The sequence below is a fragment of the Aulonocara stuartgranti genome, assembly GCF_965226115.1.
Source record: "Aulonocara stuartgranti genome assembly, chromosome: 3".
Lineage (NCBI taxonomy): Eukaryota > Metazoa > Chordata > Actinopteri > Cichliformes > Cichlidae > Aulonocara > Aulonocara stuartgranti.
The window spans coordinates 24327415-24447087 of record NC_138941.1 but is presented as its reverse complement, the minus strand read 5'-3'; the positions used below and the strand labels follow the sequence as shown (position 1 = coordinate 24447087).

Below are 119673 nucleotides of genomic sequence, written 5' to 3'. Positions count from 1 at the left end.
TAACCCAAAGACTCAGTTTAGCATTTATCCAGCAGCACAGGCCATGGATTTTTGAAGATGGCCTCAGGAACCAGCACAGGGCCTGGTGTGATGTAAGTGGCCTCAGCCAGAGCCACGGGCCCTGGTGTGGTGTACGTGGCCTCAGCAAGAGCCACAGGCCCTGGTGTGGTGTAGGTGGCCCCAGCCGGCAACTCAGGCCCGGGTGTGGTGTAGATTGCCTTAGCCAGAGTCAAAGGCCCTGGTGTGGTATAAGTGGCCTGAGCAAGATCCACAGGCCCTGGTGTGGTGTAAGTGGCCTCAATAGCAACTAAGGCACTGGTGTGGTGTAAGGGGCCTCAGCCAGCAGCCACAGGCCCTGGTGTGGTGTAAGTGGCCTCAGCCAGTGCCACAGGCCCTGGTGTGGTGTAGGTGGCCTCAGCCAGCAGCCACAGGCCCTGGTGTGGTGTAAGTGGCCTCAGCCACCAGCCACAGGCCCTGGTGTGGTGTAAGTGGCCTCAGCCAGTGCCACAGGCCCTGGTGTGGTGTAGGTGGCCTGAGCAAGAGCCACAGGCCCTGGTGTGGTGTAAGTGGCCTCAGCCAGAGCCACAGGCCCTGGTGTGGTGTAGATGGCCTAAGCCAGAGCCACAGGCCCTGGTGTGGTGTAGGTGGCCTCAGCCAGCAGCCACAGACCCTGGTGTGGTGTAAGTGGCCTCAGCCAGCAGCCACAGGCCCTGGTGTGGTGTAGGTGGCCTCAGCCGGCAACTCAGGCCCTGTTGTGGTGTAAGTGGCCTGAGCCAGAGGCACAGACCCTGGTGTGGTGTAAGTGGCCTGAGCAAGAGCCACAGGCCCTGGTGTGGTGTAAGTGGCCTCAGCCAGCAGCCACAAGCCCTGGTGTGGTGTAAGTGGCCTCAGCCAGCACCCACAGGCCCTGGTGTGGTGTAGGTGGCCTCAGCCAGCACACACAGGCCCTGGTGTGGTGTAGTTGGCCTGAGCAAGAGCCACAGGCCCTGGTGTGGTGTAAGTGGCCTCAGCCAGTGCCACAGACCCTGGTGTGGTCTAAGTGGCCTCAGCCGGCAACTCAGGCCCTGTTGTGGTGTAAGTGGCCTCAGCCAGTGCCAGAGGCCCTGGTGTGGTGTAAGTGGCCTGAATAGCAACTAAGAACCTGGTGTGGTGTAAGTGGCCTCAGCAAGCAGCCACAGGCCCTGGTGTGGTATAAGTGGCCTGAGCAAGATCCACAGGCCCTGGTGTGGTGTAAGTGGCCTCAATAGCAACTAAGGCACTGGTGTGGTGTAAGGGGCCTCAGCCAGCAGCCACAGGCCCTGGTGTGGTGTAAGTGGCCTCAGCCAGTGCCACAGGCCCTGGTGTGGTGTAGGTGGCCTCAGCCAGCAGCCACAGGCCCTGGTGTGGTGTAAGTGGCCTCAGCCACCAGCCACAGGCCCTGGTGTGGTGTAAGTGGCCTCAGCCAGTGCCACAGGCCCTGGTGTGGTGTAGGTGGCCTGAGCAAGAGCCACAGGCCCTGGTGTGGTGTAAGTGGCCTCAGCCAGAGCCACAGGCCCTGGTGTGGTGTAGATGGCCTAAGCCAGAGCCACAGGCCCTGGTGTGGTGTAGGTGGCCTCAGCCAGCAGCCACAGACCCTGGTGTGGTGTAAGTGGCCTCAGCCAGCAGCCACAGGCCCTGGTGTGGTGTAGGTGGCCTCAGCCGGCAACTCAGGCCCTGTTGTGGTGTAAGTGGCCTGAGCCAGAGGCACAGACCCTGGTGTGGTGTAAGTGGCCTGAGCAAGAGCCACAGGCCCTGGTGTGGTGTAAGTGGCCTCAGCCAGCAGCCACAAGCCCTGGTGTGGTGTAAGTGGCCTCAGCCAGCACCCACAGGCCCTGGTGTGGTGTAGGTGGCCTCAGCCAGCACACACAGGCCCTGGTGTGGTGTAGTTGGCCTGAGCAAGAGCCACAGGCCCTGGTGTGGTGTAAGTGGCCTCAGCCAGTGCCACAGACCCTGGTGTGGTCTAAGTGGCCTCAGCCGGCAACTCAGGCCCTGTTGTGGTGTAAGTGGCCTCAGCCAGTGCCAGAGGCCCTGGTGTGGTGTAAGTGGCCTGAATAGCAACTAAGAACCTGGTGTGGTGTAAGTGGCCTCAGCAAGCAGCCACAGGCCCTGGTGTGGTGTAGGTGGCCTCAGCCAGCAGCCACAGGCCCTGGTGTGGTGTACGTGGCCTCAGCCAAATCCACAGGCCCTGGTGTGGTGTAAGTGGCCCCAGCCGGCAACTCAGGCCCTGGTGTGGCGTGGATTGCGTTAGCCAGAGTCACAGCCCCTGGTGTGGTGTAGGTGGCCTCAGCCAGCAGCACAAGACATTGGTAAAAAGCGAAACGCAATGTCGTTATTGTGCCCTCATTAATGGGCAGCTGCTTTGGGTCTTTTAATACACCCCTTATCTGGTTCAAAAGCAGTTCAATGACATGAAAATAAAAGGCTTACAGCACCAGGTATTCCCAGGAAGTCTCCCATCCAAGTACTAACCAAGCCCAGCCCTGCTTAGCTTCCGAGGTCAGGCGTGCTCAGGGTGGCATGGCTCTAAGCTGCTGACCCCAGCACAATGTCTCAATTTATGGATTCAAGTGATTAAGTGGCAAGTACCTGAAGTTACGAACACAATCCTATAACCCTACCTGCATGCTTGCATAATACCCTAACCCAAAGACTCAGTTTAGCATTTATCCAGCAGCACAGGCCCTGGATTGTTGAAGATTGCTTCAGGAACCAGCACAGGGCCTGATATGTTGTACATGGCCTCAGCTAGCAGCACAGGGCCTGGTTTGGTGAAGATGGCCTCGGCCAGAAGCACAGGCCCTGGTGTGGTGTAAGTGGCCTCACCCAGAGCCACAGCCCCTGGTGTGGTGTAAGTGGCCTCATTAGCAACTAAGGCCCTGGTGTGGTGTAGATGGCCTCAGCCAGAGCCACAGGCCTTGGTGTGGTGTAGGTGGCCACAGCAGGCAACTCAGGCCCTGGTGTCGTGTAGATGGCCTTAGCCAGAGTCACAGACCCTGGTGACCTGAGCAAGAGCCACAGGCCCTGGTGTGGTGTACATGGCCTCACCAGCAACTAAGGCCCTGGTGTGGTCTAGATGGCCTCGGCCAGAGCCACAGGCCCTGCTGTGGTGTAGGTGGCCCCAGCCGGCAACTAAGGCCCGGGTGTGGTGTAGATTGCCTTAGCCAGAGTCACAGGCCCTGGTGTGGTGTAAGTGGCCTGAGCAAGAGCCACAGGCCCTGGTGTGGTGTAATTGGCCTGAGCAAGAGCCAAAGGCCGTGGTCTGGTGTAAGTGGCCTCAGCCAGAGCCACAGGCCGTGGTCTGGTGTAAGTGGCCTCAATAGCAACTAAGGCCCTGGTGTCGTGTAGATGGCCTCAGCCAGAGCCACACGCCTTGGTGTGGTGTAGGTGGCCACAGCAGGCAACTCAGGCCCTGGTGTGGTGTAGATGGCCTTAGCCAGAGTCACAGACCCTGGTGACCTGAGCAAGAGCCACAGGCCCTGGTGTGGTGTAAGTGGCCTCACCAGCAACTAAGGCCCTGGTGTGGTCTAGATGGCCTCGGCCAGAGCCACAGGCCCTGCTGTGGTGTAGGTGGCCCCAGCCGGCAACTAAGGCCCGGGTGTGGTGTAGATGGCCTCAGCCAGAGCCACAGGCCTTGGTGTGGTGTAGGTGGCCACAGCAGGCAACTCAGGCCCTGGTGTCGTGTAGATGGCCTTAGCCAGAGTCACAGACCCTGGTGACCTGAGCAAGAGCCACAGGCCCTGGTGTGGTGTAAGTGGCCTCACCAGCAACTAAGGCCCTGGTGTGGTCTAGATGGCCTCGGCCAGAGCCACAGGCCCTGCTGTGGTGTAGGTGGCCCCAGCCGGCAACTAAGGCCCGGGTGTGGTGTAGATTGCCTTAGCCAGAGTCACAGGCCCTGGTGTGGTGTAAGTGGCCTGAGCAAGAGCCACAGGCCCTGGTGTGGTGTAATTGGCCTGAGCAAGAGCCACAGGCCGTGGTCTGGTGTAAGTGGCCTCAATAGCAACTAAGGCCCTGGTGTCGTGTAGATGGCCTCAGCCAGAGCCACAGGCCCTGCTGTGGTGTAAGTGGCCTCAATAGCAACTCAGGCCCTGGTGTGGTGTAGATTGCCTTAGCTAGAGTCACAGACCCTGGTGGCCTGAGCAAGAGCCACAGGCCCTGGTGTGGTGTAGGTGGCCTCAGCCAGAGCCACAGGCCCTGGTGTGGTGTAGTTGACCCCAGCCGGCAACTCAGGCCCTGGTGTGGTGTAGATTGCCTTAGCCAGAGTCTGTTTTTGCTGTTTTTAACTAGTGAGAAATCAATTTTGAAGAATTTTTGAAACTTACTTTATTTTCTCATTTTTCCATTTAGCTCCTTCAAATGCACAAAACCTCATATCATCAGGACAAAATGAAACCAGCATCACTCTGCAGTGGAATAAAGTCAACAACAATGTCAGCTTTGTTCTCCAGTTTAATGGTACAGAGACAAGCATCAGTGCACCAGCTGGAAATGGACCAGTGAATCAAACACTCTCATCTCTCACTGCTGGAACTCAATACACATTCACTCTCTACTCTGTGTTTGAGAACGTCAGAAGCAGTGGAGTCAGCATTACTGCAGTCACTGGTAAGTTAATCAATTGATTTAAACTGCAATACAATGTTTTCACAAACTACTGATAATAATTCAACAGTATAATTTTTTACTGTTTTTAACTAGTGAGAAATCAATTTTGAAGAATTTTTGAAACTTACTTTATTTTCTCATTTTTCCATTTAGCTCCTTCAAATGCACAAAACCTCATATCATCAGGACAAAATGAAACCAGCATCACTCTGCAGTGGAATAAAGTCAACAACAATGTCAGCTTTGTTCTCCAGTTTAATGGTACAGAGACAAGCATCAGTGCACCAGCTGGAAATGGACCATTGAATCAAACACTCTCATCTCTCACTGCTGGAACTCAATACACATTCACTCTCTACTCTGTGTTTGAGAACGTCAGAAGCAGTGGAGTCAGCATTACTGCAGTCACTGGTAAGATAATCAATTGATTTAAACTGCAATACAATGTTTTCACAAACTACTGATAATAATTCAACAGTATAGTTTTTTGCTGTTTTTAACTAGTGAGAAATCAATTTTGAAGAAATTTTGAAACTTACTTTATTTTCTCATTTTTCCATTTAGCTCCTTCAAATGCACAAAACCTCATATCATCAGGACAAAGCATTGCTTTGTGATCCAACGTTACCTACCTGATGATGACAGCAGTGATGAAGCCAGCATGGGAAGTGATGATTATGATGAAGCAGATCTAATGGAAATTGACAACTATGAAAAAGATGCCCTTTTGTGCGAAAGTGAGTCTGAAAGTGAACAAGCTATTAATATGCAATCCTGTGATGAACAACCAGAGGAAATCAATCCAGAGGAACCAGAAAGTGATTTGAACAATGGAGGTTTTGCTCTAGAAAGTTGTCTGCAGCCTGTTGACATTTCAGAAGAGATTCTCTGTTTCACTGATAACACATATTGTGTGGCTCCTGCAGAAAGAAACAATCCTGTTAGCTTCTTCAGAACTCCTCATTTGGAAGCCATGGCATTTCCTGTGCAGTTTCCTACTGGTCAGAATACACTGGATGAAAAGAGACTTCTTAAACTCACACCGAGTGCTTACTTCAAGTCAAGGCTTTTCAACATTGATGCAAGATTTGCTAAAGACACAAATTACCTGTTTTTCTCACAGTTTGTCACTGAAATACATTTGGCTAATTCCAGCATGACAATACAGCTAAGGAAAGGTAAAACTATGACGAAAGATGGACGCAAAATCACATCAGGAATGTTACAAAGTAAGACAGAAGTAGAGAAGCTGGTAAGAAATAAAGATGCAATCAGATTTATGCAGCCACTCAGAGGAACTCCAGCTTACTGGCAGAAAACTACCAAAGATGCAACTGATGACTTTCATAAGATGAAAGTCATCAGTTGTCAAAGTGCCCAAGCTTCTCAGAGAAGTCACTAGACCACAAACGGACATTTGTGAAGGAAAATAAACTGTGCTACGGGTGCTTAAAGGTGGGCCACAATGCCAGAGACTGTCGTCATCGCCACAAATGTGACACTTGCAAAGGACGACACCCCACCTGTTTGCACAATGAGAGTCACATGGCAAATGAAAGGCCTCAGAGCTCTACAAACGTCGCTTCAACCACAGAAAATGACACCATGGCAGCCACAGCTCTGAATGTTACTAAGGTGGGTCAATCAGGTAGTACCTCCATGATTGTTCCTGTGTGGGTTTCCACTACTCAGAGTCCATCTAAAGAGCAGCTTGTGTACGCTTTATTAGACACACAAAGTGACAACACATTTGTCAGTGAGGAGGTAACTAACCAGTTACAAGCAGCATCCCATCCAGTTAAGCTAAAACTAACCACGATGCTGGGAGTTCACATGACAGTCAAAAGCCAGAGAGTAGCAGGGTTACGTGTGAGAGGTTATAATTCAGATGTTCACATCGACCTTCCACCCTCCTACACAAAGGACTACATCCCATTTAACTATGACAACATACCCACAAATGAAACTGCAAGGCAATGGCCCCATCTGTCAGAGATCGCTGATCAGATACCCCCTCTCCTGAGTTGTGATGTTGGACTACTCATTGGATTTAACTGTCCCAGAACTCTAGCTCCAAAACAGGTTCTACTCGGAAAAGACAATGAGCCATTTGCCATACAGACAGACCTAGGGTGGAGCATTGTTGGTGGCTCATCAGAGTCAAATGAAACTGAAACAAGTCTGTGCCATAGGGTCATGGTAAAGGAAATGCCTGCTGTAACACCAATGGACATGATCAATGTTCTTGAATCAGATTTCAAGGACACAAAGGCATGTGACAAAACGGTCTCACAAGAGGATGTCGTTTTTCTGGAAAAACTTAAGGAAGGGATAAAGAAAAATGAACAAGGATACTGTGAGATGCCTCTTCCATTCAAGCAAAGGCCAAACTTACCAGACAACAAAAGGCTTGCAGAGATCAGACTGGAACACTTAAGGAGAAGGTTGAACAAGGATGAGAACTACAAAAATGATTATGTTGCATACATGAATGACATAATTGAAAGAGGAGACGTGGAAGAAGTACACAACGAAGGAACACAAGGTGAACAATGGTACATCCCCCATCATGGGATTTACCACCCCAAAAAGCCCACAAAACTGCGTGTCGTATTTGACTGTTCAGCCAAACACAATGGAACAAGTCTCAATGATCATCTCCTCCAAGGGCCAGACTTAATAAACAATCTGACTGGCATTCTCTTGAGATTCCGGCAACATCCTATTGCCTTAATGTGCGATATAGAAAAGATGTTCCACCAGTTCCACGTCAGTGAGAGGGACCGGGACTATCTACGTTTCCTCTGGTGGAAAAACGGTGATACAAGCACACAACCTCAAACATACAGAATGAAGGTACACCTTTTTGGTGCGTCATCATCTCCAGGCTGTGCAAATTATGGACTGAAGTACTTAGCCAAAGAGCACTGCCACTCGCACCCAGCAGGTTCACAGTTCATTGAGAAAGACTTTTATGTCGACGATGGAGTTACGAGCACAAACACAGTGAAAGAAGCAATGCAGTTGGCACAAGAAGCCAGAGAAATCTGCCGCAAAGGTAACCTGCGTCTCCACAAGTTTGTTTCTAACAATCACACTGTTTTGCAAAGTATACCTGCATCAGAGTGTGCTGTAAATATTAACATAAGAGACTTGACATTCAAAGACATGCCACAAGAAAGAGCACTAGGCATCCAGTGGAGCATTGAAAAGGACTGTTTCAAATTTGACAACACACTGAAAGTCCAGCCAGCCACACGCAGAGGTATTCTATCCACTGTCGCGTCAATCTACGACCCACTTGGATTTTTAGCGCCATATGTGCTGAATGGAAAGAAAATCTTGCAAGAAATGTGTCAGCATGGTGTCGGGTGGGACGACCCCATACCTAATGCACTCAAGCCAAGGTGGGTGAGTTGGCAAAGTGACTTTGTAAATCTAGACAAGCTAAACATACCTCGCTGTTACCTGCCTGCTAACTTTGGTGAAACTAAAGAAATAGAGTTGCACCACTTTTCAGATGCAAGCTCAAGTGGTTATGGACAATGTAGCTATCTGAGGGCAAAGAACGCTAAAGGTGAAGTTCACTGCTCTCTGGTAATAGCAAAGGCTCGAGTTTCTCCAACTAAACTGACCACAATCCCCAGACTTGAACTAACAGCAGCTGTAGTTTCAATCTCAGTCAGCAACATGTTACGGGAAGAACTGTGTTATGGTGCAAAGGAGTACTTCTGGACTGATTCAAAGGTGGTGCTGGGCTACATAAACAATGATGCACGTCGTTTCCACACCTTTGTAGCTAACAGGGTTCAGAGGATCAGGGAAAGTACAAGCCCTCAGCAGTGGTTTTACGTGCCATCAGAACTGAATCCAGCTGACGGTGCTTCGAGAGGTGTAACTGTCAATGAGTTAAATAAGTCTATCTGGTTCACTGGCCCCTCCTTTTTGTGGAAAAATGAACTGCCCACAGCACAACCTGTTGAGCTGGATCTGACCATAGGAGATCCAGAAGTCAGAAAAGTACAGACAATGTTAACTAAAGTCACAGACACTGTAAGTCTTGCTGAATGTCTAAGTAAGTTCTCCTCCTGGTCCAAAGCAATTAAAGCTGTAGCACGTCTCATAAGAAGGGCTAGACACATCAAGTCAAATGCATCAGCTACAGTGAGTGAGCAGAAAAATGCTGAACTTGTGATCATTCGATGTGTACAAAGTCAAGCGTATGAACAGGAAATAAAACAGCTGAAGAAAGGAGAACAGCTCCCACATCATAACAAACTGTTTAAACTGGACATTTTCATGGATACAGATGGTCTCCTCAAGGTGGGAGGGAGACTCCAGCATGCAACGAGTGACACCTTCAAACACCCGATCGTGATCCCAAAAGAACATTGTACAGCCAAACTCATAATATCTCACTGTCATGACAAAGTAAAACACCAAGGAAAGGGATTCACCATAAATGAAATCAGATCCAGTGGCTACTGGATTCCTGGAATGAGTAAAACAGTTGCCTCATTCATCCGACAATGTGTGATCTGCCGCAGACTCCGCAAAGCTCCAGAGGGTCAGAGGATGAGTGACCTACCTCCACATCGCTTAGAGCCCTCTCCTCCCTTCACACACTGTGGCATGGACTGTTTTGGTCCATTTGTGACAACTGAGGGAAGAAAACAACACAAACGGTATGGACTCCTACTTACTTGCTTTTGTTCTCGTGCCATTCACATTGAGTTCTTAGAGGACTTGTCTACTGATGCATTTATTAATGCATTAAGATGTTTCATTTCAATCAGAGGTGCAGTTCGACACATCCAATGTGACCAGGGAACGAACTTTGTTGGTGCTCAGAATGAGTTTAAAGCAGCTTTAAATGAGCTAGACACTCAGAGACTAAATACATACTTGACTGAAAAACAATGTGACTTTGTGATGAACGCACCCCATGCTAGTCATGCAGGGGGAGTGTGGGAACGTCAGATAAAGACTGTCAGAAGTGTGCTGAATACCACTCTGTCACTGGCTCACGACAGACTCAATGATGCTTCATTACGGACGTTATTCTACGAAGCCATGGCTATAGTCAATAGCAGACCCTTGACTATAGATAACTTGAATAGCCCCAACAGCCTGGAACCGCTCACGCCCAATCATCTGCTGCACATGAAATCCAATGCACCGTTGCCCCCACCTGGTGCCTTTTCAAATGAGGACCTGTACAGCAAGAAGAGGTGGCGCCGCGTGCAGTTCCTTGCAGAGCAGTTCTGGAGCCGCTGGAGACGAGAATACATTCACAACATCATTTCAAGGCAAAAGTGGCACTCACCAAAGAGGAATCTAAAAGTAGGTGATGTTGTGTTGGAAATGGATGAACTGGCACCCAGAGGGGAATGGAGACTTGCAAGAGTTGTAGAGACTGTCAGTGGAAAAGATGGACTTGTGCGAAGGGTAAAGATCTCACTTGGAGAAAAGAGACTCAATAATAAAGGTCAACGCTCTACTAAACTATCAGTTGTTGAGCGTCCAGTACAAAAACTTGTATTGTTGTTAGAAAGTTCCTAAGGTAACTCCTACATGGGTTATTTTGTTTGGGAAAATTATTCATTTTGGTTCTTATGTAAACCAATTATTCGTAATTTTGGTGGGAGTGTAAATAACCCTGAATGCCTTTCTTTGCACCTTATTTTGGCACTCATTCCTGTTTTCTACTACCAACTTCCTGTCCGTGTGTAGAAGCTTTTATTTTGATGGGACGATTTCCTGTAAAACAGTTTTTGGCGCAGTTTTCAGCAGCAGTCGCGGGAGTTTAGAAAAGTGATGGCTTAACGGAGCCTATGGTGATTTCTTTTGTCATTAGCAGCCCCCTTGATAGAGGCACAAGGTATGGTTATGATGTAAATAAGGAGACGTTTAGATGTTTTTGTGACAGTCGCTACATTTATTAAATGTTACGTTGAAACGAACTTCATGTTATAAGGTTTACGATTGTAAGAGTGTGGATTATTTTGCTTACACGCTGTTTCTGTGTATACATCCCCAGCTCTTACGGTGAGATTGATGGTTTACTGCCATTAAACCTTCAAAACGTCATCAGTAAAGTGTCATCCTTCATTCGGGGGGGTTCGCTACACACACTATTGAGATCCTGTTTCTCTTTAAACTTTATTCTTATAGTTGCTCCGCGTTTTTCGGCACTTAACTACTCCCTCAGTTTTCAGCCGATTTTCTCCGTTCAAACTCTAAACTGTTCTGCTCTTTCTGCTAATTCCAGCTATATCTTTTGGTGTTTATTGCTATTATACTATTTAAAATATTACACTTTTTTCCTTTAATTTGTCCCATTGAAATGAATGGGAAACTTCCACAATTCTGCTAAAACTTTCTTGTCTTTGAAACTTAACTACTGCCTCATACTTTGACCTAGAAACTCCATTCAAACTTTAAAATGTTCTCAAATGATTGGGCTATTCCTGTGTGATTCAGCTTTTTCATATCTGTTACCGTTTTCATGTAATGACTCTTTAAGTTTTCAGTTGCAACTTTGTGATTTTTCAGAAAATACATGCGTTGCTATGGTTGCTATGCAATTAACTCCCAGTGCACACTCGTCCGTTCTGAATTTTCTCTTCATGTCTGAACAACTCCTTGCTACTCACTCAATTTCCACTCAACTTCCACAAATTATACATCAAAACGTAGGTATTTTTGCTGGCTTTAAGTAGAGCTGGGCAATATAAGATTTTTTCATATCACGATATGTTTTTTTCATTTCAGGCGATAACGATATCTATCATGATATAAGCCAAATAACTATATTTGTAAGATTTAAATGTGCCGTTGCTCACAAGTAAAATGTGAAATAATCAGCAGCTTGTTTTTATTTAAATATTTATTTCCCATAATAAGTTCAACAGGGTAGATGTACTTAAGGAACATGAGACTTTTTCAGATAAATAAAGGCAAATATTGCAAACTACACAAAAGGCAGCCGCTAAAGCATTTAAGTTTCAAAATAGAACAAACGAAACAGACTAAATTGTCAATTCCACTTAGAAACAAAATATTAATTCTAAAAATAAATCTTAGTTTGTTTTACAGAAGAACAGACAAAACTGACTAACTTTTGTCAATATCAAATAAACTGAGAACTAAAAGGAAATTCTCAATCTCTCCTTGTTGTATAGCTTAGCTTTTCAAACAGTTTTAACAGTTACTTTAGTCTGACAAAAGCCGAATGACGAATTAGCGCTTCCAGTCAGAGACTGAGGCTACGTCCACACGTACACGGGTATTTTTGAAAACGGAGATTTTCCGTTTCCGTTTTAAAAAATAATCCCGTCCACACATAAAGGGAGAAATGAAGGAAAACGCTGCTATGAACATGCCAAAGCAGCAGGTGGCGCTAGATTCCTAACCGTGCAGAAATGTTGGCCAATCAGAAGTCTAGAAGCCTCAGTGGGAAAAAGTAAACAAAGCTGGGGCATAGAAGCAGAACCGAGTCGTATGTGTGGAGGGACAGTAACTGTGTGTAAGCATTTAAACACTGCAGAGAATAGAATTAACAGTATTGTAGAAATTCATTTCACTGAAACAATAACGTGGCGCACAGTGTGACGTCAAAAAATGCGTACATCTTTGACGCTGCGTTTTCTCTGTTTTTCTAATCCACACGTAAATGCAAAAACGGAGTCTTCAAAAATCTTCGTTTTCAGTGACCAAAAACGCCGTTTACGTGTGGACGAAAGGTGCAAACGCATAGAAAAATCTGCGTTTTCAAAAATACCCGGGTACGTGTGGACGTAGCGCATGCACCAGTTTATTGTATTTCCAGACTTGCTTTCGGCACAACTTACAGTGCACGCTACTCTGTTTTTGTCAGACTTGAAATAGCCGAAATACCTTCACACTACGGAACTTCTATGGCTCTTCCGTTCGACAATCTCTGAGGTGTTGGAACCATCATCTGTTTTCTCTTCAGTAACCTTCGGTCACGCTCGGTTGATTTTTCTAGTCGGCACACTCATTTCCTCCATTACCCGGGCGGTACGGTGGCTGGCTGCTTCCCAAACAAATACACATGTGCGGCTTGGCACTTGTGCTGTACGTAACAAGTCACGTGACGCTGCGGCTGTGATTGGTTCAGCTCTGCGCTACGTAATTTGGATTGGCTGTTCTTTTTTTTTTTTTTTCTTTTTTTTTTTAAGAGGACAAGAGCGGCGAGGTCTATCGCGATAGTTTAATTTTTCTATCGAGAAAAAGTTATATCGCGATACATATCGTTATCGTTCTATCGCCCAGCTCTAGCTTTAAGACAGTGTCACTATAATTATTGTGAGAGTTACGGTTTTTTCACAATTTGCCTCGAAGTGACACATGGTCTAAAAACTCCCCATTCAAAGTCTATGGGGAGGTTGTAAAACTCAGAGCTGAAATACTGAAACTGAAGGCATTTTCAAATCGTCATATCTCCTTAACGAAGCAAAGTTAAGACATGAGGCTTGTCCCCGTATGTCTTCAGACACTCCTGACGCTCACAATTCAAGAATTATTTTCTCACCTATTACCGTTCTGAGATGAGTTAGACTTGTTTGAGGGGTGGAAATCTGTCCTCCTCTCATTTTTCAAATTCCGAAAATGAAGCCGTTTCTTCTCTCGTCATATCTCCGCGACGGAGATACAAAGAGCTATGTAAATCGCAGTCAAAGTACACCAAAGTCCGCTGATTCACCCAGTGCAAGAATTATGCTTCTATCCCACCTAGTTTTTGAGTTACACGACTTTTTCTAACTCCAAAAAACGGCGTTTTTCACCGCGATCAAATTCTGACTGCTGATCACCCTGTTTTTTAAGGCGCCCCGCCCCCTTTTCAGGTGGCGCGATTAATAATGACACGGCTCTTCAGACCAAAGGTCCTGGGTTCGATTCCACCTTGGTCAACATGTTTTTTTTTTAACTACAAATTTATACACTATCACAGACCGGTAATTCGTATTGATAATTTATTACAATTCTGAAAAGTTTTATGATTTTACCAGCTTTTCTAATATGGACCTCAGATTCTTGTTAACAGTCTATGGCAGAAATACATACAACTTTTTCAGCTTTTTTCAGCAGATTTTCTCTTCATGTCCAAACAACTTCTTGCTACTCGCTCAATTTCCACTCAACTTCCACAAATTATACATCAAAACGTAGGTATTTTTGCTGGCTTTCAGGAAATGTCACTATCATTGTTGTGGGAGTTACAGATTTTTTGCAAATCTCCTCAGAGCAACAATAAGTCTCAAAACTCTCCATTGAAAGTCAATGGAGAGTTTATTCAAAATCACCGCTGGATTTCTCTAATGAGAGGCATTTTCAAATTGTCATATCTCCTTAACGAAGCGAAATTAAGACATGAGGCTTGTCCCGATATATCTTCAGACACTCCTGATGCTCACAATTCAAGAATTATTTTCTCACCTATTACCGTTCTGAGATGAGTTAGACTTGTTTGAGGGTAGGAAATTTGTCCCTCGCTCAGATTTCTTCAGATTTCAAACTCTGGAAATGAGGGACTTTTTTCTCTCATCATATCTTTTTGATGGATTTCCACAGAGCCCTGAAAATTTCCATGACTGTTCACCAAAGCCTGCTGTTTCTTACGGTGAAAGAACGATTTTGATGCTCCATATAGATTTAGAGTTACCAAAGGTTGTTTGAGGGCAAGTCAAGGCAGTTTTTGCTTCGCCTCTACTCAGTTACAGTGTATTACAAGTCATATATCTTTAATAATTTATATTTTATCTCTGAATTATGAAGACCTGAAGATTTCCCCCATCTCTTCTGAACAAAACGATGTCTGAATGAACGTTCTAGTCTCTACGGTTAGGAAATTATGGCCATTTGTTCGAGGGGAATCCTGAATGTCAGAAATACACTGAAGAAAACACACCTCTCTCTGTGTCTGTGTGTGTAAGGGCTGACTACAGCAGGTGCAGCTAATTTAACTGACCTACATATACCAAGCCCAGACTCTCAACAGCTCCTGTTCCCTTTACTGTCTGTGTATGTGTGTCTGTGTATCAATATTTCTCCTATGTTTAAGTATTACTCCTCAATCATAGTATTTCTGCTAAAGCAAAGTACTTCTACTACATCTTAGTACTTCTGCTAAATCATAGTATTTCTGCTAAATCATAGTATTTTTGCAAAAATCATGGTATTTGTGCAAAATCATGGTTTTGGGGCAGAAATAGTACCTTTTAGCAGGAATTTCTACCAAAAGATAGTACTGCTGCTAAATCAGAGTATTTCTGCTAAACCAGAGTATTCCTGCCAAATCATAGTATTTGTACTGAAACATAGTACTTCTGCCCAATCATAGTATTTGTACTAAATGATAGTACTTGTGCCAAATCATAGTATTTGTGCCAAAGCATCGTATTTGTATGGAGTCATTGTATTTCTTCTAAATCATAGTATTTCAAGCAAATCTCAGTAGTTGTTGTTAAAACGCAGTATTTCGTCACTTGGATGAGTGACGAAACGTTTCTCCAACTGAAAATGTCCAGATGAACAGAATCAACCTTTTGGGATTTACTTACCTGGATGATTAAGCACGCATCAAGACGTTATTTTATTAAAAATTTTAAAATGTTAGCAGCACAAACAAGCATTTTTGCAGCACAAACCAGCACAAACGTTTGACATCAATTTTGTTTGATTCCATTAATATGGGGGGGCTGGTTGACCTCTAGAAATTTTTGTTAATATCTTTAAAATAATAGCGGCACAAACAAAAATTTCTGCAGCACAAACCAGCACAAATGTAGCACAAACGTTTGATACCACTTTTGTTGGATTTGAAGAAGGTGGGGGGGGGGGGGGGGGGGGGCAACTTCACTCACATAAAACCTTGGGCCAGCTAGTGTTATCACAGTAAAGGCATTGTTTTTGAAGTAGGAAATGGCTTAACAGGCACAAGAAGAGGCGTGGTTGTAATTCCACATGTGCACGTATATTTAAAAAAAAACAAAAAAAAAAAAACAATTCATATTGTTAATTTTTAAAAATCTTTTTTTTAAAAGCATCTAATATCTCTCTAATATTAAATTAATTTTTTTAAAAATTTATTAAGTAATTTCTTTTTTATTTTAAAATTAGTGTCGACCCATTAAGGTAGTGCACAGTCGTTAAAAGCACCATTTAATTGGCGACACCTGCAGTTTGGGGGTGTGCTTGAAACTCCGGAGTGAAATATTTGTAATATTTTTTTTTTAAATTCACACCAACTTTAAACTTTTAAAACACTAAGTGGTTGAGGAGGCTGTCGCAACTTCGGGTCTTGAAACTAAAAACTTAGTGGCGCAAGAGCCACTTCAGAGGAAATTTGGCTAACGCTAGCTAAACGCTAGCTAAGCTGGTTGAAAAATAACACTGAACACCAACACATATAGCATTTACAAGGGGCTGGAATTAGTGGTACAGTTTGCATCTAAACTCAAAAATGGTAAGTGTTTATTACATAAGTGATTTTAAGCCAACAGAAAAATAGCCAGCTATTTTATTTATTTTTTAACCACTGTTGGTCATTAGTAAGCTAATGTTATTGCGAGAAGCTTGGAAGTATGGTAGAGAAACTCTGATGTCCGGTCAATATCTCATCTGGAAAAACTACCTCACCTTTGAGTTTACACATTTAGGCATTTTTAGTGGAAAGTATTTATGACCGCAATTTGAGCCCATAGAAAGACGCAACAGTGTTTGACTTTGTAATTTAACAGCGGGAGATCATGAAGAGTGTGAGCCACCTGCAGGCCAGCCAGCTGCTCCATAACAAGTTCATCGTGGTGTTGGGAGACTCCAGTGAGTAGCTGGCTGACAAAATTAATGAATCGGTATTTACATTATCTTGTGCATTTATACTTAAGGTGTTCTTGTTTGCCCAACGTTGACTGTTTTGTGAATAAACTGTATGTACCGTTCACATCCACTTCATTAGGTTCAGTTTGGTTGTGCTGGAATTGATACCCGTTTACCTTCATAAATAACATAGGCTAGTTCTTCATGACATTTGTTCAAGTTCAAATAATGGCATCAGACACGCAGATTTGTGTGTGGCATCTTTATTATACAAGAGTGTGGTAACCATATCTGTTCACTGTGATCATAGGGATGAACATGGTCAGTAACTACACTCAGGTATGTTGCAGTGTATTTGCAAATATGTGTAATTTAATGGGGCAGCACTAAAATTACCCCAGATGAGTGTTTTGCCACAACCAGGTTAAATTGTTCACCCAATCCAGGATGGATCCATGTTTTCATGTTGTTAACCCTATGAAAACTCAATGTTCTAAGCCCTAAATTCTGACCTTATTCAATGTATCCTCTGCCCCAGTGTCAACTGCTGTCATCAAGACATTTTTATCCAGAAGTCTTGTATATATTTTTCCCTTTCTAAACCATTCTCTGGCTCAAATAGATGGTAGTAATCAAGTTCAGTTTATCAGCAATTTCTAAAATGCTAAAACCAGCCCATTTTCTGCTAAGTGATGAATTAAATATTAAAGTGCACTTGGAAAGGTGTGCCCAATGAAAGGACTACTATCGAATCTGTATAATGTAATGTACTAATCTATGGGGACTACTTCTAATCTATCATTTTATTTCTTCCTCAGTTCAGCGGGCAGTGTACAAGGATCTTGTTCTGCTGGTACAAAAAGAGAAATATCTTTCCTTGAGACAACTGCGGAGCAAGGCAAGGGCTAAAATTTACCAGTTTTATACACTGATACAAAAAAGCGTGCAGGGTGTATAACCATGTGCATGCTACCAGTTAAAACCTCAGCTAACTTATGCAATATAAAGTTTGTAATCATGCCACTGGTGTCATTTAAATTGTAATGTAAAAAAATGGGTGTATTTGAATGACGTGCTTTATATCTGTTCACCTCCTCGTTTGTGTTGTCCTCACACTTCTTCTTTAGGGTGAGATGAGCTTCGAACAGGACTGCCTGGTGGAAGGGGGCTGTCTGGGTCAAATGCACAACGGCACAGAGTACAAGGAAGTTCGACAGTTTCAGTCCGCCCACCATCTGGTCCGTTTTTACTTAGTGACGCGTATCTATTCTCGCTACATGAAGAGCATCCTGGAGGACTTCCGCCATGGTTTGAAACCAGATGTGGTTTTTGTTAACTCCTGTGTTTGGGATATTTCAAGGTGAGTATATTGCGTAACTATTAATAAGGCTGTTGATTTGATTTCATTAAAGAGATAATGTGAGATGAGTCAGAAGTGAGAGTGATGGAGTTTTTTTGTGTGCATCTATCAGTTCAGAAGAATCATAGCACAACGTTTTGTTTTCCCAATTGAATTCCTCCCACTGTAGTGATTTTTGTTCTTCCTGTTTATGTCTGCACTGGGTGTTCTAGATACAGTTGCAGCTGGGTTGATGACTACAAGGAGAACCTTCATAGGTTCTTCGACGAGCTGCGTGAGGCTCTGCCAGAGGAAACGCTGGTTGTGTGGAACCTCACCATGCCCTTAGGAGAGAGGATCAAAGGCGGTTTCCTGGTGCCTGAGGTCCGTTAGCAAGTCCCATTTATATTATGATTTAACACTAATCTGATCGTGTTAAACACATTGCATGTCAAAAGTCTCTTGTCATCTGGGGAAAGCTGATCTAAAAAATTTGCATAAGCCATGTGCCTGTAGTGGATAATGTGATGCCACTGTCCTCTCAGCCAAGTGCTTTTAGAGGCTGAGTAACAGCAGAAATCGAATAGCATTAACATCTGAAACCCCAAGGGTCATTTCTATTTGAAATGACATGCCCAAAATTAATAGTATATTGGATATGTCAGTATTTCTTTGTTTATTCAGAGTTGTAATTGCAATCTTGGTATCAAAATAAAGCTTTTGAGACTTCATCAGAGGTGTAACTATTACAGCAGATGCTACTGTGTCAAAGTGGGGATGCCTAAATTTCTTTTATAAATTTTAATAAATATATTATGGTGCGATCTGTAGTTTTTTTTGAGTTTTTTTTAAATACTTACTTTATAAATTAAGTATTTAAAAAATTATTAAATTATTAAATTATTTAAAAATTATTTAATTTTTTTTATTTTACCATCTTCTGTTTTGAGCCTTAAAGCCCCTTATTTGCCTCAGATTGAGCACAAGGCACCCCAGTTGCGCTACGATGTGATTGAAGCCAACTTCTACAGTGGAACTCTGGCCGATGTCTATGGGATGGATGTGTTGGACCTCCATTTCCAGTTCAGATTCTCACTGCACCATCGAATGAAGGACAGAGTCCACTGGAACGCAGTTGCTCATCGCAAGATAACTTCTCTTCTGTTACAGCACGCTGCAGAGGCCTGGGGTGTGATATTGCCCTGTCCTGTGATATTGCCCTGTCCTGTGACTGTCTATGGTGAAAGGAAGTCAGGAGTCGCACGTACATGCAGGAAAATATTTTGCACTTCTAGGATAAAATGTGGTTTGTTGGTGTCTAAGCTTTCTGCAGGGTTTGAACTTCACCTTTTTTCTCCCCTTTTTTGGGTGTAGATCACACGGAGGTTGCTGAGGAACAGCCAACCTATAACAGTGCCTATTCATCCTATTCATCCTGCTCCAGTTCCACCACCTTCTTCATCACGGTACTACCTGAACGGATAAATATATTTAGAAATACTTTAATTTGAATAATTGATTTTTCGGGGACCAATTTCGAAAGAAGATCAGATATCGTGTTTCCCAAAGTGCAAAGTTGACGCTTTCCGAGTGTGCCCGATCTCGCGTATTCCTAAATTTTAGTCATTGTAATTTTTTAAGGGGCAAGTTGAGGATTTCCACTTGTTTACACTCCAGTGTGTGCGGTGATACCCCTAATTCTGCTTTCAGGGTGTGTCTCCATGTAGTTCAGAAGCGAGAGTTGATACCAAATGCTTGTTGAAATCTAAAGTTTTCGTTTTACTTTTGCCTGAAGTTCGACAGGGAGCAGCTCTGTATGTTTCAATTCCGCTGTAGGGCGCTTTAGTTTGGAAACTGAAAGCATTTTTGTGCAGAGATGGAATGTAACAGCCTTTTCAAAATAAAAACACAAACAAGAGGAGCTCTTTGCTGTATTTACTGTATTTTTCAAAAGCAGGTTTTTATATACATTTTCTTGCTTTGGTCGTGGATGTTTTTTATGCCTAAAAGAAAAAGCAAATACTCCACTGATATGGGTTTAGAATTCAATTGCAGTTTTAGTCTGCAACAGAGATTTAGATTGATCTGAATACACTGTTTGTTTCTTGAAATCTGATCAACAGTTCATGAAAACTTGCCTAACCAGTCCTTCATTGACCTACAGCGTAAACCCAGTGTTAACCATTCCTCGCCGTCAGTCCCCTGACCGTGGTCGGGAGACACGAGGGGAGATGCTTCCTCCAGGGCCGAAGTTTGTCCTCCTTCGGGGTTAACTCCCTTCACTTTTGTGGAGTAGTGAGGCAGACAGAAATCAGCCGAGGCACCGGAGAGTACTGAAGAGATGAGGCTTTAATAACAGTACTGCACACTGCATAGCCTGTAGCCCGTTAGAACGCTGCTCCCGGTCGTCCTCTCTACCCATGACACACTCTCTCACTCTCTTTTCCCTCTTTCGCTCCCCGCGTTTCCTTCACGCGCATGATTGAGTGCTTGAACAAAGGCCATGCAGCCGCGGGCTTTACACTCTTGCCCGACACGGATATATGAAGAATGAAGGAGCTCTCCGGGGAAACGTAGTGCGCCTGTGGACTCAGCTTGACCACCTGTTGAAGGTAGTTTGATACCATGGCTAATTCTAGCATCACCGCATGTAGCCCCGCTGTTCTAAGAAAATATTACCCAGCTGAACTAGCTAGCAACGGTTTTTGTAAGTTAATGTGCTCTTCACGAATAAAGCTTCAAGCAGCTCAGACTATTAGAACCAGCTACACTTACACAATGTGAGATCAGTGCCTGCAACCTACAGCCTAACTCGTGCCTAAAATGCTGTCTGGAAACACATCCTTCCACATGTCACCACATTACTTTATGATACTTAGAGTTAAAAGAACGATGACAGGGCGAAATAACACAATAGCTGTCAATTCTCTCATTTCTTATATTATCTCCAGTCTTAGCAGAGGGCAGTGACACTATTATTCTAACCGGCAAAAGTTTATTCTATTCATCTTATGTACCTTTTTTGGATGAGTGACAAAATGTTTCTCCCACTAAAAAAAGATAAGACTTGATGAACAGAATCAACTTTTTAAGATTTCCTTACCTGGATGATTGAGCATACATCAATACACTTATTGATTTAAGTTCATAAGTGTCTGCAAACATTTCTTGCCTCTTGATTTAAATTTCTGAATGTAAAAAGTGAATGCATTTAAAGCAGGAACTGCACACCTAGCCATCAAAAGGTTGGTGAACTTAGGGTACTCATCCTACTGTAGGGTCCTGTTAAAAAAAAATCACACAAGCATCACATCACCTCTGGTTATATTTTGTAAATTACAATCATACACTATACATTCCAGTCATCCACTAATCAGTAAACATCCATCACTACGTTCTCACTATTAAAAAGTACAATTATTTTCTAAATGGATTCATTATTGTCAGTCAGCTACACACAAACTATCTAAATCTTGCTGGGTTTGATGGCTTGAATTAATCAAAAAACAAAAATTGGAAGAAAAAAACTTCCATTTTTGCAAAATATACATTGAGAAAATTTCTGCTTTTGTCTGTGTCAACAAAATTAAAATAATTGTGAACGTACACTGACCATCAAAGAACAACATAAAAGCTTCTTCTGACATGAGAATTGTAGAACCGTGAAATCTACTCTGTCCTGATGAAGCTCTATAGACTAGCTCTACCATACACATGACTAAAGTGAAACTCTACTGACAAATTTAAAGAAAATTTCCAACTCTGACTCTGTCACTAGAAAAGTTCTAACCTCTTACACTTTTAATGCTAGGAATGATGATGGATTCTGAGTATTGGATGTGCATAACCTGTAGAACACTGATTTCTGGAAGTGTTCCTTCCAATGTCTATGAAAAGTTTATATCTAGATCTATCTACAAATTCAGGTTAAAGTTCTAACATTTAAAGAAGAAGCCAGATGTGAATAGGTCTGGAAACACTGCCATTTGCCCTGAGCCAAAGCTCATTTAAAACGATTGGAAAACTGTTCTGTGGTCATTACATTGCATTACATTACATTACTTTTGAAAAGAACCAACAATAAGGCACAAAGTCCGAGGCCGGTTTGTTCGGAGGTTTATTAATTTATGTACAAGTGTGCCTGTCCCCGAGTTGGAGACTGTCTGTGATATAAAACAAGAGAAAATGTATATGGTGCAAAAGAAAAAAGAACAAAAATTCAAAGCCCTCCCGCCCTTCTACAGTACTACATTTACCAAGCTATGTACAGCAGGTTCACATTTACTGACATCAGACATCCTTTTTTGTTGCAGGTCAACACTTGCTGACCACCATCTCTTGTCCCATCTTTAAGCTAACATGCTTGTAAAACCTTCGGGATATCATTCCGGCAGGCAGGAGACAGGAAATATTTACATCACCACGAACCAGTGAGTGTCTGTGTGTTCAATGAGTTCCAAACTGAGTGCATGCTTTCACTACATCTGTCAACACTCCCCATAAAGTAAATTAGCCTTATATACATAGTAGCAAAGCTTAGGCAGTGAAACATCGTCCAAAAACAACAACAACAGAAAAGAAACACCATTATCAGTGTGACACTGATGAATGTATGTGTGTTTAACAGTGTGGAAATCAAACTCACAGTCTTTGATTGAGCAGAACACACAGCAGTGTGAGTTTACAAGTGCCCCCCTTTTAGTCAGTGTAATGTTGAAGGATTTGCAATGTGCCATGAAGACATCTCTGAGCAACACAAGCACACACACACAGAAAGAAGCGCAAGTTCTCCATTAACAATACAACTATTACAAAGCATGGATGATGATGCTCTTAGTGAGGCCTTAATTAGAAACATTTTAATAAACATATAGGCTGTATAATATGTATTTTATTTGGGTCTGTCACCAGTTTGGCCTTTCTTGATAAACTGGTCTAATTTGTCATATTTTCAATTTTAACTTTCACCAGTGAGTGAGAGTCTGGACTGCTGGCAGGTACTCTTAAAAAATGTCACCTGACTGTATGTTGTTCCTAAACTTGTTTACATCATTAATGGTGCCTTCACAGAATGAGCGAGCTTCCCATGCCATGCACACTAATTTCACTTAGTAACATGGTTGGCTATAACAATCTAATCTAACTGTAAGGCATCCTGTTGTTCTTTAAGTGTTACACCTTTCCTGTCTTTTCTGCCCCGCCTACTCTTTATATTAACAATGTTCACATATTTCACCACATATATTAAAAAAAAAAAAAAAATCTTATATGTGAAATCGAATATGTGAATTTAACAGGTTATATTTATATTTGACTCAGCATCTAATCTACTTTCAGTTAGATGGTCAGCTTTCTGTTCATAAACTTCTCTAAACTGGCAGAAAAAGACATCTCTTTGGAAGTTGTCCAGACCACACGTCTGTATTCAGTCATGGTTGTTTTAATGCAAAAAGAAAAGCTGAAACAAACAGAATAAACAAGGAACTTACCAAACCAACACAAACTTACCATTGGATTACCCATAGCAATAAAGTCACAGATATAAAATATGGACATTCATATTAAAACACACTTCAAGTGTGATTCATCATGATCTGTGTGTGAAAACACTTAACACAATTAACAAAATCTTCTGCTAGCCATGAGTCGGTGTTTCTGACAGTTGGGACAATTGTATTTGTACTTCTTCAAACATCAATGAGAGAGGAGCTACATTGTTGCCAGGCTGGTGTGTGTTACAATTATCGTTACTACAACAGAGGCATCATGACTGATGACCAATTATGTTGTGGGAAAATGGAGTGTGAGCAAAGCCACAGACTCTACGAAAATACTTTAAATACGTCAACATAAATAAACACAGGGAAGCTAGTATTTCCTTTAACATTTACAAATAAATACTTGGTTTTGACCTTGGACCTTTTTAACTTCAAATGGCTGGAACACATTTTGAGAGGAAAAATAAAGACAGGTGTTTGCTTGAAAAGATGTCAAAGCGGAAAACACAAGTTGCACAACCAAGTACACTGAACATGCTCAATAGTATAAAAGTTTATGTTGTGGTACTTACCGTATACTCAAACTAGGCATGTGTTTTAGTACATGTGAATGCTATGCATGTATCCTCCTCAGCACACCTTCTGACGGTATGAACAGGTTTTGTTTTTTGTTTTTTAAATAAATATATACACAATTTCAAAAAAAGAGATTGGAGGAAGACTGATGCAAGGGTGTATGTGATGGGTTTATGTGCCGGTCTTCTGTTCCCATTCCTGCAAACAAACACAAAGATTTGGTTTGCATACTTGTACACAGATTGCAAGTATTTGCATTTACTGGGATTCTCTCATTTGTTTACTACCTCAATGCATTTTTCATTGCTAGTCAGTACCAAATCAAATGAGCAACTACATCACACTTGTGTACGTGTTTGTGGAGTACCTAAACTCGCTTGTAGTTCACTGTAGCATGCAGTGAAATACAAACTTTATTAACCATCTTTATTAGCCTCACTGGTTATCTAGTTGGTGGAACTCCTCTGTGGACCTTGACACACACACACACAGCTGTTCTCTGCACTGCAGGAATCCTGAACCATAACGCTGCTGACCCGATCATTCTTATGCAAGTTGTTATGAGCTAACTCACACTGTTTCCACTGCTACCACACAGGTTCAAGACAAATGTAATTAAAATTACATATATTACATATGACTAAAAGAATGGGGATACTAACGTTACATTCATATTTAAATATGTCGATCTTAAGTCGAGGAATGCATCTTTTAGATGTATCAGAGCCTTTCAGAAGGTTCCAAGAAGTTGATTGCTTAAAATACTCAGCCTACTGTTGGAGCCACATCACACAAAACAGGGAAGTCAAAGACAATAAAACCAGATTTCAAAAACAAAAGACCCTGTCCACACCAAACAATGGATCAAACAATGTGCTTCCAAAAAGGTCCCAGCATAGTTTGAAGTTTTGCAAAAGACAGAGCTAGTCAGAGATGTAAAGTTAAAGGCACATCATATTCTCAGAGAAAGACTGGTGCCAGTCGCGTTGTGTAGCGTGACCTCTGACCTTAGCCTTCCTGAGGACATGTCCCCGGACTGCTGAGGGCTTCTGGTTGCCCTGCTGCCGGTAGAGCAGTGAGGCGCTGTTGACCGGCAGCGAGCAGGACTCGGTGTCACTGGTGTCACAGCTGGAGAATGGAGAAGACTCGTGTGTCCGTCGCAGCATTGCTGGTGACTATACAAGACAAAAATATGAAGGAAACATGAGTACTGTGAGTACAACTAATTTAGTTGTTAATATAGTAAATTGGGAGATGCAATTAGAAAATGAGAGTCCCTGCCCAAAAAGGATTCAGCGATGTAATCCGAGCTAAAGTTCTTCTTTTTCTTTTTGAAATGACGTCATTTTGCTAAGAGTGGAAACTAAATGCGACGATCGATTCCACTATCAGCAAAGAAAGAAAGAATGTATGAATGAATGAGTGAAAGAGAAAAAAACTGACTGACTGGTAAAAGCTGACAAGACTTTACTGATGTAACACGACTGTGCGAAGTTAACCCCCACCTGACAAAGGTGCAGTGTATGTGTGTTTCTTTTTACAGGAGCAGAAGGCTGACAGCAACATTCGAGGTTGCGTGATGGTTTTACCTTTTAAATGCCATTTTCTGTGTCTGTGCATCTACCAGGGGTGTTATTCACTACCTTGTGTTGCTCACAGAGATCACTGTGAGAAAGTATGCATACGCCTGCGCAGCGCTAACATTTGCATTTTCTTTTCTACAGCATTACAGTTCTTCATGTGTTTGATCATGTGATTTATAAGAGGACTAGTTAATGTTTTTTTTACTACAGAATTTTTGGGTTTATGTGTGAAGAAACTGTGTTTACAGGTTATGAGTTTGTGATGCTGTTACACTGTGTTTTTGGGAAAATGTGAAGGTTACTTTGGTGATGTGAATAACATTCTTTCCACAGCTATGGATGGCTAACTTTATGGTGTTTTTATGGCACCTCTGGAACCTGTCGACCTGTGCCTGACCACCGATGGTCAATGTGTGTTGCTAATGTTTGTTTTTTCTAAGAGAAAAACAAATAAGAGATGCAGTGTTTATGGAATAGTTTAGTATGGGGCTCATTAGCTGGCCACTATTGAGCTCCTAGTAATATATGAGTGGAGTGACTTTGCTTAAGGGAAGTCACCGATTACATTAATGTTGACTGAGTACATGGGATGATCAATGTCTGAGGCGAATTATGGTAATAGTTGTAGTTTACTGATTTGAGAAAACCTGCACATGACACTTGTCTTGCTGATGTTGAATGCTTATTGCTCTTATGATACAATTGTTTACAAGTGTGAAGTTTGATTTCACTTCCAGATCTTGTTTTCCAGGCCATGATGGTATATATGCAGGCTCCTGGCAGAGCCAGGTGTTAAGCAAACTTAATATGCAAAACACGCTAATGGTAAATGGCCTGTATTTATATAGCGCTTTTACTAGTCCCTAAGGACCCCAAAGCGCTTTACATATCCAGTCATCCACCCATTCACACACACATTCACATACTGGTGATGGCAAGCTACATTGTAGCCACAGCCACCCTGGGGCGCACTGACAGAGGCGAGGCTGCCGGAGCTTCTTCTCGGATGAGAGGTGAAACGTCTTCAAGTAACTTAAAGAAGTCCAGACGCTTTTCTTTGCAAGCTCCTTTGACTACGATGACCTGGATCAGGGCCGTGCAGAGAGGTTTAAAGGGGCGGGTGCTCAAAGTTAAAAAGGGGCACATTGAACCAGGCTGAATAACAACAACACACATTCATCAAGAATCTAATATGGGAAGGGCAGGGCTGTGTTGATCTGAGACTGTAGACATTAAAGAGTCCATAGGAGAGATGGTAGCTGATTAAACAAGTGTCATGAGATAATAACAAAATGCAAAGATTGGTGACAGCGCTTGGAACCATAAGGCAACAAAAACTGTGAGAAATAATTTAGGCTCTGCCTGTGAATCACTCTTTGCTTCTCTTCTTCCTTCCATCCCATCATTTCATATATCACTCTCCACTTGCTATGTGAGAACAAGGCACAACTTGCTGTTGCAATAAACTATAATCTAATTATCCACACCTAACAACTCCAGCACTTAATCTATAATAAAATGATGACAGAAAAATGTTATAGCCCTGCCTTTAGTAGCCTCACACAGCTCCTGCTGTTTCCTCCTCATGTCCTTACCAGCCATGTCTGGACAATGTTATATCATGAGTAATATTTTTTTTAGAAAATCCATATACATAAAACACACACATGCACGCACACACAGTGACATTTTAGACCTTCTTCAGAATACTGTATATACTATGGGCATCACGGTGCTGATCCAGAATCCTTACATTATTATTTATTACTAGAGCTACAATAATAAAGCAATGAGGAGGGGGAAGTAATAAATATGAAATAATGTCATTATGATGATTCCATTTGTTTCACTATCCACTCTGTGCAGGGGCAAAGCTTATTACATTTTTAAAACTGTAGTGATACAATAATTTTACTACTGTAAAATCCAAATTTTGTCTTATTTAAAATATAAATCTGATATAATCTGCTTCTTAATGTATGTTCTTTAAAATACAGCTTGTGTTTTTAAATATATTATAATTATAATAATTATTATGTGGACATGCATATTAGATCGTTTTTTAGTGAAATATAATCCCTCCAGAAAGGCAGGAAAAGCCCGGAAACTTACTTTAAAACTAAATATGTTCCCTAAAACGGTGACAGAGCTACAGACCCATGACAGCCAGGTAGCCAGCAGCTATGACCAGCACTACTTGTGCAGTTAATAAAAGGACAGGTAATGTTTGTCGCGCTGTTGCACACACAGCACGCTCGTTTGTTTCAGTTCGTCAGTTGCCACAAGACAGCTTACCAACGTGTACGTAATAAGCCAATACTCCTGGGTGCTACACACTACAGTGTACGCTGTACACCTACTTACTGGTTTTGTGGCATCAGTCTGTGTCTCTGAGTTAACTTGTGTCTCTCCTACAGCTCCGGACCGCTAAAAATGCGCGTGCTCTTTGTGAGCTCGTTCCCGGCTCATAACCAGCGCGTTCTGCCGTCAAGGGCGATCATTGGTTAAATGTGATCATGTGACTGATGCAAGCCAGATCCTTTTATTTAGCAAAACTGTGATTAATAGTTAAATATTATTGTTGAGGGGCACAGACAGGACTCCGCACGCACACACACATAAAAAAAAATAATAATAATAATTTTTTTTTAAAAAGTTGCCTCAACAAAAGGGCACTTTGGGCACCCATCAGGAAAGGGGCGGGTGCTCAAGCCATTCTAGCCCCACCCTCTGCACGTGCCTGACCTGGATGACTGAGAACCTTCACAGACATATTGTCTTCAACGTTCCAGCGAAATAGGTTCAAGCTACTAACCTATCAAGTACACTAACGTGGCAGCACAAACTTATAAAGTAACTTCATACTCACCTGGAGGCCAGAGGAGCCAGCTTTCGGCTCGATGGTGAGGCCCAGGGTGACACCTCCGCTAAGGGCTTTCTTCAGGCTCTCTTTCACCTCAGTTAGCTCCAGCTCCAGGTTCACCCGCTCCTCCTCCTTCAGTTTGCACTCTTCTTCCAACTTCTTCAGGCGCTCTGATAGTGAAATATGTGAGCGTTTGCCTAATGTGAGAGAGAGGAGAAATATTACTTTATTAAACTCGTCTTTTAATGACAAGCACGTTTCTATCTCTCTCTCTTACCAGCCGCTGCCTCCACAGCAGCACGAAGGTCTCTCCTCTCCTTCTTCAGCTGGGTCAGGTGGTTTCTGATTTCCTGCTTCTTCTTCATCATCTCTTCCTCCTTTGCTTGCAGTCGCTTGGCATCAGCCTCCACACGGTTCTTCCCATACTTACACTGGTCCCCATCTACACAAGAAAAGTCGGGTTTCAAAAAGTTAGAAGCTAGAGACTGAGGTCATTTGCTAGCAGAGAGAGAGGGGGGGGGGGGGGGGGGATGAACTGCTTAGAAACCCATTGACCTCAGTGCCTTCCGCAGGAATTAATTGCCAGGCCTATGTTTCCGTGAAAAATACACTCATTGTGAATAATTATGAAGAATCAGTCATATAAACCGCTGCTAATAGTTTCAAATTTAGCACTCTTATCTGTGGTACTCTAAACCCAACATGAAACATTTGGTGTTTCCATTCTGACATTTGGAGGAATTGCAAGCTACACTAAGTGGTTACAACCCTCCTCGTTCACACATTAGGCAAAAAATATTTTTCTGAACCACAAGGATTAACTCGACCACATTTCGCTCTCTTCCAATGAGCTAGGGTCTGTTTCTGCTATCGTGCCTCTTACCCTGGAGTTGGCAGGAGGCTCAAGTCTGGCCCACATGTGTCACATGGATTGTCTCGAGGGTAGGATAGGTTTAAAGGCTTTCAGTTATTTACTCCCCTCTACTTAAACCAACTGTAATTTAGATATCCTGCATTTTCCACATTGCTGTGGAACAGAATTTTGCTTGAAAGCAATCAGCGGTGAGAAGCCAGACACACTGTCTGCTATTCCTTACAGAGCAAGATCTGACTGGGAAAGGTGGGTGATATTTCAATTCAAGATGACTTCCTGTTGGTATCTTCAAATCTCAAAACTTACTGGAGTTGTTGCGCCTCAGAGACGCAGTCCCATTTGTGGCAATGACTCCATTCTTCTTTGGCTGGTTCTTTGGCTCTGCCTTCTGTTTTGATGCCACCCCATTGGTTGTTGCTCCCTTCTTTCCCTTTAGCTGAACAAACAGGAAAGACACAATTCAAATGACCCTTCAAATAGATGTTAGCAATGCATATAAGCTATACACATACAAAACTGTACCAACATGCTCTTCCATAAAAATAAAAAACAAAAAACATTTCAAAGAAAAATGTGTCACTGTTGTTTATGCCACAGGTTTTCTACTTGGATTGCACTCAATATCACAAAAGTTACAAACACTTTTATTATTTCATTAATTTTCCTACACTGGACTACTGTAATTCAGTTATCACTTTGTTCCAAAAGTTTCACAAAAAGTCTAAGCTGATCCAGAATAATGCAGCCAAATCACTAACTGGGACTGGAAAGAGAGACTACATTTCTCCCATATTAGCTTCTTTTCATTCCTTCCTTTTAAATTCAGAATTGAATTTAAATCCTTCTCTTGCATTATCAGACATATCTAAACGACTGCACCTTATTATCCTAACAGATCACAGGAGACAGTTTCCTTTTCGGCTTCAGGAGACAGGCATCATCTCTACTTTTGTTGTTTGGTGTTCATAATGACACAGGAAGAAAATCAGCAAACAAACTCCAGTTCAGTTAAATACATAAAGTAAACAAACAGCGAAGGAGAATTAAAAACACTAAAAGTTAAGAGGAGGTTAAAACAAACCCTGAACTGTTAGACAGTTAATATGCAGAAATGCAAAAAGAAACATGAAGGTTATGCAGCAGTGTTAGTCACCTGAGCGGAGTCTTTAGTTTTAGAATCAGCAGAGAGGAACTTAGAGGAGATTTTAGAAACAGGAGTTTTGTAGTGACAAGCAGAAGATGATGCAGCAGTAGAAGAAGAAGGCTTGGGAGGACAGCTGGTGACTAGCTTGGGTGAGGGCATGTTCTCATAGAGCTCAGTGTTTTCATAGTGCAATTCCTCTTTCCGCTGGCGCCCCCCTGTGCTGGGAGTGGAGTACTGCATCTCTGGGTCCTTGGGTTAGACCAGGTGAGCATGCAATAAGCAGAAGACAGGATTTAAGAATAAGGAGATGCCATAAAGGGGGGGGGGGGGGGGGATAAGGAGAACAGAAAGGAAGAAGATGATAGCAGCATTACTGCAGTATGTGAAATACTTAACAAATTTAGTTTAGCTTCCCAAAATGGAGAGTACTGCTCCACGACTGAAAACATATTTAATGTTTCCTCTTTTTAATTGTTGATGAGCTTTTATCCAAGTCCTATAACGTTAAATCACAGGTTACTCTTTACTCCTTTATTATAGCATCTTTTATGAATAAACAATGTTATATTCTCTGTCTGCTTGTCTTTATTAGTTTTATATCATTATTATCATGCAACAGTGTAATTTTGCTCTTCTTTGGGTGCAGACTGACTCAGCCCTCAGGTTCATATGTAAATCTGTCAGGAGGTCAATGAGTGCAGAAGGTAAAAGCTGTGGTATGCAAGGGGCCCGAGCACCATTATTGCAAATAGCAAAGTACATACCGTTACTTTAACTGGTCTAATTTGATTTTAGGAAAGAAAAAGATTTATATCATGCAGGCTCACTGGAACTTCTGAAAGTGTCATAACAAAAATGACACATTTTCCAATAATATGTTAATGATATGCAAAAAATGAAAAGCAAAGAAAGAATCAGCCAAGAGTTTGTAAGCAAACTAGAGGGTGTTGAAGTGAATTATCTCACACTTTTTCATTGCAGTACATATGCAACATCAGTAAGCAGTTGTGTCCTTACCATTCCATTTATGGGCACATCATCATAGTGTAGTGCCATACCAGTGGGGCAGGCATAGCCACTGACTGGGTTGTCCAGATATGGGTTAGGAGACACGGCACGCTTACTGGTGAAACTAAACATAAAACATCACGATTTAGGCTTAAAAATACAGTGCCCTTCATATATCTTCATTACCTGGGATTTTTGTATCTCTTAGTCTACAAAATAGTTAAAAATGGATCATTAACGGTTGTAACGATCGTATAAAAACAGGAAAATGGAAAATAGCCAGACATACTACGTTTCAACATATAAGTCATTGTGAGCTAATGAAATAAGAAATAAAACACATTAAGCACTAATTCTTTAAGAATTCTTCCAGGTATTAACCAGAGAGAAAAAGATTCATGTGAAATGATGTGGATGCATCTCTCACCAGAAGGACTGTTTGGCAAGCTGGATGACGTTAGCAGTGGTCTCAACATCAATGTAGTCATAGTGCAAGGTGGCTGGGTCTGTGGTAGATCCAGTCTCAGCTAGCAAAACCCCCAACCAGCGACCCATCTCCTCAGAGGAGGAGGCCTGAAGGCAAAAGTCAGAGTTACAGAATATGCAATCCCGCCAGTGTCTGTGAAGAGTTAAATGTTAAAAAAGAGAGAAGGTTTATGATTTAGTGAAGGAGGACAGTAGAAACAGGGTGAGATGGAGGCAAATGATCCCCCAAAAAGACCAGCCAAAACAAGAAGAGGATCCTTATAAACTTTAAATTCCTTATTATTATTATCTGTTTAAATGAAGATAATAATAATTGGATTGTTTAAGGATAGCGTGCAGACTATGTGAGGAAATAGAATCAAAACAAACTGGATGGCAATTGGAGGAAGTTTGTGAAGACCAACAACATTAAACACAAAAATCACTGTGGGTGGAGGAGATATTGAGCACTCGAGAGGAAGATAAAAAAATAAGGAGCAATCTTTTCTTGCATCAGCCTAAGTGTGATTTAGTGGTGTTTGAGGCATTTCTAATTCCCTCAACAAAGTTTTTTTTCTATGAAAATCTCTCAAGTACGTAATCAAACTCACCTCCAGTACGGCCACTTCTTGGCTGTTACGAAGGAGGCGGAAGGCAAAGGGGTGTTTGTGATCGAGGCCGGGGCTGACCTCACAGCCTCGGAGGGGCAGTGAAGCTATGTGGCTTTTCAGGTCATCCCGGTCCTTGTGAAGGAGCAGCTGGTTGTCCTTGAGGCGGCACCAGCGCTCCCTCCAGCGGTTATTAGAGAGAACATTCAGGTAGCCTGTCAGAGCAAACACAGTCAGGAGGATACCATCTTAAAGAAGTCGTTACAGTGGCAATATTTTTTCAGGCCTGTCTAGTTGGGAGACATTTTAGTCGTACCTATTTGAGCCTAAATGAAGGAAATAATAAGACATAAAAGGCATTTCTATTTGTTTGTCCATCACTGGTCCTCATTGCACACAATGGGGTGCACTTCTAAATGAATTTTTTAAAGAAACTTTTAGAATCTTTATGTTTTATAATACGTCTGAAAGCATAAGGAAATCAAAGCAACCTGTCTGAACTGTTTACTTTCAGGACCCTAACATAGCAATCTTAAGAAAAAACTTCCTAGAAGTGAGTCGCACCACTCAGCAGCCATTCTGAAACGCCTCTGGCATTACTTTGAAACATTTTCTTAATTAACCAAAATTCCAAAGATTCATTGGGACATAAATGCATTTATAGACCGGTCAATCAATCAAGATCCATATAAAAGCCATACTTCTACCATGTCAGGATATTTGCGTCTCTCTCTCTTACCACATGTAGGTACGTCTTCTTCAGCTGATGATGTCTGTTCATCCGTGGAGGGCTTCTTCTTTCCAAGTCCAATGATCTTAGTGATTTTCTTACTTGCTCCCTTCCCCACAGTGCCAGTCTTCTGCTCCGACTTTGTATTTTTCTTTCCTTTTCCTGAGAGAACATTTTGAAATTAATTCCTTTTTTACACTGAAGAGTAAATTAGTAAAAAGAACTCTAACGATCCTTGCTGAAGGCAATCTATGATCTTGATCTCAGCACAGGAAAATACCAAGATAGATGTTGATTCAGTTATGTTTGGATGCTTTTGTAATAATGTAAAAAAGAAGAGAAACCTTAGATTCTACTATAAACAACGCCGAGTTCCGAACGGGTTTAATCAGACCCTTGTGTTCAAAAAAGCAATGTTGGAGAATTAAACTCATTTCAAAATCCCAACATTCCCTCTGGTCTGAGTGTTCTGATTTGAGCTGCCCTAGTTTCTATTCAAATAGCAAAAGAGAGTTGAATGACTGTGCACATTCTGCTGGAAAGAGGGCTAACAGTGAAAAAAAAAAGGCCATGAGAGGCTATGTCTGAGTCGCTCTGTCTGTGTAAGGAAAATAGCTTCTGCTTGACTCTCTTGCTTTGCTGATACTCTCATCTGTGATGTATCTGAATGAGTGTAAAAGAGAGTGAGAAAATATAAGAAAGACAAAAGAAAGATGTGTGTTTTAATGTGTTTGTATCTCTACACTAGAAAGGAAAAAAAAGCTTGACTTTTAACCTCTCTGTACTGTCAGACATCGAGGCAAAACAGACAGTGGAGAACAAGCGGGGGAGGGAAATATAAAGCATTCCCCTTCACTTATGTCATAGCCAACGTCTGGACTGACTCTAAACACACATGTGAGATCTGTATAATCACTGAGGCCAGTTTGCACTTGCACTTGCACACACACACACCCATTAATACTTAACAGGAATCAGCACCTGGCTGCTGAAAACAGTGAATAGCAGTCCAAACTGATATGATATAATGACAGCAACTCCCTGTGTTAACTTCCTCTTTGCAGTCAAAAATTCCCGATTTGGCATTTTTCCCACATTGCATTTTCCTCCCCGAATGCAAGATGACAATTACCATGGCAACTGTCTTAATTAAACAGTAAGCTGTCTGCAGTCAATTTAAGATGCAGGGTCTTTCTTGCAATAACAAAAGAATACAAAGACACAATGCAGGGCTGAGGTGGAGCGTAGACACACAGTTGTAAAAGTAATTTAAAAAAAAACTCTGATCAGGCTAATTTAATTCCAGTAAATCAGCTTTTTTTGTTACCAGCCATGGAAAGAATGTGGCTGATTAAGATTATGAGAGTTCTTGGACTGAATAAGAGAAGGAGCAAAGGATGAGAACTACTAACTATTTTTTTGGCAATTATTACAGCTGATGATGTTGCTGTGACGATACTGCATGATTAATATATGTGAATTCTGCCCCAATCAGTCAGAGAAAAACCACATCCAAAACTTCCTGAAGACTTTAAACATGGTTTGCAATAAATTTTGGTGTGACAGAAGTCACATTAATAGTCGCCAATGTTCCCTCTAAGCTGCGCACGTGCGCAATTGCGCACTGCAGGCACGGTTTCTGCACACAGAAAATCTGCATTGCGCACAAAAAAAAAAACTAACCTGAATTGAAAATAAAACTTTAACAATTCTGTTTTGCAGTGTTAGTCAGTAAGTGACTGGCTGCTCCCGTATGGGATTAGAACGATGCCACCTTATCCCATAGTCCAGCCGATAATGTGATTCACATTTTTATACGCAGCCAATCAACGTGGTTGACAGGCTATGACAGCGTCCTTATGTGCCGACACTGGCGTTTTAACTAGCAAAGCGGCGTGGCTGATGTGGAGTGAAGCCACGTTAATGACAACGTGTACAACCATTGGAGATGTGAGCAGGACAGACGGAACAATTGACGGAAAAAGTGTGGACTTTCTACCAGTTTTTAAATTGTGTTGATAGGCCACGTAAAACCAGAGTTATGATAAAAATATCTGCAATGTTTGGTTTCCTTCCTGAATACTGTCATTGTTTATATTTACTGCAGGAAGAAACGGTAAAAACGGCGTTTTATAAGGAAAAAGGCTCGAAAGCACTCTCTGTATGTGAGCAAAAACAAACCCCCACCCCCCTCTTTCTTTCCTATTCGTCCAAAAAAGTACCATGTCGACCAATCAAAAAAATGGTATGGCAACGTGGCAACTAGTTAGAAACGGGGGGAAATTTTAGGAGTGACGGCGGTATTTTGAGATGTGAGAGATTTGAGACGTTTAGCTCAAATCTTGTGTAGTTAGTGTGTAGTGTAGTCAATATATTTGTTGTGTGCGTCAGAACAATGAGGCGACTGCTGAATGTTACAGGTGTTACAGCAGTGATACATCTTCTGTTGTCAGGCCTGCAGGTATCAGGCTGTTGTTCTCCTTTATCTAGTGGACAGAAATTATTTTTTGGAGTGTCACAAATAATTTGTGTGGCATCAAATTTGATGCAGAACAGCTGATTGTTCTGTAAATAGTTTGAAATGTTTATTTAAAAATGCCTCGGCTGCATTTTAAAAAAATAGCTGCAAAAAACTTTGTTTGCCAAACTGAGTTACTTTTTTGAGGAGTAACTATATAATTATACAGAGAGTTACAGGACTCTCTCCCAGACCACAGACTCATAATACAAGTCAGAGCTTTATAAAAAGAAAAAGAAAAAGAAAGTTGGTTTTTTTTTTTCGAAATTGGAGTTCAAGTCATTTTTACTTCCAATAGTGTTAACATACTACACAGGCCAATGGCTAGATTTTTTTTTTACATTTTCATTGTAAATGGGCTGAAGCAGTTTAAAAGTAGTCTAACATAAATGTAAATGCTGTAATTTGATTATTTTAATAAACCATGTAACTTGGATGGATTAGATGCTGGCGTGACCACAGTGCACACGTCTGATGTCGCTCAGGGAGTTTGTGTGTTCGCTCAGACACGTGAAAAATTAGAGGGAACATTGGTAGTCGCTGAATTATTTTCTCACAATGTTGGTTCTAAAACTATGTTATGCACTTTACTACTGTTGGAGTGGAAGTGGATTCATTTTTCTTCCCTCTTTCTGGGTTAGTATCGTGGACAGCGTGAAAGACAAATCTACCATGACACCATCGTGGTGTTTTGAAACCAGAATGAGGCGTTGATCTGACCCTGATGCCACATGCTAATTTTTACTAGCAATTTTTCAATCATAGGTCATTAACCAATGACCGTATAATGAATAATGCCCCTTTATGGCTCTTACAATGACCAGATTGATCAAATAAATGCTGTTTTCAATCTGACCCAAATTAAGTGACTGAGTTCATAAACTCACCAGGAAAGGAGATCACAGGACCAGGTTGAAATAATAGCAACTTATTTATAAGCAGGGCTGAGGACCTATATTCTAAATTTGAGTAAATGTAGTGCAGCAAAGGAAAAGCTGTGCTAAAACAGTCAGACAGAGAGAGAGATCTTTTTATTATTATTAATGGAATGCTAATGTTTACTATATAGCAAATTATCACAGAGTCAGTAACAGCATGTAGGTCTTTGGGATCCAATTAATTCTAACCACCCCAAAGCGTACTTCATTGTTCAAAGATGCACTCTTTTTTCAGTACACATCTTGGATATTACCCCAGATCTCATAATTTCATGGAAGCAACACAGAAAAATGTCTTGCACAACCAAATGTTTTCAAATCTCGAAACCCAATTGGTTGTTAGACTTTAAATCAACTGCTGGTGGGAAATTTGTTTCAGATACAATTCTGGAAAAATTCACCAATCTAAACAGAGCAAAAAAATAAGAGTGTTAAATTTTAGTTGACAATCCAAATAACTGAGCTGACAAGTAAAGTGAGTTTTCTCTCCCAGAAGAATTGTGCCAGCTGAGAAAACACACAGTAAATAATCTGAGAATATTTCAACGGTATCTCTTTGTTTTGGCTTTTAGTTGAGTGAGGAAAGACCATCCCCATGAAAAAGCATGTTAAATAAATCCAAATGCTCATTCTTCAGCCTTCAATAAAGGCTGACCTTTCCACAGCTTGCGGAGATTCCTCTCTGAATTATGAGGGAGATTACGTGAGAAAGACAGCCATTCAGCCTGAGAACAATTCTTAACGGTTCCAAGAAACACCAGTTTTAATAACTCCTGTCCCTCACTGAATTTTATTATTGATGTTGTACTGTGCCATGGGGCTATGATTAAAGGTACTATGTGAATGCAATGTGATCGGAATGGCACTATGAAAACAAGCTTTTAGCTCAATCACACAGTCTTCATTAGATTGTTCATCTGTCATGGATCTGTTGACATGCAAGCTCAAAGCTGATTTTATTTAATCCATGGCATCCAGATGAAAAGATACTTTCTGTTTGGCACCATAAAGGGCAACTACTGGTCTTCATTCACCTTGACCAGAGATCCAGAATTGCAGTTGTTGTAGTTGTTGTTACTCATAACACAGAGATTGTTCAGACCTTTTTGTTTTAAGCACAAACTAAAATGGATGAAAATGATTCATTTCTGGTAGCAACTGTCGTTGTGACTCTCACCTTGGTCCTTGCAGTCGCTGTGACCGTTCTCATGGGTTGCTTCCCCATCTGAGCTTGGCCTGTCACACGATGTCTTCTGGAGGCAGGACAACCACAGAGAAAAAAAGAAGAAGAAAGAAAAGAATGGGTGTACAGGAAGGTACATAGTGAACAAAACTGTACTTTCCTGAGGACAGACAAGTCAAGAAGCTAATCAACACAGCTAATTACACTGCAGTAACATCTGCAACATGTTACAGATGAGATTAGGCTGGGCTTACGTTTGCCATGCCAAGTTGGAAGAGGTTTGTCAGGCACACATACATGTGCCGAGTGCAGTTTGTCCACAGTGATTTTACCTGCTTTTTTACCTGCTTTTTCCCATGAAAGCCAAATTTCCTGTCTGTGCCATATAGAAGTAAATGTTTTTAGACACCGCCTGAAAACATACTGTGATTTTGAAAATACAAGGTTATGTCTACAAGAATACATTCATCTAAGGAGTTTTGGAACCAAATAATCTATTATTGACGTTTGAAAATTTATTGGCTAAGGCCAATAGCCTTATGTCATCTTTCTCCTTCCTGTGTTCATTGGAAAGGCAGTAGTGTGTCAACAGAAAAAAAAGAAAATTGCTCATAAGAAGCAAGTGTCTGCTTCAAAAAACAGCAACAAATCCTGGTTTAACAGATTAAGTACGTGTAACCTTTTATTGACACTGGAAGCACATTTTATTAAACTAAACTGGTGTTAATTACAGTGGGAAGACAGATATTTGATTCAAAACACTGCTATTCCATGAAGTTATCTATTGCACAAATAATAGTAAGCCAAGGCTAATAAATTAAGGTACCATCTGAATGACATCACGCACAATATATATATATATATATATATATATATATATATATATATATATATATATATATATATATATATATATATATAGATAGATAGATAGATAGATAGATAGATAGATAGATAGATAGATAGATAGATAGATAGATAGATAGATAGATAGATAGATAGATAAAACCGCAAATCGCAAATCTTCTACCAACCTGAAACCTGATTCAAACCCTACAAAAGCAACGCTTAATAACAAAATACAACAAGCTGTTAAAATGACTATCATCTATCAGTGTGAGTGTGTTCTGTTTACCTTTTCCAGTTCAGGTTTATGCACTGGAGATCCAGATCCAACTCCATCCAAATCTATGCTCCCATTAACACACACCTCTCTCATCACCTAGGAACACCACAAGGAAATACGCCATTAGCTAACGTGGCTGCCATTCACATTAAACAAGTCCACAGTCACACATTTGATTGCCGCTGTGGGAGATCAGATGCCGCCATCTGTAACGGCTCCTGACTGCTGATCATACCATGTGGGTGGATTCCTAATTTAAAAATCCTAAAATATTTCCTCGCTGAATTGCCACATGATTAAGAAGCTCATTCCTTCAGTCTAGAAGGTTTGACTGGGGTAATGCAGGCCACATGTATGGTGAACTCTCTCACATCTCATCATGCTACTGAATCACAGCCAAGGGAGCAACAAGCAGTGCATGAACTGCAGGAGGGAGAGCATGCATGCATGTGGTGTGTGGCAGTAGTTGGTGGTGGGGTGGGGGTTGGCAGGTCTGTAACAAACATGAGACACAAAGACTTTGCCTGCATTCATGGAATCCATACACAATAAGGTCCAGTAGGGGTGAATGAGATCTGCAGAGCTGTGAATAGGGCGCCAGCGTGCTTTACCATGACCTCATTGGATGTCTGACCTGGCAACCCACCATGGGATCTGGCAATCCCAGACATGTGGCAGTGACAGAGAGTGCAGATGAACAGTGGGTATAGCAAAATGAGATTTCAGTTGAACCGCTGTGTGCGCAAGTTGGCTAATGCACTCCCTGACACACATGCAGACACACACACACACACACACACACACACAAACTCCCACTCGTCTGAACCATCTCTAGCTGCGCTGGGCTCCTCAACTCATTGGTTTTGGCTTGGAAGGAGCATAACTGGGTTTCGTGGGGGAAATGACAGGCTGTGGCTCCATGGGTTTGGCTCTGAGAGCAGCTAAGAGGCCAGAGAATGGGATAGACAGCAACATCATGTCTATCTTTCCTTCGGAGAGCTTTTGCTGCCATGCCAGTGTACTACGTAGGTCTGATAATGCACTACAAATCAAAAAGAGGAGGAGGTGGTGAGACTGGAGGCTATAACTATGGGTGCTGAAACACAACTTGCAATAAAAAAGAAAATAGTGTTGACTGATGACTTGTTGCTCATTGCTTGTTCACCTCCTTGCAGTGCACATTTTGCAATTTTATGGTATAAAAACAGCTTGATTTCTTTACAGATGAAGCAACTTGAAGCATTTAATAGACGTGAAACCCATTCTTTACAATATCTGCAAACCTACAAATGGCTGTCCCTCCATGACCCTGGTTCTCTTCCTGTTAAAAGGGATTTGAAATAAAGTTTTCTGTCTGTCTGTCTGTTTGTTTGTCTGGCAAAAGATAAAAGAAAAAAATGATATAATCAACCAACACAAACCTTTTGTTTTCTGAGTGATTGCTTTTGGCAGCACTTATCCAATTGATGCAAAAAAACCAAAACAAAACTAAAAATAAACTAATCTGTCTGTCTCAGGGTTTGTTTGTTTTTTTTGTTTTTTTGACAATTCATTGAGGCCTATTTTAAAGGCTCATGCTGGAATAGTTGCATTACAGCTCAAGCTATAAATGTATTGTAAATGCTTATCTTGAAAGTGATGAAGGCATTGCCATGCACAGGACAACCATACACTGTCAAGGAGTTTGCACAAGGGGTTGGACTGTAATGGAAACTTGAGCAGATAAGCTGTGACTAACAGTGCACATTCCACTTACTTCCCCCAAAATTTATGCAGGCAAAGAAAAGAAAAGAGAAGTTAGTCAGTCAGCGAGACAAAGAAATGAGGTCAGACTATATCAGCAGGCAAAGATGAAGACAAAGAAGGAGTTAGGGTGTGGGGAATCCATACAATTAAAAAACACTGAAAAGGAAAATGAAGCAATGACACAATATGGACATGTGTGCTCCATAAACACATCGTTAGCCTACAGGGTCTGGGAGAGTCATTATTGTAAACTATGGGCTTTGGAAAGCCTCAGGTACTCTCCCAGCTTTCCCTTCACCCTGCTTTCTTTCATTTCTTTCCTCTCCTTCTTTTGTGGAGCAAAGCAGAGCTGCTCCTTCTGTTGAATCCGATGACTTCTATTTCACATGCTGACTTCATGCTGACTTCTATTTCACTGTTGGCCAGTGGGGGAAAAATATCCAAATAAATTTGAACTTCTTTGATTCAGATCGATAATATTCAAGAATGACTGTTACTGAAGCTCAATGTCTCTCTGGGTAAAGATGAGCTTGTGAGAGGTGGACAAAAAACACAAAGCTCAAGAGACAAAAATAAATTTAAGGGGGAACAACGAATACTTAAAATATCCAAAAACAGTCTCAATTACTATTTTTTCCTTCTTCTTTTAATAACCTGTCCTGTCCAGCAGTTTTAGTAAGTTGAATTGTAGTCTGCATGTTCAGTTGTGGCAACCACAAAGAGACAAAGAGGGAGGGGGGCAGCAGACACACTGGGACATATCCACTTTGTGTGACTTGATGCCACTCTTACACACCCCACAGCTGAAGGGAACACAGACCAGCCAAGGAACGTAACCCTGCATGTAACAAAGCCAACTGTAGTGGCATGACGAACTACATGTGCATCAATTAAGTAAACAAAAAAACCCAGAGCAATTGCTAGAGTTACAAAATACCTGCCACGGCACTATCAGTTCAATTTGTTTCCACAATCCCGACACCTGACTAAATATGTGTCCAGACCCAGTTTCTCCAAGCAACAATTTGTGCACTCATTACCATCACTCGGATGGTTGAGGGATTTGTATATTTTCATGGGTCTGGTTGAAACCGCCTGCAGATACTTCAGCCCCCCGATGAGGTTACCTGCACCAGCCAATCAATAAACAACATCTAATTACCATGCCGAGCAAGTAATTGAATGAAGAAGAAAAAATCCAAACTGTTTGGGTCTTTGTTTCCTGACTGCAATAAACATGCTACAGCTGAAACTTCCAGAGAAAGACCAAAAGGAAACACTGCATATAGTAAGACTGGTGTTTCCATCAGTACATGGGGAAAATATGCTTGAGGGATTGTTTTCTTAACAAGGAGGAAAACAAGAAGACAAATCACATATTCAAGTCTAAAAGTCCACTGGAACTGCTGGAGGCCACAAATGTTTATAAAAAATACCATCACACAAATGCGCTAGGAGGCATCTTAAAATAGCACACGATAGGTTGTTGAGAAACCATAAATTTCAGGAGATACATATGAGATCTGAAGGGAGCAGAGATGAGAGGGAAGAATGTGGGGTGGGGGTTTCCTTTTAAAACAAAAAGACCAGATGACACCCACCATCAATGTAACTGAAACAGACAGAGCACAGAGGTGCTCTCCAACAACAAATGGTTGCAGGGATAGAAAAGCAGTACCGGAGCTTATTTGATGTCAGCGGGGCGGGTTTGTTTTGTGGACTTGTTGAGCTGCCAGAAGGAAAGATCAGAGAGTGAAAGAGAAGACAGGGGAAGGAAGAGGGGGGGGGGGAGTCTGTGAGAGAGAAGCAGAAGAAAGGACTCAGAGGACTGCAAACCAAACATCTCCACATGAGAGAGAAACCAGCAGAACCACCTGTTCACAACAAACCAGTCATACAATACGAGGAAAAGGCCCATCCTGAGGAAGAAAGCCAAGACAGTTACACCCTTTATTCTTTAAAAGTAACTTGAACCCACTCTCTAAAACATGTGAAAGCAACTTAAAGGCTGATCCCAAGATATTTTAGATGTTCAGCAATCAAGTAAAGCTAGTAAAGCTCCAAGAAAAGCTAGTATGCTGCACTGGTGTTCTTGTCAGCTTCAAAGTTGGGCCACACAGAATGCTCTTTATCTACTGATTAACTCTTTACCCCTTAAAAGCCTGCCAGGCATAACCTTTGAAGTTCTCTTCTCAACTGAGTCGTTTGAGTAGAAAAAAAAAGACTGGGTGTGCACCCTTGAAAAATCCAGAAACTATGGTCGTCAAACCACAACTTTATTGATACATATCAATAAAGATGTCAAAGCTCGTCATTATTGGTACAAATTCCATCTTTATGGGAAAAAGAGTTCAAACAAACACCGTCTCTATCCAGTGTGATGGTAAAAGCAGTAGTTTTGAGATTTATTGATGTACCTTAAGCCACTCCTCGGCCTGTTCTTTGCTCTGCACAGCCAGCACCAGGGCGTCTGCACCTTGGTGGACAATCTTTAGTTCGTGCTTCTTTTTCTTGCCATCTTTAGGGATGTGTGTGATGCTGCACACTGACAGGTTCAGCTCCATTTGGGGAGTGTGGTCTTTGGAGGATTTGTAACACTGCATGAAGAGAAAGATTCTGTTTGTAGTGCAGTTTATGCTCACCATTTGTACGTACACAGACAGTAACATGCCTGAGTGTTTCTCACCAGCAGTTTGTTGTCTTTGATGACACATAGGAGTTTGGTCCACTGGCCGAAGCGCTTCTTGCGCAGCAGGAATGCACAAATCCGGGCGTCCTTCACGAGGTCCATGGACGCTTCCTCAGAGGGCCACTGGTGACGCATCTTCTGGCTCTTCCCATCCTCCTCTTCCTCATCGTACGACTCATAGGAACTGCTCATGGCATCCGAGTCATAGTCTGAGAGGGTATGAATAGACTGCCCTTCATTTTATATTCAAATCAGGTAACGCAAAAACTTGGGACACACTCACTTTTTTCTTCAGAAGTCTGTAACATAACTACTGTTACATGATTGATGTGTTTTATATATTAGCTTGTCACTTACTGGAGGTGATGTATTCTGGAGCCTTTCCAGGACCTAAAGGAACCGCTTCCTCATAGTAGCCTTCTGGAAGAGATGAGCTGGGCAGGGGAGGGGGCCCGTTATTTGGAGTCTGCAGAGTGAACACAGGTTTCCTCTACTTTTAATAATGAAACTTCAAATGACATTTTAGCTGCTTTGAAACATGGCACTGAACTGATCTGGTCTAGAACCTTCAATCATTTCAGCACTTGCAATTCAACTGACAAAACAACAGCCCTCTACATTAGCAATCACCAGGCACATCAATTGCTTTCATTCATGACGCCTGGCTCTTCTGTGCAGAGATGTTTTTTCAAACAAAAATGCTATACACTATTCCTGGGATTATTTCCTTTATTTCCTCTCATCATCAATAATGAGAGGAGATAAAAGACCAGTTTTACATTCAAATGTATCAATATTTTCATACATTCTCATTCATACAAAACTCTACCCATCATGCCTCAAACACAAAGGGGAATTAAGGATACCAGCCATGATCTTTTGTCTTCAGTCTTTAAAGGTGGTGACGATAATTCAAAATGATTAATCTCCCCATCTGCCTTTAATCACTGTCAGAACTACAAAAAGGAAGTAATTAGCTGCTGTAACATGAAGAAGGAGATATTCTTCTGGTCCAATACAACTTAGAGGAAGCCATTAACAATGTTGTCAGTGCAGCATTGAGCCTACTTCATTACTAAGTGTCACTTAATAGACACTGACAGAGCAAAACAGAGGCACAGTGGTTGCCGTTGTTTTGCTGAGGAGTCTTTCACTTTTCAGGTCAAAATCAGAAAATATTAGGTAGAAAGACGAGACAATATAATTAGACAGTGTCTGAAAGAGAAAACAAGAAAGTGTCGGTAAAAGAAATCAAATCCGAAGTTGTGTTAAAGACACTAAAAATGGCTGAAATTATACCAACAGAAAGATACTGACATAATTCCACAATGATTAACTGTGGTCTTAAATGGAGTTAAAATATTTTCATGCCATTATACTGCAGAGCTCATGAGCAGTGAAGCTGAAGGGTGGGGGTGAGACGTGCTTTGTTTGGACGTGTTCTCGTTGGCACTGCACAGTCCTACAAATCTAGTCAACAGGGTGAGGGATCAACTGCGCAGCCTGACGTGATCCATCTTGGCTGCGTCGCACTTCTCAGACATTTCACCTCGTACTAAAACAGCACTGTGGCTACAAACATCAAATCTGATAATGTGGTTTAACACTGGAACAAATAGCTTAGTGGCCGGCATACGTCAATGTACATATATTTTTTCCATTGCTGTGGAGTTGGGAGTTTTTGAAAGTTCCCCATGGAGTGCTACGACTTCTGTGGAACAGCTTTTTGATGAGTGTGTCCTTGTTGTGTTTAATGGATTCTGAGGTTCTCTATTTTGATGTTGGTGATGTCACATAAGTAGTAATATAGATGTTTTCAAAACGCTTTAAAAACATAACCCTTCTTTTAAATCACTAATATGACCCAGCTGAGTGTAGCATAGCTTATTAATGTTTCTTCTAGAGCCTCAGTTTAATAAGCAGCCTACACCGAATACAAGCCAGAGAAACTGAAAGTGCATGACATGTTGTCAAGTTGTAAAGACCTTATAAGGCCACACTCTAAGCGTCCCTGAAAGCACTTTTAAAAAAGACCAAGCCCGGCTGCTATGGCTGCACACTTATGGAAAACCTCTTTGATTTCCCTTTTTATTTTCTTTACTGATGGTATTGCCGATTTTCCAGTTATAGATGGGAGAAACATCATAAGTGCAGTCTAAGTCTATGTGCTATGGGCCATAGGTTACAGCCGGCCCAATCAGGTGTCAGGGCTGCATTGATGTAAGCACCCATTACTGTAGCAACCTGGGACATAAAAAGGACTTGGCTCATGCTCTCAAAGCACAGAAAGTGTGTGTCACTACAACATGACAGTGCACCGTCCAACATCACAGCGTTGATCATAATTATGGCATTTCTGTAATGAAAGAGCACTATTGAATTTTGGTTGTACATGTCTATTAGTGAATTAAGATGCCAAGAAAAAGCCATTCTGTTTTGAGTATCCTTCTCGTCATTTTTATATTCTAGTATCTCTAGTGTTGAGTGGAGAGGAAAGCTGGGAGGGAGTGGGGAAGAGTTGTAGCAAAGGGGCTCGACTTGGACTTAAACCTGGGCTGTTCTGATTTTTTTTTCCTTTCTCTGGTAAGACAGTAGAAATCGTGACTCAAACATACAAACACACATATATGCTAAAAGTCACTCACTGAAGCCAAAGTATAAACTTGTGTGATGGTCTGTATCTCCATAGCAAGCTAAAATATTAGTCAAATAATCCCTTCTAAAATGCTCCAAAAGGATCCAACAGATACAGGTAGTTATAAAAATAACTTTTTAGCCCATTCGGGTTTGTTATGAAGGGGAGGAAGTACAACATCACTTTTGTACTTTTGCTTTTCACTGCTGCAAAGATAGGCATTTTAACATCGGAGTCTGGAAATTGACTGAAGCCAGCCTCAAAAGGCACCTCGAAGGACTGCAGTTTTTGCCACTTTCACGTAGGCTTAATTTGTTTTTATTTGTCATTTGTTGAGCAGGAAGAGTGAGAGCTTGTTTTCATGCAGAGTACGTTCCGGATCAAAATGCGGTACAATCGTCGTCGTCGTCGTCTTTTTTTTTTTTTTTTTTTAAATCGTTGTCATTTGGAAATGAGATCGCACATAAGTATGAATCGAGATCGCGATTTTCTAACGATTAATCGTGCAGCCCTAGTGTCAATGCTCGTAAAACGTTTAACACGTCACTAACACCAGAGATGGGCAGTAACGCGTTACTGTAATCTGATTACTTTTTTCAAGTAACGAGTAAAGTAAGGGATTACTATTGCAAAAACGGTAATTAGATTACCGTTACTTTCCCGTAGGAACGCTGCGTTACTGTGTTACTAAAACCGTGATTTTTTTGCGAGAATGTCTCATGACAGTGACGTAAGCGAGTGCGCCGTTAGTGACAACAGCTGTGTGCAGATCAACAATGGATCACATATCGATTGTGGGAGAGAGTATGAGCGTGCAGCGTTTAAAGCGTGGAAGTACTGACCTTACTTTGAGTTTGATTCCATAAAAAGTGACAAAAACATTAGTGTCCATCGTGTGTGGGAAGAAAACTTCTTTTTACAGCGAAAAAAACCCCCTAAACTTCCAAGCAAGCACCGAGTGCGCAACGACGTAATGGGAAACTCACAGAGAAACTCGCGGATTCTTCAACTGACCGCGGCACACCTGCACCAGGGTAAACCTCCGCCTACCGCAGTCCTGCTTTACAGGTGAAAATAGAGCAACAGGACCGCTGAGTCTTTGACTTTATTTATTTTCTGCTGTGTTTTACTTGCATCTATTTGAAGGAGTGAGTGTAAACACAAAAAATATTTTATTTTATGTGCTGGAATGTGCAGAAAATAGGTTTAAATATTAAACAAATTCCTTCCAGTCAGAGAATGTTGCATATAATTAAATATTTGCTTGATGCATAAAGTTAAAAGATTAAAACTGATAAAACAAGTTTTAAAAAGAGACTTTTCCATTTGATTACATTTTGTATGATGGATTATGTAGAAAAAGTAGAATTGGGCTGAAAGATCTATCGCTTTATCACCTCTTCAGGTTGTAAATCGTGTTTTTAAAAAGTAACTAAGTAACTAAGTAATTAATTACTTTTGAAAATAAGTAATCAGTAAAGTAACGGGATTACTTTTTTGGGGAAGTAATCAGTAATTAGTTACTGATTACTTTTTTCAAGTAACTTGACCAACACTGACTAACACTGAAAACATAATATTGGCGAAATTCTTATGTTAATAACTGAGCCAAGCCAACTCTTCATCCTTGAATCATTAGAAGAAATGAGGCATTTTGGGTCGAAAAGATGAAATATAAACACTTAAAAACAAAATAATCAATTATAAATTATTCAAAGTTCTGGGACCTGACACTTTCATTCATGAGGTTTTCCTTTCTCAAGCCAAACCACAGTTCCCCATCCACCTGTTAATGTTCAGATGAAAAAATATCCAGTTTGTGTTATCTGAAATTCATTTTTGTTGAGCAAACCAAGTTTCCTTTTCTTCACCCCAAACACACCCTCATCCTCACCCCCTAATCCTTGTTGTTCATCCTCCCCACGTCTCCTTTTTCATCTATAAGTCAAGTGTCTGGCTGGGCCTCTAGCAGAAATCTTATTGCATCTCCTCTGGGGAAACAGCAGTTTGGTGAACTCACTTTTTGGCATGGATGTGCTGCCCTGTTAAACGCCAGCAACACTAGCGTTCTCCACCCTAGCCCAGCCCTAAAAAAAACAAAGGAAAAAAATGTCTCCCTGGAGAAGAAGACAGAAAGAAAAGAAAGGCAGAGAAAGAAAAAGAATGAAAGCACTCTGCCCAGACAGTCTAACAACAGGGAATAATATATGGTTTAGAAACTTGACTTGTTTGTGCTGGTGGAGAAAGACTTTTGATATGGAAACTGCAGCGCCATATCTCACATCACAATAACTTCCTTTTAAAGACCCTTGAGCAGCAATAACACCATTAATAATCACACAGAAGTCGATTGTTTGGCTAAGCATTTTGCCTGAGTGCAGTATCACACCAGCGAGAATGTGACCCCATGACACTGCAACAACTGGTGAAGAAAGAGCATTAGCACACATGAAACACACAAACGCACACACGTGTACAAATATACACCTGTGCACTTACACAAGTCACAGCACAACATCTTAGCTGTATCACACAAATGACCTGAAGCTTAACTACACTGCAATACAGGAGCACAATGAAGATGAGCTGACTGTTGTCACAATGTATATAACCCATCTGTTAACCATAAACAAATGAAAAACACACACACTCCATGTTCACATGGAGAACGTGGCAGATCATTTGTTCCACAGATTTCTAAAACAGCCTGTTGTGATTGTGACTTAACATAATGTTTTTAATATTAGATTTTTATCATTTGGTTTTTAGTGTTTATTTAAATGTTTAATCTTAAGTTCTTAGTTCTAGTTCCTCTTTAAATTAGAGTTAGATTTTTCCCTCTATTTTCCCAATAGAAAGTTTATTTTTGTGCCTTTGTTTCTCTCTTTAGGTATTGTTGCTTACTTCCTTATCTTACTTTGTTAGTTGTTTTTCTGTATATTCAGTTTTACTTCCTGTGATTTGGTTGATCGTTTGCATCTGTGTTTTATTTCTTCCCAACTGTGTCTAATTCCCATTATCCCTCAGAGGGGTGTACTACAAAGCAAAATGAATGTCATAGTGCGTTATATAAAGCTTAAAGTTTTCACTATTTACCTGGATAAATCACAATATTCAATTCAATTCAATTTATTTATACAGCGCCAAATCACAACAACAGTCGCCTCAAGGTGCTTTATATTGTATACACCCTACAATAATACATACAAGGAAAAACCCAACAATCATATGACCGCCTATGAGGAAGCATTTTGGCGACAGTGGGAAGGAAAAAATCCCTTTTAACAGGAAGAAACCTCCATCTGCTGTAACCGGTTGGGGAGAGAGAAGGAAGACAGGATAAAGACATGCTGTGGAAGAGAGACAGAGATTAATGTCAAAAGAATGAGCAGAATGTTTTAATTTGCTGTTTCAGAATTTGTATGTTTTAATACTTGGTTCTAATGTGCTGATGCGTCTATTTTACACCAGTGGAATTGCAGCAATTAGAACACAGTTGAATCAATCAAATTAACATCCCCCTGATCTGACAACAAACTAAAGGAATTTCCACATCTCCTTTATTAGTAGACAGTATTAGGATGTTTATAGTGTTGTATACAGTAATGTATTCAGTTTAAGGGTTCAGAACGCTAATATGCATTCTGAAGTAAACCGCGTGCCCTCACCAATAAAATAATTATAAGGAAGAAAATGTTTATTTTACCCCTCTCTGTGTGATTAATCACCAGTTTTTCTGCAGCACTAGACTCGTCTTATTTGCAGTGTTGCATTTTGCTGTTTTTTATAGACCTAATTACTATTTTATCATCATCTGATGAGCTTCTTCAGTCTCAGCTGACTGCAGGTTTTAAAATATATTTTTTTTTTTATTAAAAAAAATCAACTTGTCAAAAAGTAGGGAGACTTGGAAAACAGCCAAAATTGATGATAATTTAATTTACAAAGCTTACAATTTACAAAGCTTAATTTACAAAATTTACAATGTCTGAATAAATTGTGTATGAGCACGTGAGTCATTTGTATCCCTTAATCACCAAATCATAGGAATGAATTGATGTTTATGGAGTGTTGTTTTAATTTCCGTGTATGCCTGTGTGTCATGCTAGTTCACCTTTTTCTTAGTATAAAGGTGACCACAGTTTGGGGAAGAAATAGCTCGCGAGTCACATACATGCACCAGTTACCCAGCTCATGCTGCTTGTGTGGGTGGACAATAGAGCAGGGCGATATGGCCAAAAATATTTATCACGATATATATTTGAAAATTTGCGATAACGATATAACCGACGATATAATTGATGCGAGACAAAATACAACTCCACAACATTACTAGTGCAAAAAGACAACCTTCCATTTATTTTCACATAAACAAGAAGCTGGTTTTTATGTACATTAAAGCTTTATAAAAATTTAACAGTGCAAATGCAAATTCCTTGCTGAAAGTTTAACCAAAAGGCATTTCCAGTAGAAATGGGCTGACATATCCTGAGCATAACCATGTATAGTATCCACTGAAGTTAAAAAGAGGTGCTTTGCAACATTAAACTGCAGTGTGCAGTATGCATTTTTCGGACCATAAGGTGCACGGGATTATAAGGCACATTAAGCGAAACAAAGCAGTCAGATAAATCAAACTTTATTAAACTCATTCTTCTTGCTTCCTCCACTTCTGTACCATTGATTCATTAATGTTGAATTCTCTGGCAGCTGCTCTATTCCCATGTTGTTGCAGTATATTAATCACTAACATCGCATTGTGGATGGATTATCTCAGTTGTTCTCCTGACTGAAGTTTGGTCCGTTTACAGCATCCTGCCATGCGATTGCATTTGTCTCTAACCATGAAGAACCTTCACGTTAACTTTTATAAGTGGAAAAGTGTTAGTGTTCGTCCTCCAGCTTCACTGTTTATGTTATGCTAACATAGCTGTGTCGCTAGCGATCACGTAGCACATCATTATATACCAGCTAGCCCAACTTCAGTAACCCTACAAACATCACTGCTGTTTAGTTTCCTGTCTTCATTTATGTTGGAAGTGATAGCAGAGCTGTACGTTTGATTTTTTTCAGAAATCTCTCAGTCAGAACATGCTATATCATGCTTAGGTAACTAGCGAAACTAGCGAGCTAACTTCCGCTAGCTTCCTGCTAACTTCTAACTCCGTTAAATGTAATAACTTTTGTTTTCATGGATGCCTGGAAGTTAAACTTTATAGTTACACCTGGTAAAGCAGCAATGCTGATCGTTTTATTAAAGATGAAAGAATTTAGACAGTTTTTAACTCTAAGTGATGCTGCAGTGTTGTTTGACCTGAAGCATACAGAGTTTAGGACCCAGATTACTCCCAGATTTAAGAGCATCTTAGTCCGACAAATATGACAATAACAACGGCCGCTTGCATGTTCTGCAAAAAAATGTGCTTTGTTGTGTATCTGACGGACAAACACCAAACCAGTTCCACATCACGGAAGTTGCACCATTTTTACAAACCAATTCTGGTTCATCTGTTTCACTCAACAATCGGCCATGTGCGTATGAAAACAAAGGCACTGCGCATGCGCGTTTTACTCCCATTCTATCGCGATATTTCATTTTCCTATCGTTGCCTAACATTATACCGGTATTACCGTGAATGGTATAATATGGCCCAGCCCTAGTGGACAACACAAAGGCCCTGATTTCCACTCCAGCAGTTCTTGTTTGCCACTACCAAGTCGCTTACATTGTCATAGTCAGAGCTATTATAGTTTTGTATTTTTATTTATTTTTATGTTAGTTTGAATTCTTTTTTTTTTTTTAATCTGTTTGGTTTCCACACAAAGTTGTGAAATGAAAGAAAAGACAAATTTGCCATCAAAGTTACTGATTGTGTGAAAAGCACAATCACTATTACCAGTAATTTTCATTATTTTCATCATTTTCAGTATTTCTATACTTATTTTTATACTTATACTTTATATATTTATACTTTCTATAGTGTTGCTTATACTTTATATTGCAAAGAACTCCCAATTTGCTTAAAGCAATTATATTAAAATTGTAAAGGGAGTTTTCATGACCCATCACGGCCTACATCAGCTCATGTCCATGGATGTGGATCCGAAATACCAGAATTCCACAGTCATAATGTGTAATTAGATAGTGGTAAAGAAGTCCTGACCTTGGTTTGGAGACTTTGAGTGGGAGGTTTGTCTGCTGCTCAGGCACTGACCTGAAACTCACATCTAAACATTTATGCCAAGTATCCATTTTTGCTCTGAGTAGGAGGACTGGACCTGAATAATGTTTCTGCCATGCTGCCAGCAGGACACTGGAATGGATAAACTGACTGGACATACGAAAGCAACTCCCTTAGGAAAGGATCTGGAAAGGGAAAACTGCAGTAGTAGCTACAGGTTTTGACAGTGACACCCCTATCGAAACTGAATTTTGTTTTATTGGCTAATAAAGGCCTGAAGCATAAGAAATATTTATGTTTGTTCATCAGTATATCATAGAAACAGATTGAGAAATGTTTATGAAAAACAAAATTTGAGCCACTGCCAAAACGTTTGGCCATGATGGCAAAAAAGATTTGAAAGAACAGTTTCACAATTCTAAAGAAGCCGTGGCTTTGTCATTAATTGAAAGAATTAATTGAATATACCCAGAAAACTGAAGTAAAATGTTCCTTTAATCTTCTCCAAAGATTTTTCTAAGTGACTTGACTTCCTGGAGAACTTCCAAACTCTCACTGTGTCATCATTACAAAAAATATTCCAAAGCACTAGAAATATCTGGTTCTTGAGAATGCTAAAGTACAGGCCTGGGTAGTGTTTTAGTATATCATTTACCCAAGACAGTGTTTTTTTGTTCTTTTTTTTGTTTTGGGGGGGGTGATGATTTGACAGAATTTTAAAAAAAACATTTTGAAAAAAGAAGCTTATCCAACTCTGATGGGTATTCAATGTTTCAGTGTCTACTTCATAAAACATACACACTTCAAACCTAAAGGTAACAGAAATACAAAGACTTTGGTAACCATAATTTGGGGGACATTTAAAACCAAAAGAGATTTATTTGAAGCTGAATACATGATTATTCCAGCTTTATTTATCCAGAGACTCCTGCTCAGATTCCAATGTCACTGCAATCTACATTTACTGAAGCAGTCTTACCAAGCACACCTATAACATTTTGAAAGATTATGAAACCTTAATGCAGCACCGTAGCCAATTTGAGTTTTGTGAGAAACCAACCACAGCATACATTATGGTGGCTAGAGGAGTGGCTTCTGTCCAGTAGCAGCACTGAAAGTTTCATTGTTTGAGAGGGGAACTCAATCTGGAAGTCAGGTGATTAGCAAACCGCTAAACATTTCAAACAAGAGACACAGTAATATGGGACGAAACCTAAAAACTCTCTCTGCAGGACTGCAGGACCAAGCTCAGTGTCTGCCAGCCTCTGTGATACATATCTAAGATTTCCAGCTCCCTGTTTATACATGAACCACCCATGCTAGTGTTACCTCTGACAAAACAAAACCTTTCACACAACTCCCATTTTTGAAACTTCATTCTTTGCTTCCCCCGCATCGTTTTTTTACTTTTTCCTGCCTCAGCTGGGCCAGTAAAATGTGCGTTTTGCAGGACAGGTGCATTCACCAGAGTGCCGTTACTGGAGGAAGTGCCACCTTGCCTGAAAAAATAACCAGAGTGAGACTCAGACAGGGTTGGGCATTTCCTCCATTTCTCACACCTCACAATGAGGAGCCAGTGGAAGCCAGCATGAGCTGGTGGTCTGCAATTTTGGAAAGCAGGATGAGGTGGGCCAGCCTGTCATATCTAAATAGTGTTCTGTATTGCAAATAAGTAAGAAGTCACCTCAGTGAAGCAGAGTTTCATGAAAATATTTAGACATATTATAGAAGTGCTCTGCACATTTGCTCTTTGTCTGGGTATGAACTCAACTAATCTGATTGCAACAAAGTGAAACATTTTACAGTTGGAAAATACATTTGCCAGTGTTTTCTGTTCAATAAGCTATCTAATAAGTCCCCCATTGTTTTCAAATTACCTGATATTATGTGGTCCATCTGCATTTCTGTTCTGAAAGAATGACATTTCAGTACCAATACCATGATATGCTATCATGATCAGCCCCTCTAGCCTATACTGCTAGTTGACTGTCAGCGTTTGGCTCAGACAAAAGGACCTTTTCCCAGACTTCTTTCATTCCAGTTAAAAGTCTGGCTATGCAGGACTATTTCCAACAAATAATCACAATTACTGTGATAACTGAGCCAAGGACTTAACTGCTAAACTGTCGAGTTTTAAAATAGGGTTGCAACATCTTCTGCGAACAAGCAGTTTCTTTAATGGCCATTAGGTGGTGCCTTCAAGAAAACACTAGATAAAGACCACCCTCGTTCTGCAAGCTGCTGTCACTACTGCTAACAGCCAACTGAATACAAGGTAAGTTTAAACTTCACCTCCACCGCATGCAGCAGTTCTCTGAATGTTTATTAATTCATAAAACACAAAAGGAAGTGTGTGGTATTTAAGATTAACCCTTAAATGGACTGGCTGATTTTATGACATGATCACTCAATTATATCTATATAGCTACAAGCATGATATCATACTGCCAGTAACCTTTTGAGAGAAAACCTAAAATTGTAATTTAGAAGCTCTTCAGGCTTATTCAATTCAATTCTTGTGAATTTATAGCAGCAGGAACTACATGGGATTATCAATCAGATCCACTATCTCTTTAGGCCACTAAAGGAATTTGGCTATTCATTTTCCATGCTCCAATAACCATTCCCATTTGTATACATGCTGTGATCAGAGTCACTGAACAATAGTCCGACAGTGTATAGAGTACACTGTAGTATGAATTCATGGGTTAATGGGCATCTTGGTCAAATACCTATCAGTTAGTAACCACAAAAGCTATTTTTCTACTGAGCACCCCTAACTTTTGTTTGGTTCAATTGTAAATTCTGTTAGTTCTCTACTAGACTGCAGAAATAGACTCAATTTTCCCTCCGTGCTTTATTTAGTCACTTCAATCACATCATGTGTCAGGAAGAAAAAAAAGAAACTTGGCATTGTAAAAAGCCTTCAAATGCACTAGAGTGGGGGAAAAAGTTGTGAAATAGGTTTTCCATCCATGCTCCAGTTACTCAGTGGGGACTTTTTCCAAAGAGTGTTAGTAACTGAAACAGTTCTGGCCCTTAAGATTAACCATGTTGTGTGCATGTGTCATTAAGCAAAGGCCTACTGCTTTCTGCAGTTAAGACCTATTCAATCTCCAATTTCCCACTTGTTTGGTTATCCCAGTGACAAAGCGTGACACCTTACAATACAATCTGTTAAACAACTTCATTTCCTGTCACAAGTCAATGACACAATACTGCTGATGTCACGAAATGCTTTGCTGTGGTATACCAAGCCACAAAGTAGGGAAACCCCACAGAGGAATTAAGTCAAATATGAAAACAGATTCATCAGCACCAAATGAAAAACACACTGCGTGGAAAAACTCCTGAAGACAAATAATTTCTGAGGCCATACAAAAGTAAAACAGGGCTGGTTCAACTCAATATGTTTGATAGCAATCCAACTGTTGCCACGCACGCACCGTGTAGCTTCACACTGTACAGTGACACACTTAGTTGGGTGAGTGTTTCCCCTTCAGGCTAGGAATAATTTGGTTTGGCAATATACAGCAATATAGTCTAAGGAGCTTGGAAAGAAAAGCATCTGGACTTCTTTAAGTTTCCTTGAAGACGTTTCACCTCTCATCCAAGAAGCTTCTTCAGTTCTAAGAGCAATTGGTGAAGAGTCCCAGATTTAAGCCCTATGGGAGTGTCCCCTAGAGGGTCTTGGACCCCCCTATTGATTCTCTACCTACCCACGCTCTTAGAACTGAAGAAGCTTCTCGGAAGAGAGGTGAAACGTCTTCAAGGAAACTTAAAGAAGTCCAGATGCTCCTTGGACTCTGAGGACCTGGATGACTGAGAACCTTCACAGACATACAGCAATACACAATGTTTTATAAGTGAGTAAAAAACACTCAGAGAAGATGGTGGTTTAAAAAACAAAGATTCCTCACAACTTCCAGTAATACATAACCATACAGAATACTGTATGGTTATAGTACTAGCTACATTTGTGCTGAGATGAATATCCATCTTTAAAAAAGACCTGGGAGGGAGGGATGTCTGAATCAAAATGAGAAGAGGAGAAAATGAATTCCAAATGAATTCTAGACATACGGATCTACGGATGATGCAGCCCTGTTACCGTGTATAGCACGTCGACCACGTGAGCACACTTCTGTGACGTGAATGCTTGAAGCACGGAAGAACGGGATGCTCGGCGTGAGTTTCTCATGCATGATACAACTAACTTTAGTGTGCATTACATGGGTAACTAATGGTGTGCCTCCCGCTGTGTCTGTGTCAGGGGAAAAGCAAGGGAAGAGAGGAGAAAGGGAGAGGTGGCACTGTTCTCCAACATCAACACAGATGGAAATCATTTGTGTTTCAACTAGCAGGAGGACTGGTTCACATTCTGCTCGAACAGTGCAGCCCTTAGGATACAGCCGAGGAAACGAATCCTGACTTGAAGGTGACTGCAGCAAACATTAGAACTCAAAAAAATCAACAAAAATTCCTAACACTTGAGGTTGCAGTCTAAGAATTTTCTTCTTCTCTCTGGTTTACAGTATTTGTTTTGTGGTGTGGGGATCTTAGACACAAACCTTTACCTTGGGCTTGCGGGACATTTAAGAGCAGCTTTAACTGTTTTTTGTAACATAAATGTCAAATGAACTGTCAAAGCAACTGGGGAAATTGTTTTGGACCCAAAAAAGTTCTTCACCGCTGTGTGCTCGAAATGTTGGTAAAAGTAGTTGTGAGTAGTAAAACAAAAAAAGCTTGAGACCAAAGTTAAAATTCAGATTCATCAAAACTGAATGTTTGTTCCATTGCTATTAAAATTAAAAGAAAAAACACAAATCAATGGTGCACTGCCACAACAGATGACTTTAAATATCTCACCTCCTTTTTTCATCACGTGACAACACGAAGCATGAACAATGCAGAAACATTTTAGGCAGATGTTTACTATTTTTCATGTTGGGTGGAGCTCCATTCTCCATCTGGAAGTCCATTTGTTTTCTTTAAAGGAGTTTAATGGAAACACGCACAATTTACATTTTATTTTCCAGTATTCTTCTTTAAACTGCTCAAATTTTGGATGAAAACCATTCATGTGGCTGAAGCGGCAAGCTTTTTGATGACAGCAATGTACTTCATGCCAAAGATAAAAGAGAAATATTAATGTAACATAAATCCTGAATATGAAAAGTGACAGGATGACAAGAAGAGGACTTCAGTGGGATTTCGTCATACTTATTAGTCATTATGATCCAATCAGAGCCAGACCTTGTTTTTACTGTTTCTGTGCATTTACGTGTGGCATGTAGCACATTGTAAAATGGTGCTGTGATCCTCTTCCATGGAGGAACGTAGAGATTTATAAGGTGAGTGTTGTGGAAAGGATCAATCTGACATAAAAGGGTTCAGCTGCTCTGTCAGCAAACCCACTACTTGTACGGATTAAAGGCTTGGCATAATTTCTAACTTTCTATAAATTGCTTCGTTGTTTTGTCTGTCTTTGATTAGCAGGCATCACCAACATGTCCAGTGTACACAGATAAATATATTTAAGGTGACAAAATATTGTGCTGTTGCATCAAACAATTATTGAACTTTAGTTATATTTATACTGAGAAAAAACATGATCAGTAGTGTTATTGTTCTGTAGGTTTACAGATATTCTAGTTTCTGGGTTATCTGGCACTCAACTCTCGGAAATGAAGTTATTCCAGATGACAGCCTATTCCATCATCTCAGACTTGTAACCCTATCACACTGTCACGAATCAGTGCTGTTAACATTGTGGTTTTGGAGTTTTGGTGAAAAACTTTAAAGTGGACACTACCCCCTTTTTGTTGTGCTTTTATATAAATATATAAAGACCAACTTTATATGCATATACAATTAGGGAAAGACAATATAGTGGCTCAAAGTAGACCAGTTTCAGCTTGATAAACTAAAACAGGATCCAGTGGAAGTCTGTTTGGTTAGTGGATATCCTGCTGTGTGTGTGTGTGTGTGTGTGTGTGTGTGTGTGTGTGTGTGTGTGTGTGTAAGAGTCAATCACAAGTTTGCCCTTGGGAAAGAATTGGAGTAGTTTACACACATCATGTCTTTGTTTCTTTGTTTTCCTCTGCTCATGCAAAGGCTAACGGGTGTCACACATGTGACTGTCATGCTCTGCTAAGAGCTACACTGTGTTAACATGCCCCACTAAGTTTGTAAAAACACTAAGAATGTCTTTTCAAGATCGTATATACTCTTGAACAAAGGCCTTAAGATGTGAAAAAAAAATGCCACAAACACCTGGAAATAAAATTATTTTAACAAGCGAATAAGTTCTGAAATGGACTAAATGTGATGACACACTCCAGAACAATTCAGCAGTAAATAAACTTATCGTGGAAGTCTGTGCAAAGCCATTTGTCTTCTTTTGCACTTCATATACTAGCAGAATATTCTGGAAGAGTCTTCAATCTGCATATTGTTTGGGTTTGAGTAATAAATTCCAATACCACTGTCCTCTGATTAAGTATTGTACATCAAGTGAGCTACTCTAAACTAAGTATTCCTTATGTAACTGTTAGTAATCAAAATGTGGAAGCTAAGGACTGATTCAGCTTCTAAAGGCACAGGCTCTTTGTGTACGTGAGTGTCGGTTTGGCTTTGAGGCTCGACGGGTCACAAAGTGACTGTCTTCCTTGTCTATTATTTCACCAGATTGCTCTAGTCCATGTTCCACTTCTTCACCAAGACCAACTAAAGACTGATGCCGTATAACACAAATAACTGCAACTTCTCATGACTAACAAGGTTGTTTTTCATCAACATGAAATCTTTGTTTCTTTAACTCTCTACCCTGTTTACTCTTTTCTTTCTAGCCGCCTCCTCTCTCTTTTCCTCTTAACCATTTGTCCGTTGTTTCATTTGCAGGCGGTGGAAATTTTGCAAGAAATGAAGAGTGGAGAAAGGGAGCACAACACTTTTTTCCTCAGTCTGGACAGCTTCTCCAGAGGTCAGTGTGGAAATGTGATAGATGGTAATTTCAGAGCAGAGACGGCAACAGGGAGACAGAGAGCTGGCACAAAATAAAAGACAGTAGCTGGGTTTCCATCCAAGTATATTTATGAGAATTATACTTTACTGCTGCGACTCTGCAAACCCTGCACATATATTACTCAGAGAGGTTTTGTTCTAATGTGAATGGCTCTATTTAACCACTTAATATATTTTAGCTGCTTTATTTTCTGCTGATGAAAATCCCTGCTGTTGAATGTTTGTCACAGCTTATGCTGTCGTTAGTATTATGATTACTTTGTACACATATAAAGCCAGTGTCCAGAGCATGATATTGTTGGATAAAGTGTATAAAGTATGGTTGGATGATTTTGGACGAATATATCAACTAAGAGAGATTTATTCATCTATTTATCTGCCCATGAGTAAGTTTGCTAATAATGCTGGTTGAGGCTAAGAGAAGGAGTCAACTGAAGAAATAATAGCACTGTTTAACGGCATCCTCTTCCAGTTGCAAGCAAATGCACCCTCCTGAGAGTGCGCCCAAACGTGGCGATTTATTCACTCAAACTCATAACGGAAAGAAAGGCAGTAGTCTATGTTCAGAAAAAAACATAAACATTTTATTTAAATTAAAACAACACACAATGGTGGGGAGGGAAACAAGGAGAAGCTGGCGTCTTTTTTCCGCTATAACCGTGTTTACAGGCTGTTCCAGTGTTTATCCGTCTCACACGCTCGACCAAACAACAAATACAAAATTCAACAAAAAGTAAGTTAAAAATCAAAATGCTCAACCCAGTCCTGAGTGGGTCTCCTTCAGCCAGTGATGAAGACCTGCTAAAAACTTCACTCTTTCCATAAAAGACAGAAAGAGTTGTGTAATTGTGTGCCTATGTGCTTTGTTTAAATAAAGGTACGGTAAGCACCGAACAGGCCCGAGAGTCTGGGGTGTCGTGCAAGGCTCTGCTATGTATTTTCTTATGTTACTGGTTCTGATTGGGGCAGCAGAGAAGAGAGACAACAAGCAGAGACACAGAAACATCAGAAACTCCTCCTCCTCACTCGCCTAGTTTTCTGGGAAACCCTCGGCTGTGATTTCCAGACACACACTGGGGTCACCAGAGGAGGCTGAGGCTGACGACTGGTTCTAATTACAAACTGCACTGTAAGGCCTTGTGCCTTGGAATGTGTGCGTGTCCTGCGTGTGTGTGTGTGAGTAAGATGTAGAACAAGGTGTTGTGGCTTATTGCTATGAAATAAAGGCTTTGCAAGCCATCACAGCCACCTGCTTTTTATCACAGGCATCTGTTCCCACAATAATGGCAGACACACACTGTTATTCTTCACACTGGGTCTTTTTACATGCACATCTCACTTTCACAATAATGACACACACATCACTGTTTTAACAGAGATGTTACGGTCCTCATTGACTGTCATGGCGATGTGAGGCGCAGTACGAGAGAGGAAAACATACTGAAGCCATGACAGGCCTTCCAACTGCTTTACAAGTGACTGTAAAACACATCTCATATGGTTTCTATGTCCTGCTGCATTGGTAGCGCTGGCATTTGCGTGATTAACACCATTCAGGTGCAGGGTGTCACAAAAACTTGTGCACAGAACTTCAGTGTATTGCTAACAAGTTCACCATCTGATAATAATGAAGGTAAGGGTCAGCGTTATTGGTCATTTCTCTGCAGTTTCTACTAGCACCAGTTGTGTGTTACTGGTAAGCAGTCCTGCATGAATGTTAAATATTCCTGTAGTGTTAACATGATGAAGTTATTTCTGTTACATAACACAGTTGTTACTATCAGAAGTTTGCCTTCTTCACAACAAAACCCAAAAATATCCAAAGGGGATTTGAAATTGGACCTAAATTCAATGAAATGTTGTAAATGAATGCAAACTGGGAGGTAATGTTCAGCTTTGAACAGATGATGTGACAAAATTAGCTAGTTTGGGGAAAGTAGTGCAACTGCAAATAGCAGCACTATAAAGTAAAGCCTCTAACACTGACCTAACATTAAGAATAGTGCATTGTTTTATAGACAGTTGTCAAATCATTTTATATTCGATATTTATTGGCTATGTTTTATTTATAAGGCCTAATGTATTATTTAAAATAGTAATTTCTAGTTTCGTCCTGGATGTCAATATTGTCGCTTTTAATTTAACGCTGGGATCAAATTGGGTCGTATACAGAAACGTTAGGAAGAAAATGAGCTGTCTTTCCTTTATTTATCACTTACTTATGCCACATAAATTACATGTGACTTGCACTTCATTGCTCAAAATGTAGTTACTCAGCAGTGTCCTGAAAATAAAGTATTCTTTTGTCCTTCACCATTGATTTGCTTGGTTTTGCATTAAAGCAGCTGGGCTGAGAGGATGACCCATAGCAGCGGAAGCAGAATGACGCAGGGCTATCTGGTATTTGTAGAAACAACTCTCTTTAGTCAGACAACCAGAACGCATACTGGAACTCGGTATAACTCTTAGTGTGAGCACTGCTTGCAATAAGTTCCAGCATGGCCAAATTACAGAGAACTAAGATTAATAAATCTAAATAAACTTCAGTCTTACCATCCAGGGGTGAGGGATCTCTGGAAGTGGCATCTGAGGTGGAGCAGGCAGTCCGCTGTGTATCTCTGACTTGAATGAAGGCTCTAGAAGAAATCAAGTGGCTATTATGAATATAAACAAGAAGATGCTTTACAGTGCCACTAGTGTCAAATCTAAGTAGTGACAAAAAATAAAATGTCGTAATTTCCCTTCTTAAAATTATAGAACCAAATAGACCGTGCTTCTGTGTTTCTCTGATTTTAATGCGCTTCACTTCTGCTCCTCATTACAAGGTCCCTTTGTGGAGATTTTTAATGTTAAAATGCAAAATCTCCAATAAATATTTCTACACGTGACATTTTGTTGTTGATAGAAAACTGAAACGTCATTATGAATTTGTGTGAATAATCTCATGTTTTGAGGCTTCCAGTATAGCACTAAAACAATCTTCGCGTTTAAGGATGCAAACAAGAAACAAAAATACAATAAAATTTCTGTGTATATCTTCTTTTCATGTTCGATTCATCCAGATTTTAATATAAACATGTTTTTGCATTTGAATTTTATTTCAATAATGGCAGCCACACACATCTTAAAGAAAAAAGTCTGTGTTAAAGAAAAGCTCAGAAAACATCAAACTGATGAAATTAACTCTTTTAATCTGTCATAAACAACTTTTGGCTATATTAGCTTACAAGTAAAGGGTTTTATAAGTAAATGTATACCAATATAACTCTATGATGACAGCAACCAAACAATTCAATCCCACACTGACCTAGGACCAGCTTATTGTGGTCTACATTCTTTGTGTATGTACCAGACTGCTCATGGAACTCCTGCAGTCAGCCATAGTAAGGTCAGGTGTTGTATCTAATATCTGACCACCTAATGGACTTACTCCAGCTCTGAGTCCCTTAAAGTGTTTCAGAAGGTGCAGTATAAGTTTAATCCTCACCTTTGTCGGACAGTACTCTGTGCAGAATATTGGAGAGGTGTATCTTCTTCTCTCGGACCCCAGCACTCAGATATTCTCTGTCCAGCAGGTCCAGAAACAGACGAAGCTCACACACCAGCTCCTCCATTGCTGGAGAACAAATACACAAATATCAAAGAGTCAGGTTATGGAACTCTAGTCTAATTGGAATGAGACCTACGCTACTTTATCTTTGTGTGATCGCACCAATACTGAAAACAACTAATTTGTGGAACGTTACTCTTACAGCTTGCTTTTCTGTTTTTCACTGTCTGCAATTAAGAGCTGGGTGAGAAATCAAAGACTAGTTAGTTGTTTACCTTTGTTTAACTGAGCAGATGTACACCATCAGCCAACAGAAACACTAATGCACTGTGTTTGCAGATGAAGAGCAGTATAGACTATATCACTACAACACCGCACAACTGTACCATAGTTTTCATTCACGAGTCATATTTGGTAAGCGTTTACCCAAAATGATGATGACATTCTAATGCTTACATTGTAAGAGATTATTATTTTCTTTGAACTATTTTGACCTGTGGATTAATACCAATTTAATACTGTATTGAGTGAAACAGAGTGTTTCAGAATGTGAAAAGTGAGTGCTGGGCTTCCCAAACAACCTTTTGGTGGCACACAAACAGGCCCCAGCATTAGCTGCTCATTAATCAGTCCCAATGTAGCGCATGTTTCAGTTAAAACACACTGACAAGTATTTTTTGGCCCTGTGCAACAAACCAACATTAAACAGATACTGGAAAAGCACAAAATACTGTTATGTAACATAAGTGGGCAGCCAGGTGGCCCTGTGGAAAACAGAATTTTCAAGTAAATCAATCACAAGCGCTGACAGTCCTTCAAGTGCACAGAGCCAGCAAGCTGATAGGTGCTGGGCAGGGACAGATCTGGCAATGTACCTGATGGAATTATAGCCGCAGGTGAAAAATACACCAGCAACTTCCCACACAGAGCAAAACAAAAGCAGGGAAACCGAATACAGAACATAGCTCGCAGATAGGTATGGGAGCAAGGTATCAGTGAGTCTATCTCCACACACTTGATCTGAGAGCATTTGATTGGGCTCAGAAGCGTGACTCTGAGATGCCACGCTTTGCACAGACACTCAGATAAGAAGCACTGTCTCAAGATGAGGGTCCCAGCTCAGTGAAGCTTTTTGTTAACACCTGATTGTATCAAAAGGCACTGCATCATCCTGGACAGCAGCTGCAGACTGAAAATGTTAAGTGGAGTTAATGAGGACTTTCTGTGGTTACTGCCCTTTGTGACAACGTCGAGTCACTGAATGTCCGAGCGTGATTCAGAAACAATCTGAGAGCAGCTGCTGAGCAGACTAACCTGGCAAATTTACTGGATCTGACTTTTTGTGCATCTACAAACTAGTTTGTTTTTGTTTTTTTAGGTTTTAAACTCTCCCCGTCAGAGAATAGATTACTGTTTTTGTTTTCTGGGGCTGCAGAAGGAAATTTCTTAGTGAGATCTTAGGCTACGTCCACGTGTGGACGAAAGGTGCAAACGCATAGAAAAATCTGCGTTTTCAAAAATACCCGGGCACGTGTGGACGTAGCCTTAGTGACGACACTGAACCTGACTTTAATCCACTTCTCCAGGCCCAAAACGAGAAAAGAGGCACGAGGAACTGAAGATGAAGTAATTAAACTACAAGCCAAACAACTGTGTATGAATTTAAAAGTCTGGAATTTTCAAAAACATTCACATTTTGTTCAAAACTATTCAAAACTAAATGACCAATAACGCTGACCCTTACCTTCATTTGATTATAGTGACTTTGAAAAGTTAAACTTGTGTTACATGACACACACAAAAATGTACACTAATCTTTATGGGAGACATTAGCATCAAACATACAGACAGGACTTGCTTCCAAGCAAGCTGTGATATGTTTGTGTTTCCATATAATCACATGAAATCAGCTTAACCGATATCTGAGCAACAGGCACAGGAGATAAGCTGGCCTAATGGCTAACCCATGTGCCAAATGTCACAGCAGTTTAGCATGTCACATGCCATTAAGACTATTTCAGGCTATTTTATAACAGACATAAGTCATGAAGTAGCAGACCTCATATATCTCATTCAAAACAGGTCTTTTTTTTAATAACTTTTTATTTATTAATTTACAGTACGAGAATACAAAACTTTAGGTCAGCATGGAAGACATACACAGTCTCAACATTAGTATCTACTTACATCATGGTAATATTTAATTGTTCAGTACAAAGGGAGTACACAATCCATTTTTCCCAGAGCTTCTTGAATTTCTCAAGCTCAAGTCTAAGGACAAAGGTAAGTCTTTCCATTCCAAAAATTTCTTCCACTATCCCATGCCACTGGGCCCGAGTTGGAGGGTCTATTCAAAACAGGTCTGAATACCACATGTAATCACAATTCCCACAAGCATTTAACTAAACAAAAACAGATGATGGTGCAGGTAGCTGGCAAAAAGCATTAATGCTCTTCATATTAATATCTCAGCGTTATGACAATAAAATCAATAGATGTTTGTATCCAGTGCAGCCACGGTTCATCTTTATTGCTGCTTGACTGTTAGAGAGCAGCTCTGACACTGAATACACAGACACTTTCCCACATTCCTCACATAATCTGATTATACTACAGGAGAGTCCGGTGAGGAAAAGGGGGCTGGAGTGAAAGATAAACAGAAAAAGTGAGGGTGATGGGGAGACTAACATGGAGTAACATGTTTCCTCCGTTTGTGCATGTAATACCACTAAAACTGCAATTAACGATGACAATAACAACAGAAAATATTTAACTCCTGAGCCACCAATGGAAAAACATATTTCAATGCAGTTTTATTTATATATCACCAAATCACAATCTCAAAGCCTCAAGTCACTTTCCATTGTGACCAATGTGACCAATGTGACCATTTTCTCTATGATAATACAGAGAAAACCCAACAATCAACCCCAAATATCTGTAAGTCGGAGTGCTTTAAATCCTTTTACAGCAGAAAGATTACTTGCACTTCACCTATACTATCACTCTGTACTTGCAGATAAACAAGTAGTAACATCCCTCACTGCGAAGGTACACGCTCCCTGGATCACTTTCAGCACTACCTGATTTTGTACTAAACTCTGAACAGCCAAGCAGCTATTTACTGCTCCATTTACTGCTTCGTAGAGCTTTGTGCAACGTGTGCAATACTTTACCTCCACAGGGGTGGCCAAAAAACACAACCTGTGCGCATGTGTGCCATTAACAACCGAAAGTGAGCTCCCCAGTTCACCAAAGATGGCAGAGAACATGAAGAGGTGGAGGCAAGGACCACCCTCAAAGAAGGCCTAAGGGCACGCAGGAAAATAAAATAATAAAAAAAAAAAAACATGTTGTGCAAACAAACTGCCCACGTCCTTTCTTCCCCATCTCACCCTGTTCATTCAGCCTCATTTTTCCATTTCCATAATGCCCTTCATTGTACTCAACATAAAAGGCAGTGCATGTGTTTGTGTCATGTATTCTAGCTTTTTGATTCTAATGCCATAAATATTTTAGTCAGTTTTCTGATATCTGCATACATTAATCATATGTACCCCAAACCACATCTGCTGTGTTAGCATTCGGTCTGCATGACAAAAAATACGTGCTCTTTCCAAAACATCAATCCCCACACACACACACACACACACACACACACACACACACACACACACACACACACACACACACACACACACACTAAAAACACCTAGACAACTCACAGGGATGTTTTCACTGCCAGGTATTCAGATCAAAGGGGATTTTCCTAAGTGAGGACTGTGTTTGAACGAGACAACGGGGTCACGTTTGGATTTCATGTAAAACTTGAGAGCCTGCGGCTTTGTTATTGTGCAAAAATGCTTAGCAAGGTTAGAGGGAGGAGGGCTTTCTGCCCTCTTCCTGGAATACAGCTGTTATGATTGACGGAACACTGACAGTTGCTATCCCGCACCACATATTCCAGGGGTCTGTTTCTTGTTACCAGCAGCGCCTTTAACACTTCGAAGACGTGTTTAGTTTGATTATCTGACAGGACTTCAGGTCAGGATTTGCCTCAACATACACACACTGCTGAAATGCAATGCAACTATTAGAACTGGAATTATTCCAGTTTGGATTTGGGAAACAGACACTATCTCTACTTTTAAGATTAGGTTTAAAACTTTCCTTTTTGCTATAGTTAGGGCTGGATCAGGTGACCCTTAATCCTCCCTTAGTAATGCTGCAATAGGCCTAGGCTGCTGGGGGATTCACATGATGCATTGAGTATTCCTTCTTCAGTCAATTTACGTCACTCACTATGTGTTAATAGACCTCTCTGCACTGAATCATATTTGTTATTAATCTCTGGCTGTCTTCCACAGCATGTCTTTTATCCTGTTTTCTTTCTCTCACCCCAACCGGTCGCAGCAGATGGCCCCGCCCCTTCCTAAAGCCTGGTTCTGCCGGACGGCACTTCCTGTTAAAAGGGCGTTTTTCCTTCCCACTGTCGCCAAAGTGCTTGCTCATAGAGGTCATATGATTGTTGGGTTTTTCTCTGTATGTATTATTGTAGGGTCGACCTTACAATGTAAAATGCCTTGAGGTGACTGTTGTTGTGATTTGGCGCTGTATAAATAAAACTGAATTGAACTGAATTGTTTTTTTTCCTTTAAGAAAATGGTCCAAGTCACTCTAATACCAAACCATTGTCATAATCATAAAGCCATGCCACTTTTGTAAATCAACATGGGCTCAGTTTACTTGGATAAATGGGCCATACAAACTTGGTAAAGGTCTTTAAGTCTTGGATGGGAGTATAAATGCACTGTGCCAAAAGTGAACAAGGAGTAGGGTTTATATTTCTAACAAAAAACCATAAAATGCTTTGAATGGCAAAACAATACAAAATATACCAAGAACATAGAAAATGATGATTCTAATTAGCTTTACTTGTAATAAAAGCAATAATGTCAGGAACAAACACATACATTGATTTCTAGTATATTTCCTTTGTTTGTTCTTCAAACTTCAAGGCTTGACACAATAATGTTTTCAGACTATTTTTTCATGGACCTGACAGTTCAGATTCTTATCCAAAGTTGAATCAGCTGAATATGTTGTCTGCCATACCAGGTCAGCTCAACCAGAACTGCTATTTTGTGGCACGTAACAGATTTTAAAGGAGTCCTTGTGCACCTAAAAGATGCATGAGAAGCCAGAGACTTACAGTTCCAAACACCCACTTTCTGCGGTTTTGGGAAGCTTAACTGCACTGTGGGTTCAGTGTTACAGTAAGAAGGTGGTTATTGTTAATTGAGGTTGGTTTTATGGTCTGGCATCGTCATGGTTACTGCTTCCAACATGCCACCAAAACACAGGGTGATGCTGGAAGGTATTTATTTGTCACATGATTACATAAAAACCATCACACAGACAAGCTGAAAAATTCTTAATACTTTGGGAGGAAAAGGAAGAGTATCATCTGCCTTTCCACTCTGATAACTCCTTCGTAACTCCAACTTGTAAAGGTAACTGCTTACCATCTGAATTTTCACTGCCCTTCTCAGCTTCACTTTATAATTTATCAGATAAAAATAACTCTTAAATGTCCTCCGCTACATACAGATATTTTAGTCCTATACTGGTAGCCTTGTGTACTGTTTTTTTCCCTTCCCACTTCTGGTGGAAAGCTGTGAAAGTTGTGTGCTATTACCAGTCATAAATGTTTCATAAAGACTTTTAAAGCCTCAACTTGGATGAGCACCAGGCGAGAGGGAGAGTTCTGAACAGATCAGAGGATGGGTGATGCTGCATTAACTTATGATGAAAGACAAGCTGCCTTGCTCCCGCCCCATTTCTCAGGTCTGTAATTATGAGGTTTGTGTGTTTTCTATCTTCCATCAGGCATGCCAAGCAAACATCACAGAGGGGGGCTGATTGCTATCGAACTGTACAGGTGGTTTACTGTAGAAGCAGATGTTTCCCAGACCGCAAACACACATCTGCAAAACCCTGATGTGAAAAGGAGAAAAAAAAAAAAGAAAGGTGATGGGATAGGGAAGTGCTGATGGAGGTGTAGAGAAGATAAGAGAGGTGGAAATATGGTGGGAGAAGTCCCAAAGCAAGCTCTAAAACCAAACAATATTTGGGGATAGTAATGATGCGCCCTTTGGTATGTCTTTTAAAAAGATAATTAGAGGGAGCTCAGCTAAAAACCATTGGACAAAAAGAAAGATGGGGTGAAGGGTTGTGGAGGGGGAGACACTCCTGCTTGTAGTTTTGATCTTCTGGTGGGAATGGAAGACATGAGGTTTTCTTGATTGGACTGGGAATTGTAGCTGCATGGGTGTGAGAAATGAGTGTCACATTATACATGGTTTTTGACTGGTGAGGATATAGAGGCTGTAGGTGTACTAAGCATCATCATTTGTTTCATCCACAAAATGGCTCAATTCAGATATAGGTAGTGGACTGGAGTTTTCACAGGCACACGTCTCTGATTTACTATCTGAGAACTCATGAACATTCAACACAAAGTAATTTCACAGGAAAATTCCGATTTTCCACAGGTTGTGATAGCTCAGGAAGCAGCACATGTCATCTAATAAATGAATTCAATTCAATTCAATTTTATTTATATAGCGCCAAATCACAACAACAGTCGCCTCAAAGTGCTTTATATTGCAAGGTAGACCCTGCAATAATACATACAGAGAAAACCCCAAAAATCATATGACCACCTATGAGCAAGCACTTTGGCGACAGTGGGAAGGAAAAACTCCCTTTTACCAGGAAGAACCCTACGGCAGAACCAGGCTTTAGGGAGGGGCGGGGCCATCTTGTGTGAATGAGGCAAGTTTTATAAATTACCCAAATAGACTAGCAAAAAGCAATATACTGTAACAAGCAGTCTGTTTGCCATGCACCATACCTTTTGTTATTAGCACCAGGTTGGTCACAGCAAGTTGAAAAACCGATCCCACTGAGTCTCAAACTGTAGTACACACCTTCTACATTTGGTAAAGAGAAATCTAGAAGATTGGAGGTCCTAGAATATGGACTTTATAGCTGCATTTGGGCATCCCTGGTATTAATTTTCCACAATGCTGCCTATTTCATCCCAGGACACCTTGGATGAGATCTTTTATTTAACTCAAAAACTTCCATTTAATAGTTAAACACAGTCATTGTGTCTGAAGTTTTCCTTGTGTATGGTATATGAATTCACCTTAACTTCACTTTCATGGGCTAAAGTTGGCAGCTGTGTTCCTTGTTCTGCTCTGTAGCCTTGGTGAGCTCGGAGTAACATCACATAAACCATTTCTCTACTTCCTACAGGTTCTGGTCAGGTTCTCACAGGTCAGCGAGCCAGGCAATAGATAAAACTGGCATTTGGTTAGAAGCGGCTGAACACTGTGATCAGCTATTTGTCTGATCACAAACAGCGTTGTTCTGTCAGACATAAAATACTAACCTCAGTCTCCAAATAAAGTCTATGTGTGGAAAACACTGAAAATACAAAATTCATCATGCATGATTGCCCCTTTTTTCAATCTGAAATAGCTAAAGCCTGTCTAACTTTGATTTAAATCAAATTAGATTCCTGTAGGTGTACCCATTGTCCTGACTGTGATAGAAGCCTTTGGTCTTTTCATCAGTTACTTATTAAACACCACCTACAGAAACAGGACACAGAGGCACTCTTATCTGTGCGAGTGTAAACAGCAGCTACACAGTCACAACCAAACGCTCAAACTGACAAAATTACAGCTCCCTGTACCCTTATCCTCCTATTAGGACACCCCACCAAGGCAGCTTTAGTCTTGTACTGTAATCCTAAAAGCTTTGTTAAAGGCAGACAGGCTAACAAGTGAATGCACTCATCCTATTACAATAAGCTTGTTGAAGGCTAGTGAGACTCATGAGAAGTGATTTCCTCCTAATGCATCCAAATTTTCAAGGCGACCATATATGCTTGCAATAAGCAGAACTATTTTAACTTCTTTAAAGTACGAGTCCAAAGGCAAATGCTTGTTTGATGATGTTAAATCAGTAGGCTACCAACAGGCTGCCAGCTGGATGTATGCCATATCATTCTGTGCTATTTGGCATACACTGGGGTCCTTTGAATTGTGCTTGAGTTTGGCACTCGCTCCCCATTCTTTTTCCCTGTGTTTTTCCAGATGCATATTGACACAGGGGTAAGGCTGGGAGGGCTATGATTAGTCGGCCCAAAATTAAAGTCTCTCTTCCCACATGCCAGCTTACTGACAGGCCAACTCTGCAGGGAAGGATGGAGAAATGACAAAGTCATTTCTCCTCATCTCTCGTCTCCACTGCTGGGATCCATCACCAAAAAAAGGAAGGGGCTCACGCGTCTGACAGATGAAAGCTTTTAAACTTCAATCACTATTGGGGTGAATGAGGCAGGGAAGGAGAACCAAATGAGCGAGGCAGGCCAGTACGGTGACACCATGCACCCACCGTTCCCACATCACACACATTGCTTGTCGACTCAGAGTTTCTGTGAGGAAAGCTGCAATAATAAGTGGCAATAAACACTTTAACACTTGTATTTGCCCCCAAAGCACAGCACCCCATAAATGGGAGAGCTATTGAGCATGGACTTGCTAAAAGAGACAGTTGACGTTGACTTTGGTTTTCTATTATTGCCTCAAATCCACCACCAGCTCAAAACAACATAGAAAGGAAAGCAAGCCAGGTCCCTTAGATCAGAGATGTTTTAGAAGCAAGCAGTTGCTCAAATTTGACTGCTAACCCAAGTAACATTTGGTAACGATCCCAACTCTGACCTAGATAGTTAAAGTATGCAATTTTGCTTTCCATTAAACAGTTCTCCCAAAAAATTTCCCTAATTGATATTTTAAAAAGTATCCACTTTTTTTCCCAGATTACAGGTTAAGATAGGGTTAGGGTTAACGTCTTTGGCTGTGACCTGTGTCCGATCCAGTGGGTTAGGGTTGGCAGATAGCATAGACAAAGGGAAGCTAGTAAAACAACATCAACAGCATCAAAAACAACAGCTATGCATTGATTATCACTAAACTGCTGTATAGTGAGACAGTCATTACTGTTTGCAAAATGTCACTGCAGTTTTGTATGTTTTATGTTTAGTATCAATCAACACTGTTCCACTGTTTCAAACTGCCACAACTGCAGCAAGGAAAAAAAAGAAGAAGATTTATCTAGAAAAAATATGCCTGAGCTAAATTTGGTTGATCTCCATTCAAGATCATCTTCTTGTGCATTTCTGTACTATTTTTCTGAGCTTCTACCATTTGTAGGTCACTTTGTAGAAGTCCCCGTATGCCCCTTTGTTCTTGCACTAGATCTCCACCAGTGTGTCAGGACAGTCTTAGAACTTGGGTTTCATTTTCGGGAAGTAGAAAAATCGCAGGAAGGCAATTCTGACAAACAGGGCAGGTGGTGAGTGATGACTGCGTTGGACAAAAAATCTTTTCAATGGCACTCTGGTATGCGTCACAATAGGTCATTTCTGCTGAGTGTTTTACAGTAGATCTCCACGCTTGACAGCTTCACCCTGGAGCAGGAATTCATGGTGGGACATGACCCCAGTAAAAAAAAATTATAGAAGCCACACTTAAAATTTTTGGGGCATGCCAGAGAAGATCATCAAACTAATGTATAAGAAAAACCATAGAACTATCAATTGCAGTTTTAAGGTATTTGACTAAAATGTTGTATACATTCACAGCTACGTTGATACAGAAGATTAATTTTGAGAGTCTGTGACAATGACAAGTTTGCTCTTTATCGGGCGTGCCATTTTGACCTGAAAAACAAATGCCATAGTTATCATCACTGTCCTGCATATTGTTTAAAGCAGCCTGTACAAATCCAGAGACAAAGTATTTTTAGCATGGAGATTGGTGAAGGTAAAACCTCATGGCTGGCCTCTTTAGTAATAGACAGTGTTCCCAACACTGTTTAAACTGAGAAGTTCCAATCAGTGAACACCATCATAAACCAATACAACATAAAACAACATAAACCAATAAAAACAAAAAAAGCATAAATTAATACTACTCCACCCCAAAAAATTCTTTGAATTCCTCTGAATGCATGAGGACAATGTTTACTCTAAACCAACCTGTTGGGTTTATTTCCAGAATACCGAACAAAGCTCCACTACAGGAGCCCTAATTAGTTTTTCTTAGTATTATTAAGAGTAAATCAAGATTCCTTATTTATATTTCAGCAAGGACTGCAGTATGTGTTGTTACTGTATCATAGAAAATCCTGAGCTGGGAAACTAGAAGACCTAGCTGAGTTGTGATATCTATTTTATACCTGCATACTGGCTCTTCTATATCCACACTGGTTAAACAAAAATATTATATACTGCATGCTTCAGTAGTACACAATAGATGTCTGTACAAACCTCACCAAATGCCGGGCACTGAAGCACTGCCGGGCCACCCGAAACCCTTGCAGCTGCTAGCATTGGTCCTGTTATTGTGCACTCACTTCACAACCACATGAGGACAAGTGAGAGATATCAAGCATTTGTGTTGTCATTCCAGGGTTGTGTTAGAAAACCTCTGACTTCAGGGTGGAGTTGCCCTAACGCTGACCTGGACTGTTTAATAACTGTCTGAGTACTGCCAGCTGTATAAAGCTAAATGGATAAGAAGATGAAAAAAACAGTTCTGTTAGTGTACACAGTGACAAAGTGACTATTTTTGACTAAATAGGTTGGTTTACCGTTATCCTGCTGTTGCAACCAAGTCTAGAGAGCCAGAGTTTGTTGTCTCAAAATCTCAGGCAGGCAAAGATAAGGGTAATACTCCTCAATTTATCCCCTAACTGCTCCAAGTGTACAGTAAGAGTAACCCTCCAGCTCAGAATTATGCAGCAGTTTTTCTGAGCACTGTTGAAAGTACTCTGATTTTTAAAGATTATTTTCAGAGACGGATACTGCACATGTTGTTGATGTATGTGGATCTGCTGTCTAGCAACAATGAGGTAATAAGAAACAGACTTGCTTTTAAGCTCCATGCCAGAAAGAAAGGAATTGGGTTGCATAATAGGGGGTAATTACAAAATGAAAACCGATAAAATGGTGAAATATCTGAAAAAAGTACTGCTTGTGCTTGTAAAGTACAATGAGCTTTAATTACATTATTTGTTAAGAGCACCTTCCATTGGTTCACCTTTAATAGGTGAACCAATGAAAGGTATTCTTCTGTCAATTGTATGATAACACCACCAAGTTTCACTGGTGGCAGCAATGAAGTCAGCCCAAAAGCTGAGTCTAGTTATATCAGTTTAACTACTGTTACACATCATTATGAGGTCAAACTCTTGAAGACCAGAATCACCAAAACAGATTGCTTTCTCATTTATAAAGGGATTCATTTCTGTAGTCAGAGCTACATTAAATTGCCAGATGACTGAACGGAGTCCGGCATAAAGTCCATATACTACATAGACACTTAACACGCGACCACAACCCTAATGACACTGCGAGGAGCCAACTGTCTCTCCGCAGTCTCTTCCCCGTGCCCTCTTTCAGCATACCTTTTAGAAACATTATTCATTTGTGGCCTTTTTCTGCGCTTGCGTATGTGCTGAACGGCGCACGTGCGCCAATCTGATGCATGCACACAGATTTCTACAATACACACTCTGAACTACAACAGAAGAATAATAAAAGCTGGCAAGGAAGCCAAAACAAACGTTATCGACCGGTAATCTTTGTTAGTGAGTACACTAGCAGCCCCGGAAAAGTCATGCTGTTCTTGGCTTTCAGTTTGAACGTCGTGGAGATCCCACTGTACAAGAGATACATCGTAAGAAAGTCGCTTTTAACAACCTTCCATTTTAATAGGTTTATTGCTGCTAGAAAACCAAGCTGCATTCATTTTTTTCACGGGAAAAAAAGGACAGCGTAAGCCACTCACCCCTGCTGGAAGTGAAAAGAATGGGCTCGCTCCTCATCTTAAAGTCAAGCTCATCTATAATCCCCCGTCCCGAGCAGGCGCGTGCCCAGCGGCTTCCTGGCAGCGGTAAAAATCCACACAGGCACGCAGTTGTCTTCTATGCCTCCTCTTTCTACCTCCGACTGTCCTTTTCCTAGCTAACCGGCGGCCACTGAAACGTCTTTTTTTCCCTTTCAAAGTTTTTCCCCGGATCTTTCTCCTACTCCCTCCCTGTGCCTTCTCTCCTCCCCTCTCCTTAACCTCCCCTCTCTACGCGCCCCCTTCTCTCGCTCTCTTTCGCTCGCTCGCTCCCAATCTTCCTGCACTGATAGCTCTGCTGGATTTATGAGATTTCCCCTTTGCTTTTCTTTATAATCTCCATTCTGGCCTATTCTGTTTTATTCGAAATTATGTGACTTCAGAATGAAGGCAGATTGATATAATTTAGATGCCAGTACTGTCTTTAATATGCTGCAATTTATTAATTTAATACGCTTCTTTTCTTTCCGTTTTTTAATCGAGTCAAAGACACGTGTCATTGAAAGCATATGTGTGTGTTTTACATATGCTTTGATCGCACTTTCATTGAGCTTATTTCATCTGCTCTGAATATATACAAACTATTACTAGGATTGTGTGAAAATGTATCTCAACAGCTGCTGACTCTTGTGGCCCAGAAGTTGCAGATGGTAAGCAACACTCCACATTGTTTTACTTGTGGAGTGAGGGTGACTTTTTAATGTGAGAATTCCAGAAATCCCAGTGTAACTGGGCCGGGGGTGTTGATTACACAGCATTTTGTTTCCTGGTGCAGTCACTCCACAGCACAGAAATGTTTTGTTTGGTGCGCATGTCAACACCTTTAGAGCCACACTGTGTACAAAAAATGATTTGAAATCTCTTTCATGTTGGTTCTTTGCAGTAGTAAATCATGTATGTGCAAATTCTTTCATTTTTGAGGGAAAAAAACCCACAAACTTGCTTGAGAATTGGATGCCTTTGCTAATTACAGTACACTGCATTACCATAAGCTGCTGATCCCTACGTCCTAGTCCCCAGGGGCAAACAAGAGCCAGTCTGAGTTCAATATCCCATCTGCCATCAGGGGAGGAGGAAGGGGGGAAGGAAAGACTTGCTCTACCCTGCCCTTTTTCAGCGTGGAACTTGAGACTGTGAGGAAGGGAACAGTGTGCAGTGTGGAGAGAAAGAATAATGTGCCGGATCACCTTTTGGTCTCACGAGTTCAAGAAGAACCACAGACTGGCAGAGGCTGTTGACGTGCATTTCCCTAAAGAATAAGACACATAATGTGACATCTCAGCTCCACATGGGCTCTAGACAAAATGCAATTTTTGATACTTTGGCATTGGCTTGATTTGTTTAGGGTCACAACAGCATTTTGTATCACAAACAAGTATAACAAGCGCTATTATTATAAACACCATTATTTAAAAATCGAGAGCAGGGTGATAATATCTTTTGGATTCCCAGCTGATGATCCCTTACACAGTGCACATAGTGATTTGATCCACTGTTGATATAAAAGTTACCAGAAGATTTTCTCTTTGTTTGAGTTATGACTAAAACTTTCTTTTCAGAAATATGAGTTGCTTTTTAAAAAAAAAAACTTCTCCACTCGCACACAGTTTTGCTGCCAATTTTCCTCAGGCAATAGAGCCTCAAGTTCAACACAACAGACAGCAAAAGGCCACACACACACAAAAACAGTGTTATCAGAGACAATTGCTTTGGACACACCGGTCAAAATGAACAGCAGGCTAACGTGAACATAAAACCCTTTGGATTTTACCTCCATTGCAACTAACTTCGCTAGTGCCAAACTCTTTTGAGCTTAAAACACAGGAGGTATGTTGGTGCACTGTAAGGCAGTATGCAGACTAGATGACCCTAAAGTCAGTTAACTGCAGTGGACAAATCTAGTGGGAGGATTTCGGGTTGAGTTATGAGACTCTTATGAGGGTGAGATATGAGATGGAGAGGCAGCCTGTGGTGAGTAGCAATAAGTGATGAAAGGATTGACGGGTTACAGTGAAAAAGCACCAGACTGTATATTCTTCACTCAAGTCTAGAGTCTCAAACACACTTTTCTTTTGTGTAATGTGTATGCGCAAGTGTGATCCCACTGAAACTGCATACCAGATGAAAGTTAACTTGGCTCTGTTTCTTTAAAAGTCAATAGTGACATCAGTCTTCTTCCCACTTACGTTTATTAAATCTAATAGAGATTGAGATACTGTAATAACTTGGACACTTCCCTATCCAAGTCAGTCATCAACCCGTCAAGTTATTCAGACACCCTAGTGAGAGAAAACACACATGCACAAACACGTAAATGTTAAAGCTGATGATGAAACGTTGATGTTTTGACCAGTTAGACTATCAGACATCCACTTTCTCTGCTTAATGATCAGAGGATTTTGCAGGTTAAGAGGTCAATCAGATAAGCCTAGAAACCATCTGGTACCGAACATGAGGGAAAATTGTGTATTCCCTGACTGGTTGCAACTGGTTGCTGGCAGTCGTTGTAAAAATTTATTTCTAAAGCCCCATTCATGCAGGCCTAGCAACCACTCTTTGAGTGGTAGGGGAATAAATGGTATAGGAACTGATTCTTATATAGGGCTTTTCTACTCTACCTGAGCACTCAAAGTGCTTTATACAGCATGCCTGATTCACTCATTCATACAAGCACATTTATCTGTTCCTAAGTGCTTTCTATCTAACATTCACAAAAGCTGCTCTCCAGTGCATCCATTACCAAAGACTGCAGGTCCGAGTAGCCAGAGATCAAACCACCAGCCAATAAGCAGATGACCTGCTCTACTCCCTGAGCCACAGCCAGCAAGTGGTTGCAGATGGTTGCGTGGTCTCACTAGCATGAAAATAGGCACAATGACGTATACAGTACTGCACTGAAAACCTCCTTTTGATTACTTTGTCACTAGCAGGTCCAGCGCTTGACAGTCAAACCATTACAAATGACTCGCCAAATTATAGTGAAACTGCAAAATGTGCAATGCATATGAGAAACTGAGAATGTTTACCTTCAGAGTAAAAGTTGTACCTTTTGAAATGTGTTTCACAACTTTTCTTTGTTTGCATCAACATCATTGAAATATAACTATAGTTCGAGAGTGAATAGCAAGTGTCTACAGACAAGACGGCATCTTCCATGCAAACTACAAGTGACTGTAGCAACCTCCTAGCAGAAAAGCAATCACGAAGAGTTTTTATGTGCAGGACCCACAATTTCACCTGGCGAGTAGCCACAGCCAGTAACCAATCACAAACTGGTTAGGATCTACCACATATGATCTAAGTATGCAGTACCTTTTTTGGGTTAAAGTTTTATTACTGTCGGCAGCTAATGCCATAGAGGTTTATCAAAATCTATAACTAGTGACAGTACTCCACAGCACAAGTCCATTTGCATTACTATTAGAAATGTATATCCCGAATGCTTTTCACCTCACTCCACCCATTCATGGCATCAGACAGAAGTCATTAACTTTGAATATTTCATATACCATATTTTATCCATAAATGTTTTCATTACATCATAAACTCCTGGAAAAAAAGGGAGAAAATATATATACTGTAAGCAACAGCAACAAGCCACCTCTATTTGTACAATAATGAAAATATTCCACCTACTGCACATGTTCAGAAACTAAATCAAATAGCCCAAGTGACAAATCCAGAGTCGCAAGATAGACATCTGACTTGGAATACATACCAGTTCCCCAACCCATCCCCCATTCTAGTTATTGAATTAAGACACATGGTTTGGCTTTGGGACAAGGCTCGCCTTGTCTTTGCAATGTGGAAAGCCACTGGTGGAGTGTGGTGCTGTCAGGGTCTTATGACAAACCAGAGGATGGATGATCATGCCAGACTCAGTCAAACACTTATACTGGGACTAAATGAATGACTTGGTGTGATTGTATATGCCATTGTGAAGCTTTTTGATAAGGAAAAGTGCAGACTGACTAGCAAGGTAATTGCAACAAAAATAAGATCTTGTGAGCTCTGTACATCAGCTAGAGACCCCTGTGGATCCTTACTAAAAACAGCCAGGGATTCCCCCACTTTAACTGCCTTCCTGAACTCATCAGACATCTGCTCATAATTATCAGGCGTTATATATGGATTATATTTAACAAGCCAAAATGTTATTTTGGACAATGTCAAGAAATTCTTTGCTTTACTGAATTTGAAGAAGGCAAAGGAAATGAACTCTTGGTAACTCTTTGGTGGTAAAAAAATCACCAACAATTTGATGCCAGCTGGTTTTGTAAAACGTAAACCAATGAGGAAGGGGACTGCAGATTATCTGCAATTGATTGCTATAAGTGCCCCATTTCAATTTTTGTATATAATTTCATCCACTGTTCTTCCACAGTGCGTCTTCACTGCAAATAAAAATGAACAATGTCTTGGCTGCCATAGATATTCTGAATACTCCAGATCATTACAGTTCAAATCATGAATGTACACTAAAAACAGGAATTACCAGAGAAACTTTCTCAAAGTTGACTCAATAGCAGGATGATCATTTATGTATCAGTGTTGCTTCAGCAGTATCAGAGGGCTAAGAGTTAAGGAAAGTGGTCTAACTCTCTCTGAGCAAGGTCATCCATGTGTGTGTGTATACGTGTGTGTGTGTGTGCGTACATGTGTGTGTGTATACGTGTGTGTGTGTGTGCGTACATGTGTGTGTGTGTCTGTGGTTTGGCTGTTTTGAGTCTGGGTGTTTCCCCCTTTACTTGATAAAAGGTAAGTATTCAAGATATGCTTGTCAAAACAGCAGCCAACCTGAGCACCTCTCAGTGTGCACTAAGACATGCCCAGCCATAGCCCCTCCTCTCACACACACGCACACACACACACACACACACACACACACACACACACACACACACACACACACCTCTTTTGACCAAAATAGAATGGAAAGACTTGTCAGGGTAGGCTGTTATGCATTTTATTGTTCATGAAAATGTGTGTGTTCCTTCCTAGCAAACATGCCGTGGGGGCACTGTGGGTGCACCCACACTCTAACTTTGTTTTGAACATGTTCAAACTTTATAGAAACTTCAACAGCAACAGTGATTTCTACACACTAACCTCGTGTATAAACTTGGGTGACTCAGACTGCACTGCTTTCTGGACTTTTCTTACTACTTTGATATTTAAGAAAATTCAGCTATGTGAGTCATCTGAGTTTTTCCTTTTATTGCAGAATCTTTAAGCAATTTTCACTCACAGGCATAGAAAGCAAAGAAAACGACCACAGCAGCAACTAATGGAATCAACTTGGAATATATTCACTATTTCTTGCCAACCAGACATGTAGAATATCTCATTTTTATATGCTAGTTAATCAAGAATTATTGGTCTTAAGACTTTAGATAAAGTTTAAAACACAATGAAAACCACACATTTCTTTCCTGTTTCAAATCCATTGTGCTTGATTGTGGGTTAGGAATGGAGAAATTCCTATGGATCCCAGACCTCCTGCTGCCTGTGTTACAACAGACACAGTGCATCAATATCCCCATCAAACAAGCCATGCCGCTTTCACAATGCATCCAGTAGCAGGCACAATCACTTTCATTTACATGATTATGTACATGCAAGCATTCATAAAATGATCAGATGTTTCACATTATTGCCATAACAAACCATGGGCCAGGGGTAACTACTTTCTTAAGGCCTGAAAGTACTTGAAAATAAAACACGGCTTGAAGACGTAAATCAGTATCAACTAGGCTTCACATTGCTGGGACAGCACTGTAAATGGTATTGTTTCATACACACACTCACGCAGGCTCACCTTTCTTAACGGGAAGTGTATGAGGAATGCTGACGTCAAGGCATTATAAATCTCTGGTGGCAGTGCGTCACATTTGAGAAGTTAGCCAGCTCTAATGTCCAGGTCTGGAAGTCCCATTATCATCATCATCATTCTCATTGCAGTCAGTGAGCTGTGTGTGTGTGTGTGTGGCACTCAAGGCAACACTTGAGTGTAGCTCATCATTACAGTCAACCTATACAGTTAATGCATACGGTTGTGTAGGTGTGTGGGTTTGTGAAAAGATCCATTACAGTGTGGCTAAATACAACAGTACTCTTTTTTTTCCAGTTTAAATCATTATTGTTAACACAAAAAAAGGAAGCTATTTCAGGCCTTGGCAACCATACTCTGACATAGCCAATCCAATCATAACAACTCTTGGGATATGGTCTAAAGCTCTCGGAATAGCTACGTAAGGATCATGTCTTTAGAGTAGAGCCAGTGAACATTTTGGACAACTAAACGGAAACATGATGCACATCACGGAACTGAAAAATGTTAAATTCCTTTAAACTGCTAGATGTGTCAGAATATTATACAATATAATATTGAATTTATTCAATATTTTTTTACAACTTTATATATGGTGTTTATGTGTGGTGTACTCTTTGGTATGAACTTTTAATTGGCCTACATAATGCTGATTTAGCACCACTGCATAGGTCACGGATAAAACAAATATTTCCATTATGCACTGCATCAGTGTATGCCAATAATCTAAACATGAGCCAAAGGATATTAAAACCAAAAATATCTTTAGATCTCTGAGTGATCTCCATGACGCAGTCAACCCCTATTGGCAGTTCCCAAGATCAATATCCATCAGCACAACCACGACTGTTTATTTAACTGGCGCAGCATCCAGGATTACCTGTCAACCTTGTCTGGTCTTTTTCTGTTGCCTTTTCTTTTCTGCTTTAAAATGATTAATCTGTTAACAAATAAATAAATACAAAATAATAAAATACCCAAAATATGAAGATAAATGGCAAGGTTCCAAAACTGAGTGTTTAACTCTCGACATTCTTATTGCTATCACCTGAGACAAATGACAACTAGGAAATATTTGCAGTTCAGCCTTAAAGGTGTACACTTGTATATTTTAGGAAATGTCACTTAATTTTTTAAAATTAGTTTACTATACATTTTAAGAACTTAATCAAATCGATTCAGGTCTCTGTGAACTGAAATTGACTAAGGGATGAGCTTCACTACTCGACGCTTATCTGTGACACCAACTATAACCCCTTCACCAGTGTTTCCCAATCACTGTGCCGCGGCACATAGATGTGCCGTGAGAAATGATCAGGTGTGCCGTGGAAGATTATCTGGTTCCACCTGATTAGTACCCTAAGCGACCGGCATGAGTAACAGGCAGAGCATTCTCTTCCACTAGAGGGCAGTACAACTACCTGCTCTAATTAAATGGGTAGCCAACTGCCAGTAAAACAGAAGAAGACAAAGAAGAAACTACATAATAGTCATGCTGTGAGTGAGACAACGCAGCGCGTAAAAGCAATAGACAAATGTTTGAAAAAGTAGTTAATCTGACCTGGCTCGTGGAGAAAATCCAGACCCAGATGAAGGCCCTAGCATGAGTAGTGGTCAGAAGAAAGCAAAAAGGGGCAAACCGAGCCAAGTCCCTTATTCTTGCTCTGCTTTTTGTTACATTTTTGTTTGGTGGGGTGTAGTGTGATTTTTCTCATTTGAAATATATGCCGTGGCTCCAAAAGGTTGGGAAACACTGCCCTACACACAGTGTGAATACTTGTAGAACTAGGATTTCCTCCGAGCATTAAAATTCATATGGGCAATAATGACCCCTGGTTACGTCAAACGGAGGTCATTAAAATTAATACTGACTCTGTGTGCAACCAACGGTGTTGCCAAAACAATGTCAGACTCTGTAGTTTTCTCTGGTCCCCTCCCCAGTGGGCCCAGGAGTGACATGCTTAGCCACACATTCTCCTTTAAATGAAATTGCTGGCTGTCTGAGTGATGTGGGCTTTACACATAATTGGGCAACCTTCTGGCAGAAACCTGGTCTTGATGGGAGAGACGGCATCCATCCCACTTTGGATGGAGCAGCAGTTTGTATCATATCCATCTAATAGACTGCAATTTGTTCATGTAAATGGAGAGTCCTCTTCACACACTAAGGTTAATTATGGAGTTCCACATGGTTCTGTGTTAGGACCAATTCTGTTTACATTATACATGCTTCCAGTATCATTAGAAGACATAGCATACATTTTCACTGCTATGCAGATGACACCCAACTCTATCTATCCATGAAGCCAGATAACACACACCAATTAGTTAAACTGTAGGAATGTCTTAAAGACATAAAGACCTGGTTCACCTCTAATTTTCTGCTTCTAAATTCAGATAAAACTGAGGTTATTGTACTCAACCCTGAAAATCTTAGAAATACGGTTTCTAACCAGATTCTTACACTGGATGGCATTACCTTGGCCTCCAGTAACAGAAGGAACCTTGGTCTAATTTTTGACCAGGATATGTCATTCAATGCACATATTAAACAAATATGGAAGAAAGCAGTCGCTTTCTTCCATTTGGGCAATATCTCCAAAATTAGAAACATCCTGTCTCAGAGTGATAATGAAAAACTAGTTCATGCATTTATTACTTCCAGGCTGGACTACCATAATTTGTTATTATCAGGATGTCCTAAAAACTCCCTGAAAAGTCTTCAGTTGATCCGAAATGTTCAGCAAGAGTATTGACAGGGACTAGAAAGAGACAGCATATTTCTCCTATGTTGGCTTCCTTTCATTGACTCTCTGTTAAATACAGAACTGAATTTAAAGCCTTGCTCATCACATACAAGGTCTTGAATAATCAAGTCCAATCTCATCTTGATCACCTTATAGTACTGTATCACCCCATTACTACTTTTAATATTAGGCATAAAACTTTACTTCATGATAAAGCATATAGTTAGGGCTGGATCAGGTGACCCTGAATCCTCCCTTAGTTATGCTGCAATAGGTTTAGGCTGCTAGGGGATTTCTATTATAGATTGAGTATTTCTTCTTTAGTCACCTTTTCCACTATGTGTTTATACACCTCTCTGCATTTAATTATTTCTGGCTGCTTTCCATGGGATGTGTTTGTCCTCTCCATATCTACTCATCCCCAACCGGTTGGGGCAGAAGGCCGCCCTTCCCTGAGCCCGATTCTGCTGTAGGTTTCTTCATATTAAAATTGAGTTTTTCCTTCCCACTGTCACTAACACGCTTGCTCATTGGGGGCCATATGATTGTTGGGGTTTTCTTTGTGTTATTGAGGGTCTTTACCTTTACAAAATAAAGTGTCTTTAGGTAACTGTTTTTTGGGATTTGGCATTATATAAATAAGATTGAAATGAGCTGAAATTGGACTAACTTTGAAATAGTGCACATACACAGGGTAAGAAAGCTTTTAAAGAAGGTGATCCTTGAATCTGATATTTCTACAGCAGTGTATGGAGCCATGGCCTTCATCCAGACTGAACAAGGGTACTGCTGCTGGCAGGAAAACTAGGTCAAGAATGGACCAGGTCCTTTAACAGTATGGACCTCCCTCAAAACATCTAGCAGTTTAGGTACTGTATGTGCATAAATAGAGCTTTCCCGTTGCTCTGTCTCTCTCTGATTCAGATATCTATGTGCACAAATGGTTTTCACATATATACGGATAAAATGTCTCATTAAGCTCCAAACAATCCGCTGATTAACTTATTAGTAAATTATCACACAAACGTAGGTTAAGATTTACTGTGATTGTCTATATTATCTATCACTGTAATAACAAGCTCTATTACCCTGTTTTGTAATAGGTAATAAAAATAAGAAAATATATCATTTTAAAAATCTAAGTGTTTTAGGTACCTGCTTTTAAATGTAGTTGGTGGTTTTCCAAAAGCTCCAGCCCCTGCATAAAAACAGATGGAAGTAATGTCCACAAGGTTCAGGTCCAGCTGGAAGTGTTAACTTACCAGTAAACAAAGAAAAATTGTTCCGTCTTTTCTGTTTAGTTAACTCTTTGCTAACTCTGTTGTTCTTCTCTTTTCCATCCAGAGTTTACAGGAAGGTCAATGAGATTCTTTAAAATAGGGTTGATAGATATATCGATAGATCTGCAATCACAAGCACTGCCTGTAGTATCCGCAATTTCTCAGAGAAGTCCCAGTTTCATCACTGTAGGTAACTGTTGGTGTCAAAGTACATGTTTCTACAATCTGAAAGAGAGCATAAATTCAACCTGCATGGTCAAGCATTACAGTTAGATTACACTGTCAAGACCAGACATTTGGTATTATCTTCTCTGAATATTGTTTGGCCACGGGAATAGTAGATACACTTGGCAGTGACCAAAGTTTTTAGTGGAATAATTAATTTCATCCATTACAAATGGAGATGAAATGTTGTAGTTTATGGCTGTTTTCCTCAGGGAAAGGCTGGCTTGCAGTTAATGAATCAACTATATTTTTGCATCATAGGAAAATGTGCTTGGAGATAATTTAAGAGCCATCTGTGTGAAAGTAACATTTGAACTGGAAGTGATCCATTCAACAGGACCTATGAGCACTAGAGCACCCACCAAGACTCAGCTCAAAAAGATGAATCAGAGGTGAATGAATTATTGAGTCAAAACCCAGATTAACGTTGCTCTGAAAGATTTGAACAGGCAGTGCACACAAGAGAAAACCTCATAATTAAGACCTCATTAAGAGATAAAGACAGAATTACTGAAAATGTCAGCAGACATCACATTATGATAACAGACATTGTGGTATTTGCATCTGAATGTTTCGTGACATTATAAAATGTCGTATAGTGGCACCCCTTCAGCCAGTTGTCAGATCAGACTGGATTTCCTCTACTGAACTGTTCTGAGAAATCATAATATTCACACGTTTTGCTTGTTTAATGTTGATGTAAATGTGGTCATTGTGAGTCAGCATCCTCCACCCATAATCCCCTTTCTGTTGGGCTGTTTGTCTACTTGCTCATACATTTTTAATGGAGCTAACCAAATACACATGGAAACGCACACAATAAAAATCTGGCGGTTGTTGCAAATGGCAGCAGATGTACTTGTATGTCTACACACACGCACACACACACACACACACACACACACACACGTTTTTGTTCACACATGAATTCTGAAAGGCCAGATGGTTCGGTGAAGGATGACCTGGAACGAAGAGTGGATGGGGCTTCCTGCTCAGGCCTGGACGCCAAACATACTTGATTTCTGAGTTTTAGGTTTTCTGCTGTACATGTGCATTTATTACATGCATTCTGTGATCTACAGAAGTAATACGACTTATGGCAAGAAGTATGCTCTCCCGTGTTTTAAATGCACCTTAGAACAACACGCAGCAACACTACACATGAGCGAGAGGAGGGAGGTTTGGGGTTTTCACACACCCCTGTTCTCTGCTGGCCATCGGGGCGGCCGGTAACTGATGCCCTCAGGGGTCGGTGGGTTGGTGGTTCTTGGTGTCCGGGGCTGGGCGCTCAGGTATGTACCAGCTCACTCCCGGTGACTACTTGGCAGGGCCTGGTGCCTGTTGCCCGGTCAGGCCTCTTCCGGGGCAAAGGGGGCCCTCGGGCCTCCGGCCTCTGGGCCTGCGGCTCGGTTCACTCTGGCACAACTGGCTGCCGGCAGAGCCGGCGGGCACGCCACTGCAGCCCCCTCTGGCTTCTGCTCCGTGGCTACTGGGTGACCCCTCATCTGGGGCTCTTCCCAGGAGGGTGGCACGGATGCCCCTCCGGTGGTCCTCCTTGGGCTCTCGCACTCTGGGGCCTCTGGATGTCTGGAGCCTGGATCTCGGGAACAAGAACATTGTCGGTCCTGCTTGCTACACAACAACATTCAATATTTAGTATTTACTGCTGTTTACATTTAGCTAGATTAACGTGATGGTGTTGTGTTTAGTATGTTGCTCTGGTTTTTTTTTTTTTTTGCTTGTTTTCTCGTCTTTTTCTCTCAACAGGTGATCCAGGAGATTTTTTAAGTGCCCTTTCTCACTGTCCCTCTTCCCTTCTGTTTTTCTTTTCCTTCCTCTTTCTTTCTCCCTTTCCTATCCCTCAGTCATGTCTGTCCCGTCTGTAACAACTGAAAATAAAATAAAATAAATAATAACAACAAAGGTCGATCAAATGGACCAATACGGCAAGGCCGTGATGATCCATTTGGCAAAGTAAATCCACTGGGTATCCTTGTTGGTCTTCAGACAACAATTCTGACGGCTAAAGAACCAAATGGGACAGGCAAAAAAAAAAAAAGAAGACGAAGTATGAGTTTATTCAAGGCTAGGTACAGTGTTGTGCAAAAGTCTTAGGCCAGTTCTTGTTTCTTTATATTTTGCTTCCCAAGAGCCAGACTGTCTTCTAATTTGCAGTCTTGAGCAATAGTTTTCCACACTTTTGCTTGGGGATTGCCTGCTTTTTCAGTAATTTCCAGTCCAGTCTCGAACATTTTCAGAGGATTTTTTTCCTAAGCCACATAACACCGAGCTGTGTGTCATTCAAAGATGAAAAAGGGAAAGTTCATCTCTTAAATTAAGAGATGAAGATTTTGTCAACACATAACAAACAGTTGAGCAAATAACCCATTTTAATTTGTATCATAAGGCAATTTGTTAATAGCAGTTTGTCACAAAAACAAATAATTTCTTGCAATTTCTTTAGCTGAATATACAAAAAACTTAACTGATAACTGAGTTTGACTGGAATAAAATAATATTTTTGCGTCAACAAGGTGATTCCCAGGAAATACTAGCTGAAACGTGGCATATTGGGCACATTTGGGCGACCGTGGCTCAGGGGGTTGGGAATCGTATCTGTAACCGGAAGGTCGCCGGTTCGATCCCCGGGCTCTCTGTCCTGGTCGTTGTGTCCTTGGGCAAGACATTTTATCCTACTTGCCTACTGGTGTTGGCCAGAGGGGCCGATGGCATGATATGGCAGCCTCGCTTCTGTCAGTCTGCCCCAGGGCAGCTGTGGCTACAACTGTAGCTGCCTCCACCAGTGTGTGAATGTGAGAGTGAATGAATAGTGGTATTGTAAAGCGCTTTGGGTGCCTTGAAAAGCGCTATATAAATCCAATCCATTATTATTATTATATCTTGGCTTGATCTGCAACAGAACAAGTGGCAGGCCTAATATTATCTAGACATTTAAACTGTATCTGAAAGTCATCTCCTTAAAAACAGGCAGAAACAGTTCTTAAGGAATGGAAACAGGGAGGAAAGGCCGAGTTATGCCAAATTACAGAAGAACTGGACTAAAAATCAGCAGCAAAGGGGGTTATGGAGCGATGTATCCAAATTTGACATTTTTGGTTACTATCTATGAAGGAGATCGGGGGGAGGTTGAACAGGGAGCATCTATAATTGTCTGTAAAACACAGTAGAGTGTTATAGTTTAGAAAAAAATACCATCATTCTCCATGGAATGCCATCTGGAAAGCACCTGATTGACAATGGTGTCATTTTTCAGTGTGACTATGATCCTAAACACACTGCCAATGCACACAAGAACACCATCAGTCATGGATTGGGCTCCCCTAAAGTTTGGATTATTTGCATTATTGAAACAGTGTGGCTATTAGAATTAATTCCGTTCTGTAAATATAATCTAAATATCCATCTTTCTTTTGAATAAAAACTTAAGTGTGAATGAAGAACTCATTTTAATTTAACACTTTATTTTATTTTAAATGCCACTAACATGATTTAAAAACTTATAGTACGGCCAAAAGTGCAGTAAGCTCAGTCCACTTACCATTTGCTCACACAGCGCACAGTGGGCAATCCAGTGTGGGCCCCAGCATTAAATTTGGTTTTCCTTGTATAGTGCCAAATCACAGCAACTTTATGTCATAAATTAAAGACCCTCCAATAAGAGAAAAAACCCCCAACAATCAACGACAACACCCTATGAGCAAGCACTTGGGGACAGCAGGAAACAAAAACTCCCTGCTCCAAAGGAACCAGTCCTTATATTGTTATTAAGGCCTTACATTGAACAAATTTGCTTTTCCCTTGATGCTAATTTGGATTATTAAAAAAAATCTGTCATCTAAATTGAAGAGATTTTTTTTACAGTGCAGCATACATGCAACACTATCCATCATGCACAAGGAATCACACCAGTCCAATATAAAAGCCATATGCTCCAACAATGTGGTGGGTGATCCCAGAGATGGAATGAAGTGAAATGACTTCATTTCTTTCCACTGAGTGCAAGAGGAGAATTAAGGGTGGAGCAGGTGGGACACTGAGCAGAGTTAGGTTTCATCATGCTTCTTCAGCTTACTGTCATATGGTATTTATAGTGCAGACGTTGCTGGAAATAATTGTGTGTGTGTGTGTGTGTTTGGAGATTGGAGAGAGAGATATGAAACCCGTGCAGGACATATTGACCTTTATACCCAGGATTACTCATTATGCTGGCAAACAGCACTGATTGGCATGCAGGTAGAAAATTGAACAGCTCGAAACCAACCAAAGTAATTCTGTGTGCGAGCTAGAGGGCATTCTGTTGGGGTCTAAATAATCAGAGCAGGCTCCATCCAGCCAGCCAGCATTTAGCCAAATTCCAGTTGTATTTCCTGTCTGGAAACCAGGTTCCAGAGTTCATACAAGCACATAAGCATTTTTCATACCAATAGGTCATGATACCAAATGATACCATTCAAATTTAATAAAATTACCCACATTCTGACTATTAACATTGTAAGATAAATATGACATGTACAATGATGCTTCTAATTTGTAAATTAAAGTATATGTTATTAGACACACTTTAACCCTTTAAGGTCTAAGTCATCATAGATGCTAACTCTAACCTTACCCTAACCCTACATATAGGATAATGATAAAAGATAAATTTTTGGAAAAAAATTAAATATAATGAACAAATGTAGAATAGTGTGTTTGAGTACTTTATGAAGGACAGCTATGAAGAATGCAGCAAATACAGAGGATAAAGGTTATACGCTATATCATGAAGCTTTGCAAAAGAGTTGTTGAAGCTAGTTCAAGGAGCCAGCAGTATTGAAAGTGTTAGGAGTGATTTGTGACAGACGGACAGCAGCAAGAGTGAGAAGGAAGAGGTACATTTCAACAGGGTGATGCTGAAAAAAACACACAAGGCAGAGCTGAAGGTGTTGAGGTTTTCTCTGAGAAAACCATGATGGGCAGGATTAGAGAAACATGTTTAGATGATGTGGACATATGCAGAGGAGGGATAATGGATATACTGGCCAAAGGATGTTAAAGATGGAGCTGCCAGGAAGAGGGCTGTTCGATATAACGATATATATCGGATGACGATATAAAAACGTCTATCATTTCATTTTATGCTATCGTTTGTTTCGTGGTGTCGCAAAATAAACTGTTTATATTTTTTCATCGTTTTGATGGTCACCGTAGTGGCTGTCACTACCCGATCCGTACAAGAAACCCGATCGGTACCACATGTGCAAATCTTACGTCACTTCCTCTCTTTGCCAACATTGCGACAGTTATGTTTTGGGTTTTTTTTTATTGCACAAAAATATAATGTACAACAAATATGGCAATCTCTACAAAGATTTTTTTTCCAACTTGAAATAGTATCAGAACAAGCTGTATTCCAACATATAAAAGATATCTTCTATATGAACAGGAAGTACAAACAACAACAAATAAATAAATAAAACCCCAAGCAAAAGCAAAGAAAACAAACAAACAAAAACAAAACAAAAGATAACTAAAAGACATAAAAGAGATTATACCTTAGGGGTTTTTCTAACAGATTTATTTCATTAATCATATGATACAGATCCAGAGCTTGTTTTTTGTCCATAAACTTTATAGATGAGAAGAAGAGGCAGAGTTCTTTGTGAAGAGTATAAAAGGACGGCTTTGTTTTCAGAAAACAACATTTGTGAATGAAGAATTTACCCATAATAATTACTACATTTAAAACATTTTCAAGCTTCTTTTCTTTTCTTAGAGATCCAAAGATAAAATCATTTTTAGAAAATTCAAGTAAGTTTGGAATCTTTGGGAAAAGCCAGTAGTGCACATCGATCCACAGGGCTTTACAGAATATACAATCACAAAATAAATGTTCTGTTGATTCAATATCCCCATCGCAAAAAGGTACTGCACATGCGCAGTAAGGATCGGCGAGTCCTGATCTGTAACTATCTTTTTATTTTTCATTTTTGTCTACATTATATTGAAATGTTTCATTATTGCAAACATTTTAAGAGATACTTATTATTCTTAACATCTTAACAGATACTCTGACCCATAACTATCGTAAAATGCTTCGAGCGGAACTAGTGGCCTTTTGCACATGCGTGGTACCGATCGGGTTTCCGGTACGGATCGGGTAGTGACAGTGGCTACATTAATTTCTTAAAGTTCTCTCTTTCTCTTATATTTAATATAACCACACTACGGATGGACAAGCACCTGTGTTTATGCGTTGTCGTTAGCAATAGTGACGGTAAAACCATCGCGTGTCCGCTTGTTTATTTTCTACATAAACCTTTCACAGTAAAGCTCAAGATCCTGTTGAGACTTTTCAAAATAAACTGAATCACGTGAAAGAGTATGCAGAGTATTTACGGATGAGAAGCAAAAAAGAGCCGTCAGGTGCTAAAAAAATAAAGCTCAAACGTTAGAACAGGCTTTTCCCCGCAGCACGCCGTGTAATAAATACTCACAAAGAAAACGGTGGCCGTTTCAACTTATGTCTAAAAATGTATCGTTTCATGCATGGGTTAAAACACTCGACGCCCAGCTGGAAACACTTCACACAAGTTGAGCTGCCCGAGATTCACAGAATTTACAGAAAATGTTAAATTTTTGTGATTTATATCGTTATCGGGACGATGGATGTCTTATATCAGGATATGAGATTTTGGTCATATTGCACAGGCCTAGCCAGGAATGAGGAAAAGAGGAAGATCACAGATGATGTAGTTAGGGAGACATGCAGTGTGACAGAAAAGGATGCTATGGATAGGCTGAGATGGAGGCAGATCACCCACTGAGGAAACCCCTAAAGGTAACAGCAGAAGTATGCTAGTACTTGCTAATAAAATCCAGATCAGATGTGACCATATTTGGATTGGAAAGAGGGGCTGACAGGTTATAAAATAATACTCCAGCTAATATTCTTTTGGCAAGAAAAAAACAGGCTCATTACAGCACAAACTTCATAGGGCACGTCAACTTCATTGAATCTTTCTTTTTAAGCCATCCCACTACAGGTTTGGTGTTGTGTATGGGATCATTGTCCTGATGCATGACCTAATTTAATTCAAACCTTTAGATATGGGACGGATGTCCTCACATTTGACTTTTTTGGTTTTTACAAATATGTATGGGCAAACAACTTAACATTGGCCTCATCTGTGCGTTTGTTCAGATGCAACTTTTTCTAATTGTACTTTTAACATGTCAAGCGAGGCCTGTAGAGTCTGAAATGCAGCTCTTGGGTTTTTTGTAATTTCTCTTAGCATTCCATGGTTTGACCTTTGGGCTGAATTTGTTGGCATGTACCAAAGATTTTGGCATTGTATTAACACAAAGCTGCATGCTCCAGATCAGCAAACTGACTTTTTTTCTGATTCTCATAGAGATTATAACACATTTATTTTCCAAAGAAGATGAACCCCAATTCTGTCTTTGACCAGCAGCTTCAAGATGTTTTTTCCCCATGTTTATACAAATGCCAAAAGAGTGAATTTTCAGCACTGTAGAAACTGGTTTCAAAATGCATTTTCCATGAGCTTTGTTTTTGTGCACACTGCACCATTAAGTCAGTTAATGTGCAACTGAAAAAAAACTTAAAACAAAACAAAAACAAAACAAAAAAACCCCTTTAGAAATCACGTTTTTAGGCAGTCGACAGATATGGTGGGAGCACACAAACCTCTCACAGACATTTAGCCTTTTTTTCTTTCTGTACACACTCTCCTGTTGGTCTTTTCCAAGAAATAGTAAGAAAACAAACATTAGTTTGAAGTTTAGATCTAATCTCAAACATGGCATAAACTGGAAACCAGTGTAATATAAAACACGTACATAACTGCGCAGGAACCACATGTTCTAGAAGTATCAAAGAAAGTAGCTTAAAAACCCCACAAAGGAGCCGAAACCATGTAAGGACAACTCTATCTGATTAAAAGCTTAAATGCCTATATTCTTGCTATTAGAGGCCTCGCTGTAGTCTCCTTTAGTTCTAAAGTACAAAACAAAAACAAGTTTCATAAATAGCTGATTCAAGAGTTTGACCAAATGCACCATGCTTGGGTGAACTGTAGTGAAAAAACATACATTCTCATAGTAAAATATTTCAGTTATCTGTATTAACAATAAAGTAGCAAAGTAATCAATTATAAATCACCATCTTCTTTGTGACACAGACACAAACAGTAGTTTAGGCATCTGATCAGTATGCCTTCCTGTGGATATGCCCTGTTATGCTCTATGGACAGGGGTGTCAAGCTGTCCAAGCCAACTTGTTTAACTCACAGATCCACTACCCAACCCTTATGAATGGTGGAGAACTGGTGGATGGCATATTGCATTGGCACAAACAAAATATGTCTTTCTGACAGAACCTCTTTCAATACGAGTTGAATATGTTGGAAAAACAGACAGTTTTTATTTTGAAAATTGATTCCATTGCTGCTCCGCCAATGCTTGCAATAAATCCAGTGCAATAGATAATTACCATGGAGGATATAACATTTCACAGAGTACATATTTACGAACTAACATAGCTAGATGTCTTGTAGGTTCAAAGGATAGGAAGGGTTTAAGATAATGACGTGACACGCAAGGTTCACTATGAGACAGCCTGGCAGGTTACTTTCAGTAGGTGATTTTAACACCATGGTAACTCCATTTGAAAAGCCAACACTGAGAAAACAAGTCCAAACATTAAAAAGATTTTGTTATTTTCCTCCTTGGCAAGAATTTGAGGTGAAGACACACCGCCAAAGGAAACACATATTTTTGAAGACGCAAATTATGCAGTAAATCCTGAGAGCTCAGCCTCAGATTTACAACCTAATGAGAGGCAAAAGGAGTATTAGAGAGAAGATGATGAGGTAATGAAAATGGTGATGACTTTCATATGTCTTGCCATAGACAGAAGGACAGAGTGCATGACAAAGACCGCACTGCAGCTTTTAAAAACCACATAATCACAAGGATGCAGAATGGTAGTCTAAACAACCCAAGACCGTTTCTCCAGCTAAGGGTGAAAGAACATGGGTACGTGAAAGGAGATGAGATCATTTCACATTATATCTGCTGCAAATTCTTGCCATCTCATTACCATTTAATGGAATTTAGCTGATTGCCCCAAATCATTTCATTTACTTAAATTTAGAGATTCTTGGTCTTGATTATGTATACTGTTTTATCATATGTTCCTAAGTAAGTGGCTGCATCTCAGTTTAAATGGGCACCATTACAAGATCATCACTTTGCAAACACTGACATTATGAATAGGAAAGAAAAGTGTTGGGACTTTTCACCTCTCATCCAAGAAACCTCTTCAGTTCTAAGAGTCATTGGTGGAGAGTCCTAGATTTAAGCCCTATGGGAGTGTCCCCAAGGAGGTCGTAGACCCCCTATTAATTCCTCTACCTAATCACAGAGTCAAGGTGTGAAAATGGGTGTGGGTCACAATCAACCAAGGTTTTGGGTGAACCCATTGTGAAACCTAACCCCAACCTATCATGTGATTTACTAAGGTCAAATGGCCTTAAAGAAGAAACTTTAACAAGTCCAAATGCTTGTCTTTCCAAATTCCTTAGACCAGACCTTCCCAAAGTGTGGGGCCCGCCCCCTAGCGGGGGCGCAGAGCCATGGCAGGGGGGGCGCGGGATGAAAGGGGGGGGGGGGGGGGGACAAAACGCTTGGACACTGCTAGCACGGGCGCCTACAGAAACGCAAAGCAGGAGATGAAGCATCGCCGAATATGTTTCCAAACCAACTTCATTCTAAGCCAAAGACTAGAAAATATGGTGAAGCATATCTTCCCTTTGGTTTCACCTGCACAAGTGCCAAGGTAGGTCTCCCCTGCAGAATTGGTTTTACCTTTGTAGGGAGCAGCGCTGGGCTGTTTAAATAACGGACAAACAGTATCAGAATCAGAATCGTGTTTATTGGCCAAGTATATGTGCAGACACATACAAGGAATTTGGTTCTGGTAAACAGTATCCCACATTCGTGATTTTTAGTTCACAAACACTTCTTGTAATGACTAACTACTCCTGACATTTTGGAGATATACATACTATACTATCAGAATCAGAATCAGAATGGGTTTATTGCCAGATGTTGAGGTTTACAACATTAGGAAATTGCTGCGGTGCTTCAGTGCAGACAATAAGAATTAAAGTGCTATGTAGAAAGAAAGATATGTGCATGAGATATACATGAGATATATACATGAGAATAAGAATTATGAGTGCTACGTAGAAAGATATATACATGAGTGCAGGTGGTGATCAGTGCCAAACATATATACATGAGAATAAGAATTAAGAGTGCTACGTTGAAAGATATATACATGAGTGCAGGTGGTGATCAGTGCCAGACATGAAATGATGCAGTGACACAGCGTAGGGTCATGTGTTAGTGGCGGGGACAGTCATGTGGTTATTGTTCATGTGTCCAACAGCAGAGGGGAAGAAACTGTTCTTGTGGCGAGAGGTTCTGGTGCGAATGGACCGGAGCCTCCTGCCTGAGGGGAGCAGGTCAAACAGACTGTGTCCAGGGTGAGAAGGGTCAGCTGAGATCCGGGCTGCACGCCGCAGTGTCCTGGAGGTGTACAGGTCCTGCAGAGATGGGAGTCTGCAGCCAATCACCTTCTCAGCAGAGCGCACAACACGCTGCAGTCTCTGTTTGTCCCTGATAGTGGCTCCAGCGTACCACACGGTGATGGAGGAGGTGAGGATGGACTCGATGATTGCAGTGTAGAATTGCATCATCGTCCGTGTTGGCAGGTTGAATTTCTTCAGCTGCCTCAGGAAGTACATCCTCTGCTGGGCTTTCTTGATGACGGAGGTGATGGTGGGCTCCCACTTCAGGTCCTGGGTGATGGTGGTACCCAGGAAGCGGAATGAGTCCACAGAGGTGATGGGGGTGTCAGTCAGGATGATGGGGGGGAGTGGGGCTGTGTGCTTCCTGAAGTCCACAATAATCTCCACTGTCTTCTGGGCATTCAGCACCAGGTTGTTGTGGCTGCACCAAGACACCAGACGTTCAACCTCCCTCCTGTAGGCAGACTCATCCCCGTCAGAGATGAGCCCAATGACGGTGGTGTCATCTGCGAACTTGATTAGCTTGACAGACTGGTGGGTGGAGGTGCAGCAGTTGGTGTACAGGGAGAAGAGCAGACGAGAAAGAACACAGCCCTGAGGGGAGCCGGTGCTGATGGTCCGGGAGTCCGAGACATTCTTCCCCAGCCTCACGTGCTGCTTCCTGTCCGTCAGGAAGTCAGTGATCCACCGGCAGATGGGATCAGGCACATTCATCTGGGAAAGCTTGCCTCGGAGATGGTCTGGAAGGATGGTGTTGAAGGCAGAGCTGAAGTCCACAAACAGGATCCTGGCGTAGGTTCCTGGGGAGTCCAGATGCTGCGGGATGAAGTGTAGGGCCATGTTGATGGCGTCGTCTACAGACCTGTTGGCTCTATATGCAAACTGCAGGGGGTCCAGGAGGGGGGCCGTGAGGGTCTTGAGATGGGAGAGAACTAGGCGCTCAAAAGACTTCATGACCACAGATGTCAGAGCCACGGGTCTGTAGTCATTTAGTCCAGTGATCCTAGGTTTCTTGGGGACAGGGATTATGGTAGAGGACTTGAAGCAGGCAGGCACATGACATGCCTGCAGTGAGGAGTTGAAGATGCCAGAAAACACTGGGGCCAGCTCGTTTGCACAGTGTCTGAGGGTGGCAGGAGACACACCGTCTGGGCCGGGAGCTTTCCGAGCATTCAGACTCCTAAACTGCTTCCTCACATCTGCTTCATGAATATGAAGAGTTGTGGTCGGAGGAGGTGGTGTGAAATCCTCTTTTGTGTGGGGTGAGGGGGCGGGTGTTGCAGGTGAACAGTTTGAAGGTGGTGATGGCTCTATGGAGGGGGGAGAGGTGGGGGAATGAGTGTCCAAAGTGCCTCTATTGTTGGGGTCGTTGGAGGTGTGAAGGCTGCCTGATGGCTCGTCAAAACGACAGTAGAAGTCGTTAAGGGTGTTGGCTAAGAGCAAGTCATCAGTGGAGTGGGGGGTTTTAGGCTTGTAGTTTGTGATATTCCTAAAACCTTTCCACACAGAGGCCGAGTCATTCTCTGAGATCTGCTGCTGCATCTTCTCAGAGTGCTGATGTTTGGCAATGTCCACTTCCTTAGTGAACCTGTACTTGGCCTCTCTGTAGCAGTCCCTGTCTCCGCTTCTGAACGCCTTACTCTTTTCCAGCCACAGCTTTTTGAGTTTAGGGGTAAACCAGGGTTTGTCATTGTTATAACTCACCCTGGTGCGTGATGGCACAATGCTGTCCTCACAGAAGTGGATATAGGAGGTGACAGTGTCCGTAAACTCGTCCAAGCTGTTAGAAGCAGCCTTCATTGTGTCCCAGTCTGTGGTCTCCAAACACGTGCGAAGCTCCTCCACAGCCTCGTTGCTCCACAGTTTTTTGGTCCTCACGACAGGTACTTTATACAGTAAAGTTACAGTGGGATACAAATAATATCAGGCTAAGCCTGCCACGATTTGTTCCCCCTGTCTAAATCTCAGACAAACAGTATCCCACAGCTGTTTATTTTTTTAAACCTATTTTGCACAGAGAGGCATTTTTTGAAAAATGTATTGATAGCGCTAGAGCTGGGCGATAGAACGATAACGATATGTATCGCGATATAACTTTTTCTCGATAGAAAAATTAAACTATCGCGATAGACCTCGCCGCTCTTGTCCTCTTAAAAAAAAAAAGAAAAAAAAGAAAAAAAAGAACAGCCAATCCAAATTAAGTAGCGCAGAGCCGAACCAATCACAGCCGCAGTGTCACGTCACGTGACTTGTTACGTACAGCACAAGTGCCAAGCCGCACATGTGTATTTGTTTGGGAAGCAGCCAGCCACCGTACCGCCCAGGTAATGGAGGAAATGAGTGTGCCGACTAGAAAAATCAACCGAGCGTGACCGAAGGTTACCGAAGAGAAAACAGATGATGGTTCCAATGCCGGAGAGATTGTCGAACGGAAGAGCCAGAGAAGTTCCGTAGTGTGAAGGTATTTCGGCTATTTCAAGTCTGACAAAAACAGAGTAGCGTAAACTGTAAATTGTGCTGAAAGCAAGTCTGGAAATACAATAAACTGGTGCATGCGCTACGTCCACACGTACCTGGGTATTTTTGAAAACGCAGATTTTTCTATGCGTTTGCACCTTTCGTCCACACGTAAACGGCGTTTTTGGTCACTGAAAACGAAGATTTTCAAAAACTCCAGCCAGGGTGGATATTTTTGAAAACTCCGTTTTTGCATTTACGTGTGGACTAGAAAAACGGAGAAAACGCAGCGTCAAAGGTGTGCGCATTTTTTGACGTCACACTGTGCGCCACATTATTGTTTCGGTGAAATGAATTTCTACAATACTGTTACTGTTAATTCTACTCTCTGCAGTGTTTAAATGCTTACACACAGTTACTGTCCCTCCACACATACGACTCTGTTCTGCTTCTATGCCCCAGCTTTGTTTACTTTTTCCCACCGAGGCTTCTAGACTTCTGATTGGCCAACATTTCTGCACAGTTAGGAATCTAGCGCCACCTGCTGCTTTGGCATGTTCATAGCAGCGTTTTCCTTCATTTCTCCCTTTATGTGTGGACGGGATTATTTTTTAAACCGAAAACGGAAAATCTCCGTTTTCAAAAATACCCGTGTACGTGTGGACGTAGCCTCAGTCTCTGACTGGAATCGCTAATTCGTCATTCGGCTTTTGTCAGATTAAAGTAACTGTTAAAACTGTTTGAAAAGCTAAGCTATACAACAAGGAGAGATTGAGAATTTCCTTTTAGTTCTCAGTTTATTTGATATTGACAAAAGTTAGTCAGTTTTGTCTGTTCTTCTGTAAAACAAACTAAGATTTATTTTTAGAATTAATATTTTGTTTCTAAGTGGAATTGACAATTTAGTCTGTTTCGTTTGTTCTATTTTGAAACTTAAACGCTTTAGCGGCTGCCTTTTGTGTAGTTTGCAATATTTGCCTTTATTTATCTGAAAAAGTCTCATGTTCCTTAAGTACATCTACCCTGTTGAACTTATTATGGGAAATAAATATTTAAATAAAAACAAGCTGCTGATTATTTCACATTTTACTTGTGAGCAACGGCACATTTAAATCTTACAAATATAGTTATTTGGCTTATATCGTGATAGATATCGTTATCGCCTGAAATGAAAAAAACATATCGTGATATGAAAAAAATCTTATATCGCCCAGCTCTAGATAGCAATGTTGAATATTATTACACAGGAAAAAAAACTACACGTAAAATAATTACACCATGACGCCTCTGCCTTTGCAAATGGAGGGACAGTAACTGCGTGTGTATGTAAGCGTGTAAAACCTGCAGATAGTCAGATTAACAGTATTTTGTCTCTATCTGCCATTCTGCAATTCATCTCATATAAACAATAACCTGATGTACAGCATGACGTGAAAAAGGCACATACCTTTGACGTTGCGTGACGAACTCTGTATTCCTCGTCCACACGTAAATGCAAAAAAGGAGTTTTAAAAAAATCTGTTTTCGGTGATTCGAAATGCCGTTTACGTGTGGACGAAACAGCTGCGTTTTCAGAAATACCCGTGTAGGTGTGGACGTAACATTTCATTTCATTTTCATTTCATTTTTATTTATTTCACACTTGGTACTACAAATCAAACAAAACAACCACATCTTCTGTCAACAAAACACAACAACCATGTGTGAAAAGGAGCAGGAAGAAGAAAATATTCTTATTAAACCCTGCCCCCTATCTACCATCGAACTTATATCACCGGTGGGCACCAAAAAAATCAGGAACAAACTAATATTGACATTTCTCTCCGGTCGAATCCCAAACCAACATCACATTCATTCGCATTCTTCATACTGAGTTATCGTTTTAAACATATAACACTTTTTAAAACATTGTAAATTTATACAATTCTTTAAATTATAATGAAGTGAATTCCACAGTCTTATACCCCTAACCGTTGTGCTCATTAATCTTTGTGTAGTCCTGGCTAACTGATGTTTAAAATAAAATTTCCTTCTATTCTCTTCTCCCCTTGAACACATCAAAAATACTCTTTGTAACTTAAAAGGCAAAATATTATTTTTAGCCTTAAACATAATTAATAATGTCCGTAATTTCACTAAATCTCCTAATTTTAATAATTTTGATTCTATAAATAATTTGTTTGTATGTTCTCTATATTTAACATTATGAATTATTCGTATAACTTTCTTCTGTAATAGGTTTAAAGGTTTTATGGTATTCTCATATGTATTCCCCCAAACTTCAACACAATAGTTGATATATGAAAAAAACAAAGAAAAATATAAAATACGCATTGTTTTATAATTTAATAAATCTCTTATACTACCCAAAATATAAATACTTTTGACCATTTTCTTTCTAATATGTTCAATATGAGATTTCCATGTCAAATTCTCATCCACTATTACACCCAAAAAACGAAATTCAGTAACTCTTTCAATCAATTCTTCCTCTATAAACATAATGACTTTATCCTCCTTTACACGATTGCCAAATATCATATATTTCGTTTTTGTCAGATTCAAAGATAATTTATTTACATCAAACCATTTTTTTATTCTTAACATCTCAGAAGTCATAATTTCAACCAAGTCTTTCAAATTCTCTCCAGAGCAATAAAAATTTGTGTCATCTGCAAATAAAATCGAATTTAACCTTTTAGATACGTCACAAATATCATTAATATATAAATTAAAGAGTTTAGGTCCCAAAATAGAACCTTGAGGAACACCACATACAATCTTCAGTCTTTCAGAAGTATTGCCAAAATAATAAACATATTGCAACCTATTCTCTAAATAACTCATTAACCAATTCAATGCTACTCCTCTCACTCCATAGTTATACAATTTAGAAATCAAAATAGAATGTTGTATCGTATCAAAAGCTTTTTTTAAATCAACAAATACTCCCACTGTGTATTTATTATTATGTGTTGCAGATGAAATATCTTCAATAAAAGTCAACAACGCTAATGCCGTTGACCTATTTTTACGAAATCCAAATTGGTTTTCATGTATTAGTTGATATTTTTCAATAAAACTATCAAGTCTTTGTGCAAAGAGTTTTTCTAGCAATGCAAAGAGTTTTTCTAGCATAAAAGAGTTAGTAGTTTATTTTATTACTACCTGTAATTTATTGCAGATTACTTGTATTTGCTTAATTGTTTACTAAATGTTTGAGGTGTGAAATAAAACGCAATGGAGCAAAATATGGGTGTGTGGTTGGAGGATGTGTGCGTGCGTGCGTGTGCACGCGGGGGGCGCAAACATTTATCGTGTAAAACGGGGGGGCTCAGCAAAAAAAGTTTGGGAACCACTGCCTTAGACTGTGATGACCTGGATGACTGAGAACCTTCACAGACACTGGCATTATGACATTTCTAACTGCCCTCGGCTTAGTGGTACTCTGGTTTCACTCAGTTGCTAATGAAAACTGTTGCATTGCAAATACAGGCTTTAAAACCATTGTTTATGAATTTAATGGCTCAATAACCACTTTAACATAACACAGCTATGACAGTTATCTAATGATGGTCATGATCACTCTTTTAAACATTGTAAACAATCTTGTGTACTTGTGGTTATTTGTAAAAGCCTCAGATGTGGTAAATAAAATATTGTCATGCTTTGTGTAAAAATATCTATTAAGTGAGTTCATTGATAAATCCTTGCATTCTTTAATCTGGGGAGTGGTTTAAGCTTTATAAGCCTTAGCTGAAGTCCCGAGGGAGAGTTTAAGGTGGCACTGTAACACTCAAGTGCTGGCTAATAGCCCAGTTGCCATGGGCATAGCTTTGTTTTTTGTTTCAATTAATTTCTGAGTTTCTTCTCAGCTGTTTTAAGTTTTTTTTGTATACTTTTAGTCTGTTGTTGTCCATACCACCAACCTGAGCAGCCTTGTTGTCAGCATTTGTAAATAAATTACATATCAGGTGATTAAAATTCCTGCCTCCAAGTGTGCTTCCTCCACTGCATCTGTAGCCCTCTTACAGAAGGTCCTCTTACGTCAAGAGAACAGCTTGACACATTAACTCATTTATCCAACTCACCTGGATCTACAGCGAGGACATCAGGACTGGATAAGTGTGACCTAATAGGTGCAAAGAGAGGGTGATCCAGACTGAAGGGATGGAGTTGGCAGAAGGCAGAAAAGGAGATCTATAGGACTGTCATAGGCCAATGGGAGCGGTCATAAAGATGCACAAAGACCACTGCCACCGCCAAATACCTCCAAAAGGTAAGACAGGTACTGAGAGGCCAGCTGAATGGTAGAAATAAGAAGTCATCAATACATATACCCTACAATTCACCGGATACCTAGCTGGAATATTAAGGTAGCCACAGAGGGAGATAGTGATGTTGACATGCGAAAACTCCTCATAATGCATGGAGGTCGCCACCTAAAGCACCCTGAGGTAGGGCTGTGCGATATGACCAAAATCTCATATCCCGATATAAGACATCTATCGTCCCGATAACAATATAAATCACAAAAATTAACATTTTCTGTAAATTCTGTGAATCTTGGGCAGCTCGACTTGCGTGAAGTGTTTCCAGCTGGGTGTCGTGTACCTGGAGTCGAATGTTTTAACCGATGCATGAAACTATACATTTTTAGACATAAGTTGTAACGGCCGTCGTTTTCTTTGTGAGTATTTATTACACGGTGTGCTGCGGGGAAAAGCCTGTTCTAACGTTTGAGTCCAAGCTTTATTTCTTAGCACCTGATGGCTCTTTTTTGGTTTTCATCCGTAAACACTCTGCATACTCTTTCACGTGATTCATTTTATTTTGAAAAGTCTCAACAGGATCTTGAGCTTTATTTTGAAAGGTTTATGTGGAAAATAAACAAGCGGACACGCAAAAGTTTGTCTTAATTTTTTTTCCTCCCATGTCACTTGCGGGGCTCCGTATTACTGTCGTTGTTGCTAACGACAACGCATAAACACAGGCTCTTGTCCGTCCAGAGTTTGGTTATATTAAATATAAGAGAAAGAGAGAACTTTAACAAATGAACATAGCCACTACAGTGACCATCAAAACGGTGAAAAAAATATTGCCGTAAACAGTTTATTTTGCGACACCACGAAACAAACGATAGCATAAAATGAAACGATAGACGTTTTTATATCGTCATCCAATATATATCGTTATATCGAACAGCCCTACCCTGAGGCACTATAAACAAAGCAAAGAGAGCCTACTTAAGGATTAGTGAGTGTCCATACCACAATTCAAGATGAAGCACTGAGCATCTGCGAATACATAAGGAAGATACCCCCCCTAAAATGAACTGCTCCAAAAAAAAAACACATGCTATTACTATTATGGACAATATGGGATGTACTACCAACATTTAGAGGAAGTGGATGAAGAAATCAAGAAATCCAGCCAGTGGCTAGGAATGGCGGGCTCAAAGGACAGCATAGAGGCTCTGATCATGGACACCAGTCTATGGTGGAAGGGTCGTGTTAAAGACTGAGCTACAATCCACAAAGAGCAGCCTTGTATACACCTCTTGGTGCTCCAGGTGGACCAGAGCAGAATGGAGAGAGGCAACAGCATCCTCTTTAGATTTGCTGGTGCTACAGACAAACTGATGTTTGTCCAAGGATCGCTCAAGAACTTGCTGGCAATGATGTGACTTTACTCAAAGCACTTCATGACAAAGGATGTGAGTGCCACTTGGATGGTCATCATTTAATCTGTTTACAGTGGACTTTTGTGGCAGGGAGATAATGACAGAGGACTTTAAGAAGAGTGGAATGGTGGACTGTGACAAGAGTGAGCGAATGGTTGACAACCATGGTCAATTCCCTAGCCAGATGGTCTGCACAGTCTTTCAGCACCCATCCAGCCTCACTATCAGGTCCAGGAGCTTTCCTAGTGTTCTCTGTGCTCAGTATTCGGCTTACTGCACACTCCTTCATCATAAATGTGTTGGAGCTTCAGACTGGTGTGGGTGATGGAGTGGTGCTGAGACAGCCTCAAAGTGGGCAAAGAACAGCTTTAACTCTTTTGCCAGCAAGGCGTTGCCCTCAGTAGCTGAAAGGTTGCCAGACTTGTAGCCAGTGATGTGGTGGATCCTTCACCATACCTGTGTGTTGTTTTTGCTGTTTAGGTGGTCCTCTGTCCTCAGGCTGTAAGCTGGCTTATCCTCAAATATGCCTCTCTTCACATTGACTCCACGGAGAATTTGGTGTAGCCCAAATCTGCAGCTGTGTAGTCCTCTAGTGGTTAAAAACTATACAATTTGTTTTTTGGAAACATTCCTGCAGCTGGTGAGAGTTAGCTTCAGGCCATGTTTTTGTAATCTTAATTAGTGGGAGCCCTTTTCCTGACTGGGGTGTATGCTAGAAGCAGGGACATATGGTCAGACTGACCAAGGAGAGTTAGTGCTTTTGTGCTCTAACCCTAACCCTGTATTGCTCCCCTGGTTGAACACTGGTGAAATTTAGAGAGCCCTGTCCTTGAATGAGTAAGTCCACAGCTATAATGTAAGCAGCCTCCAGTTATGTGCTCTCTCATACATGTGCCCAATATCTGCACTATGCTAGCATCAGGTAGTATGTAAACAGCAGTTAGCAGTATGACACTAAACTCCCACAGCAGAAATATGAGCCTGCAACAGTCACAAATTGAAAGTCCGGGGAGTAGACGCTGGTGATCACGTTTTCGGTGGTACATTAGCTGTTTTTCTATCTATATCTTGATTTGAGATCGGATGCATTCTTTTGAGCAGTGTATTTTCAGAAATACTAAGCACACACTACAAAAAACAAGATGGGAATACCACAGCTGCCCTTCCCAGGTGTATCCAATGATTTTTTTCCTGCTTTCTCTTTCTTCTACCTCTTATTTTTTTTATTTATTTTGTTAGGGGGTGATACACTGATTTTCAGGGTAAATATGGTGAAGGGAGCCCCAAAATAGCTGACATTTGCATGAAGAGAGAGGAGGAATGCAGTGGGTTACAATAATAACAGAATGGAAACTTTGCGTGAAATTGACTTTCAGCCTCGCAGTTAGCACGCGGGCCTCGTATAAGTAATGACTTCAACAGGCCTGCCAGCTAAAGACACACATATACCAATAGTAGTCGAAAGACAGAAACATATGCATACACACACACACACACACACACACACACACACACACACACACACACACAATGGAAAGAAATGCCAGGTCCTGCCAATTAACATCTACTAAATTTGCCAAAAAGACACACATGGCCAATACAAAGTGTTGAAAGAAAGAGGGAGAAAAAAAAGAACTATGTACTTACAAATAATGGCCTTGAGAATTGATAAGCTCTAAAAAATCTTTTTTGAGGGAGTATTGAATGATACAGTAGAAACACTTGTTTGATTGTGTGTGCTTCATTCCCTCGTCACATCTGTTTCTAATGGGCACCCAACACATCTGGGGGTCTCTCTCTGAGATGGTAGAGAGACCAGGTCAGGATCAGACCTTGGACAATCACACACACTTTTCTCATTTACACGTATGGCCCACTGCGATGGACTGCTCTTTCATCTGAACCTGCTACTTTTTCAGACACTCTATATGCAGTGAAAACTACATGGTTCACCGCTGTTCATGTTACATACATAGATCTTTACAATGCATACTTTGAGATGAGTGTTGTTGCAATTTGGTGCTACAAAAATAAAACTGAATTGAATTAAATGAACAAATAATTGGAAAGGATGTGTATTTAATGGTGTATTTAATGATATACGTCATTATTTGTTCAAGATGATCATCATCATTTCTTGGTAATTTTTGTTATTTCAGGACTTCCTCTCCCACTGCAAATATGTATTCTGACCTTGCAGTGCACTTCTCTACAGCAGTCTAGTAACCAGTTTACTTTGCCACTAAAGTTAACAGACTCAGTAGTGTTACAGTTAGTAGTAGGCATGCCATTGCAATTGTGCATTTACACAAAAAGAAGCTGATACAGCCTGGTGAATGCTTGCTAGGACATTAGTGAGAGGTGTCTGCCACTTTCAGCTTGTCAATTTTCAGTGTGCAAAGTTATTGTTTAAACAAGTACCATTTAGCCCAAACCACAATGTATTCGTAAATCCTTAAAAAATGAAACAATTCAGCAAGTTTAAAAAGAGAAATTGGTGTCAACAAAAATACAAACCATGATCCTTCTTTAAAAAAAAATAAAAAACCGACTACATGTTTAATACTGTTTTATCACGTTAATTGCATCTTACTGTTAGATGCAGGATGACCTTAACTCTACAGCATTTACATGTTTTATGTGCAATATAGATTATCGGCTGGGCAGATACGTTTTATATGTGCAAAATGTTAGTAAGATCAAAAAACAAAGCCCAAGTGACAGCACAATTGCAATAATGCGTCAGTGGGAAGGGAAAATCCTAACAATGCACTAAGTCATAAACAAAGTCACAATCAGCGTATTTTAACAATAACTAATGCAATCTAAAGAGCAGTGGAAATAAGCAGATAGGTGAGTTTCAAATACCTGTGCGTAGCCATCCATATTGGATGGTGTATAAAAGAAGCAAAGAAGACTAAACATGCAGGGTGGAGTAGGTAGAGATCGTTGTTGGAGGTGATTTAAGACAGAAGGACAGCAGAAGAATGAAAGGGAAGGTTTACAAGATGGTAGTGAGATCTGCTGCAATGATGTATGGTTTGGAGGCAGTGGCATGAACAAAAAGATATCTTTCAGGAGGCAGAGCAGACCACACCAACGGCAGATCACACTAATGTTGCAATTAAAAATAATTTTTCGCATAAATTCTATTTCTAATTTTATTGAATATTTATCAAATGAAATACCTACTACAGCTATTATACGCTTTACTCTACATCTGTTTCAAATTCATACCTTATTTGCCAATAAAAGCACTGCACTACTATTTAGTGTTTTTAGTGATGCTTACTACATCAAACAAAAACAGTGAAACCACTGATAGAGAGAGGGCTGACTCATTTATTTAAACAACTGGTGAAATGTAATTAGTGAGTCATCACAGTAGGAAGTGATATTTCGACCTACAGCAATTGTAACACTTCTTTGACTGAAATTTTCCCTTTTCCTACGTCATCTCCCTGCCTACTGTTAGTCCCACTACACACACACACACACACACACACACACACACACACACACACACACACTGTTAGGCCCTTCTGCAGCCCCTAATCACTTTGCAGTGGCAGTGTTTTATTGGTTTTGTTTTGTTTCTTGCACTTTTAATACGATTTCTCACTTTCTTATTAGCATGTTGTTTTCTTTCTGAATCAGTAATCGAAATGAGGAGCACAGTAACAACGTCTGAATGTAAAAATGATAACCCTGTGTGTCTGTGTATTCCTGTCGACCTTGTGGTGATTGCAACAGAGTAAAACTGGGTTGGGACTTAAGTCATTCAAAAGGTATTTAGTTCTGCAGTATTCAGTTTCGAATTTAAGAAGGCTGTCTGTGAAAAATCATTTATTAAATGACAAATTCACCTGATTTTGAAGTGGGAATCGACCTCTGCAAAAGGAGGAATACAACACTAACAGTACTGATCAGCATCTACTGTTCAAGGAACGCATCAGTTTCCAGAGAAGCTACGGAAGCAACAGACTCCAGGAAAAAAGAAGAAGAAATAACCGAATGTCTTTGAAAATGTTGCATTATGTGTGTGTTTGATACCATTTTATATTATTGATATGAACTGAAATGAATCTTGTGTGTTTTATAAGGAATTAAGTAATTCATTACTGTCTGTAACCTCAGTGTGTCCCAGACCTGGACAAAAAAAGCTCCCCACTGTTTGTTTTTTTAAAGATATCTTGGAGGCTCTTTGCATTTGAGTCTCATATTTTGGAAGATAAATGAAAAACCTGTTTGGTCCTGAGCTGAAAAAGCATAAGGACCTCTGCTTTATAGGGCATGACAGGGCCCAAGAAAAATCAAGATTCCTGGTGAGGCTCATGTTAAACTAAGTTAACCACATGCTGGTATCTTTTTTTGTCCAGAAACATTTAGCAAACTGATTGCTGCCTTTCTCGGGTTAATTAAAATAGCGGAAGAATCCTGAAAGGGCGATCGTGAGTAAATAAAGAGCTTCTGTTTAAATTATCTAACTGATTTCAGTTTTATACATCCTGAAACTTTGTGTGTCAGACTGAGGAGCTAGACGAGGCGCAATCTGTGGCCTTCTTCTCTAGCCCCAGGGTCACTTATATTTAAAAAAAATAATAATAACAGTAAAAAAAAATGGCACTGCAATGAGATTAGGGGCTGCAGGGGGGCGTAACACACACACACACACACGTCCCCACACCAAAATCAAGGCACGCTCTATGTGCATTCTTTTTAAATATAGTCTGTGTTCTCATGAGAATCTCCTGCATTTCATCCCCATGTAGAAGTGAACTGGATGACATGAATCTGCTGGATCACATTCCATCCAGTCAGTACACTCCAGCCTCAGGAAAGACATGTCTTGTTCCATCTGCATGTGGTCTAAAGGAATGCAAAGGAGATAGGTATGAGCTAAGATTTGTGTGTGCATCCATACTCTCTGTCTCTTTGACTCTCAGTCTGAGTTGAGGCTTAGTCTACATTCTCTGTGGGGGACTAGAGTTACTTTTTTCCATAGTCTTCCCCCTGCAGGCTTTTAATAAACAGCCTTTATCTGTGATCAGACTCTAATAACAAAGCTGATCCTACCCATTTATTCTTTGTACAGCAATTGGAACTGCATTTTTAAAAGATCTCATTTTGGTTGAAAAACAGTTCAAAACAGAAAGTTTTAGTCATGTGCTAGATGCCCTTTACATGTCCTTCCTGGATTTTCTAGTAAGGGAAGGTTTGTGTACAAGAAGATTCATTAACCCTCTGAGGTCTAAAGCCATTATCAGTATTAGCCACAACTCTAGGCCTTGTCCCTTCACTAAAAAGACTTGGGAGAACAATGTAAAACAAGGATATTCTAATAGCATATGGTTAAGATTACGGGTATGGTCATCACCAGTAACGATGACACCTCAGCATGTCATGGTCCCGGTTTTGTGTTCCTTTTGCAACATGTATTCCTTGTGCTAACTTTGCTTTTCTCTCTGCCTCACATTTGCCAGCATTATTAGCCGCAGACTTCCTCTTGTGAGAAGTGCAATGCAAAAGTCAGAATTCTGAGAAAAAACTCAGAATTCTGAAGAAACAGTCAGAACTCTGACTTTAATCTCAGAACTCTGACTTTAATCTCAGAATTCTGACTTTAATCTCAGAATTCTGAGTTTAATCTCAGAACTCTGAGTTTTTTTTAGAATTCTGGAAGAGAAGAAAAAACTTTTTTTCTGGTGGCCCTCTATCATATAATGTGGAGAAATTGAATATCAAATGGAAATAGAATATCAACCAATTTAAAAAATAACACACACATTAAATAAAAGTTATAAACTGATTTGCCTGCCATAGAGTGAATTAAGTATTTGATCCCAAAGGAAAGCGTGATCTAGTACTTGATTAAGAAACCTTTCCTGACTAGCAAGTGATGGTTGCCAACGGCAACGGTTTCTCATAATTGGAACTGTAGAGTACAAGGACATTTTACCAAATATTAGTTGGGATTTATGTCTATTTCTATTTCATAAAATTTATTTTAACTTGTTTGCCTAATTCTTGTTTTTAAAAGTCTTTACATTTATGCATGCATTAAAGTCATTAGTATATGCTGCACAACTATTCCACAATGGTTCAAAGCTCAAAGAAATCATCAAGAGCCCAAAATTACCATAATACTGTAGAGATTTATCAAGCTTGTCTAAATATTAGTCTGTTTTGGATGGACTCTTCTTTTTTTATACCCTATTCATATGCATTATCTCTAAAATACTATACACAGCACCTAAAAAAAATTCACAACATAAGACTTAAGTGGAGTAGAAGTAAACGTGAAAAGAGGTCACAGGCAAAGAGACTGAATGGAAATCTTGGTAGTCTGTGAGGACTTCTGATGGGCAGATTTTATAGAGTGGATGAGAAAGACAGAGGAAGATTAAGACAAAGGCACTCCTGTGTGCCAACCTTGCTGAACTGTGGGAAGACTACACAGTCATAGACACCTCAACACTCAGCTCATACCCCCTAAGACTGTGACTCACACCAGCAGTTTTTCATCTGTTAAAACTCTTCACATATTCTGCTTTTACACAAACACATAGGATGAAACCCTCCCCTTTCCAGTGTTTCTCACTAATGCTTTTCGTGTACGTACCCTGCAGCACAATCTGGATAGCATCTGACATATTAATGGAGAAGAACTCCCCCTAACCTGGTTCACTGACATGCTGACTTATTACACATACATGCAACTCTATTACACTTGAGCAAATGTTGACTTAGACAGTCTTTATCACCTGAAGCTACTATTTATCTTCATACGGCATTTGAAAGATTCTTCGGGATTAAAAATCTTGCACAAGAACATCTACATTTTTTATAAATCATAAACATAGGTCATGTATAGATATAAATGCTTTTACTATATTCACTTCTCAGAGGATTAGTAAGAATGAAGTGAGGGCAGCTATGAAGAGGATGAAGAGTGTTAAAGCAGTTAGACCAGATACCTGTGGATGTATGGAGTTGTCCTGGAGAGAGTGCAGAAGACTTCTTATTCAGACTGTTTAATACAAACTTGGAGAGTGAGAGGATTTCTAAGAAATGAGGGAGACGCGTACTGGTACAAGAACAGGGGTGATGTGCAGAGCTGTAGTAAAAGCACTGACAGCTACATCAAGGCTCTTTATATTGTAGGCTAGAGACCCTACAATAATAGAGAAAGAAGTCCAACGATCAGACAACCACCTATGAGCAAGCACTTGGAGACACTGGGAAGGAAAAACTCCCTTTTAACAGGAACAAACTGCTGGCAGAACCAGGCTCTGGGAAGGGCAGCCATCTGCTGCAACTGATTGGACATGATAGAAGCTAGAAAGTAATCATATCCAATGATTAAATGCAAAGTGTTGTACAAACACATAGAGTTAAAAAAATGTGAGTGAAGACAAAATGCTCAGTATATCATGAGAAGCAGCCTCAACTTATTGCAGCATTACGAAGGGACGGTTCACAGTCACCCGATCCAACCTTAGATATATGCTTTATCAAATACTGAATTGCACTAGTTTAATCTAGATGTAATAAATACATGAACAGTTTTTTTCAGCATCACTGAGTTTGTAAAGAAAGCTGCATTCTCAAACATCCAGGTAAGAAAATCAGGAAAACTCAGAAAAAAAAATTCAAACGTAGTGTTTTCAGTGGTAGAAACATTTTGTCACTTATCCAAGTGACTTCTTCAATTTCCACTGGTAGTAAACAAAATGAACATGGCATGAGAAACAACATCAGAGAGACAACTCAGGTTGAGCAGTTTACAGACAAAGTTAAAAGGCGAGACTGGGGTGATTTAGAGGAGGGATAGTGGCTATACTGCCTAAATACAGGACAAAGGATGCTAAATATAGAGCTCCCAGACAGCAGGAAAAGAGGAAGACCACAGAGAGGATTCATGGTTGTAGTAAAGGAAGATTTGGTGTTACAAAGGAAGATGCAAAGCACAGGGTGACAGATGATCCACTGTGGTGACCCTTAAAGGGAACAACATCTTTAAAATAATCAATTAATTCATTAATATACTGAAATCTTTAAAAGACAGGATTAAAAAGAGCTCAGCGATTTAAAATAAAATTTATAAAAGCTACTTTATTAATGGACTTACTGTTCTAGTAAATTAAATACGGCAAGTTAAATCAAAAATGATGATTGTAGCATTTATTCATGTTGGTTCAACCAGCTGTCGCACTTACATCACATTTTGTTAGAGTTATTCACCAAACATAGAAAACTTCACACTGAACTTTATAATTTAATATGGATATGAATAACACCAAAACAAATATGCAATGAACTGGCCATTATATAGCACTTTTCTATCTCTAAAATTAGAAATATCCTGTCTCAGAGTAAAGCTGAAAAACTAGTTTGTGCGTTTATTACTGCTAGGGTGGAATACTGTAATTCATTATTATCAGGATGTCCTAAAAACTCCCTTAAAAGACTTCAGTTAATCCAAAATGCTGTAACAAGAGTCCTGACAGAGCAGATTTCTCCTATATTGGCTTCCCTTCAGTGACTCCCTGTTAAATCCAGAATTCAGAATCCTACAAGGTCTTAAATAATCAGGGCCCATCTTATCTTAATGACCTTGTAGTACCATATCACCCTATTAGGGCACTTTGCTCTCACACTGCAGGCCTACTTGTTGTTCCTAGAGTATTTAAAAGAAGGATGGGAGGCAGAGTTTTCAGCAGACAGACACTATCTCTACTTTTAAGATTAGGCTTAAAACTGAGTCAGGGCTGGATCAGGTGACCCTGAATCCTCCCTTAGTTATGCTGCAATAGGTACAGGCTACTGGGGGATTCCCGTGATGCATTGAGTATTTCTTCTTCACTCACTATGTGTCCATAGACCTCTCTGCACTGAATCATACTTGTTATTAATCTCTGTCTCTCTTCCACAGCATGTCTTTTATTCTGTCTTCCTTCTCTCTCCCCAACAGGTCGCAGCAGATGGCCCCGCCCCTCCCTGAGCCTGGTTCTGCCAGACGTTTTTCCTTCCCACTGTCGCCAAAGTGCTTGCTCGTAGGGGGTCATATGATTGTTGGGTTTTTCTCTGTATGTATAATTGTAGCTTCTACCTTACAATATAAAGCGCCTTGAGGTGACTGTTGCTGTGATTTGGTGCTGTAAGAATAAAAATTGAATTGAAATGAATTGAACTGAACTGACAAAACACTATACATCAGACTTCACCTTATATTCCTAATAGTGCTTTAGTGTATACACTCCAAGCACTTTATCAGCCTCACATTCATGGCCCATCACTAATTAACCTGATATTCTAGGGCTCAGATTCACCAGCGCCTCTTGGTAAATGGCTCTGGTATTTACTACCAGGTCATAGATCTGCAATCTCACTCATAGTTGCTTCAATCGCTCACCTAGAAGATGATCATCTCAGGTGCCACACACTTTGCTGCTATTTCACCAATGTCATTTTTATTTTCTATATTTCTTTATCGCTACTTAAAGAGTTGTTGGAAAATATAGGATTTCAGTTTATGTGCGTGGTCACGTAAATGAGTGCATTTGGAACAAATGTTGATGTAAGCATTTGTGTATGTGCCTGTTTAAGTGTGATTGCAGATGGGTTGCTTGAATCATTCATGCAGGGATAAGGTGAAGAATATAGGCAACTATGGCTCTCAGGAAGGAACAAATACTTTTTCATGGCGCTGTACAACGCTGTGAACATACACCACTCTTCCTCCACAAATAGAATTGAAATTGAATATCTGGAAAACATCTGGTTGTCAAATAAATAGATGTTTCAGTTTTGCTACAAACCTCCACCAGCAACCACCACCTAAGCAATGAAAAGGAATGATGGCTTTCTGGGCTCATACTGACAGACACTGAATTATCCAAACACATTACTTGTGAGCTGCAGATCCCAGCCGTGTCCCGACTTGAAATTAGGCAGTCTATCTGCGCAGCACAGGCATTACAATCATGCATTTCTTTCATTTCTTTTCAGTCTTCTCACAAGCACTGACAGGCCAGAAGAAGCAGACATCAGGAGAGAGTGAGGCAGGAAGGCAGCTGTGCTCTGTGGATGCCTCCTCGTGTTGGAAACAATTATTTAGACGTATTGTTCTGCTCTAAGAGCTTGTTAGCAACTTATTCAGATTCAAGATCCAGTCATTGACTATAATTGACTCTTTGTTTGTTGAGGCCATTAGCAGGTTGTAATTCACTACACACAGACACACACTGCAGAGCAAATATTTCATCTTTTCTTTTTTTCCTCCTGACTTTTAACTATGAGTGTAGAGTCCCCACCTGCAGGCAGGATTGAAGACAGAGATTTATACAAACTGAGAGAGACACTGGAGGATAGGGAGCAGACTGGAAATGTTGGCCTAAAGCTAAGCACAGTACGGTACACATACCAAAGGTGGGGGTTGGGGGGTTTAAGAGAGAGAGAACCAACAAAAGGAGGAAATGGACAAAAGAGAGGACAAAGGAAATTGTGCTGAGGATGAAGAAGAAGAAGAAGAGAGGTCAAAAGAAACACAGCTGTTCAAAGTTAAACAAGGAGGGCACACCGATTAGTTAGAAAATGACTTTTACCTGATCAAGGAAACCCAAAATAAATAAATAAAGCAGTGGTTTGAGTCCTGTAACAAGATAAATATGTATCGTGCATGCTTGAATTATATCTTGCATTGTTACACCTCAACACACAAACCCAAACAGACCCAGATGTCCAATAGTGATGATGTCACTAGCAGAACCAACAGCATTAACAGAGCTGAGGTAATTAAGACTCAAAACCAGTGAGTGTAAATAGGAATAAATATATGAACCACAGTGTTTGAAAAGATATGCCAAAGATGATGTATATTACATTGAACTTTTCCTCGTTGGAATTTTGCTATACTCGACTTTTTAAGTTTGCATTCTTAGAAGTGAGCAAAGGAATAGTTCAAGCTATAATTAAGCCTCTGAATGATTCAGATAGGGGCTGCTGAGAGATAACAGCAGAATGACAAAATCTGCATTAGGACGTTGAAGACGTGGCAGTATTTGTACCTCATCCAGCGAAGGACTAATGGGTTCTTTGAACTTGCATGTAAAGGAATTTTAAAAACCAACAAAAACACTACGTTGGATTAAGGTAATACTTAATTAGTCATCAGTCAAGAGTCCTTACACTACTCCCTCTTGCTCTGTCCTGTTTATGTGTGTTTCTTCAGGCTGTTCCAGTAGTTGGGGGAACATAGCATCAGGGTAAATGGAGACACCTGGGCCCTGTGTTTCTGAATGATCAATATTTGCTCTTCCTCTGTCCCACTGGAACTTATTTTTTTTCACCAGTCTGGCAGAATACTGTTCACTCGTTCACACATACACCGTCAATACTGGTGACTACTATTTCTTTCATTTGTTTTCTGTTGTTGTCGTCATGCCTTTCATGCCAGAGTCAGGTTTCTGTTAAGCTATAGCCTCAGCAGTCTGGACAATGGACAAAAGAAGAAAGCTGAACAATGTTTATCAATCCTTGCAGCTTACAGGCAGCTGCATTTATAACTATGTAAGTAAATGAAGAATGATTTGGTCTTTAAACTCTAACGATGTAGGGTTTAATGCCTAACCCAACCAGTAAGTAAATCGTGACCTTGTGCCTGAACCAAACTGGGTGAAGATTCATTCACAGGCTTGGAGACCAGCTGCTGCCCCCAGCTGTTTGGTGAGTGACTGCTGACAGTTGCAATGTGAAATTGCTCACATAAAGGTGAGCAATTACAGATTCCTTCTCAGTTGCCTCAACCCTCACTCACAACTTGCGTGAGTAAGGGTTGTGACTAGTTTCACTTAGCGACTACCAACAACAGAGAAGACATTTTTTTCCTAGCGACTGGTAGTTGCTGACTGGTTTCTAAGACTGAAGCCTTACTCCTATTCTTTAATGACTATATTTTAAGCCCTAGAACATGTTCAACTGAAGCAACAAAACAAATTTAAATCATTAACTGTAAACACCTCACTGACTTAAGGCAAACTTTGACAAGTTTCTCAGACGCTGCTTTGTTTTAGTCATAACAAGTGGTGAGAACTGGTATACCAGTTCACTAAGGTTCTTTCTGCCATTATACAATAGCTTTTTCCAGTTATTAGTAACATTTGTTGTAGGAATTCTAAAACTCTCCAGTGAAACTACAAAGTGTGTGCTACAAATCTCACCTCTCACCTTTCCTCCGCATGTGCAGGTTACATTGTTGGCTCAAAGCTCCATTCAGTCTACAGGATGTTTACAGATTGTTTGCCTGCCTTTGTCTGTTGTCACACAGTAACTGGCTGTGGGGAAGCTGGTCTGTCCTTTGAACTAATCCAGGACACAACAAAAATCAGACAGATAGAGATACAAACAGGGGTTTAAAAAAAGCAAGAAGGAGTCTGGGAATAACTGTACATGATTAACCCACAAACAAAACAGAAGTCAGAAATGTCTGTGTAGGCCAGCATGATGCCTGCTATCTGAAAGGTTACTGGGTTACTGATATTTTAGGTACCACAGCATATGTGTCTATTTGAATATCAAATGGGTACCAAACTGTCAGTTATACACAGACTGGAAAAGCAGTCTAAAGTACACAGCTTGTAGATGGCAATGGCCCCATCCTGTATATGGTGCTGCTCATATAATCATCAGCTATTTATACTGGTTGTTATTTAATATGATTTCTGTTATTTGTAAACACTGATCTACTTATAACTCACAAACCTAAATGGTAAATGGTAAATGGCCTGTATTTGTATAGCGCTTTTCTAGTCCCTAAGGACCCCAAAGCGCTTTACACAACCTGTCATCCACCCATTCACGCACACATTCACACACTGGTGTAACTCAATTACTAACAAATTACTACTAAATAGGATTTTGAGCTGTGGAATTAATAGTATTATAAATAATAGGGGGGCTTTTAATGGTAAACATAGAAATTAACATGGAAATGACAGAATAGGCAAGGAATTACTGGCCACAACCCCTGTTCACAGCAACTACTCGGGGCCTTTTATGTCTATCATGGTTCTTTGGATGTAATAATATCTGGAAATATTCTCCTCTCTCTGTCATTTGTTCTGACGTTCTTTCTCCCTCGGTTAATGTCACAGAATGATAAAGACACGCCAGATTAGAAGTAAAGAAATAAGTTAAAAATTGTGAAATTCTTAAAACTTAAACCATGTGGTGACTGTTCAAATGTAATGTAATGTGAACATGAACGTGTGTAAAATGGTTACAACTTTTCATACACAAAGACAAAGAATCAGTGCTTCTCATTTGAAGTATATCTTTGAATCGGTCATCATAAAGATTTGTTTGTTGAGGAACAAAGTAAACAATTGTAAAAAAGTAAAAATTTTAGAGGACTTCATTAAATGAACATTAATATACAAAACAGCTGATTTGGGGTTTCTTCAAACTGGCTGAGTAACTGATCACTACAATTTCAACATTTTCAAAGGTGACTAAAGGGATCATTTTTATTAGAAGTCATCTCCGGTGCAAGCTGACTTTTTTAATCCTATTAATTGTTCCATCCTAATTATTCTTCATCTCATGTTTCGTCTGTCTAATTGCTCTGTTGTATTTGAATAACTGGTGGGGGTTGCCAGATCAGCTGATGCCTGTGCCTCTCTTTAAGACACGAGGCAACACTAGCAAAATGTCTTAACCCTCTTGAAACAAATGTGTTCAAAATTTAAAACGAATATGGAAATCACCTCTGATATGTTTGGATTCTAGATGGCATATAACCATAAATACATTGATAAACATGAACTTGTTTTTCTTTGGATATATCATTCTAATCGATCAAAAGTGGATTAAAAACAGTAACGTTGCCTTAAACACTTTCTCCCGAGCGTTTTTTTCATGTTGAGAAATCTTAATTTAATGAATCAGTCTGTTAACTGGCCTCTCTTTGCTCTTTTCATTTCAATGACGACCACTTGTCTGGAAGTCACAGCTGGGAAAGCTGACAGAGATCCATGCTCCCAGCTGGTCCCCTCTTCACCCCCTCCTTCCTCCTCCTCCTGCAGGGCTGCTGATGCTGAGAGCAGCCTGCAGTATCCAAACACAGGCATCACACACCCAAGGTCTACCAATTAATCACACCTCTTTCTCCCTGCCTCCTCCTTTTCCTGCCTTCGTCTGTGTTACCACATGGCCCTTTGTAGCTTTATTCTAATGTCCTCTAATATTTACCAATAACACAAAACACGTAAAAAATACTTTAAAGAAAATACACTAAAATGTCTAAATAGGAAAATGAAATGAAAATATCAGAGTAGATGCAACTGAAGACAGCGTAGTCACTACACAGTATCACACACGCACGCACGCACGCACGCACCAAAAGACTACTAAAAGGTACAACTGCAGAGAGTTGGGGACAGTAAATATCACAAACGAACCAATAGGAATTTAGTGTCATTAAAGCGTTATTTAAAAATGTAGGCAGTAAATAAAGCCCAGCACGCAGCTTCCATCAATTGTTTGAATGAATTCAGCAACACATCCAGACGAACTGGGAGCAACTCGTTAAATAAAGTCTACGACCAGAGGTCGTTTGAATCCAGCAGCTTACCTTTGTCGTTTTTCTCCTTATCCATGTTACAACGGACAACATGGATAACTGATAACTCCTCTCCAGCCGGTCACAATAAAGGAAGGGCGGGTGCATCCGTCAAGCACCCCCTCTCCGTCTCCTCCACCCTGTTCTGACAGGAAGTGAGTGATAGGAGCGCCGTCCAATCGCAGGCTGTATCGCGGGAGGCGGGTCTCGTGGCCACGTGGGCCTGTAGAACGTGTTGTGTAGCCAGTGTGTGAAAGCAAGTGAAAGCTGTTTGGCATATACAGTCGCAGCACACTGGAGCACCAAAGCACACCAAAAAAAAAAAAAAACCTAAAAAAAATCTGCTGCTCTTTGCCCACACAAACTATGAAGCTATAGAGCTCATAAATCAATCAAATCACTTTTATTGTCACATCACATGTGCAGGCACACTGGCACAGCACATGCGAGTGAAATTCTTGTGTGCGAGCCCCACAAGCAACAGAGATGTGCAAACACAACAACACAAACGAGCAAAATACAAGAATGGCCAACCTGAAACTAATAAATATATGTACAATATATAATAGTGTATGCATTTCTGGATGTGTATACTAAATATTTTCCTACGTGTGTGTGTGTGTGTGTGTGTGTGTGTGTGTGTACACATTTTTACAAATTAAATAGTAAAAAAATAATAAAAAAAATGCTCAGTTAATGTTTAATCTTAACACATAGATAAATAACTAGAAAGTATTTAACTCTGTGAGGCTTCATCTCAAAAACAAAAAATAGGTTTAGGAAAATTATTCAACCTTTAGCAAAACAATACCATGTATTTTATAAAGCTTGTGTTTCTGACAGTTTTTTTTATTCATCATCACCTCTCAGGTCCATGTCTGGAAATGAGACAATTTTTAAAGGGGAAAATAATTCTATAATATTATTTTTTTAAACGTAAGAAAAAGAGACAATATTTATAGTTATTTGCCATTTATAGTCTTTTTTTTTTTACAGTCATAGCTTTAACTACGTTCCTTTGCCTTACGTCATGGTGTAGATAGGAAGAGAAATAGAGTAGGAGTCATCTTGAAAGAAGAACATGTGAATAGGTTTGTGGAGTCGAAGAGAGCGTCAGATGGAATTGTGAGTTTATAGTTGGAAATCAAAGGGGAGAATGTAGCTAGAGCGCACTGGAAGTTAATCTGTAGCATGACTTTCAAAGTCAAGAAGAGGAGGAGAGTGAAGGCAGCGATTAAATGGTTGAAGTTGAAGGAAAGATGTTGCACAGAGTTCAGGGAGGAGCTGAGTAAAAAGTGAAGAATTGCCAAATGACTGGGAAAGTACAGCAGAAATGGTGGGGGAAACTGTCAAGAAAGAAAATCCTCTGAACAGAAAAAAGAAGACAAGAAAATTTGATGGTGGAATGAAGAAATGCAGGCATTCAAAGTAATATCTTAGCAAAGCAAAAGTAGGATTGTCCGAGAAAGTAGACAGGAGT

General features: G+C 40.4%; 3 protein-coding genes across 8 annotated transcripts; 2 read left to right on the top strand and 1 right to left on the bottom strand.

Moving 5' to 3' along the window:
- Positions 1–5319: 5319 nt before the first annotated feature.
- On the top strand, positions 5320–12143 carry LOC309692442 (uncharacterized protein). The gene is made up of 2 exons (XM_082510933.1): positions 5320–10501; positions 10661–12143. The coding sequence occupies exon 1, from the start codon at positions 6166–6168 to the stop codon at positions 10180–10182; it is 4017 nt and encodes a 1338-aa protein (XP_082367059.1). The 5' UTR covers positions 5320–6165; the 3' UTR covers positions 10183–10501; positions 10661–12143.
- Positions 12144–15597: 3454 nt separating this feature from the next.
- Positions 15598–19724, top strand: LOC309692575 (PC-esterase domain-containing protein 1A-like). 4 transcript variants are annotated; one of them, XM_082511222.1, is made up of 7 exons: positions 15598–16111; positions 16386–16467; positions 17283–17362; positions 17592–17824; positions 18037–18187; positions 18779–19067; positions 19178–19724. In XM_082511222.1, the coding sequence occupies exons 1-7, from the start codon at positions 16109–16111 to the stop codon at positions 19312–19314; spliced, it is 975 nt and encodes a 324-aa protein (XP_082367348.1). In that variant the 5' UTR covers positions 15598–16108; the 3' UTR covers positions 19315–19724. The 4 variants fall into 4 exon arrangements, with proteins under 4 accessions (XP_082367348.1, XP_082367351.1, XP_082367349.1 ...); XM_082511225.1 differs by having other exon boundaries at positions 15602–16111; positions 18974–19067; XM_082511224.1 differs by lacking the exon at positions 15598–16111 and adding an exon at positions 16775–16803 and having other exon boundaries at positions 16427–16499.
- A 2178-nt stretch (positions 19725–21902) lies between these two features.
- Positions 21903–118333, bottom strand: afap1 (actin filament associated protein 1). 3 transcript variants are annotated; one of them, XM_082511117.1, is made up of 17 exons: positions 118206–118333; positions 62683–62811; positions 61749–61831; positions 43710–43818; positions 43350–43561; positions 43081–43260; positions 38927–39013; positions 37786–37861; positions 33162–33314; positions 32426–32637; positions 31777–31922; positions 31359–31473; positions 29504–29633; positions 28601–28765; positions 28330–28520; positions 24885–25052; positions 21903–24075 (listed from the first exon to the last, which is right to left on the bottom strand). In XM_082511117.1, exons 1-17 carry the CDS (start codon positions 118228–118230, stop codon positions 24049–24051), a joined length of 2208 nt encoding a protein of 735 aa, XP_082367243.1. In that variant the 5' UTR covers positions 118231–118333; the 3' UTR covers positions 21903–24048. The 3 variants fall into 3 exon arrangements, with proteins under 3 accessions (XP_082367243.1, XP_082367242.1, XP_082367241.1); XM_082511116.1 differs by lacking the exon at positions 118206–118333 and adding an exon at positions 74676–74951 and having other exon boundaries at positions 37786–37858; XM_082511115.1 differs by lacking the exon at positions 118206–118333 and adding an exon at positions 74676–74950.
- Positions 118334–119673: the final 1340 nt, after the last annotated feature.

Coding starts and splice junctions, on each gene's coding strand:
- afap1 (XM_082511115.1), bottom strand. CDS start 74,712: ATGAGGAGCGAGCCCATTCTTTTCACTTCCAGCAGGG. Junction 43,819..61,748: donor AGATCCCTCACCCCTGGATG/GTAAGACTGAAG, acceptor TTCACTCTGCAG/ACTCCAAATAACGGGCCCCC. Junction 25,053..28,329: donor CTGGCTCCTCTGGCCTCCAG/GTGAGTATGAAG, acceptor TGTCTTGTATAG/TCACCAGCAATGCTGCGACG.
- LOC309692442 (XM_082510933.1), top strand. CDS start 6,166: ATGGCAAATGAAAGGCCTCAGAGCTCTACAAACGTCGCTTCAACCACA.
- LOC309692575 (XM_082511222.1), top strand. Junction 16,468..17,282: donor CGTGGTGTTGGGAGACTCCA/GTGAGTAGCTGG, acceptor TTTCTTCCTCAG/TTCAGCGGGCAGTGTACAAG. Junction 17,363..17,591: donor TGAGACAACTGCGGAGCAAG/GCAAGGGCTAAA, acceptor CTTCTTCTTTAG/GGTGAGATGAGCTTCGAACA.